The sequence below is a fragment of the Saccopteryx leptura genome, chromosome 10 (assembly GCF_036850995.1).
Source record: "Saccopteryx leptura isolate mSacLep1 chromosome 10, mSacLep1_pri_phased_curated, whole genome shotgun sequence".
Classification (NCBI taxonomy): domain Eukaryota; kingdom Metazoa; phylum Chordata; class Mammalia; order Chiroptera; family Emballonuridae; genus Saccopteryx; species Saccopteryx leptura.
Window position 1 is genome coordinate 18,604,745 of NC_089512.1, and position 144,179 is coordinate 18,748,923.

The following is a 144,179-nucleotide window of genomic DNA, read 5'->3' on the forward strand; positions in this document are numbered from 1 at the left end:
TCCTGGGTGGCCCGGCCTGCTGCGCTCGGGCTTGCGCACCGCCGGGCGCGGGTTCCCCTGCAGGACGGTCGGCCCCGCGGCAGATGCAGGTCGCAGGGGCCCGGCCGCACGCGTGTAGTAGTACGCACGCGCGTCCCACGCGCCTCGAGTCTCCCGCGCGCCTGCCTGGCCCGGCCGCGGCTGCCGGCGCTTAACACGCACGCGCGCCCCACGCGGCCCAGGGCCCTCGTGCCCCCGCCTCGCCTGGCCTGTGCGCCTCCCGCGCGCTCCTTCCCCTCCGGTTTAGCCGCGCTGCAGCACGGGGCCGCAGGTCCCCGCGGGCCGTCCTGAATTATTCATCGGCAGGAAGATATTAGATGTACCCGCTGCTCGCTCCGAGCGAGCCGTCGTGCAATGCTATCCGAGCTCCGCGCGCGCCCCGCGCCCCCCCTCCTCCTCACGTCCGTCCTCTCTGAAACCTTGGCAGCGAAGGGGGATCACATTTCCTTTGTCATCGGGCCATTTCGCCCTCGCCTTAGTCCCCCCTCCGATCCCGAGCCGCGGGGACGGAGCCTCCTCCGGGGCGCGCAGGAATCAGTGGAACCGGCAACGGCCCAGCGCGGTGAGGTCGGGAGCCGCGTGGCCAACGCCGCCGGCCCGCGCCCACATCATCTTCTTTCTGAAATGAGTCTGTGCAAGACTCGGGTGGCCTCGGCCGCGCTGCGCCTACTACTTGGCTTAGATCGCGCCGTGCGCCCTGACCTCCTGGGCTTTGCACAACTCCCCCAATTCGGGCTGCGTGCGTGCACGCGCGCGCGAGCCCCCTCTTTCTCTGCTTTGCCGCCTCTTCCTCCTTCTCCTCCTCCTCCGCCTCCTCCTCCTCCTCCTCCGCCTCCTACACCACCACCACCTCCTCCTCCTCCTCCTCCTCCTCTTAGTACTCTGGTTATTGGGACTGATCGGAATTCGGAATCCTTTTAATCTCCAAAGGAGCAAACTCACTTCCGCCCGAGTGCTGGGAGGGGGCTGGGGGAGGGGACACAGGGGAGGGGGTTCCAGGCAAACAGGAAACATTAGCCCTCTCTGCAAGGCTCGCTTTTGTGTGCTCCCTCCCTCCACCCTCCTCCCTCCAACCTCCTCCCTTCTCCAGGCCGCTGGGGAGATGAACGCCCCCGGGCTTCAGTGTGACGACCTTTGAAACCTTCCGAGCGAGGAGCAGAGAGCGACTCTTCCGTTTATTTAAAAAAAAAGAAAGGAAAGGATTTCATTCTGAATTCTGGTTCAACCTGGGCTGATACCCACTACCCATGAGATATGGGTTTCCCCCCACACACGTTTTATTTCTTTATTTTAATATTGGTTTACATTTTCTTAAGGACTCTGCGTATCTGTGATCAACACCCCAACATCATGCGGTTCTATGCAGTTGGTTGGGTGTAATTAAATGAATCTGAATTCTGATCTCCGGAGGGGCTAGTTTCCTTTTGAGTTTTAATGAGGGGTGGGGAGCAGAGGGCAGCTGCTCAGGGGAAGCTCACCGGGTGATGGCCCCCGCGGCCATCTGGGTGGTGCCCCAGGCTGCCTAGGCGCTTCTGGGATAGGAACTTCCTTGGCCCTGGAAAATGACTGATTTGGAAGAGCTGTGAAGACCGCATAGGAGGATTTAGAGGGTATGTGGTCCGGAGGCCAGCGGGCAGAGCAGTTGTCCCCGTCTGAACACTATCAAGCTGTTAATGACATCTTGGGTCCTACTTGTACAAGCAACAACAACCTGAATGAATCTCAAAAACACATTGGGAGAAAATAAGCCAGGTAGGTGTCCATACTATGTGATTCCATTTACAGGAAATACTGGAACAGGCAAAACTAAACTATGGGGATATGAAAATATCCTTGGGATAGAGTGTGTATTGACTGGGAGGAGGGGATAAGGGAACCCTCTAGGGCAGGGGTCGGGAACCTTTTTGGCTGAGAGAGCCATGAATGCCACATATTTTTTTAAATATTTTATTGATTTTTTTAGAGAGAGAGGAGTGAGAGAGAGAGACAGAGAGAGAGAGAAGGGGGAGGAGTAGGAAGCATCAACTCCCATATGTGCCTTGACCAGGCAAGCCCAAGGTTTCGAACCAGCGACCTCAGTGTTCCAGGTCGACGCTTTATCCCACTGCGCCACCACAGGTCAGGCCTGAACGCCACATATTTTAAAATGTAATTCCGTGAGAGCCATACAACGACCTGTGTACGTTAAGCATTATTCAATAAAAATTTGGTGTTGTCCCAGAGGACAGCTGTGATTGGCTCCAGCCACCTGCAACCATGAACATGAGCGGTAGGAAATGAATGGATTGTAATACATGAGAATGTTTTATATTTTTAACATTACTTTTTTTATTAAAGATTTGTCTGTGAGCCAGATGCAGCCATCAAAAGAGCCACATCTGCTTCGCGAGCCATAGGTTCTCGGCCCCTGTTCTAGGGTAATGATACAGAAATGTGTATATTGGTGTCTACATCTGTCAAAACTTGTGAATCTGGCCCTGGCCGGGTAGTTCAGTTGGTTAGAGCGCCGTCAGGACATGCTGAGGTTGCCTGTTCCATCCCAGTTCCCCAGGGACAGACAAGAATCAACCAAGGATGGCATGAATAAAGTGAACAACAAATCTATTTTTCTCTCTCCCTCCCGACCTCTGTCTCTAAAATTCAATAAAAAATTTTAAACTTGTAAATCTGACATGTAAGATCTGTGCAGATTTTCACTGTATAACATACTTCTTTTCTTTAAGATTTTAGTTATTGATTTTTTTTAGGGGAGAGGGAGGAACAGGAAGCATCAACTTGTCACTTCTTGTATGTGCCTTGACCACGCAAGCTTGGGGTTTCAAACCCACTGAGGTCTCAGCATTCCAGGTCAACGCTTTTACCCACTGCGCCACCACGGGTCAGGCATTATATTTCAATAAAATGAAAGAAAAAAATAATTTGCTGTCTACACTAAATGAAGATGAAAAAAAAGTAAACAACTATAAATAGCCCAGCTCCTCCTGTAAACTTGCTCATTAGAATTTAGGGAGTTTTCCAGAGAAAGATCAACCTGGAAAGAGCCCTTAAATCAACACCGTTGGACAAATGAGCAGAAAGTCCCAGTCTGTAGAAACACCTTCCTGAAGGGATAAGGCCATTCCAGCGCTGTTTTCAGCCTGGCAGCCCAAGTAGGAAGACCCAAGCTCTCAGCTGCCTTCAGGAGCACTCTCCTTGGCACCTGGAGTCAATCCAAACTCTGAACACTGAAATATGTAAGGACTGCAAATGTCGTCAAATAACAACAGGTTCCATCCCTGATCAGGGCACATATAAGAAGCAACCAATGAATGCATAAATAAATGGTACAACAAATTGATGTTTATTTTTTCTCTCCCCCTTCCTCTCAAGTCAGTAAATATTCTTTAAAAGAGAAAAAAAATAAACATTTTTTTTAAAAAAAAGAATCAACTGACCTGTGGTGGTGCAGTAAATAAAGCATTGACCTTGAACGCTGAGGTCACCGGTTCAAAACCCTGGGCTTGCCTGGTCAAGGCACATACAGGAGTTGATGCTTCCTGTTCCTCCCCCCCTTCTCTCTCACTCTCTCTAAAATGAATAAAATCTAAGAAAATAGAAATAATCAACCAATGAATGCATAAATAAATGGAACACAAATCTCTTGTCTCTAAAATCAATAAGTAAAAAAAATAACGAAAATAAAACTGTCGATTATATCAATAAAACTGGACAAACAAAACTGAGTTCCCCGTTTTGCCAGTGGCAGAAAAGTAAGCATGTTATACTTTCCAGAGGGGTGTCTCATGCTACCATGTATTGTCTTGAGGAGTTCCATAGTTTCTCCCCTAGTCTGAGACCTGCATGTAAACACACAGCTCACACACAACTCTATCAACGCCTGTGGAATTTTCTACCTCACTGGCCTTGCTTCAGAGGAGTTCTATGTATAAATATTTTAGGGGTTGGTTTCTTTTCCTTTCTTTGATTGTTTTTTTTTTTTTTTCTTTTTTTCTTTCATTTTTCTGAAGCTGGAAACAGGGAGAGACAGTCAGACAGACTCCCGCATGCGCCCGACCGGGATCCACCCGGCACGCCCACCAGGGGGCGATGCTCTGCCCACCAGGGGGCGATGCTCTGCCCATCCTGGGCGTCGCCATGTTGCGACCAGAGCCACTCTAGCGCCTGAGGCAGAGGCCACAGAGCCATCCCCAGCGCCCGGGCCATCTTTGCTCCAATGGAGCCTTGGCTGCGGGAGGGGAAGAGAGAGACAGAGAGGAAAGCGCGGCGGAGGGGTGGAGAAGCAAATGGGCGCTTCTCCTGTGTGCCCTGGCCGGGAATCGAACCCGGGTCCTCCGCACGCTAGGTTTGATTGTTTTTAAATGTCCCCCGTAAGGAGAAAAAAAAAAAAAAAAAAAAGCAAGAGGAAAACAGATGGGGTAAGAGAATTGCCAGAAGGAAGATGGCCCCAGAGGGTCAGAAAAAGGCTGGGCCAGGCCTGCTCTCTTCATTGGCTCCACCCACCAGTATCTAAAAACTTTCTTAAAAAAAAAAGTAAAAGATCCTAAATAGTCTTCTTGATCCTCTTGACCCTAAAATATCTTGCAAGGGGATAGCAGAGATGAAGAGAAGTCTGTGAGGCATCGTGGAGGAGCAGGAAGGCTGTAACTCCAGAAAGAGGAATCAAACTTGACAGCAGTTGGTGGCTTAGTTTCCTGGGGACAATTGCTCTGAGTAAGCCAATAAGAAAAGAAAGAGAGTAGCGAAGTTGAGGGAAGAAAGGTTTTGATTTCTCTTCATAAAATAGCTTTCCTTTCTTGCCTGGATGGAACATTGTCAGGAAACAAGGCTGCAGTGTAAATTGTTAAATTAGCACATTCCTAATTTCCATTGATTTAATTTAGATAGGAAGGAGGAAACTCTTTAAAGCAACTAATTTAATCCTAATTGCACAGAAATACAATTAGGATTTTTTAAAATATGGTTTAGTGATAAAGAGCAAATTAGGATTAGATTCTAATTAGACTTATCCATGAGAGAAACAAAAGCCATATATCCAGATGAAAGGCCAAAGACAGTTCCCTGCTGTAAACTAGTATTAAAATTTTAATTGCATCCTAGCTAATAAACACCCTTTCTTAGCAAGGGAGGAGCACGCAGCCTTCCAGTTTTCCCTCTGCAAGTTAACATTAGACACGGAGTCCATACAGCTCCCCAAATCCTGAAAATAAATCTTTCTATATTTTAATAGTTACCTTTTAAAAGAAACCAGCCCTGAAATTATGTAGTCAGTAAATTTGCATTCTTTCTTAAATCCATCTGTAACCATGTGTGTGTGGTTTTTATAATATATGTAATATTTTATTTAGGTTTATTTTTACAGGGACAGAGAGAGAGTCAGAGAGAAGGATAGACAGGTATAGACAGACAGGAACGGAGAGAGATGAGAAGCATCAATCATCAGTTTTTCGTTGCAACACCTTAGTTGTTCATTGATTGCTTTCTCATATGTGCCTTGACCGTGGGCCTTCAGCAGACTGAGTAACCTCTTGCTCAAGCCAGCGACCTTGGGTCCAAGCTGGTGAGCTTTTTGCTCAAGCCAGATGAGCCTGCGCTCAAGCTGGGGATCTCAGGGTCTCGAACCTGGTCCTCCGCATCCCAATCCAAGGCTCTATCCATAGTGCCACCGCCTGGTTAGGTAACCATATGTTTTTTTTTTAATTTACTTATTGATTTTAGAGAGAGAGAGAGAGAGAGACAGGAACATCAATCTGTTCCTGTATGTGCCCTGACCCAGGATCGAACCAGCAACTTCTGCGCTTAGGGACAATGCTCTCACCAACTGAGCCAGGGCTATAACCATATATATATATTTAGATTTTATTTATTCATTTGAGAGAGAAGAGAGTGAGTGAGAGAGAGATGGAGGGGGAACAGGAAGCAAGCCCAGGGTTTTGAACCAGCAACCTCAGCGTTACAGGTCGATGGTTTATCCACTATGCCACCACAGGTTAGGCTGCATAACCATATTTTTATTCCAAAGATGATATTAGTTAGGCCCTTCTACTCTCAGGATTGGACCACATTTTCATCTGCTTTTTTCAACTGATCTTTTAATTATGTAACTAATGCACCTGCTTGTTTGACTGTCAAGATCACACCTTGACCATTCCTTAGGGTGTGCGTTTGATCCCTAGTCAGGGCATATACAGGAACAGATGGATGTTTCCATCTCGCTCTCTGTCTCCCTTCCTCTCTCTAAAATTAATCAATAAATTAAAGATTGCATCACAATGACTATTTTGAACCATGAGGTTAGGTGGATACCAGCCTAATAAGACAACCTTTGAATCATCGCTTGCATTCCGCCAGTTGAGGGGTATGGAGTTCTGTGGTCTCGGCCGACTCTTGACTCTGCCCTAACTCTGGCCTTCAAGTCATTAACAAAGTGTGTCAGGTGTTTTCCACATCCCAGAGTTCAGAATAGGAGCAAGTCAGATGACACAAACTGATATAAACGTAAGCTCTAGTCACCTAAATCTTTACAAATGACAATAGGGAAACTTGAATTGCACATGTAAGAGCTAAAAGTCAATATCCAGCTTTCGTAGTTAAAAGTAGTTTGAAGCTCAGCTAGCCTTACTTCCCAGCTGCATTACTCTTAATTGTGTGACTTTGGGCAAGTTACTGCTCACAAAAACCGGGGGATCAGGGACCTGGCTCCTGTACTTACAGCCTTTTGTATAGTGCTTTTTCACCAATGAAATAGAAGTAGGTTTTGCATCTAATTTGCATAACTGAACAACTTTCTTTGACTTGTCCTTTGCTTTTCTGATGTTCTCGTTTAATAAAAATAAATATCAAATTGCTTCTTTTTTTTTTTTATCGCTTCATATTCGTTTGGAAATACCCCCTCATTTTTGTGAGCAGTGTATTTCACTGCTCTGTGCCTCAGGTTTCTCATGCATGTAGTGAGATCGGTACAGGGACCCAGCCTATCAGGGTTAAATGAGCTACTAACTGTACAGTCTCAGTATAGTACCAATCATATGTCAAGCATATATTTAAATATTAGTGTTCTGTTTTTATTATCCTTATTCAGGAAGTTGTTTTTGCAAGCTTTTGGACCTTGCCCCTTGCTGCACTTGAAAGCCTGGGCCAACCTGCTGGAGGATGAGAGACAGGTGACCCAGTTAACATATGGATGAGGCCACCTCGAACTTACCAGCCAGATGACCAGAGGAGTGACTTACCCAAAGTAACACTGAGAAAATGAGGCTATAGGAGAATTCACTCAATGAACAAAGATTTGTTGAACACCTACTTACTATACAGTGTGTCCGTAAAGTCATGGTGCACTTTTGACCGGTCACAGGAAAGCAACAAAAGACGATAGAAATGTGAAATCTGCACCAAATAAAAGGAAAACCCTCCCAGTTTCTGTAGGATGATGTGGCAGCATGTGCGCATGCGCAGATGATGACATAACACCGTGTATACAGCGGAGCAGCCCACGGCCATGCCAGTCGAGATGTGGACGGTACAGAGGAAAAGTTCAGTGTGTTCCGTGGCTCGCTAAATTCGAATCCGTGACCAAAGTGCAATGTGAATATTGGCGCGTTTATAACGAAGCGCCACCACATAGGAATAACATTACTCGGTGGGATAAGCAGTTGAAGGAAACCAGCAGTTTGGTGGAGAAACCCCGTTCTGGTAGACCATCAGTCAGTGACGAGTCTGTAGAGGCTATACGGGATAGCTACCTAAGGAGCCCTAAAAAAAATCTGTGCGTGAGCCCACATCGAACTGCACTGAATAGGTAAGAAACTGGGAGAGTTTTCCTTTTATTTGGTGCAGATTTCACATTTCTATTGTCTTTTGTTGCTTTCCTGTGACCGGTCAAAAGTGCACCATGACTTTACGGACACACTGTATATATACCTGGCTTTGGGAACGTAGCAGTTAGCCAGAGTCCCTTTCTTGAAGGGGGACACAGACAGTACACACATAAGCACGTGTGGAGTGTATTAGCTCCTCATGCTCAGGGCTATAAAGCAAAGCTGAGTCAGGGGGAACCAGGAGTGATGGGGATGGGGGCTGTTTTATTGAAAAAAAAAATTTATTTTACTTATTGATTTTACAGAGAGAGGAGAGGAGAGAACAAGAAGTATCAAGTCGGCCCTGGCCAGTTGCCTCAGTGGTAGAGCATCGGCCTGGCGTGCGGGGGACCCGGGTTCGATTCCCAGCCAGGGCACATAGGAGAAGCGCCCATTTGCTTCTCCACCCCCACCCCCTCCTTCCTCTCTGTCTCTGTCTTCCCCTCCGGTAGCCAAGGCTCCATTGGAGCAAAGATGGCCCGGGCGCTGGGGATGGCTCCTTGGCCTCTGCCCCAGGCGCTAGAGTGGCTCTGGTCACGGCAGAGCAACACCCCGGAGGGGCAGAGCATCGCCCCCTGGTGGGTAGAGCATTGCCCCTAGTGGGCGTGCCGGGTGGATCCCGGTCGGGCGCATGCGGGAGTCTGTCTGACTGTCTCTCCGTTTCCAGCTTCAGAAAAATGCAAAAAAAAAAAAAAAAAAGAAGTATCAAGTCATAGTTGCTTCACTTTAGTTATTCATTGATTGCTTGTTGTATGTGCCTTGACCAGGCAAGCCCAGAGTTTTGAACCTGCAACCTCAGCATTCTAAGTCAATGCTTTATCCACCACACCACCACAGGTCAGGCAGGGTGGGGGCTGTTTGAGACAGAGGTCAGGGAAGGCCTCTCTGAGGTGGCGCAGTGGATAGAGCGTCCGACTGGGATGCAGAGGACCCAGGTTTGAGACCCCGAGGTCGCCAGCTTGAGCGCCGGCTCATCTGGTTTGAGCAAAAAGCCCACCAGCTTGAACCCAAGGTCGCTGGCTCCAGCAAAGGGTTACTTGGTCTGCTGAAGGCCCGCGGTCAAGGCACATATGAGAAAGCAATCAATGAACAACTAAGGTGTCGCAAAGTTCAATGAAAAACTAATGATTGATGCTTCTCATCTCTCCGTTCCTGTCTGTCTGTCCCTGTCTATCCCTCTCTCTGACTCTCTCTCTGTCTCTGTATAAAATAAAAAATTAAAAAAAAAAAAAAAATTATGCGACCGAGGTAAAAACTGGTATTTTTAAATTATCGAACTTACGAGACAAGCGTCAAGAGTGAGTCTTAGACGGATGTAACAGAGGGAATCTGGTCATTTTTAAAAAATAAAACATTGTTCAGACTTAATATAAATAAAACGGAAATAATGCAAGTTAGTTATTCTTTCTCTGTTGACCGGTACCAAATGGCCCACGGACTGGTACCAGTCTGCAGCCCGGGGGTTGGGGGTCACTGCCTTAGAGTCACCCCACCATTCAAGTCTCCTCAGCTGAGATTTCAGGCATTATGGGGCTGATACAGGCTACCTCTGGTGTGCCTTGTCAGAATTCCAGACTCACATCATCTCTAAGCATAACAACATGGTAGCGGTTTTGTGCAGTTTTGTGCATCTAAGTTTTGGAGTGGTTTGTTAAGCAACAATAGATAACTTGAGCATAATATACCATTATTACCCATCACTAAAAAGACCACTGCCAACTTACTATTCTGCACCATCAATCCCAATTTCAGTAACATTATCATGTGAAAAAATAAGCCTCTCCAAATTGATATAGTACTATATATTTTGGGGTTTTAAAAAATATATTCAATGTATTTACAGAAATAAAACCAGTTCACCCATCTCCCCCCCCTCCCAGCCTGTTACAACTACCAGTATGTTCTCTGGATCTATGAACTTGGGTGTTTTTTTTGTTTTTAGATTCCATATATAAGAGAGATCATATGGTATTTGCCTTTCTCTTTATGCCTTATTTAACATAAAGCCCTTAAGATCTGTCCATGTTGTTGCAAATGGCAAGATTTCACTCTCTTTTTTTAAGGCTAAATATTTCATTGTATACATAAATATCCCATCTTCTTTATCCATTCATCTATCAGTGGACACTTATGTTGTTTTCATGTCCTGCCTACTGTAAATAACACTGAAATAAACTTGGGGGTACACATGTCTTTTTGAATAAGTGTGTTATCCATGAGTGGAATTGCTGGGTCATATGGTAGTTCTATATGTAACTTTCCTAAGTCCTGCCATATGGTTTTCCATAGTGGTTACACCTCTTTACATCCCCACTAACAGTGAACAAGAGTTCCCTTTTCTCCATATCCTGGCCAACACTTATCTTTTGGATAGCAGCCATTCCAATAGAAAGACAAACCAATAAGATTTGCTGATGGATTGAATGAAAGTAAAGGGGTTAGAGTGGGAGTGACTCCATAGTTTTGGTCTTAGCAATTGGTCACCACTTCCTGAGTTGCAGAATGGTGGGGATTAAATAAGTTTATGCTAATACTGGCACTGAAAGTACTGTGCAGTTTACATATAGGACAGAAAACAATTTCTGGAGAACTCCCAACTGGGCTGCTTCTGGGCCTGTGTGCCCTTAGGTCTGTTTCTTGCTCTTCCTTGCTCTGTTCTGTATCACAGAGGGGCTCTTTGTTTAAGATTTTATTTCTTGCCTGACCAGGTGGTGGCGCAGTGGGTAGAGCGTTGGACTGGGACACATTTCAGCCAGGTTCGAAACCCCAAGGTCACCGGCTTGAGCTCGGGCCCATCTGGTTTGAGCGAGGCTCACCAGCTTGAGCCCAAGGTCACCAGCTCGAGCAAGGGGTCACTAGGTCTGCTGTAGCCCTCCCCTTGCCCCGCCCCCATGAAGGCACATATGAGAAAGCAATCAATGAACAACTAAGGTGCCACAATGAAGAATTGATGCTTCTCATCTCTCTCCCTTCCTGTCTGTACCTATCTGTTCCTCTCTCTGTCTCTCTTTCTCTCTCTCTCACACACACACACAAGATTTAATTTCTTGATTTTACCAATTGGGGGTTGGAAAACAAACAAGGAGTTATTGCTTCATTCTAGCTGTTCACTGGTTGCTTCTTGTATGTGCCTTGACCAGGCAAGGCCAGGGTTTCAAACCGGTGACCTCAGCGTTCCAAGCCAGGCTTCATCCACTGTGCCACTACAGGTCAGGCCAGAGGGGCTGGTTTTTGCATTTGGTTTCTGGCCAAGAGGAAGCTGGCAATTGATTAGAGAGTGGAAAGAAGGGAAATCCATGATATTTCTTCCCTTCTCTTTCTGGCTTGGGTAGCAACTCCAGTCTCCAACCAGGGATGCATCTCTCATGGCCATGTGGCTTCAGCTTCCAGCAGGCGAGCTCAACCACTGGGCTCTGGTAATATCCTCTCCTTCCTTTACCTTCCAGTCAAGGAATGTCAGCAGTTTCCTCCTGTTCTAGCTGACCTCTGGGTTCCATCACCTGTCCAATTAAATCCCTCCATTAAACCCCCGCTGTATAAATACGTAAAGTCCTTTCTGTTTTTCTGGGTTGACCCTGACCATGGGCCCATAGGCTGAGGACTTACATGAAAGCCTGCAGGCTCAGGTGAGAAGCAAACACTTTGCACAACCCCACCTTTGCAGACTCCCAGGCTCCGAGCTGTTTACCAGCCCTCACCTTGGGATTTGCTCATTGCTGACCTCTGTGCTTTTGTCCCAGGCGTTCTTTCCCTCTCTGTGTAATACGTGGTTTTCATGCGTCCGTCCGTCCGTCCGTGGCAATCGCCCTCTTCGAGTCCCAGCGGAGAGACCCTGGCCTCCTCTGAGCCTTCCAGCAGGGACTTCTCTGCCCAGCCTTCAGCCTGTTGCGTCTGCTCACCGAGCACTTGCTCCTCCATTGCCCAGTGGTTGCAGCCTGTCCTCTACCGCTGTGCTTTGGCACACTGTCCCCTCTATCATTGCTCACAATTCCCTTTTACTGGAAAACTTCTACTCAGCCTTCAAAACCTACTCCAAGTGTCCCCATGTGGGAAGTAAATCATTTCTGGTAGGCGCCCTTCCCAGACTGAGACACACATTGCCACACTGATGCTGCTGTCACGGGGCCTACGAAGCCACACTGCAGTAAATACACATGTGTCTGTCTCCTTTATAAAACAGCCAGCTTGCCTGACCTGTGGTGGCGCAGTGGATAAAGCGTCGATCTGGAAATGCTGAGGTCGCCGGTTCGAAACCCTGGGCTTGCCTGGTCAAGGCACATATGGGAGTTGATGCTTCCAGCTCCTCCCCCCCCTTCTCTCTCTTTGTCTCTCCCTCTCCTCTCTAAAATGAATAAAAATAAAAAATAAAATAAAACAGCCAGCTCCTAGGCCTGACCTATGGTGGCGCAGTGGATAAAGCATCAACCTGGAATGCTGAGGTCGCCGGTTCGAAACCCTGGGCTTGCCTGGTCAAGGCACATATGGGAGTTGATGCTTCCAGCTCCTCCCCCCCCTTCTCTCTCTCTGTCTCTCCCTCTCCTCTCTAAAATGAATAAAAATAAAAAATAAAATAAAACAGCCAGCTCCTAGGCCTGACCTATGGTGGCGCAGTGGATAAAGCATCAACCTGGAATGCTGAGGTTGCCGGTTCGAAACCCTGGGCTTGCTTGGTCAAGGCACACGTGGGAGTTAATGCTTCCTGCTCCTCCCCTTGCCCTTCTGTCTGTCTGTCTCTCTCTCTCTCTCCTCCACCTCTCTAAAGTAAATAAATAAATAAATAAAATGTAAAACGGCCAGCTCCTTGAAGGCAGGGTCTAAGTCTAGTCTGGGCATCAGTGGCCCTCAGCGCCTCTTTGTTCAAGGCTGGCTGCCAGGTGCATGGATGCCGGTGGCTTTCCAGTGACTGCCGGCAAGTGCCATGGGTGTCCCCAGTTGGTTACACACCTCTCTCAGGGGGATTTCTCATTCTTGTGCAGCTGATGGCCTATCATAGGGTGTTATCTGGCAGGAGGAAACCCGGAAATGTTGTCAGATGTGAACATTTTGTTTACTTCCCTGTGGCCCACCCTTTTTCTTTCTTTTATTATTATTATTTTTTTTTTATTTTAAGACTTTATTTATTCATTTTAGAGAAGAGGGGAGGAGCAGGAAACATCAACTCCCACATGTTCCCTGACCAGGCAGCCCGGAGTTTCGAAGCAGTGACCTCAGCGTTCCAGGTCGACGCTTCATCCACTGTGCCACCACAGGTCAGGCTCTTCTATTATTTTTTATATTTTATTTATTTATTTATTTATTTATTTTCAATGATACAATACATGAAGTCATTCTTGCTGCAAAAATCCGGACAGCACAGCCTGACCAGGCGGTGGCGCAGTGGATGGAGCGTAGGACTGGGATGCAGAGGACCCAGGTTCGAGACCCGGAGATCGCCGGCTTGAGCGCAGGCTCATCTGGTTTGAGCAAAAGCTCACCAGCTTGGACCCAGGTCGCTGGCTCAAGCAGGGGGTTACTTGGTCTGCTGTAGCCCCACAGTCGGGGCACGTATGAGAAAGCAATCAATGAACAACTAGGGTGTCGCAACGAAAGACTGATGATTGATGCTTCTCATCTCTCTCTGTTCCTGTCTGTCTGTCCCTATCTATCCCTCTCTCTGACTCTGACTCTCTCTCTGTCTCTGTAAAAAAAGAAAAGAAAAAAAAAATCCAGACAGCACAGATTAAGATTATTTTTTACCTTTTCTCTTTTCTTACGTTTATTTAGTTTTACCTATTTGTTTTTTTTAAATTTTTTATTTATTTATTCATTTTAGAGAGGAGAGGGAGAGAAAGAGAGAGAGAGAGAGAGAAAGAGGAGAGACAGAGAGAGAGAAGGGGGGGAGGAGCTGGAAGCATCAACTCCCATATGTGCCTTGACCAGGCAAGCCCAGGGTTTCGAACTGGCGACCTCAGCATTTCCAGGTTGACGCTTTATCCACTGCGCCACCACAGGTCAGGCTATTTCTAAGTTTTTTAAAAATACATTTCCATTAATTTGAGAGAGAGAGAAAACCATCAACTCCTGTTCTCCTGAGTTGTTCCAGTGAGCTGTGCTCTCATTGGTTGTTTCTCGTATGTGCCCCGACTGGGGATGGCACTTGCGACCCTGGGGCGCTGGGATGATGCTGCCTCCACTGAGCCACCCGGCCAGGGCTAGCTTTACCTATTTTTATTTGTTTACTTTGTATTTTGAAATAATTTTAAATGTAGAGGGAAATTGTAATAATAATACAAAGAACTTCCATATTTCCTTCACCTACAGTTCCTAAATGTCAATATTTTCCCCATTCGCATTATCAGTCCTTCTCTCCCTAATATAATATGTATATATTAGGTGTACATAGTATGTGGGTATTATATGTGTGTGTATATGTATGTATGTGTTATGTGTGTGCATATATATGATATATATATACAGTATATATATGTGTGTGTGTGTATGTATATATATAATATATATACACACATATATAATATATATATATATAAAATTTGGGAGGCGATAACGATGCCCCTCTATTCCTAATCACTTCGTTGTGCATTTCCTAAGAATACAAACATTATCTGATATAACCAAAACACAATTATCTAAAGCAGGAAATTTAGCATTGACCACAACACTATTACCTAATCCCTAGACTGTATTCCCATTTCACCAGTTGTCCCAATAATGTCCTTTCTGGGCACATTTGTGTTTCCCGTCCTGGGACCCAGTCCAGAGGATGAGCGCCCTTCAGGGGTCATGTCTCCGCAGTTGCCTTATTTCGGACAGTCCCCAGCCGTGCTTTGTCTTTCAGGACCCGGACATTTTGGAAGCGTCGGAGACAGTTGTTTTGTTTCCTCACGGGTTTCAAAATGCCCCTAAGATTGTACTTCTCACCGTGTTGTTACCAAACCCTCTTCTGGTCCCGACTCAGGGGAGGGACTCTTTCCAGGACCTTGTAAAACCTTAAATAAACTACATGAACAAATTCCACTTTGACCACTATCTTGTTAAAATTCCTTAAAAAAGTTAACTCATTGGGCTCAAAGGACCTTAACAAAAGCCCGGCTGTGCTTCTCCTGGTAGACAGTTTCTCAAAGGGTTTTATGTGCTGTTTAATGATTTTTCACAAACAGTTTTTCTTGCCCTTAAAGTCAGATTAATTGAATTTTAATTCAGTTGGATCACCCTCTAAGAAAAGGCACACTGACTACGCAGATCGAGCAAGTTAGGGCCCCTGGACCTACCTGAGGTCTTTTTCAAGCAGGGTGGGGTTTCCATGGGGGACAGTCCAGCCATGCAGCACACTAGACTCCCCTCTGTTCCAGATCCTAATGAAATAGCCCCCTTCTCATCACAGCAAAGGGAAACCCGGACGGCCCCGGACAGGAAACCACCACCAGCTTCCTCGGACTCCATCCACTCACCCTCTCAAACTGGATTTTTCTTCTTTTGGTTTGGTGGGTGGCCTAAGATAAGACCATGCCCCTGTGGCCCAAGTCACCCTCCTGTTAGCTCTGTTTTCTTCCATTTGACCTGTCCCTTGTAGAACTTTATTTATTTATTTAGTGGGGGAGAGAGTCAGTGAGACAGAGAGACCGAGAGAGGGACAGATAGGGACAGACAGACAGGAAGGGAGAGATGAGAAGCATCAGTTCTTTGCTGTGGCACCTTAGTTGTTTATTGATTGCTTTCTCATGTGCCTTGACTTGGGGGGGGGGGGCCCTGCAACCAAGTCAGTGACCCCTTGCTCAAGCTGGTGACCTTGGGCTCAAGCCAGCGACCGTGGGTCATGTCTATGATCCTACACTCAAGCCAGTGATCTTGCACTCAAACTGGTGACCTTGGGGTTTCGAACCTGGGTCTGTCGACTCTATCCACTTCACCACTGCCTGGTCAGGCCCCCTTGCAGAACTTTATCCTCATTAAAACAAAAACACGAAACAAAATTTTTTGAAACCACACTTTTCATTTTGATTAACAATTTTTTTCAAACAGATAAACATAGGCCTGACCTGTGGTGGCGCAGTGGATAAAGCGTCGACCTGGAATGCTGAGGTCGCCAGTTTGAAACCCTGGTCTTGCCCAGTCAAGGCACATGTGGGAGTTGATGCTTTCTGCTCCTCCTGCTTTCTCTCTCTCTTCTCTCTAAGAAAATGAATAAATAAAATCTAAAAGAAAAGAAAAAAAAATTCAAGAAACAGATAAATGTAGTTGCAATTCCCAAGATACAGTACTGTACCAAGAAAAGTCAAAACTGTTTCTCCTGAATCCTGGAGTTAATCTCACCATTCTCAGTTGTTTCTGCTGGCTCAGGCAGCCTCCCAGAAGCCTTTAATCCTTTCATATATATATATTATTGATTGATTTTAGAGAGAGAGTGAAACATCAATTTGTTCCACTTATTTATACACTCATCGGTTGCTTCTTTTTTTTTTTTTTTTTTTTTTAAATTTAGGACTTTATTCATTTTAGAGAAGAAAGAGAGAAACAGGGGAGGAGCAGGAAGCATCAACTCCCATATGTGCCTTGACCAGGCAAGCCCAGGGTTTTGAACCGGCGACCTCAGCATTTCCAGGTCGACGCTTTATCCACTGCGCCACCACAGGTCAGGCTCGGTTGCTTCTTGTATGTGCCTTGACCAGGGATTGAACTCACAACCTTGGTGTATCAGGACAATACTAACCAACTGAGCTACCTGGCCAGAGCTTGAATCTTTTTCTTTAAGATTTTATTTATTCATTTTAGAGAGGGGGAGAGAGAGAGAGTGAGAGAGAGAAGAGGGGAGGAGCAGGAAGCATCAACTCCCATATGTACCTAGACCAGGTAAGCTCAGGGTTTAGAACCGCCGACCTCAGCGTTCCAGGTCAACACTTTACCCACTGCACCACCACAGGTCAGGCAGGGCTTGAATTTTTGTTGTATAAATTTTACTGAATGAGTCAGTGGATGAGGAACCAAAAGCTTGTCACTTCATCCCAGAAGCCTGATCTCTTTTTTCATGATCAACCTAGTCCAATTTAAATTAAGGATTAGATAGATAGATAGATAGATAGATAGATAGATAGATAGATAGATGATAAGTAGTTAAACCAACTCAAATTCAGAATTCTATAAAACCTTTTGACTTTGAGAGCACAATCAAAACAGAAATACTGGGTTAGCTGATGGCCACACCATTTCTGTGGCCTCTGAAGGGTGAGAGAGGCCACACAAGGGCTGCTAGTGACCTCAGAGTCCTGGCCCATGAAGCCACTGTTGGACGTTGGACGCTGTTCTTACAAAAGGCCAGAAATGAAGAAAAAGCCTGTTTCCTTCTCTGGGAGAGCAGGCCTAGGAGAGTCAGGGGTTTCAAGGAAGGGCAAGCAGTTCTTCCCATCAACTGCTTACACCTGAGCAGACTGAGTTTTAGGCAGAAATCAGACCCAGGAAACCACTTCAAAAACAGCTAGAGGCCATTTAAAATTAAAAGAGAGAGAGAAACATCAATTTGTTGTTCCACACATTTATGTATTTATTGGTTGGTTCTTATATGTGCCCTGAACAGGGATCGACCCCACAATTTGGTATATACTAGGATGATGCTCCTTTAAAAAAAACAACAAAAAAGCCTGACCAGGTGGTGGCGCAGTGGCTAGAGCGTCGGACTGGGATGCGGAAGGACCCAGGTTCGAGACCCCGAGGTCGCCAGCTTGAGCGCGGGCTCATCTGGCTTGAGCAAAGAGCTCACCAGCTTGGACCCAAGGTCGCTGGCTCCAGCAGGGGGTTACTCGGTCTGCTGAAGGCCCACGGTCAAGGCACATGTGAGAAAGCAATCAATGAACAACTAAGAAGTCGCGCAACAAGAAACTGATGATTGATGCTTCTCATCTCTCTCTGTTCCTGTCTGTCTGTCCCTGTCTATCTCTGCCTCTGTAAAAAAACAAAACAAAATCTTCTTTTTAAATTTTACTTAATTGTTTATTTTTTAAATTTTTATTTATTGATTTTGGAGAAAGAGACTTGAAAGAAGGTGAGAGATGAGAACATCAATCAATTCCTATATGTGCTCTTAGAGGGGATTGAACCTACAACCTTTGTGTGTTTGGATGATGCTCTGACCAACCGAGCTATCTGGCCAGGGCAAGACAATGCTCTTAACCAACTCAGCTAACTCACTAGGTCTGGACCATGTCCCCTATTGTCCAGTGACCTGTAGCAGCCTCCTGCTCCTCTACTGTCCACCCGAAATGACACTTCCTCAGTGAAGCCTTTGTGTGAAACTGTGGGTCCTCGTCCCTGTCCTGTTCAGTTCAGAGCTCTTTAGGTTGGACTATGTGTTTCCACCTTGACTCCTATCTGGCATAGTTGCCACGTGCCTTGTGCAGGGCATACACCTTGATGGAGCTTAAAAAGTGAACTGTCTAGACATGCAATGAGTGTTTTTACATTGTGCCAACTGAAATGTTTATTGATAACTCAGTCAATGAACACTGAATAATTAGCTGAGCTAGTATTTGCTTTCACTCCAATCTGAGGCAGGAAAATATATAAGCCTCAGAATAGGATGAAAAACGTAGCCACCTTTCCTTCACTCACAAATAAAGTAAAACACGATAAAATAAAATAGAACAGCCTGACTTGTGGTGGCGCAGTGGATAAAGCATTGACCTGGAATGCTGAGGTTGCCGGTTTGAAACCCTGGGCTTGCCTGGTCAAGGCACTTATGGGAGTTGATGTTTCTTCCTGCTCCTCCTCCCATTCTCTGTCTTCTCTCTAAAATAAATAAATAAAGTCTTAAAAAGTTAAAAAAAAATAAAATAAAGTCAATAATGAGATTAAATGAATATTAAATTAAATATAAATTAAGAGAAAATTAAAAATGAAATTAATGAAGTCAATAATGAGATTAAATGAATATTAAATTAAATATAAATTAATAGAAAATAAAAACAAAACGAAATTAATGAAACAAATTAGCAAAATGGGAAATGAAATAAACTAAATAACAAAATGAGATAAACGAAATAAAAGCTAAAAGGAAATAACTAAAATTAAAAGAGTAAAGTAAATAAAACTAACTGAACAAGTATGAGAATAGCAGTAAAATGAAAAGGAAATGAACCAACTAAATACGATAACCAGTGAAGGGAACTGGGTAGTGTATTTGTTGGGCAGGACGCGCTTTTCCACCCGCATCCTTGGGCCCCCGGGTGTCTACCAGAGGTAAAGCTCAGCTCTAGGAAATGCTGGGTCCCCAACCCTGCATCCGTCCGACGGGGGTGGGTTTCCAAGCCGGTATATATGGAGCCCTGCTGGGGAACACGGGCGCTCGGGACTTGACGGTATCCCGGCTCTTCCCGGGCTCGTTCAACGAGCGGACTGACCGTGCCGCCGGTAGGTGGCGCTCTGTATCCCGGGCTTCAGGCGCGGCGCCTGCGGATCAAGTCCGCCTGGCACTGTCCCGCGGCCCGGACAGCTGCTTTAAACCCGCGCGTCTGCACGCCCGCCGCCTCTTAACCCTTTGGGCTGCGTGTCTTCCTCCTCACCCGCCACCTGCGGTCTCTCGGCTGCTCACTCTGAGGACGAACTACATACTGCCTGGTTTGGAGCCCCTGCAAAGTGTCACATCAAACGCAGGATTCTTGCCTTAAGGACGTAAATGTGAAGCTGCACATCCAACGCTTTGATCTTCCTTGATGGAATAACTTGTTTTCTATAAAATAACTGAAAGTGTTAAACAACATCTTGCAATTGGATTAAAAGCAATTCACCTGCCCGGTGCCTCAAAGGAAAGCTATTCATTCAGAAAGTTCCCAAATAGCTACCTGTGGCTTTACCGGGGATTAATGATGGCCGAGGACATTTGCAGGCGGTCTTTCCATCAGTCCCAGAAGTCCCCTAGGAAAGCTGTGCTGGGGGAGGGGTCGGGTGGGGGTGGGGATGGGGACAGGGGGCTGCGCACATGCAAATGCAGCTGTGACAATCCGGCCGGGCGCCTCCGCGCCTCCGCGCCTCCGGGAGGCAGAGGCTGGAACAAAGCATTAGCATTTTCTACATGTGAAAAGCCCGCATTCCTGGGCCGGGAGGCCGCTGCCCCCCTCTCCCCATTCACACTCCGGACCACACAGAGCGCTTCTCCAGCCAAATGCTCGAAGGTTCGTTTCAGCTTTTCTTTTGACCCGGGTGATGCATACGAAATGTAGATATTTCCCTAAACGCCGGCTTTGACATTTAATGCGATCCTAAGTAGTCTGAAATGTGGACCGGATTAGGACGAGGCTTGGGGCCCACAGGGACACTTGGCCAAATCCTCCTAAATCCTCTCGGACAATTGTGTGTCACCACACGGATCCCCTTTGCCCCAAATGAGGGGGCTAATGAACTTTGCTGCCTCCTCCCATGACACCCCTAACTCCTACCCCAGAGCCTGTATTTCTGCCTTGTTCTTCCAAAGGAGGAAAGGAAGCTGATTCAGTCGCTTTCTTTGTACATGTATGGGTCTGGTTACTTTAGGCTGGCTAGCTGAGTCTGACCAGTAACTCACCTGTGCTGGGCCACTATTTAACTAACACTTGATAAGGCTCAGAGGGTCAAGGATGCTGAGGCCCTGTAAACCTGGGGATTATGTTAATAGGCCGTCCCAACCTTGCAAATAGTTCCTGTGACATTGACAGGCCTGGGAAGTAAACATCATCAAAAATTCTGTTCAGCAGATTTTATTGTTCATATAGAACAACCCATACACTGTATAATGAACAGCCCTGTCTTCAAAGTACTTACAACACAGGAAGAAGAGGAAAACAATTGACAAAGAAGAGAAAACATGGACTGCGCCTGCAGATTTGCCAAGTTACCATGGGCCTCAACCAAAAAGCTCACCAGCCCAGAACAGGCCTTTGGTGAACTCCCGTGGAATGAATGAAGAGGTGGGGTGTAAGAGGACTCTCCGTGGGGCCAGGGACACGGAGAGGTAGTGTGCGATGGTGAGGACGTGGGCTAAATGAAACTGGAAGAAGGTTCTAGGCAGTAGAGGCGACTGAAGCAAAGCCTTGGGGGTGGGAAGTGGTGACTCCTTTGTTCGGGGATGGCTAAGAGTCCGGTTTGGGTTACACCTGGGGTGTAAGGTTGGGAGCAACAGAAGCTAAGTAGGAGAAGAAAGCAGTTACCAAGAAAAGGCCTGGAGCTCCTGAAGGCGGGGGCAGGAGTCACAGCAGTTGTAGGAAGTCACAGGGTGCTGAGGAAAGGGTGGGAGGAGGAACCGGAGGCAGGCAGACTTGGGACCCCTTGTCAGCACAGGATAAGGGCCGGGACAAAGTCCTGGAATGCGGAGGACTCAGGTTCGAGACCCTGAGGTCGCCAGCTTGAGCACAGGCTCATCTGATTTGAGCAAGGCTCACCAGCTTGAGCCCAAGGTTGCTGACTCCAGCAAGGGGTCACTCAGTCTGCCGTAGCCCGGGTCAAGGCACATATGAGAAGGCAATCAATGAACAACTGAGGTGTCGCAACAAAAAACTGATAATTGATGCTTCCCATCTCTCTTTGTTCCTGTCTGTCTGTCCCTATCTATCCCTCTCTCTGACTTTCTCTCTGTCTCTAAAAAAACCAAAAAAATAAATAAAGTAAAACCCATAAGGCTAGCCCTGGCCTGTTGACTCCGCAGTGGAGCATCGGCCCAGTGTGTGGAAGTCCTGGGTTCAATTCCCAGTCAGGGCACACAGGAGAAGCGCCCATCTGCTTCTCCACCCCTCCCCCTCTTTTTCCTCTCTGTCTCTCTCTTCCCCTCCTGCAGCCAAGGCTCCATTGGAGCAAAGTTAGCCCGGGTGCTGAGGATGGCTCTATGGCCTCCGCCTCAGGCACCAGTATGGCTCTGATTGCAACGGAGCAACGGCCCAGATGGGCAGAACATCGCCCCTGATAGGCATGCCAGGTGGATCCCGGTCCTTTCCTGAAGCAGACACTGGACGTATCCAAAGTAATTTACCCGAGTCCCCCAGCTCCCTCCGCCCACCCAAGCGCTGTCTCCACAATGCTGGTGGTTCAGAAGACAGTCTCTGCTCTGACATCCTTGATACTACACACTGGAAATTATGGAGTTTCATTTTCAACCTGTGGAATTCCAGGCACATCCAGCAATAGCAACAATGGCCAGGCCCCTGAACCCCATTCCAATCCTGAGAGGTAGGTACCACTGGTACCCTCATTTTATTTTATTTTATTTTTTTTAAAGTGTTTGCCTTTTAAAGATTTTATTTATTCATTATAGAGAGGGGGGAGAGAGAGAAGGAGGGAGGAGCAGAAAGCATCAACTCCCATATGTGCCTTGACCAGGCAAGCTCAGGGTTTTGAACCGGCAACCTCAGCGCTTCCAGGTCAAAGCTCTATCCACTGCGCCACCACAGGTCAGGCGGTACCCTCATTTTACAAATGAAGAAACGGAAGCACAAAGAAGCAAAACAACCTGTTCCAGATCCAGCTCGTCCCAGCGAGAGAACCAAGATTCGAAGTCAGTCAAAGAGGCTGCTCCAGGGCCTACGATGTCATCACTTTTCTCTAGGGAGCTTCCAGGAGGGGAAACGGATGGGAGAGGCGAAGAGGGTAACGCTGAGCTGCAGTGTGGAGGGTGGCGGGGCGAGCAGGTCCTCTGGGCAACCAGAGAGCTAAGTGACCTCACCTGTATTAAATGGTGCACTTTGCATTCATCACCTGTTTTACTCCTCACGCTGGGCCCTGAGGGAAGGGATACTCATTTTGCAAGATGGTCAAAGAACAAGAGAGATCCCAGCATTTGCTCAGTCATTCGGATTGAGTAAGAGGCCAAGCTCCTAGCTAACTGGCCAGACAAGAGACTACAAATGCTGGAACGAATGCTGGAGATACGTCAGGGCATGTTGTTATGACAGGGGTGGCGGAATTTGAGCAGTGTCCCTGTGCAGGCAGGTGGAGGGGATCAGGAAAGGCCATTGAAGGTTGCTGGGCCTAGAGTAGAACTCTGAGGGACGCGGGGGCACTTTCCTATGGGGTAAGAGCCAGGGGCAAGATGGAAGACTTCCCCAGCTCTTCTGAGGGTTCGTGCCTTGCAGATTGGGGGACACCTGCAGTCACATTCTCATTGGGTCTGTGAAAGGATCCCTGTAGTGACTTTTGCACCCCATCTTGCAGCTAAATGGGGCCCAGAACATAAGATGCCATCCTTTGAGATTGATGCCTGCAGCACCCACACCTGTTAAATTACAGAAAACTGCCTGACCTGTGGTGGCGCAGTGGATAAAGCGTCGACCTGGAAATGCTGAGGTCGCCGTTTCGAAACCCTGGGCTTGCCTGGTCAAGGCACATATGGGAGTTGATGCTTCCAGCTCCTCCCCCCCTTCTCTCTCTCTGTCTCTGTCTCCTCTCTAAAATGAATAAATAAAATTAAAATTAAAAAAAATTACAGAAAACCATATCCCAGAGAAAACAGGTTACGCATCAGGAGACACACTGAGGGGGGAGAAATTGGGGAAAGCTAAGAAAACATCAGGGAAGAAGCATTTAAAACTTTTTTTTTTTTAATTAATTTATTTTTTACAGAGACAGAGTGAGTCAGGGAGAGGGATAGACAGGGACGGACAGAGATGAGAAGCATCAATCATTAGTTTTTCATTGCGCGTTGCAACACCTTAGTTGTTCACTGATTGCTTTCTCACATGTGCCTTGACCGTGGGCCTTCAGCAGACCAAGCAACTCCTTGCTGGAGCCAGCGACCTTGGGTCCAAGCTGGTGAGCCTCGCTCAAACCAGATGAGCCCGCACTCAAGCTGGCGAGCTCGGGGTTTCGAACCTGGGTCCTTCTGCATCCCAGTCCAATGCTCTATCCACTGCGCCACCACCAGGTCAGGTCATTTAAAACGTTTTATCAGAGTTATTTACAGTTACCTCGCTGAGTGGTGTTAACATGCTGGGGAATAGGTGGGCAGAAGCATTTCTGGCTGAGGCAACAGCCGGTAGGAACAAAGTCGCAGAGCTGAGGAGCCCTGTTCAATGTGCTGGGAGCTACCTGCCACGGGTGGGCTGTGGAAGGCTGGGGAATGCTAGAATCCTCATGTGACACCAGTGATCAGATGTAGCTCTCAGGCTGGGAAAACATTTAACTGGGCTGCTCCAGCCACTGCAGCAGGCACTGGTGGTGACGTCCCACCCTTCCCCGCAGCTAAGGAAGGCTACACCACTTGATGTGGCCAAGGTCGTGGAAGCTGCGGTTTGCCGGGGTCTCTGGGAAAGCTTTGCTCCTGACGGTCTCCTGTCAAACAGGCTGCCTTTGCCCCTCTGCTTGCCTTCCATGTGGGTGTCCTGCTGGAACATCTTGTGCCCAAGGGGACAAAAGCCCAAATGCTGAGGGTTGTGGAAAAACAAAGCCGGGTCCCTGATGGCATCACTGAGAACCAGCCAGGCCAGAAGGCAGCTGCCCGCGTCTCCCCTTCTCAAGTGAGAGAAGAACATTCATCCTTAAACTACAGATCCGGCTTTTACCACTTGCAGCCATTTTTAAAATTTTTTTACTTTTATTAATTGATTTTTAGAGGGAGAGAGAGAGACAACAAAGAAACATTGATTTTGTTGTTCAACTCATTTGAATGTTGTTACTGGTGGATTATTATTTTTTATTTTTTTTAGAGAGAGAGAGAGTCAGAGAGAGGGATAGACAGGGACAGACAGACAGGAACGGAGAGATGAGAATCATCAGTCATTAGTTTTTCGTTGCATGTTGCAACACCTTAGTTGTTCATTGATTGCTTTCTCATATGTGCCTTGACCGCGGGCCTTCAGCAGACCGAGTAACCCCTTGCTCAAGCCAGCGACCTTGGGCTCAAGCTGGCGAGCTTTTGCTCAAACCAGATGAGCCTGCGCTCAAGCTGGTGACCTCGGGGTCTTGAACTTGGGTCCTCTGCATCCCAGTCCGACACTCTATCCACTGGGCCACCGCCTGGTCAGGCTGTTGTTATTTTTTAAATGGATTTTTTTTGTTTTTGTTTTTTAAAGACTATTCAATTTTCAGAGAGGAGAGAGAGAGAAAGAGAGTGAAAGAGGGAGAGGAAGAGAGAGAGAGACAGAGAGAGAGAGAAGGGAAGGAGCAGGAAGCATCAACTCCCATATGTGCCTTGACCAGGCAAGCCCAGGGTTTCGAACTGGTGACCTCAATGTTCCAGGTCGACGCTTTATCCCACTGCACCACCACAGGTCAGGCTTTAAATGGATTTTTTGAGAGAGGAAGGGAGATAGAGAAACATTGATTTGTTGTTCCACTTGTTTATGCATTCATTGGTTGGCTCTTGCATGTGGGCTAATCAGGGATCAAACCTGCAACCTCAGCATGTCGAGAAAATGTTCTAACCAACTAAGCTACCTGACCAGGGCCCAAATGTATTCTTATTTAACAAAGCAAGATGGACCTGACCAGGTGGTGGCGCAGTGGATAGAGCATCGGACTGGGATGCGGAGGACCCAGGTTCGAAACCCTGAGGGCACCAACTTGAGTGCAGTTCGCTGGCTTGCGCATGGGATCATAGATGTGACCCCATGGTTGCTAGCCTGAAGCCGAAGGTCGCTGGCTTTAACAAGGGATCACTCGCTCTGCTGTAGCCCCCCCAGTCAAGGCACATATGAGAAAGCAATCAATGAACCATGGTGCTGCAATGAAGAATTGATGCTTCCTCATCTCTCTTCCTGTCTGTCTTTCCCTATCTGTCCATCTCTCTATCTCTGTCAAACACAAAACAAAAAAACAAAACAAAATGGGACCTAGCTGGTCTCCTCATAGTGATTCCTACTTTCCCACAAACCAACCAATAAGCAGGGAATGTTCTGATTTCTTGAGATTTCTCCAAAGATGTATTGTCCTCGAGTATAATTACAAGCCTTTTCCAAATTCAAATACCAAACCGTTGTAGAGTCCTAGCAATTTGAGGTCTGTGGGCTCACTCTCCGGAAGTGCCCTGCCTAAGCAACTATACCCTCCTGCAGCAGAAGAGCGGGTCCCACAGAGCTGAGGCTTGTCTGGGGCTCGGGAAAGCGGAGGCTACACACTTGGACCACTGACCAGTGCAGCTTAAGGGGCTTCCTCATCTGGAAAAGGCTTCGAGAGGCCCAAAGAAGCTAGGGCCTATATCCTGAAGCTACCTGGAAAGAATCTCTTCGGCGTATAAAAGTCACGTGACCAAAGGGCAACAGAACCTGTATACAAATCCATCCCGTGTTTAAGTGAAAGAAGGAACTCCACCCACTCTGTGCCTGAGTAATTTGTGGGCAATGTCTAGTACACCACAAACACTCGGTTCTGGGATACAGCCCTGTAAACTGTTTGATTTCAGCCAGAATAATTTCGATCAAGTTCTGGATAAATTATGTGCTATGCAAACACTCCCTTCCCTGGCTGTGAAACCCAGGAACCCCATGGATTGGTGGGTTACGCTGTTACACTGGTCTCCCAATCTGGGAAAGCAAGAAAGGTCGACAGCAAGAGATACTCCTAAACGGCTGGCTTTGGTGAATATACCGAACCAAACATGACTTTAACTGGGAGGTCACCTGCTTTCCCTAAAGCATTGCTTTTTTTCCCTTAGTGTATCTCTCAACCCTGTGCACAAAATTTGGCCTTGTCAATCCTGCAACACATACCTATACCTGTCTCTTGGAAAAAAACCTTTTAAATTTTTGTTTGCATTTGCAAAGGGGTTAGCAATAAACCTTGAACTTGCAAACAGACTCCAGAATCAATGCTTTTGCCCAAGAGTATAAGAGGACGACACAGGGACCAGTGCCCTGAACCATGTTTGCCTTCATTTCTGATTTTTAAGCAAACATTCTTATCAGATCAGTAATCTCTTCTCAGTCAATTGTACTAGCCTGATGGGTTTTTTTTTTATTAATTTTGTGTGTGTGTGTGTGTGTGTATTTTTCCAAAGTTAGAAGTGGAGAGGCAGAAAGACAGACTCCCGCATGCACCCGACCGGGATCCACCTGGCATGCCCACCAGGGGTGATGTTCTGCCCATCTGGGCCGTTGCTCTGTTGCAATTGGAGCCATTCTAGTGCCTGAGGTAGAGGCCATGGAGCCATCCTCAGCACCCGGGCCAACTTTGCTCCAATGGAGCCTTGGCTACAGGAGGGGAAGAGAGAGACAGAGCGGAAGGAGAGGAGGAGGGGTGGAGAAAGACAACTATCACTTTATACAACTATGTTGTATAAGACTGTTCTGATAAGACCATGATTTAATTGCCCATGACACAGATATATATATATTACATAATGACTCCAAATGAACAGTCTAGTACAGATTAGAGAAAAACAGACAGAAATGAATTTGTGAACCTTTAATTTTAAGTAAACTTCTGGCAAAAAGAAAAAAAATAATCGGGTTAGAATCGTTTCAAATTGCATCCTCAAAACGAGCACCCTTCACCATCTTTCTTTTATTCCTTTTGCTGTGATACAACTAAAAAGGCCCATAAGTACTCCCCTGGGTCTCAGGTGATAGTTTTCCAAGAGCAAAAGCTCATTTTCTCTGTACAGTGAAAGCCGGCATTTGGATGGGCTGGATTGGGTGGACAGGCTGGAACACTGGCTTCTTTCTCATTTCAGAGAGGGTTTTCACTGTAGGCAGCAGCTGATTCCTTTTGATGATCTGTAAGGCCAGCTGGGTATTACCTATAAAAACACTTCCCATTAAAAACAAGACCACCACATACAGAGCAAGCCGTCAGAATCCTGCGAGGGGGTAGCGATGTCCTAGAAGAGCAGTGGCCAGCCCCTCTGCCACACTCTGGCGTCACACAGACCTCAGTCCCATCCCAACAAAGTCCAATGTAAGAGGTCACGGGTGTGACCTGGGCAATGGGAGGTTTTTTTGTTTTTTGTTTTTTTTTTTAATTTATTCATTTTTTAGAGAAGAGAGGGAGAGACAGAGAGAGAGAAGGGAGGAGGAGCTGGAAGCATCAACTCCCATATGTGCCTTGACCAGGCAAGCCCAGGGTTTTGAACCGGCGACCTCAGCATTTCCAGGTCGACGCTTTATCCACTGCGCCACCACAGGTCAGGCTTTTTTTTTTTTTTAATTTTTTATTTATTCATTTTAGAGAGGAGAGGGAGAGACAGAGAGAGAGAAGGGGGGGAGGAGCTAGAAGCATCAACTCCCATATGTGCCTTGACCAGGCAAGCCCAGGGTTTCGAACCGGCGACCTCAGCATTTCCAGGTCGACGCTTTATCCACTGCGCCACCACAGGTCAGGCGGCAATGGGAGTTTTTAAAGCGCCCCAGTGATATTATTTTAAGAGTTTCCTTATTCATTTTAGAGAAAGGAGAGAGAGATAGAGAGAGAGGAAAGAGCAGGAAGCATCAACTCCCACATATGCCTTGAATAGGCAAACCCAAAGTTTCGAACTGGCAACCTCAACATTCAAGGTCGACACTTTATCCACTGTGCCACCACAGGCAGGCACCCCAGTGATTCTAAGGTTCTAGCCAAGGCTGAAAGCTTGTCTACAGGTAGAATGCACAAAAGGGATCTGGAACCAGGCACTACACTGAACCAGGCCTTTCAGGAGGCCAAGGCCTGCTGGGTGCCAGGCATTCAATGCCCCTTCCTTAGCCATAAGGAATGGATTTCCATGACCCACAAGAAGGTATGACTTTCAACTTTCACTATTTCTGTCTCTTTTTAATTCAGTGAGAGGAAAGGAGGCAGAGAAACAGACTCCTGCATGCGTCCCAACTGGGATCCACTGGGCAAGCCCAGTAGGGGGTGATGCTCTGCCCATCTGGGGAGTTGTTCCATAACTGAGCTCTTCTTAGCACCTGAGGTGGAGGCCATGGAGCCATCCTCAGTGCCCAGCCCAACTCATTCCAATTGAGCCATGGCTACAGGAAGGGAAGAGAGAGAAAGAGAGAGAGAAAAAGAGAAACTAGAGGGGAAGGGTAGAGAAGCAGATGGGCACTTCTCCTGTGTGCCCTGACCAGGAATTGAACCTGAGACATCCACACACTGGGCTGATGCTCTACCACTGAGCCAACCGGCCAGGGCCTATTTCTGTCTCTCCTAATTTCTCCCATTCACACCTTTTTCCCCACTTCATGCTCTTTCTTATGTAGGACCCACAGCCTTTCTTCTAGGGAGCCCCATCCTAGAGGGTGCATATGCTTCAGAGGTATAACCTGATTTAGGTTTGGATAAATGATTCTTAGCAAAAACTGACTTACTGTAAACTCATTATTTTATTTTATTTTATTTTTTAAAGAGACAGAGAGAGAGAGAGAGAGAGTCAGAGAGAGGGATAGGTAGGGACAGACAGACAGGAACGGAGAGAGATGAGAAGCATCAATCATCAGTTTTTCGTTGTGGCCCTCTTAATTGTTCATTGATTGCTTTCTCATATGTGTCTTGACCGTGGGGCCTTCAGCAGACCGAGTAACCCCTTGCTCGAGCCAGCGACCTTGGGTCCAAGCTGGTGAGCTTTGCTCAAACCAGATGAGCCCGCGCTCAAGCTGGCGACCTCGGGGTCTCGAACCTGGGTTCTCCGCATCCCAGTCCAACGCTCTATCCACTGTGCCACCGCCTGGTCAGGCTGTAAACTCATTTTTAATGACATTTCTGTTCAAAATAAGTCAGGTGTACAACTGAGAGCAACTGGCATTCTGACTCATATCAATTAGTCATTTGGCTGTCCAAGAGAAAGGTTAATCAGTAGGGATTAATTATAACTAAGTGTCAGAAGTTAAGCTATTCTGCATTTTCACAGATAAAGGAAATATGCTTAACTTGCAAGAAGTAGGGATTTGTAAGATACCAAAAATCCCAACCTACATTTTTGTTTAGAAGAACTTGATGGGTAATATTTTCAAGGATAGCAAAGTTTCGATTTCTCTCTCTCTCTCTCTTTTTTTTTTAGTGAGAGGAAGAGAGAGAGAAGGGGGGAGGGAAGGACAGATAGGGACAGACAGGAAGGAAGAGAGATGAGAAACATCAACTCATAGTTGTGACCCCTTAGTTGTTCATTGATTGCTTTCTCAGATGTACCTTGACTGGGGGGTTACAGCAGAGCCAGTGACTCCTTGCTCAAGTCAGCAATCTTGGGCTTCAAGCCAGTTATTTTAGGCTCAAGCCAACGAACATGGGGTCACTTCTATGATCCTACGCTGAAGCTGGTGACCCCACACTCAAGCTGGCGACCTCAGGGTTTCAAACCTGGGTCCTCAGCATCCCAGGCCAATACTCCATCCCCTGCACCACCACCTGATCGGGCCCAAAGGTTCAATTTCAAAGAGGAAAAGGGACACCAAAAATCTTGAGCTCTTTGAAGAGGATGAGAGAAGACTTCCTTACCATTCTGCAGTTCCAGGTAGACTGCCAGGAGGATGGCTTCTGGGGGCACCTCTTTAGGATGGATCATTGAAGCCGCCTGTGCTCAAAACAAAAACGACACACGAAATCAGCAGCTTAAGATACAAACTCCAAGTACAGTAATGTTAAAAAAAAAAAAAGACTGTCAGCCTACTAATGACCAGTTAGAAACTTATTCAAGCTCACTGGCCATTGCCACATGCCCTCTTAGGGATGGCTACAGCTCTGTTCTGAGGGCTCTCAGGGGCCTTTATCTTGATCCCTACCAATGGAGCCAGACGGGTCACTTTTACTTGAATGTTTTCCCTCGCCTACTTCTACTTCGTCCTGGGCTCGTCAGGCAAGGCTGTTCTCCCGCCTTGGTGTCCCCTGCTGGCCTGGGTTCTGCCTCCTGGCCACACTGGGTTTGAGAGGGGCGATCAGACCCTCCTGATCCACACCCCAGTCATCCAGCCAAGTCTGTGGTGGCTTTCCACCACAGACACTGTGCCACTCACAGTGAACTCTGCCCGCCCATTCGTTTTCTTAAGTAACAGGTCAGTACTGTAACCTGCAAGAGGCCAGTGTGAACAACAGGAATTTACACCTGGAGGCTGGTGACAAGGAAACAAGACAACACGGCATAAGCAACATCTCCATTCTTAAGGCCCGGAGCAACACGATTTAGTCAAATAATTTACTTGCTCAGGCCACATGCTGCCCTTCCGTACATCGGAGAGCCATGCACCAGCCAGCAGCACCCGTCCGTCCAGGCCCGCGGACAGGAAGCCTGTCCTGCTCTGGTCGAAGGTGCCGAGTCGCAGGCGTACCGCCTCAGTCCGGGCCACTCTGGACTGCGGCTTCCACCCTTCCTGTCACCTCGCTCTTCCCCCTTCGTTTCAGGAGCTCGTGCTTCCAGACGCTTTGCTTCCTCCCTGACAGGAAGTGCCCTTCTGCCAATGATTACTGACCAGAGGTGGGCGTAGGGTAAGGCAGGGACGTACCCAGATATTAAACACATGTGCACATAACTAGCGATGCCCCTAACAAATGTACCTGCATGCTGGGGAGAGGAAAGGAGTGTGCTGTGGGTAGGAAGAGAGAACACGGCTTCCGACAGAGAGCTTCCGGGCAAGGGAAGCCAGCCTTATTACTCCCTGCAGGGTCCGCACCGGACAGGCAGACAGTGGGGGAGATGGCATCGCAGGCCGAGAGGAGAAGGCGGGAGTTGTCTGTGGACCCGACCCGTGCCCCAGGAGCCAGTTCCCGGCAGCACTAGAAGGCACCTCAGACTGGTGGGGACTCTCGCCCGGAGCACATGCCCCCGAGCTCCCTGTGAGTAAGGCCGGGGCTTACTCACCACGTCACTGAGGTACAGCAACTCAGGCCAGAAAACGAGATTTTCTACTTTCAGACCCCGCTTCATACAGGCAAGATCACCTTTACAGCATTTTGTGAATATTAAAATATTCATTTGCCCTCCAATTGGCTATTAATACAGGTCATTTCTTTACTCCTTGCATTGACTAGAGCAGGGGTCGGGAATCTTTTTGGCTGAGAGAGCTATGAACGCCACATATTTTAAAATGTATTCCATGAGAGCCATACAACTACCCGTGTATGTTACACATTATCCAATAAAAATTGGGTGTGGTCCCGAGGACAGCTGTGATTGGCTCTAGCCACCCGCAACCATGAACATGAGCGGTAGGAAATGAATGGATTGTAATACATGAGAATGTTTTATATTTTTAACATTATTTTTTTTTATTAAAGATTTGTCTGTGAGCCTGATGCAGCCATCAAAAGAGCCACATCTGGCTCGCAAGCCATAGGTTCCTGACCCCTGGACTAGAGTCTGCAGTTTTTTCTTTAATTGATTGATTTTAGAGAAAGAGAAGGGGGCATGCGGAGAGGGAGAAGGGGAGAGAGAGAGAAACATTCATTTGCTGTTCCACTTAGTTGTACACTCATTGGTTGCTTTCTGTATATGCCCTGACTGGGGATTGAACACACAACCTTGGCGTTTCAGGACGATGCTCTAATTCAGTGTTCCCAACCCCCGGGCTGTGGACCAGTACCGGTCCGTGGGCCATTTGGTACCGGTCCGCAGAGAAAGAATAAATAACTTACATTATTTCCGTTTTATTTATATTTAAGTCTGAATGATGTTTAATTTTTAAAAAATGACCAGATTCCCTGTTACACCCTAAGACTCACTCTTGATGCTTGTCTTGGTCACGTGATACATTTATCCGTCCCACCCTAAAGGCCGGTCCGTGAAAATATTTTCTGACATTAAACCGGTCCGTGGCCCAAAGAAGGTTGGGGACCACTGCTCTAATGGACTGCGCTAACCCGCAGGGTGAGCTTTTTCTATTATGAGATTTAACGGCATTTTGCTTACTGGCTGCTCAGATGGTGAGTGGTCAGTAGGCAACCTCCGAGACAGCTACTCGGAGGCCTTCCTAAGCCTTCACATCATTGTCCTGTCCGCCCAGGCAGGGTGGGTCTCCCAATTAACAAAGGGCCAGCCACTGGATTAACCTAAAAACCAAGGGACCAAAACAAAAAACCCCTGTGGACCCCGAGCCAGGCCTGGCCCCATCTGTCCTCCCAGCGCAGCAGCCGCCTGGCCAGCTGCTGCTGCACAAGAGCCTGAGCTGGATCACACACGCTGTAACTTTAGATCCAGAGCCCTCTCTGCTGCAGTCACTGGGGTGCACGGGCACTTTCAGCAGGGCTGTGAAATACCCTTGCCTTGCCACGGACAACAGTGAAACATGTGAACCCATCTGACTCGGGTACTCAATTCCTAGATAAGATCAAACAAACATGTTTCCCTGGATAGTCGATCACTTAACTGTTCTGACTCTGGCTAAGAAATGCTGACTGGATGCCACTGAGTGGACTAAACATCGCTCGAGGTTAATTTCTGCATGGTAAGCTCCATCTCTGCTAGACACAACAAAGCAGCCTCCAGAGGAAGGAGATTTCCTGAAGCCACTAGCCTGAGAATCAGTTTAATACCAATGTCAGTGACTCTGACAGCACATGGGGATGTGGGCTCTCTCGTGTGCTGCTGGTGAACACGTCTCTTGACACAAACTTTCCATATTAAAAATCTTACAATCTGTATATCCTCTGACCTTGCAGTCCTCTCTTTAACGAGGCATCTCCTGGCTGTAAGGCCCACAGGGCAGGGTTGTATGCAGCATGCCTACGTATTCACTAACTCCCACGGCTGAGCACGCAGGTGAGTGCTCAGCAGATAGCTGCTGAATTACTATCCCTTGGCGGAATTATCGCTTCCCATTCTGTGAAATCCCTCTGGGGCTGCCAGTGTGAGACCTGCTGCCCTACTACTACAGGTAAAGGTCCATGCCCACGACTGGTCCAGGGATTGGCTGGTGACCCAGGGGTCCAAGCAGCATCTTCCGTGAGACCTGCTGATGATGCGACATTTCAGTAGCAGAAATCAGGTCTGTGTTAGTTACAGGTGGCCAGTAGCTTTCTTTAGCGTATGTGGATTGTCTTTGGGTCTGACTTTTTAAACCCTGTCTTTCTGAAAGGTACATTTGTAATTTTAGTTTTTTAATAGATGTAGATTCACATAAATCAAAATTAAAATGTATACAAGTATCGCCTGACCAGTCGGTGGTGCAGTGGATAGAGCGTAGGACTGGGATGCAGAGAACCCAGGTTCAAGACCCCAAAGTAACCAGCTTGAGCGCAGGCTCATCTGGTTTGAGCAAAAGCTCACCAGCTGGGACCCAAGGTCGCTGGCTTGAGGAAGGGTCTGCTGAAGGCCTGCGGTCAAGGCACATATGAGAAAGTAATCAATGAACAACTAAGGTGTCAACGAAAAACTGATGATTGATGCTTCTCATCTCTCTTAGTTCCTGTCTGTCCCTATCTATCCCTCTCTCTGACTCTCTGTCTCTGTAAAAACAAACAAACAACAAAAAAAAAAAAACGTATACAAGTATCCAGTGAAGTCTCCCATTTTAGTGCTCCAGCCACAAAGCCGCCCTGAAGCCCAGGTCAGCAGGTGCCGCCCCTCCGGGGGCCTGTGCGTGCACAGGACACAGAGAAGGCTGCATTTCGGTCTTTTCACTTGGTATGTCATGGGTTATCATTTTAGTGCACAGTTTACAGCTCTGTACTGTTAGGCTCTATGGATGCACCATTATTTACTTAAGTGATCCCTATTTAGATGGTTTCCAATCTTGAAATTTAAATCATTAAAAAATCATCAGGATAAAACTCTCCATTAAGTGCCTCGGTTCATTTTCCCTTTTTCCTAAAGCAAATCCTTAGGTTCATGTTCAATACTGATCAGTTGTTTACCTTGCAAGAGTATATTCAAGCTTGGAAAATAACATTCCAGTGTTTAACAGACTCACCCACAGCCTCAAACAGAGTAACAGCAGCCAAGCTCCAGGCCCGCTGCGGGCTGCTGTACGAGGGGCCCCCGGCAACCCTGCTCCAGCCTCACCTGCTGCAGACACTTGCGGGCTTTGTCATACTCGCTCCGCAGGCAGTAGGCGCTGCCAAGGTTAAACAGCATCACGGACCTGGCATAGCTGACGGAACTGGGGTAGCACTGAGGGGCCCGCTTCCCAGCTGCGGAAACAAAGAGCACAGAGGCGGGTGAAGAGGCCGGGCCCAGGGCGAGGGGGCACCCCCAGCCACTGCCCCTGGAGGGGCTCAGAACAAGCCCAGCGCCACCGCTCTGGCCTGACAAGTGAAGGACACAGAGGATGGAGCCTGGGCCTTCGGGACGCGGGCCAGGCTACTTCGGTATTTACGAAACTTCTCACTTACAGGATTCCATCGCTTCGTTGTCTCCTTTGTCTGATCCTACAAAGACATGAAGTAAGTCTGAGGAAGCAGGACAACACAGTATGTATTCGAAGAGCCTAATTTTCTTTAGGAAATGAAAATCGAAAAGCAAGGCAATTGTAACAGTCTTTCCTTTTCTCTTGGGAGGTTCTGTTGAAAGACATTAGAATGCTCCCACCACCTACCACCCCATGCCTAGAAACAACATTAACTATGGGAATGCCACCTCACGTCCTCAAAATACTTAGCCATGACTCAAACCTGACTTTTGAATGCAGTATTTTACTTTCCTCTAGATTGTGGAATCCCCCGGAGAGAAAAATACAGTAGGAGAATGAAAATGAATAGTTCTGACACTATCAGCCTTTTAAAAGTTAGACACTATGATCATGATATGATAAACTCCTAGATCTACTTAGCAAACAATTACTACAAAGTCAGTACAGTCAAAAATGTAGAGAGCCGCCCGAAAACTTCCTTCCCTTCACAACTGCGCCCTTAAATTTCCACACATACTGAGCTACAATAGGAAGGAAGTGGAAATGGTGACCACTTCTGATCAAATGTGTCTTCATTAACCTTGGTCCTGTTCATTTGAAGAGATCCCTAAGGAGACATCAGTGACATTCTCTGGGTTCAAGTGTGTAATGGCATCAGATATTCTGTCCAGAGAGATGAGGGCTTCTGCAGCATACAGATGACCCAAAAACCTAAAATTGGAAAAAAACAAACAAAAAACAAAAACAAAACAGATTTCAAACCAAAAAGTAGGCAATCACAAAAACACCCAATGCAGAATGAAGTCTGGTGTATGTTTAATGTATTTCAAGTCTTTGAATTGAAATCTGAGTTTATAAATGGATCGTGTAAGGTGATTTAAAACAGGATTAGACGTATTATACCAGGGGTTGGGAACCTTTTTGGCTGAGAGAGCCAATAATGTCACATATTTTAAAATGTAATTCCATGAGAGCCATACAATGACCCATGTACATTATACATCATCCAATAAAAATTTGGTGTTGTCCCGGAGGACAGCTGTGATTAGCTCCAGCCACCCGCAACCATGAACATGAGAAGTAGGAAATGAATGGATTGTAATACATGAGAATGTTTTATATTTTTAACCTTATTATTATTTTTATTAAAGATTTGTCTGCAAGCCAGATGCAGCCATCAAAAGAGCCACATCTGGCTCGTGAGCCATAGGTTCCCGACCCCTGTATTATACCCTTGTTCAAAATCGTAATGATGTTTTTCTACATGAGAACCAAAAAAAAAAATTATTTTTTTTTTTTGCATTTTTCTGAAGTTGGAAACGAGAAAGCAGTCAGACAGACTGCTGCATGCTCCCAACCGGGATCCACCCGGCACGCCCACCAGGGGGCGATGTTCTGCCCATCTGGGGCGTTGCTCTGTTGCAACCAGAGCCATTCTAGCGCCTGAGGCAGAGGCCAAGGAGCCATCCTCAGCGCTCAGGCCAACTTTGCTCCAATGGAGCCTCGGCTGCGGGAGGGGAAGAGAGAGACAGAGAGGAAGGAGAGGGGGAGGGGTGGAGAAGCAGATGGGTGCTTCTCCTGTGTGCCCTGTCTGGGAATCGAACCTGGGACTCCTACACGCCAGGCCGAAGCTCTACCACTGAACCAACCGGCCAGGGCAAAAAACTTTTATAGATTCCTCTGTCCCTACCAGACAGTGTCCTGAGTAGGGCACGCACCCGCTGCTCCCCTGCAGCTAAGCCTTCTTCGGCTCCAAGCTGGGCCTCACCTCCTCAGCCGTTATCTGACTCCTCCTCTGGAAGCGCCAGCTCCTGTCTCACCTCTGCCACACTGCTCCACCTGAGTCTGTCCAACACGGATCCTGGCTCCTCAAATCTGAGACCCTCTTCAATTTGACCACATTCTGGGATTTAGGCCTATTAGTTACTAGAGCTCTTTATTTCCTTATTAAGCAATTTCTTCTAACAGGGCTGCGTTGACCTTGTTTTAACTTTTTTATTTTCTTTAATACATCGATCGGGGTGACACTGGTTAACATAATTATACAGGTTTCACGTGTGCAATGACCTTTTATTTTGTTTTCCTACCAAGCATCCTAACAGAAATGAAAATTAAAAATATCAGTAACTTCAAGTACATTTTGAAATGAGATTATTTTAAAAATTTCATTTAAGCAATATCCACAAGCCAATAATCATCAAAAAGACAGACACATAAATTCAAACAAAACTTCAAACTGTCTTCTGTGAATTTACTTAAAACATTTTTTTTAACCAAATGAAATGCCTTCATGACACCCCAAACCCAGATATCCTTGACTAGGTAGCTAGAAGCCACAAGCAGCAGGGTCAAGCTCCTGTGGTATTTAGTCTGCCAAATGCAGAAAGACGTGCTGATCCAGACCAGGGAGATGGATTAAGAAGCCTATGGTTAGGACAGAAGGGTTAAGAGAATGAAAAAGAAATAAACCAGACATGGCTTGGCCAACCCCTCAGAAGTTAGCTAAGAAATCACACAACCTAGAAATTTTGTTTCTTTGACATTCAAATGAAAGAAGCTGATAAATGAAGTTAAAACTGTCCAGCAAATGCCAGGAAAAGAATCTACTTGGGATTATTTAAGAAGAGTAATCACAATGTTAACCAAAGGATTCAAAAAGCAGCAAGCATTTGTTTCATTGTTGACAAGAAAAAACACCGCTTGAACAATGGCCACGCACACCACAATCTGAACACGGCAATTTCTGTGGTGGCGGCAGCCGCAGCTCCTGACCAGTGTTTCATGGACATGGACAATGAGGATAGAAGGCACCTTAGACCAACCCACCTGCCCTGAACTGAACTCAGAATCCTCCAGGCCTGAATATTAGACACACTTTTCTCAAAGAAGAGCAGGAGTTCCCTCCCACAGGAATTGTGAGAAAGTCTCAAGTTACAGGAGGGACAAGTTATGTTTGGGGAACTCTGGCCTGAAACAACCTTAATCAATGTGAAGTTTAGATGATTTATATTATAAAGTAATTATTTTTTCAAAGACAAAAAATTAGTCCTGGCCGGATAGCTTGGCTGGTTAGAGCCTCATCCTGAAGCACAGAGGTTTCTGGTTCAATCCCCAGTCAGGGCACATACAGGAACAGATGTTCCTGCCTCTTTCCTGCTCTCTCCCTCCCCCTCTCTAAAATCAATAAAATACACATTAAAAAATAAATAAAATTAAAACATTTACAGAATCATTCCTCAGAGTATGACCTTACAATTCTAAGTGTCACATTTTATAAACAAGACTACTAAAAGGCAAATATGTAGTTATATTTTGGAGACTGTAAGAATATACCCACAAGATCAATGAAAAAACAGCTTCATAATGTTATACAGAGCATTTGTGGCTTTGTATAAAATATCTAGCATCAGCATCATACAAAGGTTGCATACTGCAACTTAATTCCAAGATGGTTTGTTTTAGAAATTTCTAGAATGACAATGATACTAATATTGAAGAGGAGTCTAAAAAGTCTGACTAAAACTCACATACTCAGGAAATGGCACAGTAGTTTGAAAAAATATTTTAAAACTTTTATTTGGCCCTGGTCGGTTGGCTCAATGGTTGAGTGTTGGCTTGGCGTGCAGGAGTCCCAGGTTCGATTCCCAGCCAGGGCACACAGGAGAAGCGCCCATCTGCTTCTCCACCCTCCCCCTCTCCTTCCTCTCTGTCTCTCTTCTCCTCCCGCAGCCGAGGCTCCATTGGAGCAAAGATGGCCTGGGTGCTAAGGATGATTCCATGGCCTCCGCCTCAGGCACTAGAATGGCTCTAGCTACAACGGAGCAACACTCCAGATGGGGAGAGCATCACCCCCAGTGGGCATGCTGGGTGGATCCGGTTGGGCACATGCAGGAGCCTGTCTGACTGCCTCCCCGCTTCTCACTTTGGAAAAATACAATAAAAAAAAAGGTCTATTTAAATTGCATTCCTTGAGGCAGATTTATCAAGGTGACCAAATTCCCTTTTTGTGGGTCTGCTGAGGACTCACCTTATATTAAGGCTAATATATGGTGATATGTCCTAGTCAAACCTGGTAGCGGACACTAGAGCCATGATGGCGAACCTTTTTATAAAAACCGCCCACTTTTGCAGTGCTGGTCAGCCTGGTCCCTCCTGCCCACTAGTGGGCATTCCAGCTTTCATGGTGGGTGGTAGCGGAGCAAACAAACGGCAATGCGATTGGCTCATCATAAAAGCTGAACCGCCCACTAGTGGGCGGGAGGGACCAGGCTGACCAGCACTGCAAAAGTGGGCGGTTTTTATAAAAAGGTTTTTATCCCGGCACTAGAGAGTCCAAAGTTTCTACCTAATGCCTGAGGCAGCAGGTGCCATTTCCATTCATCTTTGAGGTGCAACAAGTGAACAAGTTTCAGTACCAAACATGAAATTACCAGTTGCTTTCCCCAGATAATAAATATTCCACCAGAGGAGTACAAAGCAGCACCATGCACCACAAACTAACTGGAAACCTCCCAACACAACCAACCAGGGCCACACAGGGCATGTCACACTTACTTAAGAGATCCTGACAGCTTGGGCTGCTGAAGAAGTTTATCTGCGTGATTCAAAGCCATAAGGTTATCGCCCAAAGCCAGAGCCACGTAAGCACTACAGGCCAGGATGGAGCACCTGCAACACAGAAGGGAAGGGCTGAGAACCCGGGTTACAAAGCACACAATGGCTACATTTGTTAAAAATGAAAGAAGGCCCTCATTATGACTCTGACAATCTGGACACCAGGACAGCAGAGAGGAGGCCACAATACTAATGGCAAATAATGACAACAATTTATAAAACTATTATCTGAAGCACAGAGTAGCTTATTTACCTAAATCATCTTTAGCTTCCATACAACTGACCCCATCTCCAACAAATTAACCAAATAGAGTTACCATATATATGTAGCCTGTAAAAAAAAATAATGTAGTTACTGGCTTAGTGAGAACTTACTTCCATAGGACATATCTTCCTTTAAAAATTTTATTTATTGATTGATTTTAGAGAGAGAGAGACAGACAGATAGGAACATCGATCTGCTCCTGTATGTGCCCTGACCAGGGATTGAACCCGCAACCTTTGCCTATCAGATGCTCTAACCAACCAAGCTCACTGATCAGGGCCATAGAACCTATCTTTTAACATCCCAGAAATAAAGCTATAGAAGCAGATGTTACTCTTCCTATCTATATTTGAGATTTTGCTAAGAAACAATTAATTTACTAAAAATCCATTTAACTTGCCTGACCAGGCGGTGGTGCAATGGATAGAGCGTTGGACTGGGATGCGGAGGACCCAGGTTCAAGACCCTGAGGTCGCCAGCTTGAGCATGGGCTCATCTGGTTTGAGCAAAAAGCTCACCAGCTTGGACCCAAGGTCGCTGGCTCGAGGTGCGGGGGCGGGGGGTGTCACTCGGTCTGCTATAGCCCCACGGTCGGGGCACATATGAGAAAGAAATCAATGAACAACTAAGGTGTCACAGCAAAGATTGAGGCTTCTCGGCTCTCTCCATTCCTATCTGTCTGTCCCTATCTGTCCCTCTCTCTGATTCTCTCTGTCTCTGTAATAAATAAATAAATAAATAAATAAATAAATAAATAAAATCCATTTAACTTAGTAAATGTAAAGTGTCCTTCTCTGAGCCTATTAAGAAGTCTACAGCTCTTGTTAAGCAACAATATCGAGAAACTAAAAGAATTTCATTTACATAAATACTATTATCCTAAATAAATACACATATATAAGAAAAGATCCAGGCTGAATAAATACATATGAAAATAAAAAATTTAAGTTACATTGATTTTGCTAAATTGGGTTGGAAACCTAAATTTCTGTTTGATTTTCTATTTAATGTGCAGCTCATTTAAAACAGGTCCAGCTAAAGACTTGACACTAATAGATCACTCGAATGTTAAACAACCATTCCACAAGGCAATCTTAAAATAAACCCCTGTCAAATCGAAATGAAGTCTGAATGGCCGGCCACAAACGATCTGACTTAGATACAGCGTTTTGAGTTATGTTTATAAATTACAATACACGTGTGTATCATTAAGTGCATCTGGGTTGTAATTTCAGTCTAGGAAGAATGTTACTGTATCACCATAAAGGTTTCTAACTCTGAAATCCTCTGACCGGAAGCAGCCCTTCTGGTGAAAGCACACTGGGGCCCAGGCAGGAGTAGCCTGCTGTTTCCTCTCACTGGCCCACCCCTGCTGGCTGGAACCTGTGAAAATGATCCTCTAAGGCAGGGGTAGTCAACCTTTTTATACCTACCGCCTACTTTTGTATCTCTGTTAGTAGTAAAACTTTCTAACCGCCCACCAGTTCCACAGTAATGGTGATTTATAAAGTAGGGAAGTAACTTGACTTTATAAAATGTATAAAGCAGAGTTACAGCAAGTTAAAGCATATAATAATAATTACTTACCAAGTACTTTATGTCGGATTTTCACTAAGTTTGGCAGAATAAATCTTTATAAAACAACTTACTATATATATTAAATAGTTAAATATATCTTTTTATTTATACTTTGGTTGCTACGCTACCGCCCACCATGAAAGCTGGAACGCCCCCTAGTGGGCGGTAGGGACCAGGTTGACTACCACTGCTCTAACGGAAAAGGAGTCCCTTAACTCCTAACAACATGGAAAAGTAGACTAGTCCCCAGGAACGAAAAAGGAAACTGAGACTTAGGGCCTTGGGCTCCAGTGGGAAGGCTGAAAGACTGCCTGATGTGGTTCCTGTGTTATCAGTGGAGAAACTGAGATTCAAAGTAATTAAATACACTGTTCTCTAGCTCAGAGCGTATGATTGGTCAGGTTAACAATCCATACCGCAGACTCCCAACTCACTGCTCTTCCCGCCCTAGCACATTGCTTCTCCATCAATTCACAGGACAAAACTAAAGTAGGAAGATAGGATTACATCGTGCTTTTTCGAATGCATATATAACTAACTGTGCATATATATGGACTTATCTTTTTTAAAAGGGAGAGAACAATTTAATCCAAATATTACAAGTTTAAAATTTGTTACTGAGCACATCATTGAAAATCTGAACCCTGTTCCCGGGGAAGAGTAAGAGCAGGCAAGTAGTGTCATTTCCAAAGGGATTTTCCTGACGAGCCTACTGTCAATATCCCTGTCTCTCCAAGCCTTCTTCCCCAGAGAGACCACTCTGTGGCCACAGCCCCTGCAGGGAATCCTCGGCTACTTCTCTCCCTTTTCAGAAGCAGTGAGTGGTTAGCTCCCCATGTAGTGAGATCACGGTTACTTAATTTCCTCTTTTGGCTTACTTGTAGTTTTTCTGTTAAAAGGACAATGAACATTTATCGAGCAGCCAGGTATGTATTGCTTATGAGGAAGACTTTTTTTTTTGTATTTTTCTGAAGTTGGAAACGGGGAGGCAGTCAGACAGATTCCCGCATGCACCCGACCAGGATCCACCTGGCATGCCCACCAGGGATCCACCTGGCACGCCCACCAGGGGGCAATGCTCTGCCTATCTGGGGCGTTGCTCTGTTGCAACCAGAGCCACTCTAGCGCCTGAGACAGAGGCCACAGAGCCATCCTCAGCGCCCGGGCCAACTTTGCTCCAATGGAGCCTTGGCTGCAGGAGGGGAAGAGAGAGACAGAGAGGAAGGAGACGGGGAGGGGTGGAGAAGCAGATGGGCGACTCTCCTGTGTGCCCTGGCCGGGAATCAAACCCAGGACTCCTGCATGCCAGGCCAACGCTCTACCACTAAGCCAACCAGCCAGGGCTAGGAAGAAGACTTTGAAAGCCCTGGGTCAAGTTTTCCAGAGGCCTTAGGAGAGAGACCATCAGCTCAAGGGCCTAGAATGACAGTCACAAAGTTTCATATCCATTTTCAGTTGTCACTCTGTCAAAGATGGGGACAAAACGTAAACTCTTTCAAAGCAGAAGCTCTCTCTTTTGTTCCTCACAGAAAGATGAGAGCAGTTTCTCACCCCTTGAAGCAGGTGTTTAATAGGTATGACCAGATCACAGTTTTCAGGGTTTTAAGTGTACTTCTCCAGGCACCCAGAGCCATGGCTGTCCTGCTGGTAGGCCACCTTGCTGACCAGACTCCCACAGGGGAGCCACCCTGAGTGCCCTCCGTCCCAGCGTCTAGGACGGCCGCACCTCAGGCCGGCTTGCTGGGAAAAGTCTGCACTGGCCTCTCCCGACAGTAGGGGGGCCATTACTGCTCCAGCCCACTGTCAAGCCCACTTTGGGTCCAGGAATCAGTCATGTAAGATTTGCAGCAAGGACTGTTTCCCAGAAAGTCCAAACTATAATTATGTACAAGGTCAAAACCTGTTTTCCTCAATTTTTGCCCCTTTTACTGTAAGATACCATATCAAATCAGAACAGGGGAAAAGACTCTCACAATAAAATAATCTTTCCATGAAAATACTTAAATATTTGAATGCAAAACTTGAAGGCTGGCTTTCTGATCAAGAAACACTATGGTTACGCAACTTCCACCACTTTAAAGTGAAAGTAACATTTATTATGTTCCACTTCTCTTAGCGCCTAACAATGGCTCCAACTCACCTATCAACACCCTCTCACTCCTCCTCCTTTAACCTCTTGGAAAATAATCCTGTACTCTTCTGCATAATTCCCACAGACTGGGAACACTGAAAACACCCATGGCTTTATCTGCTGAGCCCCTGGAGAAATCACTTTACTTTTGATAGCTGCTACTTAAAATACTGACCACCCACCCACCCACTCCGCTACTTCCTCGAGTCCCTGTCCAATCTGCTTGACCAAGCCCTCAGCGGATCTGACAGGTCAGTAGACTGGAAGAACTATACCTCAAGGGAAGAGACACACTAGTTCCTGCCCCCTGTGGAGGATCTGACACAGCCTCACTGTCTCCTCCGCACGCTGGAGGAGCTGGCTCTAGGTCCACAGAACGCCAGCCCTCGGAAAAGAAAAGGACAAACAAGAAGAAGAAAAGAAAGAAAAGGGATGGGGACCCTTTTCTTAAAGCACCAATTATAGCAACAAGTTATACAAGATTGGGCATTAACATTTGTCAGGCCATATATTCTGTAAATTAAATGAATCTAAAGCAAGTATCTGAAGTAGTTTAACCCTTATCCAAGAGAGGATGAATTGTATGGGGTGAATTATATCTCAATAAAACTTTAGACTATCAATAAATATGTTTTCTTTTTTTGTGTGAGAGAGAAAGAGACAGACAGACAGACAGACAGGCAGTCAGGGACAGGTAGGAAGGAAGAGAGACGAGAAGCATCATCTCATAATTGCAGCACTTCAGTTGTTCATTGATTGCTTCTCCAATGTGCCTAGATCCAGGGGCTCCAGCCAAGCCAGTGACTCCCTGCTCAAGCCTGCAACCTCAGTTTCGAACCTGGGACCTCAGTGTCCCCGGTCAAGGCTCTATCCACTGTGCCACCACTGGTCAGGCTTTAGTTGGCACAGATTTTAAAAAGTAGAAAGAAAACAGGCAAAATAATATATATATATATTTTTAAGTGAGAGGAGATAGAGGGACAGATGCCCACATGTGCACCAATCAAGATCCACTTGGCAACCCCCATCTAGGGCCAATGCTCAAATTAACCACGCTATCCTCAGTGCCTGAGGCTGAAGCTCGGACCAGTTGAGCCATTGGATGCAAGAGGGGAAGAGGGAGGGGAAGAGAAGCAGATGGTCACTTCTCATGTGTGCCCTGACCAGGGATCGAACTGGGACTTTTGCAGGCCAGACTGATACTCTATCCACTGAGCCAACCCGCCAGGGCCAATTTTATATATTTTGATTAATCCAATATATCTAAAATATTTCAACATATGTCAATACAAAAACTGAGACATTTTGGCTCTGGCTGGTTGGCTCAAGGGTATAGCATTGGCTTGGGGTGTAGAAGTCCCAGGTTTGATTCCCAATCAGGGTACACAGGAGAAGTGACCATCTGCTTCTCCACCCTCTCCCTCCTCTCTCTCTCCCTCCTGCAGCCATGGCTCAACTGATTCAAGCATGTCAGCCCCAGACACTGAGTATGGCTCTGTGGAGTCTCTGCCTTAGGCACTAAAAATAGCTCAGTTGTGAGCATGGTCCAAGACAAGCAGAGCATTGGCCCCAGATGGTCTTGGTCAAGGCACTTATGAGAAAGCAATCAATGAACAACTAAGGTGCCACAACTATCAGTTGATGATTCTCATCTCTCTCCCTTCCTGTCTGTCCCTCTCTCTCAAAATAATAATAATAATAATAATAATAATAATAATAGACTGTGTGAGACAAAAGGTTATATAGTATAAAGTAAATCTTGTCCCATCCCAGTTCCGTTTCCTCTCCCCAGAGGGGCAACCACTGAGCAGATTATTATATGTCCTTCCAGTAGATTTCTCATGCCTCATTCTAGCATATGTATATTATGGTGGGGTTCTTACACTAGCAATTGCATAGTGTCCATAATTCTCTATACCTTAATTTTCCTATAAGAAAAAAAAAAAATTCTTGTGTATCTTTAAAGATTATTTGGTATCAGTACAGATCTGTTTCATTCTTTCTCATGGGTGCATAGAATTGCACTATATAGATATGTATTATAATCCTTTACATTCAGCTGTTTATGTTTCAATCTATGCTACTACAAATAGTGCTGCAGTGAATAATATCATTTTATGCAATCTATGAAGGGAATCCTGAAAGAAGGCACAGAAACCATTTTAAACTTGACTTAAATTTTTACAGATTTGAAGGAGTACTTATTTTAGGATTCTTAATTTATGTATGCAGTTTAAGAAGTATTATTATCCCATAATGGTTGAACAGTTGCAGAATTGTGTGAATTCACTTTATATTCTGAAAATGGCATTAAAGAGAAGGGTATGTGCCCTTGGCATACTTCTCAAGGAGTTTTGTACTTCTCACGGCATAATTCTTTGTTTCCCACATGTCCTCGCAGGAGGATTGGTGATTTTCAGGGAAAATAAAATTACTTCCCTATTTTTGCGGAAAGGGGTGAAGGAGCTCCATAGGGCATTCTATCATCATAAAGTGGGTGAAGACGGGTTTGCTGGTACACAGTGACCTTTTTTTCTTGTGGAGCAGATGGGAGAGAGGAAATGGAACAAGACGGAAGGAGCCTGGGGGTAGGTTTATAAAAAGAACTGCTCTGTAAGACAGTAGCAATGGTAATGTGGAGACAAGTGGTGCAGGGAAGTTGTACAGATTCGTGACGTAATTTTAAAAAAAATATGGAATGTGGCCTGACCAGGCGATGGCGCAGTGGATAGAGCGTCGGACTGGGATGCGGAGGACCCAGGTTCGAGACCCCGAGGTCACCGGCTTGAGAGCGGGCTCATCTGGTTTGAGCAAAGCTCACCAGCTTGGACCCAAGGTCACTGGTTCAAGCAAGGGGTTACTCGGTCTGCTGTAGCCCCATGGTCAAGGCACATATGAGAAAGCAATCAATGAACAATTAAGGTGTCGCAACGGAAAACTAATGATTGATGCTTCTCATCTCTCTCCGTTCCAGTCTGTCCCTATCTATCCCTCTCTCTCTCTTTGTAAAAAAAAAAAAAAAAAAAAAAAAAGGGAATGTGTCACGAATTTGCGTGTCATCCTTGTGCAGGGCCATGCTAATCTTCTCTGTATTGTTGCCATTTTAGTGTCTGTGCTGCCGAAGTGAGCGCACTGTGGTGTAATTTCTAAAGCTATAAAAGCTCGCGGCGCAGTTGGGTGTGACAGAGGGCGTTTCTGTGGCGGAGCCTGACGTCTTCCTTAGAGGGAGGAACCCGAGCACACTGGTTCTGTTAAGACCATAAATTCATTGAGATTTCATCTGTTCTGACCCGAATTCTTTCATGACATTGGCAATGTGTGTGACCAGGGTGTAGTTTAGTGTTTATGGATTATATTTGACCCCTGTGCTCTGTAACACCTGAGACACCAGTGCAACACCGCATTTCCTACTTCCAGCCTAACTCATATGCAGTAATTATCACGACTATCTTGATGTCCACTTCTTTTATTTTCTATTTTCCTTATTTTAATTTTTCCATTGATTTCAGAGAAAGAGAGAAAGAGGGGGGAGAGGAAGCCAGGATGGAGGAGGGAAGAGAAATATCAACTCATTGTTTCACTTAGTCGGTCCATTTAGTTGTGTAATCACTGCTTCTTTTACACGCCCTGACCAGGGTCAAACCTGCGGCCTCTGGCACACTGGGCTGACGCTTTACCCACTGAGCCACTTGGTCAGGTCCTATTATATTTTTCTGATGGCCACTTCTTATGGTATGGTTTCATAGCCTTTTGAGTATTTTCAATTTTTTTCATTTGTATGTAATGAAGATGGCTCCAAAAAGTGTTAATTCTAACCAGGTTACAAGTACGTTTTCCGAAGGCATATGGCACCTGAAGCAATTGTCAGTCTATATTAAAATCAAGGTAGGTTTCAGAAATATATTCTCACAATTAAAACAGGAAATTGTCCCCAAATCAGGGAAATTTCTCAGAATTAACTAAATAGTTTAATTGTGAGGCTCAGATAAACTTAGAGAGAGGTACCGATATAATAATAGATCAGGAAAGGTGTGTGTGTGTGTGTGTGTGTGTGTGTGTGTGTGTGTGTAATGACACTGTGAGAATATTGCTTCAGTTCCTGAACCACTCAAAGCTCTACAAAACTATCACTTTCGTTCAGCTAGGAAAACACAGACACATATTCTACAGCCTTGAATTGAATGCTCTGATTTTAAGTTTTTAAAATAAAAGATGATTCTATTTCTGGGTATATGGACAAGAGAAATGAAAACTTGCCCACACAAGAACTTCATAGCAGCTTTACTCATGATAAACAAAAACTAGAAAATAACCCAGATATCCATTAACAGGAGAACAGATACCTAAATTTGTAGTTCACTTTATATACTGGAATACTACTCAGCTCTAAAAAGGAAAAAATTACTGATGCCCAAGTTAACATGATTTGAATCTCAAAACATTTGTTTCTTTTTACTTAGTATAAAGTACATTCTTTATCATTCCACTTATATCATTTATATGGCAGGCAAAACTATACAAAAATAATTCATGCTAGAAATTAGAGCAGGGAACTGACTGAAAGGACTGTTGTGACAGAAATGGGCTGTGTCTTTTTTTTTTTTTTTTTTGCAAGAGAGAGACAGATAGGAAGGGAGAGAGATGAGAAGCATCAACTGATAGTTGTGGCACCTTTGTTGTTCACTGATTGCTTCTTCTCGTATGTGCCTTGATGGGGGGGGGGGGCACGCACTACAGCAACCCGGTAATCCCTTGCTCAAGCCAGCGACCTTGGGCTTCAAGCCGGCAACCTTTGGGCTCAAGCTAGCAACCATAGGGTCATGTCTATGATTCCATGCTCAAGCCAGTGACCCTGCGCTCAAGCTGGTGAGCCTGTGCTCAACCCGGATGAGCTGGTGCTCAAGCTGGCGACCTCAGATTTTGAACCAGGGTCCTCTGTGTCCCAGTTTGACGCTCTATCCAATGAGCCACTGCCTGGTCAGGCAGTTCATCTGTTTCTTTTTTTTGTTTGTTTGTTTGTTTGTTTTTGTATTTTTCTGAACATGGAAACGGGGAGAGACAGTCAGACAGACTCCTGCATGCGCCCGACCGGGATCCACCCGGCACGCCCACCAGGGGGCGATGGCTCTGCCCCTCCGGGGCGTCGCTCTGCCGCGACTAGAGCCACTCTAGCGCCTGGGGCAGAGGCCAAGGAGCCATCCCCAGCGCCTGGGCCATCTTTGCTCCAATGGAGCCTTGGCTGCGGGAGGGGAAGAGAGAGACAGAGAGGAAGGGGGGAGGGTGGAGAAGCAAATGGGCGCTTCTCCTATGTGCCCTGGCTGGGAATCAAACCCGGGTCCCCCGCACGCCAGGCTGACGCTCTACCGCTGAGCCAACCAGCCAGGGCTCATCTGTTTTTAGTAGGTTATTTTCTATGGAAAAATCTAAAGAATTGCATTTTTAGGCTCTGTTCCATGCTTTATTGTGTTCTACCGTATAGGCCCATGGACTAGACCAGTGGTCTGCAAACTCATTAGTCAACAGAGCCAAATATCAACAGTACAACGATTGAAATTTCTTTTGAAAGCCAAATTTTTTAATCTTAAACTATATAGGTAGGTACACTGTTATTAACTTAATTAGAGTGGAGTACCTTTGTGGAAGAGCCACACTCAAGGGGCCAAAGAGCCGCATGTGGCTTGTGAGCTGCAGTTTGCCAACCAAGGGACTAGACAATGAAAAATTATACAAAATAAGGATAGATTTCCTAACATGTTTGTGTATATAAAATAAATTTGAGATGAAACAAATTTAGATTGTTGGTTCTGACAGTGTGACAGTGAAAGTGCTAGAAGATAACATAAATTATTTTTAAAATCTTAGAGGCACAAAGGACTTTCTTCTAAACATTCCATGAAATTTTAAAAAGTAAAGAAATTGATAAATATGATTCTAAAAAATATAATTCTACTCTGAAATTAAATATCATAATGTCACAAGACAAATGATAAAGCCCAATTTCCATAATAGGTAAGAACTCTTGGCCTTGGCCAGTTGGCTCAGTGGCAGAGTGTCAGCCTGGCTTGTAGATGTCTGCTAAGAGGAGCTTGGTTGCTGAGCAATGGAGTAATGCCTCAGATGGGCACAGCATCGCCCCTTGGAGGGCTTGCTGGGTGGATCCTGGTTGGGGTGCATGTGGGAGTCTGTCTCTCTGCCTCCCCTCCTCTCACTGAATTTAAAAAAATGATAATACATTCTATTAGGAGTGTTTGTCACAAGATTGAAAAGGTTGGGTTAACACTTGACATTCAATCAATGTAATTTGTAATATTATAAGGGCACTTAAAAACAATGTACTCATTTCAATAAAAGCAATACTAGTTTTGTTTAGATACTCACTTTAAGTTTTCTAATTCCTGCTTTCTTAATGGAGAAGAAGGTGGAGCTGGAATGAATTTATCTCCATCATGGCTTTTACTGCTAAAATAAAGATGGACTCTTAATTACAAAGATCAACAAATAAACAATTCAATGTAAAATTTTGTTTCCCTATCCTCACTCCCAGGCAATTTTTTTGTGTGACAAAAGTGTACAGGAGCCAAAACAATGAAATCTGTTTATAACTTGGTACCACTGACGTTTTAAAGCTATACTGTATATTAGTTTCTTTCCCTCTGCACACAACTCTGCTTTTAAAACCTCTAAATGAAAACAGGGTCTCTGCCACACAAAGAAAATTACTCCAAGATCTTCACACGTCTTATTCTTCTGATGACCTTTTATCAACTATGGTAAAACATAACCCCTTTCTGGAGGAAATAAGAAAAATCCCCACAATTTTGTTTCAGACTTTCTGTATTAAACAGTTATTACTGTTATTATTAAAAAAATATGCCGGGATGGGGAGACTTGAGTTTAAAGGTGCCATATGTGAACAGGACTCTCTCTATACAAAACCGTGTTTATTTATTGCTAAATAAGATTTCCCTATTTGTGCAGACGGGTATAGCTTTAGGATTTAAGTATGTACTTTACTGAAAGTAAAACAACATTGTCTTTTACAGCAACAGGAGTTCTGGCAATTATTCCTCCCGTTAATAAAAAGCTGATCCTTCCCACTTTTCTCTTTCAAGGTTCTCTCCTAACTTAGCCTTCACTGGTTGTTCTCTTCCAGAAATACTTACACATTCAGAGGTTCCTGTCTTATTTTTCAAAATAGGGAATCTGGGAAATGTAGATTTTAGGAATTCACCTACAGGACAAGGAGGCTTACTGACAAGGTCCGGAAGGGAGTGTGCCAAGGAGGTTCACCGGGATCGGGGTACCTGCAAGTTTCACTGCCTTCACTGCTCTCCGTGTTCCCACCTAGTGGATTACTGTTTTTAGACCCATTGTCCTGCTTCGGATCTTGCTGTTCTTCAGGTAACAGCAACAAGGCATTTCTGAGACAAATGGCTGCAAACTCCATACTGGCTACAGGAATGGCGGAAGACTGTCCATCACTCAAAAGAACAAAATCACATGAATAAGCAAGTAGCATAAAAAGAATACTTTTCCATTATCAGAAATAAAACCAGTATTATTGTAAATGAAAACTTTGCCCTGTGTTTTAATATAAGTAGTTAAAAGAGAATGCTAAAAACCCCAATTCTCAATAGTATATACAAGGTGCAAAATGTATAGATTGCAAGTATATATATATATATATATACATTCTACACATCACTGTCAATGTATAGAGGCGCTACAGACAGGGAAAACTGTAATGAGGGCCTGGATTGATATAATAATTGGAAACAAGGGAAGAGTTTCACATTTGATCCTTGTTTTGGTTGATCTTTATTTACTTTTGAAAATGCCTTTATTTTTTAAGTTTTGAAAAAGCAGCATTATCTCATCATATTTTTGTTGAGGTTTTATGTAACTTTGATATATCAAACAATCAGCTTTATTAGGAAAATATATCAATGTGAAAATCAGTAACAATTTTGAAATGGTAGGAAAGTGATGTGCCATATTGTCTTTTTTTTTTTTTTTAACAGAGTCAGAGAGAGGGATAGATGGGGACAGACAGACAGGAATGGAGAGAGATGAGAAGCATCAATCATCAGTTTTTCGTTGCGACACCTTAGTTGTTCATTGATTGCTTTCTCATATATGCCTTGACCGTGGGGATACAGCAGACCGAGTAACCCCTTGCTCAAGCCAGTGACCTTGGGTTCAAGCTGGTGAGCTTTTGAGCTTTATATAGTCTGACCAGGCGGTGGCGTAGTGGATAGAGCAGCAGACTGGAATGTGGAGGACCCAGGTTCGAGACCCCGAGGTCGCCAGCTTGAGCGCGTGCTCACCTGGTTTGAGCAAAAAGCTCACCAGCTAGGACCCAAGGTCATTGGCTCAAGCAAGGGGTTACTCAGTCTGCTGAAGGCCCGCGGTCAAGGCATATATGAGAAAGCAATCAATGAACAACTAAAGTGTCGCAACAAAAAACTGATGATTGATGCTTCTCATCTCTCTCCGTTCCTGTCTGTCCCTATCCATCCCTCTCTCTGACTCTGTAAAAAAAAAACAAAAAACTGCATTATAGGTGAAATAAATTACAATCAAAATATTGTGTGCCAGATACTACTGAAAAACTTTTAAATGGTAGTGAACAATTTTATTTTGGGGAAGGAAACAAAAAAAGCAGTGAATTTTTTTTACAAACCCTACTACTTTAGAGATACTAATTCTAAATTGGAATCTTCATACAAGATAAAGATGTTCATATTTAAAAGTTAACTAATCTTACATGAGACAGATTTATATTGCTTTGGATATTTTATGTAATATTACTTTTTTTCTCGTACTACAGAAAATTAGCATTATGGACTATAAGAAGATACCTAGATGGAAAGTTAACAAATGATAAATTATAAAAAAGAAACATCAAGATGCCCTCTTCTGGACATTTTGAATAATGGCACTGACTAGACCAGGGCTTCTCAGGCCATCCATCATTTCTGCACCCACGCATGTAACAAACCAAAACCACATGTCAGGTAACATTCACTATGGACCTATTCTGAAATAGCGACAAAATCTAAATACACACACATACACACAAAAACCCCCAAAAACCTAAATACACACAGTTTTGCTTTGCAAATACTTACTTATACACGGTGTTCTGTATGGACTGTGATGCCAGAACTATCTTCCGATGATAGCCTTGCCCAACAATAGACTGTACAATTCCTTTTTTACTTGGAAGACCTTTAGTTTCTTGTTCAGAAGTCTACAAAATACAAATAGTTTCCAATTAGTGTAACATAACTGTAAAATGAAGTATGAGAAATGATCTAATACTTTTCCAGTTACTCTAAGAACATTCTTTTTTTTTTTTTTTTTTAACAGAGACAGAGAGAGTCAGAGAGAGGGACAGATAGAGACAGACAGACAGAAATGGAGAGATGAGAATCATCAGTTTTTCGTTGCGAGACCTTAGTTGTTCATTGATTGCTCTCTCATACGTGCCTTGACCGCGGGCCTTCAGCAGACCGAGTAACCCCTTGCTCGAGCCAGCGACCTTGGGTCCAAGCTGGTGAGCCTTGCTCAAACCAGATGAGCCCGCACTCAAGCTCGCCACCTCAGGGTCTCGAACCTGGGTCCTCTGCGTCCCAGTCCAAAGCTCTATCCACTGTGCCACTGCCTGGTCAGTCTCTAAGAACATTCTTAAGATGCATAAATATGAAGTTTTTGGTGATAATATGTTCAGTATTGAAGACTACACAAGCCGAAAGTCTGTGACATGTGCTATATTGCATTAATATGAAGTTTGAGGTAATTCTAAGGAAAAAAGGCAATTTAAGAATAACTCAAGCCTGACCAGGCAGTGGCGCAGTGGATAGAGCGTTGGATTGGGATGCGGAGGACCCAGGTTCGAGACCCCGAGGTCGCCAGCTTGAGCGCAGGCTCATCTGGTTTGAGCAAAGCTCACCAGCTTGAACCCAAGGTCGCTGGCTCAAGCAAGGGGTTACTCGGTCTGCTGAAGGCTCACGGTCAAGGCACATATGAGAAAGCAATCAATGAACAATTAAGGTGTCGCAATGAAAAACTAACGATTCATGCTTCTCATCTCTCCATTCCTGTCTGTCTGTCCCAGTCTATCCCTCTCTCTGTCTCTGAAAAAAAAAAAGAGTAACTCAAGCATGTATTTAGAACAATGTATGTACATCATTCTACCCCCCAGGCACCATGCTGCATATTAACGGGCACTTTGCCATCAGAGTAAAGAAAGAGTCACAGCCTGACCAGGTGGCGGCACAGTGAACAGAATGTCAACCTGGGACATTGAAGAACCAGGTTCGAAACCCTAAGGTCTCTGGCTTGAGTATGGGCTCACCAGCTTGAGGGTGGGACCACAGACATGACCCCATGGTCGCTGGCTTGAGCCCAAAGGTTGCTGGCTTGAAACCCAAGATTGCTGGCATGAGCAAGGCCTTGGTCACTGACTCGGCTGGAGCCCCCCCCCCCCCCCATTCAAGGCATGTATGAGAAAGCAATCAAGGAACAACTAAGATGCCGCAAAAAAGAATTGATAGTTCTCATCTCTCTCGTTCCTGATCCTTAAGGCCATGCAAGCTGAGTAGCTGGCTGGATCTGGAGATGCAACAGATGAAAACGATGATGAGATGGAACAAAAATCCATGTAAATAAACTGTATCATTAATAATACACCAACAGCCATGTCAGCCTAATGTAAAAAATCATATATGATTAAAATATTCATTCCTTTATAATGCCTTGGTAGTAATAGCTCTAACAAATCTGAGTTTAGGAAATCAGAAAAATAAATGGTACATTTTCAAAAAGGAAATGGTACATTTTATGGTTTTTTAAAATGCCTTCTCTTACACTGCTTAAATACTCTACCTACAATTGAGCCTTATGTTTTTTATTTAGAAGACCTTTTCTCATGTATTATACACTCCTCACCTAAACATAAGGCGTGCTTTTGCCAAAACGGTCTGAAGCAATATACTTCAGGTAAACAGGACAAAATGATCTCCTCAGCATCACCAAATTTCTTTTTTCTTTTTCTTTTTTTTTTTGTGTGACAGAGACAGAGTCAGAGAGAGGGACAGACAGGGACAGAGATGAGAAACATCAATTCTTTGTTGTGGCACCTTAGTTGTTCATTGATTGATTTCTCACGTGTGCCTCGGCCGTTGGCCACAGCTGACCGAGTGACCCCTTGCTCGAGCCAGCGACCTTGGGTCCAAGCTGGTGAGCCTTGCTCAAACCAGATGAGCCCGCGCTCAAGCTGGCGATCTCGAGGTTTCGAACCTGGGTCCTCCACATCCCAGTCCGATGTTCTATTCACTGTGCCACCGCCTATTCAGGCACCAATATTTTTTTCATGTTTATTTTATTGATTTTAGAGAGAGGAAGGGGGAGAGGGACAGGAACAGCAGTCTGTCCCTGTGTGTGCCCTGACCGGTGACTGAACAAGCAACCTCTGCACTTTGGGATGATGTTCTAACTATCCGCGCTATCCGGCCAGGGCTTAGCATCACCAATTTAACAGTAAGCTGGTTCTTTTTATCTAAAAATACATTTATTTCTGAGGGTATAAACTGCTTTGTTCAGCATCCCCTCTGTCCTGACTAAATACAAGACATTTTATGGAATTTTATTTGGCGTTTTTGTTGCTCCTATTGGGATTTTGCTTTCTGATTTTGAGAGCACTTTGGGTTATTTTTACTATCTTTTAGGTCACTTCAGATCATTTTTAAAAGGAGAAATGTGGGCCCTGGCCGGTTGGCTCAGCGGTAGAGCGTCGGCCTAGCGTGCGGAGGACCCGGGTTCGATTCCTGGCCAGGGCACACAGGAGAAGCGCTCATTTGCTTCTCCACCCCTCCGCCGCGCTTTCCTCTCTGTTTCTCTCTTCCCCTCCCGCAGCCAAGGCTCCATTGGAGCAAAGATGGCCCGGGCGCTGGGGATGGCTCTGTGGCCTCTGCCTCAGGCGCTAGAGTGGCTCTGGTCGCAACATGGCCACGCCCAGGATGGGCAGAGCATCGCCCCCTGGTGGGCAGAGCATCGCCCCTGGTGGGCATGCCGGGTGGATCCCGGTCGGGCGCATGCGGGAGTCTGTCTGACTGTCTCTCCCTGTTTCCAGCTTCAGAAAAATGAAAAAAAAAATAAATAAATAAATAAAATAAATAAATAAATAAAAGGAGAAATGTGAACAAAGACATAATTATTTATGGCAAATCTCCTATTAATTATTAGCACAGATTAAGTGGGTATCCAACAAGTTATGACAACCAAGTCATCTTAACCATTTTTTCAAAATTATAAATTTAGGCCCTGGCCAGGTGGCTCAGTTGGTTAGAGCGTCATCCTGACATGCCAGGGTTGTGGGTTTGTTCCCTGGTCAGGGCACACATAAGACTCAACCAATGACAATGAATAGGTGGAACAACAAATCAATGTTTCTCTCTCTCTGTCTTTTTTTGTTTGTTTGTTTGCTTGTTTGTTTTTTTTAATTTTTTATTTACTCATTTTTAGAGAGGAGAGAGAGAGCGGGAGAGAGAGAAACAGAGAGAGAGAAGGGGGAGGAGCTGGAAGCATCAACTCCCATATGTGCCTTGACCAGGCAAGCCCATGGTTTCGAACCGGCAACCTCAGCATTTCCAGGTTGACGCTTTATCCACTGCACCACCACAGGTCAGGCCTCTCTCTCTCTCTTTTGTCTCTATCTCTCTCCCTCTCTCTCAAAATCATATATTTTTTAATTTATTCATTTTAGAGAGGAGAGAGAGAGAGAAAGAGAAAGAGAGAGAGAAGAAGGGAGGAGCAGGAAGCATCAACTTCCATATGTGCCTTGACCAGGCAAGCCCAAGGTTTCGAACCGGCAACTTCAGCGTTCCAGGTCGTTGCTTTATCCACTGCGCCACCACAGGTTAGGTCTCAAAATCATTTAAAAATTACAAATTTAAAACTTTCTAGAAAAAATGGTGTGTGGGTGTGTGGGGGGGATTATAACCCACAAAAAAAATACGACCCTAAAGTACTATTTCTAAAAATAACTGGAAAAGAGAAAATATTAAACCTTAATATATGCCTCTACTCCCAGGAAGATAGAACTTCCTAGTTTTCATGAACTGTACTAAAGAATGGCCTCCAACACTTACTCATGAATGGATTAAAGAGAACAGCAATTTCTAGACAGCTTTTATTTTAAAAAAGTATAGCTTCTGCCTAGAATTGTTTGTCAGTTAATTTAACAATTATCCAATAAGGAAGTTCCTGAGAAAGGGAAGTGCCACGGAGTAAGTCATTGAAGCCTTTCGGGACAACGCCCTCCCCCCTCCCAGTGGTGTGCCTGAACTGCCAGGCAAACATACTTCTTTAAACCCTTTCCTTCTTGCAGGCGTTGCTCAGAAAGTGCTGCTTAGCAGGAGGAGAGCCCAACACCTTGTATCACCTACGGCAGGCATGCCAAGCAGTATCTCAGGCCGTACTTCTCCAATCTCCACACACGCAAGCGCACAGCGAAGCTGGGGGTAGTCAGGACAGAGTGATTCCGACATCTAAAAATTCTGATATAACCTGTCTCCCCTCACCTCCCACAGACCACTCCTCATGAGATAGTCTAGGCATGGGCCCTGCTATAAACTGGCCTCCTGCCTACAGCCATTGTGGACACACGTGTGTCAGAGGACACAGCCTGGTAATGGTAATCCAGAACTCGAAACCAGTGACTGCATCAGAAGCAAAGCCCGGGCACTGGAGGAAATGCAGTGTAACCCCCACTCCTGGGTTATCACCAGTCTAACCACTGGCGTGCCCCCATTCTCATGCCCGCACACAGCATGGCCCCTGCCCCAGCAGCTGGCTGGCCACTGTCCCAACAGGTACGACCTTCTCACTGGCTTCAGCTCTTATGTGACTGCGGATACATACTGTCACTTTTCAAGAACCAGAATGCTACAAATGACTTTATGAACCTAATTTCTTTCGGTCCAACTGTTAAAGAATAGAAGACTATCTTTATAAATTCCCTGAGTTAAAAAGGGGATGCGGTCTTGTAGGTTTTCAAGCATTTTTTGCTTTCCATGTAACACTGGGGGTGGGAAGGGGAGATGGTTCATATTCTAGAGCAGGGGTAGTCAACCTTTTTATACCTACTGCCCACTTCTGTATCTCTGTTAGTAGTAGAATTTTCTAACCGCCCACGGTTCCACAGTAATGGTGATTTATAAAGTAGGGAAGTAACTTTACTTTATAAAATTTATAAAGCAGAGTTACAGCAAGTTAAAGCATATAATAATAATTACCAAGTATTTTATGTCGGATTTTCGCTAAGTTTGGCAGCATAAATCTTTATAAAACAACTTACTGAAGTTAAATCTATCTTTTTATTTATACTTTGGTTGCTTCACTACCACCCACATGAGAGCTGGAACGCCCCCTAGTGGGCAGGGACCAGGTTGACTCCCACTGCTCTAGATGGTTCAAGAAGACAGCCAGGCGGCACTCACCCCCTTGTTGGCAGCGATGCAGCACTCGGCCAGCCGGAGCCAGAGCCGGGGGTTGGCGTGATACACCTGAACCGCTTCAATCAGGCACTCGAAGGCGGCCAGGGGCCTGCCGATGTGGAGAAGCTGAATCCCACAGTTATACAGCAGCTCGTACCTTTTGTTGGTGAGTAATGTGCACATGGGTCTTCCCGAAAACTTTTTGCCTAATGATAAAAATTAGGCAAGAATAAACCCTGAGATTTACAATAAGTGACACTGAAAACATTTATTTCACTAAGTACTTAAACACAACCTATCTTGTTTAATACGGATGACCCTGCTGTGACGTTTAACAGCTCTCACCATGGTGATCCCCAGCCCCAACCCCACGAATGGTCTCCCCAGCTGCCAGCAAGTGAGAAGCTCCCCAGACAACCCTGCCCCAGCAGTGCAGAGAGAAGAGCCAGGACCCATTCTCCTTCCTTTGATTCTTACACATTGTTAGGCTGTAAGAGTCTTACTCTTTTCACTTTGCTTGGTTAGCAGTTTATTCTCATGTATTTTTTACTAACCAGAAGTTTTCAGTTAATGTTAGAGTGTTAGAGGATTTCACTATGGAAAGAAACATTAATGTGTTATATGACTATCATTCACTCATGTATTCAGTTTCACAACCCATAATAAATTAAGGCTACTAGTGATTTATGATACATTTTCCATCAATTAAGTAGTTTTCAATATTTTATAAAGCTAACCTGACTTGTGGTGGTGCGCTGCATAGAGCACCGACGTGGAATGCTAAGGTCGCTGGTTCAAAACCCTGGGCCTGCCTGGTCGAAGAACAAATAAGACTACTACGAATTGATGACCCCCCCCCCCAATTTCTTTCTCTCTCTAAAATATCAATCAATAAAAAAATATTTTTAAAGCGATAATTTTAAAAAAAGTCTTTGATAGTTACTCTTAACTCCTTGCTATTCAAAACAGCAATACTTACTAATACTCCCCACAAACTTGTTGGGCAGGATCAGTGGTAACTGCAGATGCATATCACAGGCATTCTGACCAGATGCTTACTCTTTCTCTATCTCTCTTTTTTTTTTTTTAGATTTTTATATGGCGGGGAGGGGGTGGCAAGAAGAATCAACTCATATTTGCTTCGCTTTAGTTGTTCATTCATTGCTTGTCATGTGTGCCTTGAATGGGCAAGCCCAGGGTGTTAAACAGGCGACCTCAGTGTTCCAGGTCAACCCTTTATCCATTGCACCACCACAGGTCAAGTCAGATGCTTCCTCTTTTCTTCTTTTTTTATAAGTGAGAGGCAGGGAGGCAGAGAGACAGACTCCCGCATGTGTCCCAACCAGGACCCACCCAGCAAGCCCCCTACAGGGCAATGCTCTGCCCAGCTGGGCTGTTGCTCCACTGCTCGGCAACCAAGCTATTTTTAGCATCTGACGCAAGGCCTGGGAGCCATCCTTAGTGCCCAGGGCCAACCTGATAGAACCAACTGAGCCATGGCTGCGGGAGGAGAAGAGACTGAGAGAGAGAAAGAGAGAGAGAGACAAGAGGAGGGGTTGGGGTGAAGAAGCAGATGGTCACTTCTACTGTGTGCCCTGACTAGGAATCAAACTGGGATATCCACATGCTGGACCGATGCTCTACCACTGAACCAACTGGCCAGGGCTGATGCTTGCTCTTTAAAACCATACTGTCATCAAGTATTAAAATAGAGAGTGTCCTCCAGCAAAGGGCTTACCTGGATCAGTGCTCCCTGCACTGAGCTGTGCACACACATTGTCATTCTCCTGTAGAGCTTTTTTAAAGTAGAAGATCCCCAAATTGTGCTTGCTCATGGCAAAATGGATGCAACCAAGATTATTCCAGAACATACATCGTAAGCATTCACCTGAGAAAAACACAACTAAATTTGTCCACGAATTTTACTGTTGATGTACCTCATACAAGAATTGGGCTTATCGAACATGAATTAATTCTATGCATAAATCCACATAGGCCCTACTGAATAGTTTACAAGGCATGTGAAATTTAGAAGACATCTTAAAATTTTTTAAACTCCCGTTCCTTTTAAAATCTCTTTTTTTAATGGTGATAAACCAACCCTGCACAATGATTTAATTAGCCTGTTTAGGTTTTTCTGATTTAATTTTTAATAACTGTAGGCAACAGGTAAAAAAGATTGCAAAAAAATTATTACTAAATTAAGCACCCGCATAAAATACGATGTAGAAACTAGAAAGAATAAAGTGTACACAGAAACACTCAAAACATATAACATGAAGAATAGCAAAAATACACAGGATATATAAAATCCTGCTTTTACCTGTCAAACTATAAATCTTTTAGTTTACACTTTAAATATCACCATGATAGAGCATCTATCTTTTCATGTTAGTTGGACATTTGTATTTCTTCTTCTTCTTCTTCTTTTTTTTTTGTATTTTCTGAAGCTGGAAACTGGGAGAGACAGTCAGACAGACTCCCGCATGCGCCTGACCGGGATCCACCCGGCACGCCCACCAGGGGGCGATGCTCTGCCCCCCTGGGGGGTCGCTCTGCTGCGACCAGAGCCACTCTAGCGCCTGGGGCAGAGGCCAAGGAGCCATCCCCAGCGCCCGGGCCATCTTTGCTCCAATGGAGCCTTGGCTGCGGGAGGGGAAGAGAGAGACAGAGAGGAAGGAGGGGGTGGGGGTGGAGAAGCAAATGGGCACTTCTCCTATGTGCCCTGGCTGGGAATCGAACCCGGGCCCCCCACACGCCAGGCCGACGCTCTACCGCTGAGCCAACCGGCCAGGGCCGGACATTTGTATTTCTTGTTCTGAACATTGCTTCTTCCTGGTTTTTCTTACTCATTTGTTTATTTGATTACGGATGTTTTTCTATTGGTTATCTGCTATAGAAACCTTCTGTGACACCTGTTTCAACTGTTATTCCCACTGACAGTTTGTCATCTCTCTGGTGACTTGGTCTAGTGCAGGGGTCAGGAACCTTTTTGGCTGAGAGAGTCATGAACGCCACATATTTTAAAATGTAACTCCAACCCTGGCCGGTTGGCTCAGTGGTAGAGCATTGGCCTGGCGTGCAGGAGTCCCGGGTTCGATTCCTGGCCAGGGCACACAGGAGAAGCGCCCATCTGCTTCTCCACCCCTCCCCCTCTCCTTCCTCTCTGTCTCTCTCTTCCCCTCCTGCAGCCAAGGCTCCATTGGAGCAAAGTTGGCCCGGGTGCTGAGGATGGCTCTATGGTCTCTGCCTCAAGTGCTGGAATGGCTCTGGTTGCAACAGAGCAACACCCCAGATGGGCAGAACATCGCCCCCTGGTGGGCATGCCAGGTGGATCCTGGTTGGGTGCATGCGGGAGTCTGTCTGACTGCCTCCGTTTCCAACTTCAGAAAAATACAAAAAAATAATAATAATAAATAAAATGAAAAAAAAAATGTAACTCTGTGAGAGCCATACAACGACCAGTGTACGTTACACATTATCCAATAAAAATTTGGTGTTGTCCCGGAGGACAGCTGTGATTGGCTCCAGCCACTCACACCCATGAACATGAGCTATAGGAAATGGATTGTAATACATGAGAATGTTTTATATTTTTAACATTTTTTTTATTAAAGATTTGTCTGCAAGCCAGATATAGCCATCAGAAGAGCCACATCTGGCTCATGAGCCATAGGTTCCCGGACCCTGGTCTAGTGCATATGTGTTTATGTTTTTAATCATACAATGTTTTATATTTTTATGTAGTCAAATTTAGTAATCTTTTCTAAGTGCTATGATTCTTGGATTTTGGATAAAGTTTAATCAAAGCTTTTATGAGTTTATTTTCACATTTTAATCCTTCATTTTCCTAGATTTTATTTTGGTGTCATGGAAACAATCCAAGCTTTAGTTTCCCTTTTCTAAATGGCTTCCCAAACATGCTAAAACAATTTGCTGATAGTCCATCTTTTCCTCAATGACATAAAATACCTGACTAGATTGACAAATTAATAATCAGGATAGTCAATGCTTGATACTAAAAACTAAAGGTTGGCTTTTGAAATATTTATGCTTATTTATTTATTTAAATTTATTGATTTTAGAGAGAGAAGAAGAGGTGGAGAGGAAGAAAAAAACAACAATTTGTTGTTCCACTTATTTATGCATTCACTGGTTGATTCTTACATGTGCCCTGACTGGGGTTCAAACCCACAACCCTCGTGTATTGGGATGATGCTCTTAAGAAACTGAGTTACAAGGCCAGGACGGCTTTTAAAATATTTTAAAATTAAGCAATGATTCTATTTAAAAAAGAGGAAAACTGGCTTAGGAGAAAAGATAGTAGGAAATACAATAAAATCCTTAAAGGAAGTGGCTTCTGGGTAGTGGTATTGTGAACTTTTTTTTTTTTTTTAAGATTTTTAAAAATTGTTTTTGAGAGAGAAGAGAGAGAAGAGAAAGAGAAGGGGGGGGGGGAGGAGCATGAAGCATCAACATGTAGGAGCTGCTTGTTGTATGTGCCTTGACCAGGCAAGCCCAGTTTTGAGCAGGAGACCTCAGCATTCCAGGTCAAGACTTTATCCACTGTGCCATCATAGGTCAGGCTTGTAAACAATTTTTTAAAAATCCTATTCCCGGCCCTGGCCGGTTGGCTCAGCGGTAGAGCGTCGGCCTGGCGTGCGGGGGATCCGGGTTCGATTCCCGGCCAGGGCACATAGGAGAAGCGCCCATTTGCTTCTCCACTCCCCTCCCCTCCTTCCTCTCTGTCTCTCTCTTCCCCTCCCGCAGCCAAGGCTCCATTGGAGCAAAGATGGCCCGGGCGCTGGGGATGGCTCCTTGGCCTCTGCCCCAGGCGCTAGAGTGGCTCTGGTCACGGCAGAGCGACGCCCCAGAGGGGCAGAGCATCGCCCCCTGGTGGGCAGAGCGTTGCCCCTGGTGGGCGTACCAGGTGGATCCCGGTCGGGCGCATGTGGGAGTCTGTCTGACTGTCTCTCCCTGTTTCCAGCTTCAGAAAAATAAAAAGATTAAAAAATAAAAAAATTAAAAAAATTAAAAAAATTAAAAAATAAAAATCCTATTCCCAAATTTTCTCTAATAAGCATATTTTATCAGCAACAAAAACTAAAGGTTATATATGGGAAGCAAGTTAAAGATTTAAAAATTAAAATTATGAAAAAACATCTAAAATATCTAAATATAGAACTATTATATAAAAATATTTCCTATTAAGTTATGGTAACTGTCGACTTGTCAACCACATGCCCTGCTCCTAACACCACCTTAGAGATTGCCTATATCGATTCTGAAATCTGTGTCAAGACAATCCTAAACCAAAAATTTTCCAAAGCACATTATCTGTTTAGTCTGAGAGATCATTTCAGTGATTCGGTGTTAATGGGCCCCTGAGGGGAAGCCATGAAAATAAAAACATCAAAAATTAAGATTTAGCAAAATTAGAAATGGGTACTCAGAACAAATGACTATATGAATATCCAAGAGAATTACAATGGGACAAACTGCCTTTCTCCATCCTCTCTGACTCCACTGAACTGAAGGAGGAAAGGGGGGAAGGGGTAAGTATTTAGCCTGCGTGTATGTTCTCTGCATGTATATGGCATGGAATTAAATCAAAAAAAGGATTCAACTTTTGCATTTCAAACTTGGCACAAAACATTTTCAGCAGTTTAACCCCATTCTTATATAAACTGATTTTCCTCCTTCCTCCCCATAAAACAGCAATGATACAAACTTAATTGATAGCAACAAAGTTTTACCTTTCATTTTACCATTAATATCAAGCAATTCATTAATTTCCTTTCTGGCCCTGGCTGGTTGGCTCAGCGGTAGAGCATCGGCCTGGCATGCGGTAGTCCCGGGTTCCCCGGCCAGGATACACAGGAGAAGCGCCCATCTGCTTCTCCACCCCTCCCCCTCTCCTTCCTCTCTGTCTCTCTCTTCCCCTCTCGCAGCCGAGGCTCCAATGGAGCAAAGATGGCCCAGCGCTGAGGATGGCTCTGTGGCCTCTGCCTCAGGCGCTAGAATGGCTCTGGATGCAACAGAGCGACGCCCCAGATGGGCAGAGCATCGCCCCCTGGTGGGCATACCGGGTGGATCCCGGTCGGGCACATGTGGGAGTCTGTCTGACTGCCTCCGTTTCCAGCTTCGGAAAAATGAAAAAAAAAAAAAAAAAGATTAAAAAAAAGATAAAAAAAAATTTCCTTTTTAATTTTAGTTTTATTTTGAGAGAGAGAGAGAGAGAGAGAGGAAGGGAGAGAGGTGAGACATATCAAATTGTAGCTGTGGCATTTTAGTTGTTTACTGATTGCTTTCTCATATGTGCCTTGACTGGGGGGGTTCCAGCCGAGCCAGTGACCCCTTGCTCAAGCCAGAGACCGTGGGCCCAAGCTGGCAACCCTGCGCTCAAGCTGGCGACCTTGGGGTTTCAAACCTGGGACAACCTAAGTATCCCAGATTGATGCTCTATCCCCTGAATCACCACTAGTCAGACTCATTAAAAGTTTCTAAATAAAGGCAAGAATAGATAACAGTACCTTCACAGAAATATTTTTGTTACAGTTAAATGTCTAAAGAAATCACATTTCTTACTGCTTTTATGTGAGAAAAGAGAAAGGTAAAAACATTAAAATCTCATTTCCTTAAAAGGCCTCACTTCACAAAGCAAAAACCAAGGACCTTATGCCCTGGACATAATTTCTAAGCTGGTATTAAGAAACAAAATGAAAGAAAGAGCAAGTAGGGTGAAAGAAAAATAAAAGAAGGATCTTCGAAAAAGGGAAACCAGTACTAAAATTCCAAGAATTTTCTGAAGCAGAAATAATAAACATTTTTATTTAACACTGCTTAGCAAAAATTACCCTGAAGAGCAGTCTGGGAAATAAAAACCAAGCAACCAAGGGTAGAAGAGCCAGGAAGAAAATAAAAAACTTCACACTTTTCTTTTACCTGTTTTCATGAATCCTGGATGCTCAGCAATATTGGAACTATTTAATAGCTTCACAGCTTTTCGATAATTGCCTCTTAAGTACTCAAAATTGCTTTTAAGAAACAGAGAGGGTGCAGACTGTAAAGAAAACATAAGTTCTTTATAATTTGTTTTAGATGTCTAACGAGATCATAATCACATGGTTGTGCTGCCGCGTGTTCAAGGGCATAAATGAATCACATCATGGTCAAAAAAACGACAGCCTCTTCTCCAGAAGTGTCCCGACTCTGGTATAACTATTACTTTACATTGCAGTGATTTATTTCCCTGTTTGTCTCTTCCCTATGACTATGGTATCCTTTGAGGCAAGGATCTTTTTTTTTTTAAATTTCAAAAAAGGTTTCATAATGACTGGCTGGCTATGTAGGCGCGCGCGCACGCGCGCGCGCACACACACACACACACACACACACACACACACACACACACACACACCCCGCCTCCGGCTATAATTGTTCTAAAAAAATCACTTGAGTACTGACCCAGTGGCTAATCTGAATTCTGTTTGAGACTTTTAAGGCCAATTTTCCTGGGTTATTCCTACTACAAACCATATTTCCTTTTAATTAACAGTTATCCTAAAAGCATCAAGATTTGTTCACAATTCTGTCTCCACTGTGGTCTTAAAAATTCTCAATAGGCGGTTGCAGTGAAGAGGGTGAAGGAAAGAGTACCTGTATCTCAAATACTCTAGCGCTAGTCAAACTGAAGGCATTCTCAAGCCAAGATCCTTTGGAAGGGGAAGGTTTGGGCTATAACTTGATTGTTAATCTTTTTTTGTTTTTTTTTAAGGATTTTATTTATTATGTTTACAGGGGGTGGGATAGGAAGACAGCAAGAAGCATCAATTCACAGTTGATGAATGAACAGTTTAGCTGTTCATTCCTGTTTTTTGCTTGTCATATGTGCCTTGCCCAGGAAGCCTAGGGTTTTGAACTGGTGACCTTAGCAGTCCAGGTTGATGCTTTATGTACCGCACCACCACAGGCCAGCCTTTACTGTTCATCTTTAATAAAGGTTTTTGGTATGATCTAAAAACATCCCAGTGTTTCATAACAATGAATGTTTGAGTGAACTGTGATAAACCACTCAAACGATGAGGGAGCTATTTATTTACTTATTTATTTTAAAGAGAGCTGGAGTATTTTTATTATTTATTTATTTAAAAAAAATTTTTTTTTTTTTTACAGAGACAGAGGGATAGACAGCAACGGAGAGAGATGAGAAGCGTCAATCATCAGTTTTTCCGTTGTGGCACCTTAGTTGTTCATTGACTGCCCTCTCATATGTGCCTTGACCATGGGGCTACAGCAGACCAAGTAAGCCCTTGCTCAAGCCATTGACCTTGGGTGCAAGCTGGTGAGCTTTTTTTTTTTTTTTTTCAAACCAGATGACCCCGCGCTCAAGCTGGCGACCTCAAGGTCTCGAACCTGGGTCTTCCGCATCCCAGTCTGACGCTCTATCCACTGCGCCACCGCCCGGCCAGGGTATTTTTACATTTTATTTATTCATTTTTTTAGAGAGAGGAGACACAGAGAGAGAAAGAGACAGAGAGGAAAGAGATAGAAAGAACAGAGGGAGGAGCAGGAAGCATCAACTCCCATATGTGCCTTGACCAGGCAAGCCTGGGGTTTCGAACCGGCAACCTCAGCGTTCCAGGTCAACGCTTTTACCCACTGCGCCACCAGAGGTCAGGCACGATGAGGGAGCTATTTAAAATGGTGGGTTTGAGCCCAACCAGGTGGTGGCGCAGTGGATAAAGCGTCGGACTGGGATGCGGAAGGACCCAGGTTCGAGACCCCAAGGTCGCCAGCTTGAGCACGGGCTCATCTGGCTTGAGCAAAGAGCTCACCAGCTTAGACCCAAGGTCGCTGGCTCCAGCAGGGGGTTACTCGGTCTGCTGAAGGCCCGCGGTCAAGGCACATGTGAGAAAGCAATCAATGAACAACTAAGAAGTTGCAACGCGCAATGGGAAACTGATGATTGATGCTTCTCATCTCTCTCCGTTCCTGTCTGTCTGTCCCTGTCTATCTCTGCCTCTGTAAAATGGTGGGTTTGAAAGCTACATGCCAATGGGAAATGCTTGTTATCGTTTTAAGTGAGAAACGTATCACCTTAAGTGTAGTAGCAGTCTGATCACTACTCACAACTCACCATCAAGGTTTACGTCTGGTAGTAGATTACACTATAATAGACTAAGAAACCGACAAATACAAATGGTCCAAGTAAGAAAAATTTAAGACACAAAAGCCACAAATTGGGGGGGGGGGGGGAAAGCAAGAAGAAACTTACATTGCCAGCTGTGTTCATGACGGACTTGATCTCCCTTTTGCACGCTTTCAGAGACTTCATTTGGATGTAAGCTCTGACTTTATGCTGTCGGAGGGAAAACGCCAGCACGTAAGTACAGTGGGGGATGTACACGTTCTGAAGCCGTTCTACTTTCTCACTGAGGAAACTACATCTAGTCTGTTTACCACATAAGTGTGCCAGTTACTTGCAAAAGTAAGTTTAAAATGATCTTAATCTATTTTCATTGTCCTCTGGGAATACACTCTAAAAAAATGAAAAACATGGTAGAATAAAATTTACACTTAAGTGCCAAGCCAAAATTCTTATCTGCACATGGTTAATTAACAATGAATTTTAATATCCTACAAACTATCATCTAATACATTCCCAGCCCATTTTTCTCAATCTTCTATTGAGTAAATAAAGAAATGACATTTTATTATCATCTTAAGCTAAATATACTCAGAGGGATTAGATGTGCTTCTCAACTATAATACTTCAAGGCCAAATAAACATACACGCCTTAAAGATTACCACCTTCAATGATCTACCACATTCTTTATCATGCACAACTACAAGTACAGGTGATGTATAACCTCTCTTAAAATTGACGCTACCTACGCCCTGGCCGGTTGGCTCAGTGGTAGAGTGTCAGCCTGGCGTGCAGGAGTCTTGGGTTCAATTCCCGGCCAGGGCACACAGGAGAAGCGCCCATCTGCTTCTCCACCCCTCCCCCTCTCCTTCCTCTCTGTCTCTACCCCTCCTGCAGCCAAGGCTCCATTGGAGCAAAGTTGGCCTGGGCGCTGAGGATGGCTCTGTGGCCTCTGCCTCAGGCACTAGAATGGCTCTGGTTGCAACAGAGCAATGCCCCCTAGTGGGCATGCCGGGTGGATCCCGGTCGGGCACATGCGGGAGTCTGTCTGACTGCCTCCCGTTTCCAACTTCAGGAAAAAAAAAAAATTGACGCTACCTGATGTATCTTTGATTTTGCAGCTTCTATTAGCGCTCCACTTTCAGCTTTATGATTAGATCCGTCTTTGTTGGTGTTATTACCCATCTGTAGGGCGGTAAAACAAAGTTAATTAAAATTAAAAAAAATTTTTTGAGTTTTTTAAATAAAATCTTTTTTTTTTTTTTTTTTTGCCTTGACTGCGGGCCTTCAGCAGACCAAATAACCCCTTGCTTGAGCCAGCAACGTTAGGCTCAAGCTGGTGAGCTTTTGCTCAAACCAGATGAGCCCTCGCTCAAGCTGGAGACCTCAGGGTCTTGAACCTGGGTCTTCCGCATCCCAGTCCGATGTTCTATCCACTGCACCACCGCCTGGTCAGGCAAATTTTTGAGTTTTATAAGAAATTTACTTATGCATGCACCTGCAAACAGATGGGCTGAGTCCAAAATAGCATCAGCCTTTGGAGCATACATTAAATCACTGATTTCTGAGTGAGCTAATGTGAATCATCTAGGGCAGTGGTCCCCAACCTTTTTTGGGCCATGGACCGGTTTAATGTCAGAAAATATTTTCATGGACCGGCCTTTAGGGTGGGACGAATAAATATATCGCGTGACCGAGACAAGTGTCAAGAGTGAGTCTTAGATGGATGTTACAGAGGGTCAATTTTTAAAAATAAAACATCGTTCAGACTTAAGTATAAATAAAACAGAAATAATGTAAGTTATTCATTCTTTCTCTGGGACCGGTACCGGTCCGTGGCCCAGGGGTTGGGGACCACTGATCTAGAGAGCCTTTTCAAAATTGAGAATCCCAGGGCCCGGTCCTAGAGATTTGGGTTTAATAGCGTGGAGTGGGTGACAGAAAACACAACCCGTGGGAAGCTCACAGTTGAGCATGATAAATTAGGTTTAAAATGCAAGGATAAGGCCTGACCTGTGGTGGCGCAGTGGATAAAGCGTTGACCTGGAATGCTGAGGTTGTCGGTTCAAAACCCTGGGCTTGCCAGTCAAGGCACATATGGGAGTTGAAGCTTCCTGCTCCTCCCCCCTTCTCTCTCTCTCTCTCTCTCCTCTAAAATGAATAAATAAATAAAAATAAAATGCAAGGATAAGGCTCTGGCCAATTGGCTCAGCGGTGGAGTGTCAGCCCGGTGTGTGGAAGTCCAGGATTCGATTCCCGGCCAGGGCACACAGGAGAAATGCCCATCTGCTTCTCTTCTCCACCCTTCTCCCTCTCCTTTCTCTCTGTTTCTCTCTTCCCCTCCTGCAGCCAAGGCTCCATTGGAGCAAAAAGTTGGACCAGTTGCTGAGGATGGCTCCATGGCCTCCACCTCAGGTGCTAGAATGGCTCCGGTTGCAGCAGAGCATCGCCCCCTGGTGGGCAGGCCGGGTGGATCCTGGTCAGGCACATGTGGGAGTCTGTCTGCCTTCCTCCCCGCCTCCCTTCAACCCCCCCCCCCCCACTTCTTACTTAGGAAAAATACAAAAATAAAATGAAATGTATGGATATTACTCAGACAAAACTCAGATTATCTACCTAAAACCCAGAAGTGGTCATGTCATTCTCTCCTCAAAAACTTTTCTGGCATGTATACTGCTAACACCATACCCTAAATTCCTGGTAAAGAATTCAAAATCCTTCACAGTCTGACCCATATTCGAGTTGCCAATGTCATCTGCGGCTGCTCCTGTTTCATTCCTCAGGCCCGACCGCCCACGTCCGATTACCGGAGTTCCCTTAGCACATCACTCTATACACCTGCTGTGCTGTTTTCTCTGCCAGGATGGTGAGCCTGTTCTATCCTTCCTTTTCTGATTTGTCGAACTGCTACATCTTTTTTTTTTTTTTTTTTTAATTTTTTATTTATTTTTTTTTTATTTATTCATTTTTAGAGAGAGGGAGAGACAGAGAGAGAGAGACAGAGAGAGAGGAGAGACAGAGAAAGAGAAGGGGGGAGGAGCTGGAAGCATCAACTCCCATATGTGCCTTGACCAGGCAAGCTCAGGGTTTCGAACCGGCGACCTCAGCATTTCCAGGTCGACGCTTTATCCACTGCGCCACCACAGGTCAGGCCAAACTGCTACATCTTGAAAGGCCCAAACCAAACATCCAAACTTCTGGATCATTCCCTGACTTCCTTCCTCCCAGTCTCTGAACAGATTTGCTCAGTGTTTTCCATTCCTTGAAAAGCAAGAACTGCAAGGTCTCCATTGTTGTCACCTCAGTACTCTGCAAGAGCATGCAGCATCTGCTCAACTGAATTTACTTTGCCAATTATTACAAATACTGAATATGAAAATGAAATATTTTACCACAGTTTATGAATAATGCTAAGATTATTCATTTAACTAAACTTTTTTTTTTAGAATATAAATTTAATGGGGTGACAATGACCGATAAAAGTACATAGGTTTGCCTGACCAGGCTGTGGCGCAGTGGATGGAGCATCGGACCCAGGTTTGAGACCCCGAGGTCGCCAGCTTGAGCGTGGGCTCAACTGGTTTGAGCAAAAGCTCACCAGCTTGGACCCAGGGTCGCTGGCTCGAGCAAGGGGTTGCTCCATCTGCTGAAGGCCCGCGGCCAGGGCACATGTGAGGAAGTGATCAATGAACAACTAAGGTGTCGCAACAAAAAACAAAACAAACCCCCCCCCCCCCCTGATGATTGATGCTTCTCATCTCTCTCCGTTCCTGTCTGTCCCTATCTATCCCTCTCTCTGTCTCTGTAAAAAAAAAAAAAAAAGAGTACACAGGTTTCAGGTAAACATCTCTATAGCATTTGAACAGTGTTGTGTGCCCATTTATTTAACTGAACTCATATATATGAGTGTTTGTTAAATTGAAGAAAGCAACGACAGATAGTTATTTTTAAACCTCAAGAACTTGAACAGGCCCTGGCCAATTGGCTCAGCGGTAGAGCGTCGGCCTAGCGTGCGGAGGACCCGGGTTCGATTCCCGGCCAGGGCACACAGGAGAAGCGCCCATTTGCTTCTCCACCCCTCCGCCGCGCTTTCCTCTCTGTCTCTCTCTTCCCCTCCCGCAGCCAAGGCTCCATTGGAGCAAAGATGGCCCGGGCGCTGGGGATGGCTCTGTGGCCTCTGCCTCAGGCGCTAGAGTGGCTCTGGTCGCAACATGGCGACGCCCAGGATGGGCAGAGCGTCGCCCCTGGTGGGCGTGCCGGGTGGATCCCAGTCGGGCGCATGCGGGAGTCTGTCTGACTGTCTCTCCCTGTTTCCAGCTTCAGAATTAAAAAAATTAAAAAAAAAAAAAAAAAAAAAAAAGAACTTGAACAGACAGAAAGGTACTGACAACCTATTTTCTGCAAATACTCCCTTTTTCACAAAAGGCAGGTACAGGAAGAAAGGGTATCCCTTGAGAACCAGAAGCACAAGCAAAATGGAAAACATGAGAGCTAAAATACATTCCCATGTGCATCAAGTCTCTTATCAGAACATGGCTAAGCTTAATCGTCACAAACATGCACCCTTTTTGAAGATCTTCAATGATGAAATTTTCTGTAGTGAAAGCTACCCTATTTATCCAGATAATGAAATGTCATTGCTTTAATTCTAATCTTTACATTCTGGAAAACTAACATTTCACACTTGAAAAGATACTAACATACATCTTTTGTCATTAGGGATATCAAAACTTTTAGGAGATCTCAGTTCACAGCCATTGGGATAGTTGCAAATTTTTTTAAAAAGATAGTAACAAGGATTGGCAAGAATGTGGAAAAACTGTAAACTTCACTAAGTTGTTGTTAGGAATGTAAAATAGTGCAGCTATTTTAAAAAACAGTCTGGTGCCTGACCAGGTGGAGGCGCAGTGGATAGAGCATCGGACTGGGATGTGGAGGACCCAGGTTCGAGACCCCGAGGTCGCCAGCTTGAGCATGGGCTCATCTGGTTTAAGCAAAAAGCTCACTAGCTTGGACCCAAGGTCGCTGGCTCGAGCAAAGGGTCACGCAGTCTGCTGAAGGCCCACAGTCAAGGCACATATGAGAAAGCAATCAATGAACAACTAAGGTGTCGCAACGAAAAACTAATGATTGATGCTTCTCATCTCTCTCCATTTCTGTCTGTCCCTATCTATCCCTCTCTCTGACTCTCTCTCTGTCTCTAAAAAAACTAAAATTAAATTAAAAAAAAAAACAAAAACAACAAAAAAAACCCAGTTACAATTTGACGGAAGGACATTTGACTTTGAGTGGTGAACACAAATACAGATGTTGTATTATAGAATTGTACATTTGACCCTGACCAGGCAGTGGCAAAGAGGACAAAGCGTTGGTCTGGGACACTGAAGACCCAGGTTTGAAACCCCGAGGTGGCCGGCTTGAGTGTGGGGTTGCCTGCTTGAGTGTGGAATCATAGACATGACCTGGTTTGAGCCCAAAAGGTCACTAGCTTGAGCAAGGGGTCACTGGCTCAGCTGGAGCCTTCCTGCCCCCACCCTGGTCAAAGCACATATGAGAAAGCAATCAATGAACAATTATCTATGAGTATCTATGAGTTGATGCTTCTTATCTCTCTCACTTCCTTTCTTTTTGTCTTTGTCCCTCTCTCAATCTCTCTCACTCTTGCTTAAAAAAAAAAAAGAATTGTACACTGGAAACCTATATAATTTTATTAATCAATGTTACATCAGTAAGTTTAATAAAATTTAAAAAATAAAAATAAGAACCAAAAAGAGGTCACCATATGATCCAGCAATTCCACTGTTAAATATTTAAAAGAATTGAAAACGTATGCCCCCACAAATAAAAGAGCAGCACTGTTTATAATTAGCCAAAAATGCAAAATAACATAATTGCCCACAATCCACTATTGAATAAAAAAATGTGGCATATCCATGTAATAGAATATCACTCAGCTATAAAAAAGGAATGAAATATATGAAAAAAGGAATGAACTTTATGCCATAACATGGTAAAGTTTGAAAATACTATGTTAAGTGAAAGAGGCTAATCAGAAAAGGCCACATATTGTGATTCCATTCATATGAAATGTCCAGACAGGAAGGGAGAGAGATGAGAAGTATCAATTCTTTGTTGTGGCACCTTAGTTATTCATTGATTGCTTTCTCATATGTGCCTTGACTGCACAGATACAGAGTAGATTAGTGGGTGCCAGGGGCTGAAGGAAGAGGGAGAAAGGAATGACTATCAACAACCACAGGGTTTCCTTGTGGGTGATGACCATGTTTCGGAATATAGATGGTGGTGATGGTTGACGTGAGCACACTAAAAAGCACTGAATTGTAAACTTTTTAAAATTGGTTTTTAGATGGGGGGAGGGGGAGAAGCGGGAAATATCAACTTGTAGTAGTTGCTTCCTGTATGTGCCTTGACCAGGCAAGCCCTGGGTTTTGAACCAGTGACCTCAGCATTCCAGGTCAACGCTTTATCTACTGTACCACCACAGGTCAGGCTGAATTGTACACTTTAAAATAGTAAATTTTGTGTATCTGTATTATATTTCCTCCCTCTGTTTCCTGTCATTAATCAAAAGTTTAATCCATTTGTCTCTATCTAGTTTGTGAGCCTCCTCAGGGTAGGTTGGTATAATTCCTTTGATTATTTTTTTTTATTTAAAAAAATGTTTAGCCTGACCAGGCGGTGGCACAGTGGATAGAGCATCAGACTGGAACACGGAGTACCCAGGTTTGAGACCCCGAGGTTGCCAGCTTGAACGTGGGCTTTTCTGGTTTGAGCAAGGCACGCCAGCTTCAGCCCAAGGTTGCTGGCTTGAGCAAGGAAGGGGTCACTCAGTCTGCTGTAGACCCCCAGTCAAGGCACATATGAGAAAGCAATCAATGAATAACTAAGGTGCCACAACAAAGAATTGATACTTCTCATCTCTCTCCCTTCCTGTCTGTCTGTCCTTATCTGTCCCTCTCTCTCTCTCTCTCTCTCTCTCTCTCTCTCACAAAAAACAAAAAATGTTTAAACGGAGGTATAGTTGACATATAACATTATATTAATTTTAGGTGTACAACATAACTTTATATTTGTCTATACTGCAAAATGAGTAAGCCAAGTTAACATCTATTACCATACATAGTTACACAATTTTTTTTCTTGTGATGAGGATTTTTAGATCCACTCTCTAAGCAACTTTTAAATATGCAATACAGTATTATTAACTATAGTCACCATGCTGTACAGTGAATTGCATTTCAATAAAGCTGTTAAAGTAATATTTAATAACTACATGTCTTATTTAAATTTCAGTCAGAACACTTACCTCATTCTTTCCATTTTTGTTATTGTTACCCTGTGAAATCATTTTTTCCAGGACAGCAAGAAGATGCAAAGCTTTCTCAGCCTGGTAAGTTAATATATAGAGGTCTACAAGTAAAAAACATACTGCTTGGGCAAACTTTTCTTCTGTGGGAGGGAAATAAAACAGGAAAGGAAAAGTTATAATCCAAAGTGAAGCAAACATCTCAGGCTATCCCCCCCACACACACACACAAAAAAGGCCCCGAGGAGGAAAGCCTAGTCTTACTCAAATGAACGTTTATCATCTAGAGTCAGCCATGGGCGGAAACAACGGGCAATGCTAACAAGGCCATTCTACGAAGCATCTTGAGGCCTTGTTTCAGGTATTCTAGTGACTGAACATCCTTTGGCAAAATATCTACCAAACACCAGCACATGAAATGAGTATTACTTTATGTGGAAGAATATCTCAATTCTAGTACCTGCCTGGCTACATACTAGATGCTTGGACTTCATACATCATTAAACTAATTTTTAGATCTCAACGGGCTGACCTGTAAAATGGGAACACTTTACCTGCCTAACCGCAGGGGGGCAGACCAAGTGATCTCTTGATCCTTCTAACTCTAAAAAGGTCTATGACTTCAGGAAATATATTTCCTTTCAAGCTATAGAGATGGGAAAAAGAAAGTCTGCAGACACAAAAGCAGCAAGGTGTGGATGGGAGTATATAAGAAAATTGCAACAGCCAAGAAGAAAATATAAAGACAAGGCCACCAAAGGAAGAAGAGCCCAAGGAAGAGAGGCAGCCTGGTATGACATAATATTCCCTTTCCTTTCAGAGAAGACAACAGGAAAAATACGGACAAAAAGAAGTCTGCTATAATTAAGAACAGAAAATTCCAAAGCCCTCAAGAGCTTCCTTGACCCCACTCTTCCTTTTATACAGTAGCCAGGAATCCGTTTCAAAGGGAAATCAATGCAGTTAATGTGCAAAGGCTGCATCTCCAAGGGCTTCCCACTCACACACTAAGTGCCTACCTAGGTGACAGTGGCTTACCTGTTCTGCCCCTGGATACTTCTGAGTTAATTTTCCACCAACCTCCCCACCTGCCCCCAGTCACAATGGCGTTCCTGCTGTTCCTCTCTCACCAACCTCAAGCTCACTGCAGGTCCTCTGCATATACTATTACCTCTGGTTGGGATGTTTCTCCTCTAAAGGGTGGTACGGCTCACCCCACCTCTCCATTCGGGTCTCTTTTCAAATACGGCCTTATCTCATGTCTTCCTTCATTACCTTATCTAAAAATAATATCCCCAGTCAATCTCTATCCTGTCACCTAAGTTTAGCTTTTCTTCACAGCATTTAACTACGACCAATATATTTCTTGTGCCAGGCTCTCTCCCATTAGGATATAAACTTAATAAGGGTACAGATATTTTCTATTTCATTCACTGCATTATCTTCCAATATCTTCCAATCCCAAAACAGTGTCTGGCCCATAGTATATGCTCAGTAAATATATGTTAAATGAGGAATCCTAGCAATAAAGTAAGAAAATAACAATATTTTGGCTGGATGGCTCAGTGGTAGAGCATTGGCCCAGCATGTGGATGTCCTAAGTTCAATTCCTGGTCAGGGCACACAGGAGAAGCACCCATCTGCTTCCTTCCTCTCCCCACTCTCTCTTCCCCTCCCACAGCCATGGCTTGACTGGTTCGAGCACATCAGCCCTGGGTACTGAGGAAGGCTCCATGGAGCTTCTGGCTCAGGTACTAAAAATTGCTCAGTTGCATGCATGGCCCCAGATGGGCAGAGCCTTAGCCCCACAGAGGGGTTCCCAGTGGATCCCGGTCAGGGTGCATGTGGGAGTCTATCTTCCCTCCTCTCACTTGTAAAAGGAAAAAAATAATAATAATTGTCAAAGAAGAAGAAAAATGCATTTGAATACTAACTGATTACTAGATTCTGTTCAACTATCTCAGAGTAAGAGGATTTCACAAACTATTTTGGAAATTCCGAAAATCATCTTCACAGAAAGACACACTTGTGCCATCCTAAAAGTATAATTCTGACTTCTAGCTTTTCAGAAGAAAGGAACTGGTTGTGCATTATACAATGCTGCACCACTGGCATCTGCCCTGGGCGGCCTGTCAGCCACCACACCCTCAGGACTGGGGGAAAGAAGAGATGCCCCTTAAAAATGCTTCCCTGGAGCCATTGGAAGCAGCTGCTCAACTAGCTGTCAGCAAAAAGGGACTCTGTAACTCGTTCCAAAGCATCACAGAGGAGCCATCACCCCCCCGCCCCCCCCCATTTCCTGTGGTGACCACAGCCGCAAGCAGGTATACATCAGGAATCTGGATTAGTGTTTTGAAATTAAAGAAAGTACCCATGGAGAAAAATGCCAAAATGTGAACCCCAATCGAAATCTGCCTGCTGTGGGTCCCTGGCAACTGGCAGCACTCCCTAACAACCGATTCCTGGGCCTCGGCTTGGCTGCTCTGTTTGCTTCCTCCTTTCTCCTTTGCCCTTCCCTTTGTTCCCACTCTTGAGGCTGGTCCTTGTAAGCTAGTTAAGATAACAAAAAAGCTAACGCAGTTCTGACTATCTAGTTCGAATAGGCAACAGACAAAATAAATGACTGGGCTGTCGCCTAACATTTCAAAACTCCTTCCTTAACACACACACCACTTCAGAAAGAAGGGGTCAGGTGCACAACAAGGAAGCACAGCAGCGAAACAAAATCAACTCTTTCATATTGGAAACAGCAATTCTGAGTTCTCTTCAGAAACTGGGGTGAGAGGGGACTAAAAGGAAGCCTGGATTCATCTAAAGGCGATATAATCTTTATCTTTCCTAACACTAAGAAAACCTGACACAGCCTTCTCTTCCTTACTGACATGAAATTCTCTGATTTAGGTTATCAAGGTACAAACACCAGAGACCTTGGTAAGTATGAGAAGATAGGGAAATTACTGACTCCAGAGATAACATACCAAAAGGTTCTATAAACTGATAAAGCTTTTCACCAACTGATATGGCTTCTGTATACTGCCGCAAGTGATAAAGAATGACTGCTTGATTGTAATACAACATGCTGTTTTCCACATCATCCAACCCGTCCATTTCTTCAACGGCTGAGTGGACCTACGAAACAGTCAACAGAGATTATGCTCCAACCACAGTAAGAAAACAAAGAGCAAAATGAATATTTTTTTAAAAAGTGCAAGAAATCTATATGAATAATTGGGAACAGAAGCCAATGTTTCATACTCTGAATTTCCCCCCATTTTCTCACAATTTAGAGAGCATAATATTTTTATTGCTAAATTCATTTGCGTGTTACCTGATTCTTCAGCTGGTTAAGTGTTTGTCTCAAACTATCTGTTGTTGTTTGATTACTTTTAAAAAACTCAGCTACTGCTGTATTTAAAATTATTTTATAATCGTCTTTGTTTACGTCTTGCAGGCAGGCCAGGTGCTGAAGGCAGGCATCATAATTTCCAGCCTAAAACAAAAACGGAAGGACATGTTCACAAAATTACATACCAGCTTTCAGACCTATGTAGTCATTTCCAAATATATTTCACTCATCTTTATTTTAAGACTCTTTAAAGTCACTAGATGAAACAATATTTATGTCAATTAAGGAATTGTGATATGTCGATCTTATCTCAATAAACTGGGGAAAAACACTGTGGCTATATATTTCCTAAGAATCAAACTCTAATACTAATACATGTGTATCATATCTATAATAATGTATAATTATTATACATACAAATATATATATATAAAATATTTCTGTATATGTTATATATTATTCTGTTAGTAGATACTGGTATGTATTACTAGCAGGGTATAATAACCAAAGCTAGTCAAGAAAAGTAATGTGATTATTCTAAATTTTAATTTCCAGTTAATATATCTGAATATCCAAGTATCAACACCTTCTGCTTACATATATGTAACTGGACAATCAAGTAAGGTTTTTTTTCATATAATTTAATGTCAGAAAAATTAAGGTTTTACAAACTTTTGGGGTTCCATCTTAAAGCACATCCAAGAAAAAATACTGGCCCTGGCCAGTTAGTTCAGTGGTAGAACATTGACCTGGTATGTGGAAGTCCTAGGTTCGATTCCTGGCCGGGGCACACAGGAAAGGCAACCATCTGCTTCTCCCCCCCCCCCCATTGTGCGCTCTCTCTCTCTCTCTCTCTCTCTCTCTCTCTCTCTCTCTTCTTCTTCTTCTTCTTCTTCTCCTGCAGCCATGGCTTGACTGATTCAAGCATGTCAGTCCTGGGTGCTGAGGATGGCTCCGTAGAGTCTCTGCCTTAGGCACTAAAAATAGTTCGGTTGTGAGCAAGCATGACCCTAGACAGGCAGAGGATTGGCCCTAGACAGGGTTGCCAGGTGGATCCCGGTTAGGGCGCATGCGGGAGTCTGTCTCTGTAACTCACCTAAAAAATAAATAAATAAATAAATAAATAAATAAATAAAAAGAAAGAACAAAAGAAAAAGAAAACTGAAGAGTAGTAAAAGACTGACCTACACATTTACAAATCTAAACTCAAAAGACTTAAAAACAATACTATGAGAGTTAAAATGTATTTATGAAAACAGAAAAACCTGGGATTGGCTCAAATTACTCCCATTCTTTTCACTTTTTTTTTTTTTTTTTTTTTTTTTTGTATTTTTCTGAAGCTGGAAACGGGGAGAGACAGTCAGACAGACTCCCACATGCGCCCGACTGGGATCCACCCGGCACGCCCACCAGGGGCGATGCTCTGCCCACCAGGGGGCGATGCTCTGCCCTTCTGGGGCGTCGCTCTGCCGCGACCAGAGCCACTCTAGTGCCTGGGGCAGAGGCCAAGGAGCCATCCCCAGCGCCCGGGCCATCCATGCTCCAATGGAGCCCCGGCTGCGGGAGGGGAAGAGAGAGACAGAGAGGAAGGAGGGGAGGGGTGGAGAAGCAAATGGGCGCTTCTCCTGTGTGCCCTGGCCGGGAATTGAACCCGGGTCCCCCGCACGCCAGGCCGACGCTCTACCGCTGAGCCAACCGGCCAGGGCTCTTTCCACCATTATTAAACTTTAAAATTAAACCTCCTCTCTAAACTTAACTCTTGAATTAGTATAAAACAAAAATCATTAATTTAAAAATTCCCTGTGAGACGATTCACACTGGACAGACCCTAACAACGGAGCAGAGAGGAGCACCGCGTACCGTGAAGGCCTGGAAAGCGTTGGTGGACAGCTCCTTCTCCTGATCCGTGATCCCAGAGGCCTGGCCCGGCCCTTCGTGCTTCTCTGCCTCCTGATCTGCAAATGCACAAGATTTCCAGGTTGTTAGAAAGAATGGTTATACAGTTATGTGTCCCTAGTTTTCTTCGTAATTGTCCTCTTCCTAATGAAGCTGCCAAAGATAAGAGCTCTCTCAACTATAATGGTTAATTAGTGTTATGAGTAAGAAGTCAGTTCTCCAAAAACTTAACAAAAAAATGTCTCCATAGCCATGGCCAAGCCCAACGGAAACCCACCATTATTTATGTAAACATTAGAGCCCTGCCCATCAGGACATTAGGGCTGAGAATGCTGTGCTCTCTTCAAGATATTAGATCTGTCTCACCAGCAATATCCCAAAATCAGGCCCTGGAAACCCAACAACATAAATACATGTACAATGCCTTCAAGAAGTTTATAATTCAGTTAAAACACAGTAGTAACGTTTAACAATGAGGGCTCTACATTGATAAGAACTCAGAGGTAATTTCCAGGTAAAGAATGCTTTAATTAACTTAGAAATCCAAAAGCCAAGATAAACATATTTAAAAAGCTCCCTTAATATGAGTAAGTGTCCATATACATTTTTTTAAAACTTTTTTTTTTGTGTGTGACAGAGACAGAGAGAGACAGAGAGAGGGACAGATAGGAACAAATAGAAAGGGAAAGATGAGAAGCATCAATTCTTCATTGCAGCACCTTAGTTGTTCATTGATTGCTTTCTCATATGTGCCTTGACCGGGGGGCTACAGCAAACCGAGTGACCCCTTAGCCAAGCCAGCAACCTTGGGCTCAAGCTGGTGCACCTTGCTCAAACCAGATGAGCCTGCGCTCAAGCCGGTGACCTTTGGGTTTCGAACCTGGGTCCTCCATGTCCCAGTCTGACACTCTATCCTCTGCGCCACCACCTCTTGGTCAGGCCATTTACATTCTAAGACTACTGATTCCTGCCCTACAATGTACTATTTTAAAAATTAGATTTTTAAAAAATTAAAAACAATCCCAAAACAAACATAAAAATCTCAGCTGAACCGGCCCTGGCCGGTTGGCTCAGTGGTAGAGCGTCGGCCTGGCGTGCAGGAGTCCTGGGTTTGATTCCCAGACAGGGCACACAGGAGAAGCGCCCATCTGCTTCTCCACCCCTCCCCCTCCCCTTCCTCTCTGTCTCTCTCTTCCCCTCCCGCAGCCAAGGCTCCATTGGAGCAAAGTTGGCCCGGGTGCTGAGGATGGCTCCATGGCCTCTGCCTCAGATGCTAGGGTGGCTCTGGTTGCAATAGAGCAACGCCTCAGATGGGCAGAGCATCGCCCCCTGGTAGGCATGCCAGGTGGATCCCGGTTGGGCGCATGCGGGAGTCTGTCTCTCTGCCTCCCCGTTTCCAACTTCAGAAAAATACAAAAAAAAAAAAAAAAAATCTCAGCTGAACCAAGTCTAAAACTACTCAAGGTGACCCTTGTTGGGTGTGAGTGCAGACTGGTACAATACCCTGGGAAGTACCTTGGCAATACCCATCTGTGCACAATAGCCTCTGACCTAACAATCCCACTTCTAGGCATTCACCCTATAAATACGCATGCTCAAGTATACACAGATGCTCATTACAGCACTAACTGTAACAGTGAATGTCTAAAAAAAAAATAACTTTAAATATTCTTAGTTAAGAAAACTGTTAACTAACTCATGTACAGGAAGGAATACAATGCACACTGAGTTGTTAAAAAGATGTTGAATCTAGGCCCTGGCACATTGGCTCAGTTGTAGAACGTTGGTCCAGCATGCGGAAGTCCCGGGATCAATTCCCGGCCAGGGCACACAGGAAAAGCGCTCATCTGTTTCTCCATCCTTCCCCCTCTCCTTTTTCTCTCTTCCCCTCCTGCAGCCAAGGCTCCATTGGAGCAAAGTTGGCCCAGGTGCTGAGGATGGCTCCATGGCCTCTGCCTCAGGTGCTAGAACGGCTCTGGTTGCAGTGGAGCAATGCCCCAGATGGGCAGAGACCATCGCCCCCTAGTGGACATGCTGGGTGAATCCCGGTTGGGCGCATGCGGGAGTCTGTCTCTCTGCCTCCCCACTTCTCCCTTCGGAAAAATACCAAAAAAAAAAAAAAAAAAAAAAGATGTTGAATCTACACGCTTAGACATGAAAAAAAAAATCTAAAATACCTTGTTATGTACAAGACATAAACTGTAAACAGTTTTATTTAACTGAATCTCATGTTTTATAAGAATATATTCATAGATATAGATTTCTGGATATATAAAGAATAAAGTTTGAAAGGATAGTCATCAAACTCTTAGTGGTTACCTCTAGGGAGTGAGAGAAAGGAGGGAGAGATTTTATTTGCCTTCTTACTTTTCTTAACGTTTAAATTTTCATAATAAGCATATATTAAAGTTTTGCTTTTAACTGTCTACCTAAACTACTATATGGTTGTAAAAGTCAGTTAAGGAGCCTAGTAACTGCAAGATGCATAAGGGGGTTTCTGGGTATGTGAGAGTTCATTGAACTGTGTGTATACTTTTGATGTCAGCATTTTTATAACTGCCTGGAAGGCTATATTCCAGGAACGCTATATTTCAAAGAACCAGTGCTCAGCAGAGCTGGCTTTGGCAAGCCCTGCCCTGGCACATGTCAGCAGTCAGTCAAGACTCGCAACCTCTCTCTGTGTGAGGAAGACATAATGAAAACAGCACAGGTCTGTGCATCAGACACACCTTCAGTCTGGTCTCCCCTTGGCCACCTAACTCTTTCTTGGAGTTATTAATATTAGCTCCCTTCGCCCTGGCCGGTTGGCTCAGCGGTAGAGCGTCGGCCTAGCGTGCGGAGGACCCGGGTTCGATTCCTGGCCAGGGCACACAGGAGAGGCGCCCATTTGCTTCTCCACCCCTCCGCCGCACTTTCCTCTCTGTCTCTCTCTTCCCCTCCCGCAGCCAAGGCTCCATTGGAGCAAAGATGGCCCGGGCGCTGGGGATGGCTCTGTGGCCTCTGCCCCAGGCGCTAGAGTGGCTCTGGTCGCAATATGGCGACGCCCAGGATGGGCAGAGCATCGCCCCCTGATGGGCAGAGCGTCGCCCCATGGTGGGCGTGCCGGGTGGATCCCGGTCGGGCGCATGCGGGAGTCTGTCTGACTGTCTCTCCCCATTTCCAGCTTCAGAAAAGTGAAAAAAAAAAAAAAAAAAAAAAAAATTAGCTCCCTTCCTCCTTTCCCTTTGCCAAAACAACTAAGAATTTTGGCAGTTATAGTTTTTAAAAATATATATACTTACTTCTGCACTTTAAACATACAACTTGACATATCAGACTGAGTATGACTGGGTATAGAACAACTCCTTAGATCACTGTGAAAACCAGGAGATCTCACACTCTTTCGAGAATTCACCCCTTACACTAACATAAGGTGTGCTTAGATCAACTTATCTAAGACTTAGATCTGCCCTACAGATCTAAAGGTATTCTGGTATTTGGGGGTATCAGAAGTATTACTTCTGATACTGACAGTTATAGCAGATAAACTGGCATTTCACTTCAACTTTAGCATACAGATAAATAAGAATTGAGAAGGAAGAACTAATAGTTTAATAAAGAAAGTTCACCAGTTGAAAAGGACGGTGTTAAAACAGCTTTTCCTTTAGGAAGCCAATAACGATGTGTTTGACTGTTAAGACTACTGTTTACACAGCACATCTGTTTTACAAAACTTCCAGGTGCACAGTAACAGTAAGGACCAATTACTACTTTAAAACGTGTAAAGACGGGACACAAGATTCCAGCACCCCAGAAAAAACAAAGTATGAGTTTAGAGTGAGGCCAAACCCTCAACTTCATGTATATTTGTTATAAAATTATAACAATAAACATAAATATTTAAAACTTTTTAAGGAAATTTAAAGCATTTTAAAAAATTTATCTTTTCTCATAAGGAAGTACACTAAATTTAAATCAAATAACAAGAATTCTTAGTTTGCCATCAAGTTATCTCCAAAGCTTCTTCTAAAGTGTGTCCTCTCTGGACTAGATGATATTCTTTAATGGGGCTTCTGGGCTCAAAGGTCAAAGAGTGCCATATAAATAAAAGGCACAAGGACATGCACGACAACTCACCTAGGTGTTGAAGCATTTCAGCTTCTATCTACTTTCCCCCAAAGGCTGACTGGCTCCCGTGGCCACTGCTGTCATTACTCTGGAGGAACTGTAAGCCCCCTAATACCTTCCAGGAAGGAGAGAAATAAACAAGCTAGACCCTGAGGCTGATAGGGGACTCTAAAATTCCCATTTCTATTGATATTTCAAAGAACTGAGCCCAGTAACAGCCTTTTACATGTTATCCATGCATTATTTTACCTACATTCTTTTACAATGAGATAAAACTTAAAAAAAAAAAAAGAAAATATTTCAATGGAATCACTTTTTATTTTTCTGCTTATCTCTCTTCACTTTTCAAGTTTTCTGCAAGGAATGAACATTATTTGTATAACCAGTTTTTAAGAATATTTTAAGACTTTATTCATTTTAGAAAGGAGAGAGAGAAAGGATGTGAGAGAGAGGAGAGAGAGGAGGGGGGAGGAGCAGGAAGCATCAACTCCCGTATGTGCCTTGACCAGGTAAGTCCGTGGTTTCAAACCAGCAACCTCAGCATTTCCAGGTCGACACTATATCCACTGTGCCACCAGAGGTCAGGCCTTTAAAATGTTTTTAAAACATCCATTTTTTTTTTTGTAATTGGTGATTTCTTACCAAAAAGAGTCTGCACATAATTCCACAATGTGTCTTTATTTGTCCAAAAGTAGTCTTCGTTGCCAATTGAAAGGGTGTGTGACCGTTCGCCCATAAGCCCGCCTTTCCTTCCAGTGTGGCCTAGTGAACACGGCTGACTTTCCGGGCGCACAGAACTCTTCGGCGCATCAACCTTGACATTCTTTAAGCCAAAAGGCTTCATTTTGAACCAAACTATTGCCTTTAGGTTTGAACTAAGTAGAAAAGAAACACATTGCTTTTCCAAAACTGAAAAAAAAGTCAGTTAACTGAAAGCACAGACACATTCCATTAAAAGAATGTTAATTCAAATCTGATTGGAGGAAGATCCCCCACATAGCTACACTTTTCAAAATATAACCTACTGAGCCAGGCATCCCCAAACTACAGTCCGCGGGCCGCATGTAGCCGCCTGAGGCCATTTATCCAGCCCCCTGCAGCACTTCCGGAAGGAGCACCTCTTTCACTGGTGGTCAGTGAGAGGAGCACTGTATGTGGCGGCCCTTCAACGGTCTGAGGGACAGTGAACTGGACCCCTGTGTAAAAAGTTTGGGGACCCCTGATCCTACTCCAAAGACATACAAGAAAAGAAATTTTGGTCCAAAGAGAAACAGGATTGTTAAGGCCTAAGAAAATATGCTACGTTCACAAAATAATGTCCTTTGTAAAGGAAATTTTAAATAAGGACACCATTTCAAAGAAAAATAATTCAGTTTCACCAAAGTCACCATCTGCACATGAACCAGTACACCTGACTTATCAAAACTCTACAGATAATGGCTAATTTCTACACAACTCAGAGAAATAACACGTGACCAGCAATGACCAGACTTGAGCACCCTGTCCAGCACTAAAGAAATCAAGGAACAGAATATTAAGAATCAAGAATCTAGCCTGACCAGGCGGTGGCGCAGTGGATGGAGCGTCGAACTGGGATGCGGAGGACCCAGGTTTGAGACCCCAAGGTTGCCAGCTTGAGCGCAGGCTCATCTGGTTTGAGCAAAGCTCACCAGCTTGGACCCAAGGTCACTGGCTCGAGCAAGGGGTTACTTGGTCTGCTGTAAACCCCCCCCCCACCCCCCACCCCCGTCAAGGCACATATGAGAAAGCAATCAATGAACAACTAAGGTGTTGCAACGAAAAACTAATGATTGATGCTTCTCATCTCTCTCTGTTCCTGTCTGTCTGTCCCTATATCTATCCCTCTCTCTGACTCTCTGTCTCTGTAATAAAAAAAAAAAAAAAAAAAGAACTTATCAGCAGCCCTGGCCAGACAGCTTAGTTGGTTGTAGCATTTTTCAATTGCCAGTCTACAGACCAGTCCACCAGAAATTTCGTGCTGGCCCGCGAAAGAGTTAACCACCCTGATACTGTATGAAAATTATACACCCAATGATCTTAGTGGAATTCGCTTTATGCTCAGGGTGATTTCTGCCTTAACAGTTCACAAAATAATTATCCTATTTTCACCGGTCCTCAAGCGTAAGGTTGAAAACCAGTGGGTTATTAGAGCATTGTCCTGATACGCAGAGGTTGTGAGTTCCATCCCCGATCAGGGCAGATACAGAACAGATTGATGTTTCTGTCTGTCTCTCTTTCTCCCTTCCTTTCTCTCTAAAAATCAATACATTTTTAAAAACAAAAGAAAGACTATATTAGCATGCTTTACGGAAGACAGGCAAATCAGAACACTACCACTGCCAATGAGCATTTTCATTTTTATATCTGAGAGTAGTTTTATGCACAGAAAAAAAGATTTACTCCAGTTTTCAAATAGTAATACTTGATTTATTAATTTTTTAAAAGATTTTATTTATTCAGTTCAGATAGAGAGAGAGAGAGAGAGAAACGGGAGGAGCAAGAAGCATCAATTCCCATATGTGCCTTGACTGGGCAAGCCCAGGATTTCAAACCTGCGACCTCAGTGTTCCAGATTGACATTCTATCCACTGCGCGACCACAGGTCAGGCTAATTTTTTTTTTTTAACTCAGGGAGAGGAAGGGAGGCAGAGATAAACTTCCATATGCACCCAACCAAGATCCACCCAGCAAGCCCACTAGGGGGTGATGCTCTTCCCATCTGGGGCATCATTCCATTGCTCAGCAGCCAAGCTCTTCTTAGCACCTGAGGCAGAGGCCACGGAGCCATCCCCAGCGCCCAGGGCCAACTGGATCCAATCGAGCCATGGCTGCAGGAGGGGAAGAGAGAGAGAAAGAGAAAGAGAGAGAGAAGCGAGAGGAGGAGGGGTGGAGAAGCAGACAGTCACTTCTCCTGTGTGCCCTGACCAGGAATTGAACCCGGACATCCAAACACCAGGTTGATGCTCTACTGCTGAGCCAACCAGCCAGGGCCGATTCATCAATGTTACAAATTCAAAAAGTCTAGATTTTCCTCAAACTTTTCAACTTAAATATCTTACTCTATTTAGAGTTTTAATTTCTTTTTGTTTTGTCTTTAGCAAAAAAGAGGGAGGGAGGAAGGGAACGAGATAAAAAGCATCAATTCTTCATTGTGGCACCTTAATTGTCTGATTGCTTTCTCATATGTGCCTTGACTAGGGGGCTATAGCAGAGCGAGTGACCCCTTGCTCAAGCCAGCAACCTTGGGCTCAAGCCAGTGACCATGGGGTCATGTCTATGATCCCATGCTCAAGCCAGTGACCCTGCACTCAAACCGGGTAAGCCCACACTCAAGCCAGTGACTTTGGGGCTTTGAACCGGAGTCCTCTGTGTCCCAGTCTAATGCTCTATCCACTGCACCACCTCTGGTCAAGCATACTCTAGATCAGGGGTCGGGAACCTTTTTGGCTGAGAGAGCCATGACCACGTATTTTAAAATGTAATTCCATGAGAGACATACAACGATCTGTGTACGTTAAGCATTATCCAATAAAAATTTGGTGTTGTCTTGGAGGACAGCTGTGATTGGCTCCAGCCACCCGCAACCATGAACATGAGCGGTAGGAAATGAAAGGATTGTAATACATGAGAATGTTTTATATTTTTAACATTACTTTTTCTATTAAAGATTTGTCTGCAAGCCAGATGCAGCCATCAAAAGAGCCACATCTGGCTCACGAGCCATAGGTTCTCTACCCCTGCTCTAGATTCTTAAACATTAAAAACAGTTCATAGCGTGCGGAGGACCCGGGTTAGATTCCCGGCCAGGGCACACAGGAGAAGCGCCCATTTGCTTCTCCACCCCTCCGCCGCGCTTTCCTCTCTGTCTCTCTCTTCCCCTCCCGCAGCCAAGGCTCCATTGGAGCAAACATGGCCCGGGCGCTGGGGATGGCTCCTTGGCCTCTGCCTCAGGCGCTAGAGTGGCTCTGGTCACAACATGGGGACGCCCCAGAGGGGCAGAGCATCGCCCCCTGGTGGGCAGAGCGTCGCCCCCTGGTGGGCGTGCCGGGTGGATCCCGGTCAGGCGCATGCAGGAGTCTGTCTGACTGTCTCTCCCTGTTTCCAGCTTCAGAAAAATGAAAAAAAAAAAAAAAACAGAACTAGAGGCCCTGGCCGGTTGGCTCAGTGATAGAGCGTCAGCCTGGCGTGTGGGAGTCCTGGGTTCGATTCCCGGCCAGGGCACACAGGAGAAGCGCCCATCTGCTTCTCCACCCCTCCCCCTCTCCTTCCTCTCTGTCTCTCTCTTCCCCTCCTGCAGCCAAGGATCCATTAAAGCAAAGTTTGCCTGGGTGCTGAGGATGGCTCTGACTGTGGCAGAGCATCGCCCCCTGATGGGCATGCCGGGTAGATCCCGGTCGGGTGCATGCGGGAGTCTGTCTGACTGCATCCCCGTTTCCAACTTCAGAGAAATACAAAAACAAACAAACAAACAAACAAAAAACAATTCATCCTGACCAGTGGTGGGTCAGTGGATGGTGCACTGACTGAGAAGCTTAGGTCTCAGGTTCAAAACCCTGAGGTTGCCGGCTTGAGTGTAGGCTCATCCAGTTTGAGCACAGACTCACCAGCTTAAGTACAAGGTTGCTGGCTTGAACGTAGGATCACAGACATGATCCCATGGTCACTGGCTTGAGCAAGGAGTCACTGGCTCGGCTGGAGGCCCTCACGCCTTCAAGGCACGTACGAGAAGCAATCAATGAACAACTAAAGTGATACAACTACAAGTTGGTGCTTTTCATCTCTCTCTCTGCCTGCCTGCTTCTTCAAAGTTTTAAGTAACATTTTTGGTTCAAGTGAGGAAATCTGATATAGTCAAATATTAATTTTCTGAAGGATGACAATAGTATTGTGGTTATGTAGGTGAATGTCCTTATTTCAAGAAATGCATAGTGAGATATTAATTTTTTAATTTTTTTTTTTTTTTTTCATTTTTCTGAAGCTGGAAACGGGGAGAGACAGTCAGACAGACTCCCGCATGCGCCCGACCGGGATCCACCTGGCACGCCCACCATGGGGCGAAGCTCTACCCACCAGGGGGCGATGCTCTGCCCATCCTGGGTGTCGCCATGTTGCGACCAGAGCCACTGTAGCGCCTGAGGCAGAGGCCACAGAGCCATCCCCAGCGCCCGGGCCATCTTTGCTCCAATGGAGCCTTGGCTGCGGGAGGGGAAGAGAGAGACAGAGAGGAAAGCGCGGCGGAGGGGTGGAGAAGCAAATGGGCGCTTCTCCTGTGTGCCCCGGCCGGGAATCGAACCCGGGTCCTCCGCACGCTAGGCCGACGCTCTACCGCTGAGCCAACCGGCCAGGGCGAAGATATTTAGAGATTAAGTGTCATGATGCCTATAACATTTAAAAATGATTCTGTACCTAGAGATAGGGGAAATAAATATAGCAAAATGTAACAATTCTTGAACTCGCTGGTGGGTTATATGGATATTCATTTTCTTTTTTTCAATATTTTAGATGTTCGAAATAATTTGTAATAAAAGTTGAAAAAATGTCACATGAGCAGATGTGTAAGTACGTATAGTGATACATGTTAACTGGATGTCCCATGGTTACCATTTAGCAATATACACAAATATTGAAGCATTACATTGCATACCTGAAGCCAGCATGATATATTATGTCTCAATTAAAAAAAAATAACAATCTGCCTGACCAGGCAGTGGTGTAGTAAATAGAGTGATGAACTGGGACGCAGAGGACCCAAGGTTGAAACCCTAAGGTCGCCGGCTGGAGCATGGGCTTATCAAGTTTGAGCATGGGCTCACCAGCTTGAGCCTGGGGTCACTGGCTTGAGCGTAGGATCATAGACATGACCCTATGGTCGCTGGCTTGAGCAAAGGGTCACTCGCTCTGCTATAGCCCTCACCCCCCACCTCCCCACCCCCATCAAGGCACATATGAGAAAGCAATCAATGAACAACTAAGGAGTTGCAACAAAGAATTGATGCTTCTCATCTCTCTCCCTTCCTATCTGTCTGTCCCTATCTATACCTCTCTCTGATTCTCTCTCTGTCTCTGTCAAAAAAGAAAAATTCTATATTACTGAATGCTTACTGCATTTTTCAAGGACCCGGAAGAGATCATTTCTTTTAAAAATATATATATATTTTATTGGCCCTGGTCGGTTGGCTCAGTGGTACAGTGTCAGCCCGGCGTGTGGATGTTCATAGGTAGGGGAATGGTAGGATCCAACTAGTGTTTTAGAAATAAAATGAAAAGACAGCAGTGAGAAGAATGGTCTGGATAGGAAAAGGGAAACATCAGTAAAGAGGCTGCTTATTGTGAAACAGATCACAATAGAGAAAAAGACCAGAATTACAGCAGTTGAAATGGGGATGGAGAGGTGTAACAGAGAAATTCAAGAAAGTTACACTAAACACTCATTTACTTAACACAAATACAACCTTATTTATTTATTTATTTATTTATTTTTTGTATTTTTCTGAAGCTGGAAACGGGGAGAGACAGTCAGACAGACTCCCGCATGCGCCCGACCGGGATCCACCCGGCACGCCCACCAGGGGGCGATGCTCTGCCCCTCCGGGGCGTCGCTCTGCCGCGACCAGAGCCACTCTAGCGCCTGGGGCAGAGGCCAAGGAGCCATCCCCAGCGCCCGGGCCATCTCTGCTCCAATGGAGCCTTGGCTGCGGGAGGGGAAGAGAGAGACAGAGAGGAAGGAGGGGGGGGGTGGAGAAGTAAATGGGCACTTCTCCTATGTGCCCTGGCCGGGAATCGAACCCGGGTCCCCCGCACGCCAGGCTGACGCTCTACCGCTGAGCCAACCGGCCAGGGCCACAAATACAACCTTATTATCAGGGTAGAAAGCTTCCTGCATAGAGGCTTATAAACTTAAACCAGTCAAAGCAGCAGCCCCCTAATCATTTAGGAACTTATTCATCTACTACACACATTACATAGTTCTTCACAAATGGGAGTGCCACTGTAATGGGTCTGTATCTAGCAGGCTGAGTAACAGGTCCTCAAAGGTAGGGAGTATGTCATATCCATTTCTTCAACGTATAAGGCACTACCTGGCACTCCATCTTTGTGAAAGAATGAATGAACAAGTAGAATGCTTTGTGACTGAGACAGAACTTGAAAACTAAATGAGCTTGGCTCCATTGGAGGAGTTGGCCCATGGGCGCTCCATGGCCTCAGCTTTAAGGCACTAAAAAATGGCTCTGGTTGCAATGGAGCAAGGGCCCCAGATGGGCACAGCATCGCCCCCTAGTGGGTTTGCCGGGTGGATACTGGTAGTAGCACATGCGGGAGCCTGTCTCTGACTCCCCTCTTCTCAATAAATAATAAAAATAATAATAAAAACCAAAACTAAACAAAAAACTAGATGAGCTTTTGGCTTAAAAAGGTCATTCCAAGAAGTACAGTAGTATGGGTTATTAAGTATGCTAAACGAGGGAAACAGAGACACTGTCCTAAATTAAGAAAAAGGGCCCTGGCCGGTTGGCTCAGTGGTAGAGCGTCAGCCTGGCGTGCAGGGGACCCGGGTTCGATTCCCGGCCAGGGCACATAGGAGAGGCGCCCATCTGCTTCTCCACCCCCCCCCCTCCTTCCTCTCTCTCTCTTCCCCTCCCGCAGCCAAGGCTCCATTGGAGCAGAGATGGCCCGGGCGCTGGGGATGGCTCCTTGGCCTCTGCCCCAGGCACTAGAGTGGCTCTGGTCGCGACAGAGCGACGCCCCGGAGGGGCAGAGCATCGCCCCCTGGTGGGCAGAGCGTCGCCCCCTGGTGGGCGTGCCGGGTGGATCCCGGTCGGGCGCATGCGGGAGTCTGTCTGACTGTCTCTCCCCGTTTCCAGCTTCAGAGAAATACAAAAAAAAAAAAAGGATGTTGGTCCCTTTGATCCAGCTGTGGACAGATCATACTTATTCCCTGCCTGAAACATTCTCGACATCCACACACCGCTATTTCCTATGCCTCACTCCCTCATTTCATTCAGCTGTCTGCTCAAGTATCACCTCTTCAGAGGCTTTCCCTAACCAGCCTTCCTAAAATTTTATAGCACACTCCATCACCTTCACTTTCTACACCTTTTGTCTGTTATTATTCCTTTCAGCGGATTACTTCAGAGATCCTCTACTGGTTTTACTTACCTATCGCTACATTAGGATGGGCTCACTTTATTTCAAACCAAGTGTATCTGTTAGTTATTCAGATCAGGCCCTACTGAAACCTACAGCAAACACACTGAGATTTCCTTTTCTTTTCTGAATTAATTTCATTGTAAAGTCTAAGTGCTGACCACTTCCAATGCCTCTCAATCAAGTTCCTTCCAACCAAACCTGGATACCATGGAGATCATTAATTTCTTACAGGAAACATATGCCACCCCACCGTATAAAAATGTAGGCAGGAAAGAATTTTATATTCCCGAATGGGTAAGATTCTACGAATGGGGCTGTAATTCATAAACAAAATCGGTATTAATCACGGGGAAACAGGTTCTAAATGTAAGATGTTAGAAAAGACTGACCAGAATGACACACTATGATTTCAAAATTTATTTAAATAAATGGTTTAAACACAGCTAATTGCAAAAGACGTTGCTGACCAGAGAGACACGCTGGTGCGGCCAATCCAGGTGACTCTTACCCTGAGCTGGGGGACACTGAAGCAGCATGTGCTCCGGGGTCAATTCTCCTTGCTCTGCCTTCCTCATTCCTCACTGGGAAGTCGAAAAGTCTATGAAGTGGCTAAAGAAATTTAGGCTTTTTTAGCTAGAGATATTCTAGAGAGAGGGGCAAGGGCGGTTGGCAGCGACTTCAAGCTTCTCTCGGGTTAAAAAACTACTGAACCTGAGGCCCAAAGACTCACAGGAGCGACTGCCCCGGAGGGGGTGGTGAGAGAAATGCACGCCCAAATTCAAGTCTCCCTCGAGTCCCCACTCGGGGCCCCGCAGCCTCAGCGCGCACGGGCTGCCCACCCCCGCGTGTCCCGCCGTCCCAGCGTGCAGGGCGCGGGCGCCTCACCTGCAGGCTTGTCCGCAGCCATCTTGCCGCCTCGGCTCGGGGATTTTCCTGCAGGTGGCGTGGCCGAGCTGGACGCAGTCCTGGGACTCTGAGCACGACTCTGCGCCCACCCAGGTTCCGGACCCCTGAGTTCCGGCCTGAAGAGTGGGCAGACCGCCGGCTGAGGAAGTGACGAAGGCTAGTTCGCGTCGTCTAGCAACAGCAGCGGCATCTCCGCCCAGGAGACGACACTGCATCCTGCCACACACGGCCTCCGCCCTGCGGAGTCCCCGTACACGCTACTTCCGGGGGCGTTGGCCGGCGTGGGAACTGAGGCTGGCCCCACCCCACCCTGGCGACCCGCCTCCCGCGGCGTCTGTGCGCAGGCGCGCCTCTGCGCGTGGGCTGGGTGAGCGGGGAGGGGCCTGCGCGCAACTGCCTTTTGCTTATCCTGGTTAAAACGCTGAAGGGTCAGAGCTTTCGTCCCTCGTTTTGCATAAACTCACCATAATCATACCTGACGTTTATATGCTAAGCATTGAGTCTTGCAGTTGGCCTTACTTTCTCATCGATTTCTCAGGAGTCTGTGAGAAAGCACTGTTGCGGTTCCCGTTTAAAAATAAAACATTTTCTTTTAGAATAGTGATACAAAGGTGATACAAGGTGATGCAAAGGTGATACAAAAACTTCCTGTGTACTCCTCATCTAGTTTGCCCTGTTGTGAACATTTTTTAAAATTGATTTGACAGAAGGGGGAGAGAGAGGGAGAAGGAGAGGAAGAGAGAGAAACATCCATTGGTTGTTTCACTTATTTATGTATTCATTGGTCAGTCTCTTATGTGCCGTGACCGGGATGAATCCAAAACCTTGGCGTGTCCAGAAAATGTTCTAATCCAGAGCTACCCAGCCAGGGTGTTGTGAATCTTAATTATTAAATTACTATGGTACGTGCATCTCATCCAAGAAACCACCTTGATTGGTACGGTACTATTAACTAAATTCAGCACCTTTTTGGGGTTTTGCCATTTTCCCACCAACTTGCCTTTCTGGTCCAGGAATGGCATACCACATTACATTTATTTGCTTTTTTTTTTTAAAGATTTATTTTTAGATTTTTATTTATTCATTTTTTTCAGAGAGAGAGAGGAGAGAGAGAAAGAGAGAGAGAGAGAGAGAGAGAGAGAAAGGGGAAAGAGCAGGAAGCATCAACTCCCGTACGTGCCTTGACCAGGCAAGCCCAGGGTTTCGAACTGGCGACCTCAGTGTTCCAGGCTGACGCCTTATCCACTGCACCACCACAGGTCAGGCTATTTGCTATTCTTTTTTCTCTTAATTTGTTTCCTTTTTTTTTTTTATTGAGGTGTAACTGACATGCAACATTATATTAGTTTCAGGTGTATACCATAATGATTCCATATTTGGGTTTACTGTAAAATGATCACCACAATAAGTCTAGTTAACATCTGTCACCATACATAGTTACAAATAATTTTCTTCTTATGATGAGAAATATTTTCTTAATATTAGAACTTTTAAGATTTTCTCTCTCAGCAACTTTCAAATATGCAGTGGAATATTATTAACTCTAGTCATCATTTTATACAGTATAATTTTATAACTGGAAATTTGTACCTTTTGACCTTCTTCACCCAGTTTGCACCCTCATTTCCCACCCCTACTTCTGGTAACCACTAACCCAGGGGTCGGGAACCTTTTTGGCTGAGGGAGCCATGAACGCCACATATTTTAAAATGTAATTTCGTGAGAGCCATACAATGATCCGTGTACGTTAGGCATTATCCAATAAAAATTTGGTGTTGTTCCGGAGGACAGCTGTGATTGGCTCCAGCCACCCACAACCATGAACATAAGCGGTAGGAAATGAATGGATTATAATACATGAGAATGTTTTATATTTTTAACGTTATTTTTTTTTTATTAAAGATTTGTCTGCAAGCCAGATGCAGCCATCAAAAGAGCCACATCTGGCTCACGAGCCATAGGTTCCCGACCCCTGCACTGACCTGTTCTATCTGTGAGCTCTTTTTCTTTTTAAAGTAGTCCACATATAAGTGAGATCATACAGTACTTGTCTTTCTCCGTCTGACATATTTCACTTAGCATAATACTCTCCAGGTCCATCCCTGTTGTCGCAAATTCACCATCTTTGTCGCTCAAACCCCCTTCCTGCTTTGGATGTGATCAGATAAGGGTGTGAGGCTCAGAGCTGTGGCATTTACCTTGGGCCCATGAGGGGAAGACAAAAAGAACCCTGGGGATGTCAAACTGCATCCTGACAGTGTTGAGTCACTGATCCAACAATGGAACAGCCTACCTGCAGATTTCTTATCAGAGAGATAATTAATGCCTATATTATTAGAGACTTCAGGACCGTTGGCAGTACAGCATCTCCTCACCTGGTGTGCCACTGTTATCTCAAGAAGGCCCATTCTGCAGGTTTTAATCCTGGCACTTTCTAGATCTTACCAGAACATGTCACAACAGGTAGGTTTTCAGATCAAGTTCACATACAGAGGGAACGACAAATACACCAAAACAGCCATTTGACAGACAGTGATTGTGAAATGCTATTGATTATGAGAAGTCTGCCCGTTTCAGAGATGAAAGATTGTGTTTTAGTGTTAGTGAAATACAGTGAATCTTTCCTAGAAGCCTCTCACCAAAATTTCCCTTTAGTTCTCATTGGTGAGATTGGTTGCCTTCCCACCACTGGGCAATTACTGGCAAAAAAAAAAAAAAAAAAAAAAAAAAAAAAAAAAAAAAAAAAAAAGGAGATTTCAATGCATGCCATGGCTTCATCACGATGCATTCTCAAAACATTGCATTTTATTGACCAGGAGGAATGGGGAATAGCTGCTGACAGGACAACCTCTTATTACTTTACCTCAGTTTATTTATCTCTTCTTTTCTCCATAGACATTAAAGTCATTTCCAATTTTTATTTTACAAAGATGGCTGCAGAGCTCATTCTTGAACATGTGCACTGTTAAAAGAGTGTCCCTAGAATAACAGTGTACCTATATTTTGAAGGGGGGGGGTTATTGTGAAACTTTCCAAACATACTCAAAAGTAGCAAGTATAACAAACCCCGGCCTGACCTGTGGTTGTGCAGTGGATAAGGAATCAACCTGGAATGCTGAGGTTGGCGGTTCAAAGCCCTGGGCTTGCCTGGTCAAGGCACATACGAGAAGCAATGAGTTGATGCTTCCCACTCTTTCCTCTCCCCTTCTTTCCCTCTCTCTCTTCTTTTTTTTTTTTTTAAAAAAAGTATAGCGAACCCCATGTGTCCATCCTCCAGCTTCATTTTACCGTATACTTGTTTCATCTACCCTATCCTCCTTGTTATGTTTTGTTGCTAAGAGTGTTTTCAAGTGAATCCCAGACATTATACCATTCACTTCTTAACACTTCAGTATGGAACTCAAAAATAAAAATCCAAATACTTTCTTGCATAACCACAATGCCATTATCACATCTAACAAAATTCAAAATATGTCCTTAATATTCAATTACCAAGCCATACTCAAATTTCCTCTATTGTATGAATTTTTTGGTAATTTCTATTTAGAATCAGGATCAAACAAGATCCTTTTGATTATGTCTCCTGTGCTTAAAAGTCTTTATTTATTTATTTTTTTATTTATTTATTTATTTTTTTTTCATTTTTCTGAAGCTGGAAACGGGGAGGCAGTCAGACAGACTCCCGCATGCGCCCGACCGGGATCCACCCGGCGTGCCTACCAGGGGGCGATGCTCTGCCCCTCTGGGGCGTTGCTTTGTTGCGTCCAGAGCCATTCCAGCGCCTGAGGCAGAGGCCACAGAGCCATCCCCAGCGCCCGGGCCATCTCTGCTCCAATGGAGCCTCGCTCCAGGAGGGGAAGAGAGAGACAGAGAGGAAGGAGAGGGGGAGGGGTGGAGAAGCAAATGGGCACCTCTCCTGTGTGCCCTGGCCGGGTATCAAACCCGGGACTCCTGCACGCCGGGCCGAAGCTCTACCGCTGAGCCAACCGGCCAGGGCCTATTTATTTATTTTTTACAGAGACAGAGAGAGAGTCAGAGTGAGGGATAGACAGGGACAGACAGACAGGAACAGAGAGATGAGAAACATCAATTATTAGTTTTTCGTTGCGCATTGCGACATCTTAGCTGTTCATTGACTGTTCTCTCATATGTGCCTTGACCACGGGCCTGCAGCAGACTGACTAACCCCTTACTTGAGCCAGAGACCTTGGGTCCAAGCTGGTGAGCTTTTTGCTCAAACCAGATGAGCCCGCGCTCAAGCTGGCGACCTTGGGGTCTCGAACCTGGGTCCTCAGCATCTCAGTTCGACGCTCTATCCACTGTGCCACCGCCTGGTCAGGCTGTGCTTAAGTCTTTTTTTTTTTTTTTTTTTTTTTTGTATTTTTCTGAAGCTGGAAACGGGGAGAGACAGTCAGACAGACTCCGCATGCGACTGACCAGGATCCACCCGGCACGCCCACCAGGGGGCGATGCTCTGCCCCTCCGGGGCGTCGCTCTGCCGCGACCAGAGCCACTCTAGCGCCTGGGGCAGAGGCCAAGGAGCCATCCCCAGCACCCGGGCCATCCTTGCTCCAATGGAGCCTTGGCTGCGGGAGGGGAAGAGAGAGACAGAGAGGAAGGAGGGGGAGGGGTGGAGAAGCAAATGGGCGCTTCTCCTATGTGCCCTGGCCGGGAATCAAACCTGGGTCCCCCACACGCCAGGCCAACGCTCTACCGCTGAGCCAACCGGCCAGGGCCTTAAGTCTTTTAAATTTTATGTTTCTCTTAATCTAGAACAGTCCCCTCTCCTTTATTATTCCTTTCATTGACTTGTTGATGAAATTAGGGTCCAATATAAGATCCCTCCTTTAGGATTTGGTATATTGCTTTCTTGTGGACTGCATCCTTTTATTTTATTTTTTTAAGATTTTGATTTTATTTATTGATTTTTAGAGAGAGAGAAAGGGGAGGAGTGGGAAGCATCAACTTACAGTAGTTGCCTCTCGTATGTCTTGACTTGGAAGCCCAGGGTTTCGAACCGACAACCTCAGCAGTCCAGGTTGACACCTTATTCACTGCTCCACCACAGGTCAGGCTGGACTGCATCCGTTATGCTCAGTATTTCCTGTGGATTATAGGTCAGTTCTAAAGGCTTGGTTATGTTAATGATTCAAAATTATTTTCTTGAGAATCCTCCCTAGGTGGTGCTCTCCTCCTAGGTGTACTTCTGCATCCGCATCAGAAGGTACTTACTGTTAGTTGTCTCACTTTTTGTGACTTTAAGATTGATCCTTGGATTCAGAGAATGACAGCCTGATTTTAAAAATTTTCCTATCAGCCTTTTGTGGTTTTGGAAGCATGAATGACTACTGCCTGAATCAGTTATTTCACTAATAACAAAATAACTTTCTAATTTGAACACTTGTGCATTTGTTAACTAGAATCAGGGCTGAGTGACTTCTGTGTGTGTGTGTGTGTGTGTGTGTGTGTGTGTGTGTGTGTGTGTGATAGAGAGAGGGACAGATAGAGACAGACAGGAGGGAGAGAGATGAGAAGCACCAATTCTTCATTGTGGCACCTTCGTTTGTTCGTTGACTGCTTTCTCTTATGTGCCTTGACTGGGGGGCTATAGCAATGCAAGTGACCCCTTGTTCAAGCCAGTGACCTTGGGCTCAAGCCAGCGACCTTGGGCTTCAAGCCAGTGACCTTTGGGCTCAAGGCAGCGACCATGGGGTCATGTGGATGACCCCATGCTCAAGCCAGCAACCCTGTGCTCAAGCTGGTGAGCCTACAATCAAGCTGGATGCCAGTGCCCTTGGGGTTTTGAACCTGGGTCCTCTGCATCCCAGTCCAACGCTTTATCCACTGCACCACTGCGTGGTCAGGCCTGAGTGCCTTCTTAAATTTTAGGGCACACTTGCCTTTACCCTAATCCCAGCCCTAGACAGTTCTTCTGTATGAAAAATTTTTCCCTTATCCACAGGGATATTTGGTTACACTGAAATTCAGTTTATATCAGAAAGGCAGGATGAATGTTTAGCATTTTCCCTGAAATTAACCATTTCCAGAGGAATAAGTTTGATGTTCCAGGAATTTCCAGGATTATTTACTTAATAAAAAAAGCTATCTGAACTCACAGCTTTTTATATATTCACTATGTTTTAATCAACTAAAGTTCTTTATCATTTTGAAATTAAAATTATTTCATGTGTGTATATGGGAGCACACAACCCCAGTTGTGTCCGTTATTATAATTCCACCATGCTGTTAATCCCCCTAATTTAGCTGTTGTGTATGTGTTTTAGGTCTAGTCTCATGTTCATCAGCTTCTTGGCTCATCCTTGCTTCTTCTTCTTTTTCTTTTTTTAGATGAGAGGTGGGAAGATATTGAGGCATATACCCACATTAACCCCAACTGGGATCCACCCAGCAACCCCATCTTGGGCCAATGCTCGAGTACCAAGCTATTTTTAGTGCCCGGGGCTGATATGCTCAGACCAAATGAGCGATCCTCAGTGCCTGGGGCCACAGTTGAACTAATCAAGCTGCTGGCTGTGGGAGGGGAAGAGGGAGAAAAAGAGGAGAAGGGTAGGGGAAGAAGCAACTGGTTGCTTCTCCTGTGTGCCCTGACTGGGAATTGAACCTGGGACTTCCACATGTGTGGCTGACGCTCTACTGATTAGCCAACTGGCCAGTGCCTATAATTGATTTCTTGTACGTACTGATCTTGTATTCTATAACCTTGATGAACCGGTTATTAGCTCTAACAGTTTTCCAGTTAATTCCTTAGGATTAAAATTTTGTTGTTGTTATTTATTGTTTTTTTTTTTTTTTTTAGAGAGAGAGAGAGAAAGAAAGAAACATTGATTTGTTGTTCCACTTATTTATGTATTCATTGGTTGACCCTCATATGTGTCCTAACTGGGGGTCCAACCCGCAATCTTGGTGTATGGGGATGATGCTCCAACCATCTGAGCTACCTGGTCAAGGCTGAAAACCATTATTTTTCATCTATTTTGTCCTTTTGTTGTTGTTTTCTCTACCCTTTCCTTAATGATTACCTAGTTTTCCATAGTATGGATGTGTCTTGATTTATATAGCCAATCCTCCACAATGATCATTGAGATATTTCCCAATTCTTGCTATTTCCAACAATGACAAACTCATTATATGTGTAACTTCTGTTCCATTGCATGACAACTATGCAGACATACATTCATAGAAGGTGCTGGTGCTGATGGAAGAAAAGCCACATGAGGACAGTCTTTAGGTAAATAAAACAGGGTTTCTCTCTTATGGTCATTTCTTCTTTCCAGAACCTGCTGTCTCTCATTTCAGTCCAGCCTCTTTGGGAATTCCCAGTTTATTAGGCATACCTGTACCTGTGAATCGATTGTGAATCATTTCAAGTTCTTTTTGTATTTTGGACTTCTGAGACACTGCAAATTAAAAGATGAGGTTAAGCAGCTGTTTTAAGTGTCCCTGTACTGTATTTTTTTTTTGAGAGAGAGAGACAGACAGGGACAGACAGACAGAAAGGGAGAGAGATGAGAAGCATCAACTCATAGTTGCGGCACCTTAGTTGTTCATTAATTGCTTTCCTATGTGTGCTTTGACCAGGTTTCTCCAGCTGAACCACTGACTCCTTGCTCAAGCTAGTGACCTTGGGCTCAAGCCAATGACCATGGGGTCATATCTATGATCCCATGCTCTAGCCAGTGACCCCGCGCTCAAGCTGGTGAACCCACACTTAAGCTGGATGAGCCCGCGTTCAAGCCAGCAACCTTGGGCTCAAGCTAACGACCATGGGGTCATGTCAATGATCCCATGCTCAAGCTAGCGATCTTATGCTCAAGCTGGTGAGCCCGTGCTTAAGCCGGTGACCTTCAGGTTTCAAACCTGGGTCCTTAGCATCTCAGGCCTACGCTCTATCCACTGCACCATCACCTGGTCAGGCTTAAGTGTTCCTGCACTTTCAGTGGTAGTTAAGAACTTTTCTGAACCTAGGCCAACAGAGAGAGGCTGATCTACCCAAGATACATAGGAATTCTCTAAGAGACCCATTTTCTTACCTGCTGCTTGTCAGTTGTATTGAGGAATGTCGTGGTTGGCTCCCGATGAAGGAAAGCCAAGCCCAGCTACCCCCTTGGCTAAATCAAACCGGTTTTACATACCTAGGGGAACCAGAAGGAAATGAGCAGAGTCAGAAGATAGCACATTGATCAGCAGCATTCTTTGGGGATAGAGTAAAATGCTAGCTTCAGAACCTAAAACAATCTCACCATATGTGTGCGTGTGCTGGTGGTGGAGGTATGCTACAGATGGAAATGTTTGGTAAAACTGCGTCACATTAGGCCTTCATGAAGCTCAACTGCTCCTCCTAGACCCAGCCCTCGGTGTGTATATATCAGCCTGGACATGTGCTGGGCCAATGGCCCTCATCAAACCTGGGGTTTAACAATACACAGTAGTACTATGAACACATTGAAATACCCTCAGCGTGAACAGTCCTCATTCAGTACCCTTCCCTGACCTCAGGTAAATCCAGCCTGGTCCAAAACATTCTCAAACTCAGAGCTGGGGGCCTAGAGCAAGGCTCAGGGCCCCAGAGTCTCTGGATCATCCGACAGGTCCTGAGACCAGATGAACGGCTTAGCTGCAGGCGTCTGAGGCCAAAACTTAGAATCATCTTTCACCATCCCTACTTGGGAAATGCCTCTCACAACCTCTGTCTGTTTGCACAGCCGCTGCTACCACCTGTCCCAAGACCTCATCATACTAAGCCTCAGATTTGGCCTCAGAAATGTCTTTTACAGTCCCTGGTTCTACACACTTCTCACATATGTGGCTCACACTACAGATGTATTGGACAGCACCAGTTTAGGATCTTCATGACTTTGCTCGTATTACGCTCCTAACTTGAAAATATAAATTTACCACTGACCACTAGGTGGCACCCTATTATAAATTATACGTTATTTAGGGCAGGCATGTGAAGCCAGCTTTCTTTGAGAATGTCTGTTCTGAAGAGGAAAACGTCAGTCTCATGTGCCTCCTCCTCAGTCCAGCTGGTCTGGTCTCGAAGCTTTGCCAGCTGGAAGTATGCAGCAGGACTGGGCGTCACAGGAGGAGTAGGTAGGTACTGAGGAGGTCTGAGCCATCAGCTTGCACGCCTTGCTTACGCCTTCTAGACCTGCTCTAATCTGATCTCCAGCATATCACCACTACCGCTTGACGATGGACTGCTGCTGCATGTGCCTGCCCTCGTGGTTGACATGAGCATCCAGTTCATAGAGATACATGTTTCCCACAGTCAAGCACTCTGTCTCTATCAGGGCTTAGGAGTAAACCAAAACTTTCTTGAAAGGAGAATAGTTAATAACGGGAAAGGCATAGCTTTGCTCCCAAAACGTAGTGCCTATGCTATGATCTTCCTATTGGGACTCACTAGAATCTCTGTCTGGTACTTTTATTTACCAAAGAACACTCAAATGCTATGTTGTATCAAAAGGCCCAGGTGGCTTGGTGGCATGTGCCACAGCCTAGATTTGCTGCATAGTGTTATTTTTTTTAATTATAAAAACTTTTTTTCGCCCTGGCCGGTTGGCTCAGTGGTAGAGCGTCGGCCTGGCGTGCAGAAGTCCCGGGTTCGATTCCCGGCCAGGGCACACAGGAGAAGTGCCCATCTGCTTCTCCACCCCTCCCCCTCTCTTCCTCTCTGTCTCTCTCTTCCCCTCCTGCAGCTGAGGCTCCATTGGAGCAAAAATGGCCCGGGCGCTGGGGATGGCTCCTTGGCCTCTGCCCCAGGCGCTAGAGTGGCTCTGGTCGCGACAGAGCGACGCCCCGGAGGGGCAGAGCATCATCCCCTGGTGGGCAGAGCATGACCCAGCCCTTGGTTCTACTCTTACATATATATTATATATATCCAGAGAACTGGAAACATATGTTACCCCAATTACTTATACATCAATGTTCACAGCAGCATTATTCATGATAGCCAAAAAAATGGAAACAATGTAATTGTTTGTCAACTGATGAGTGGATAAACAAAATGTGGTATATCCATACAATGTAATTCCATTAAGCCATAAAAAAAAAAGACAGTACTGAGACTCATGAATAGGCAAACCCATAGATATAGAAATAGGCCAGATGTTGCCAGGGGCTGAGGGGAAAGGGTGTGGTGAATGACTGTTAATGGTATGGAGGCTTCTTTTTGGGGAGATGAATATATCCTGTAATCAGATAGTGGTGATGGCTGCACAACTGTGAATATACTGAAAACCACTCAACTGTATTTACTCTTCAATCAGAAAACAGTTCCTCAGTCTTGTTCTTTCATGGCACTGACCCTTTAAAGAATACAGGCTGGTTATTATGTCAAGTGTCCCTCTATTTTGAGTTATGTGAAGTTTCTTCATGATTAGATTCAGATTAAGCATTTTGGGACAGAAATGATGTATCTATCTCAACGCATCATTTTAGGAGGTACTTGACGTCAGTTTTTCTGATGTCAGTTTGTCCCATATTGGTGATGTCCACTGGGGTCACTTGATAAAGTTGGTGTCTGTAGGTCTTGCCACTGTTGAGTTACTATTTTCTCCTTTACAATTTTTTTTTTCTTTTTTACAGAGACAGAGATAGATCTAGACAGACAGACAGGAACGGAGAGAGATGAAAATCATCAATTATTAGTTTTTTGTTGCAACACCTTATTTGTTCATTGATTGCTTTCTCATATGTACCTTGACCGAGAGCCTTCAGCAGACCAAGTAACCCCTTGCTCGAGCCAGCGACCTTGAGTCCAAGCTGGTGAGCTTTGCTCAAACCAGATGAGTCCGCGCTCAAGCTGGTGACCTCGGGGTCTCGAACCTGGGTCCTCCACATCCCAGTCCGATGCTCTATCCACAGCGCCACTGCCTGGTCAGACCTCCTTTACAATTAATATGTAATTTGTGGGGACTGATACTGTTAATGTGTAAATAACTTATTTCTCACCAAACTTTCACTCACTAGTTTTAGCATCCTTTCATGATTTTCTCAGTCCTCTTTGGTTTAAAATGACTTGTTCCTACTCAGAGTGAAAGTTGTTTAAATAGATTATTGTCTCACTCCTAAATTAATACCGATTCCTCTATAAAAAGTTTAAAAACAAAAAAAGATCCTATCCTAATACTCTGATCACAGAGAAGCATTCAGGCTGAGAAAAAGTTTGACAGGAAGAATTAAAGAACAGCAGGGTGCATCCTCCTTTCTCTTTTCTTTTGTTTTCAAATGTAAGCACTATGTCTAGACATAGAAATAAACACACAATTGTTCAGTGTAATTATATCTATTGTTTGTGGGGCTGACTCAGTATAGTGGGGGAGGATAATCATGAAGAGGTTTACACTGTATCTCCCTGCCCACTCAGGCATAGATCAGAAGAAGTATAGCTTTGGGGGAAAAAAAATCATGTTTTCAATGACTTTATTAAGCCCACCCCTTGATTTCCTTTTATTGTAGCCCTGGTGATGGTGGGTGCAGAGTCATGCTGGAGCTAGTGGCTCAGGGGACATTCTGGAAATAAAATGCTACAGGAGCAAGTGGCTGGCTCCATTGACTGGGGCTTACGGCATGACCGCCTCCTAGCTACTTAGGATCTAACTTTGGCTTTCTAAGACTCTTCCTCATCTGAAAAGCGGGAAGGGAGGTGGGAATAATACTATCCAGCTAACTGTTTAGCAGATTAAATGAAATAATGCACGTGAAACACTTGATATAATGTTGGTACCTAGTAAGGGCCAACATTATATCTCTGTAATGTTTGTTATTATTATCATTAAGCAGTCTTAACTGGGCTGGGGTATTTGCAATAATAATGTTTTTATTTATTTTTACCTTTTTAAAGTAATAAAAATTACTTTGAGTCTTTTCAATTACAGCTGGTGAACAATATTATATTAGTTTCAGGTGTACAACCCAGTGATTAGACATTTATATGACTTACAAAGCGATCCCTCTGGTGAATCTAGCACCCATCTGAAACCACAGAGTTCTTACAGTATTATTGACTACATTCTTTATGCTGTACTTTACTTCCCCACGGGTATTCTGTAACTACGAATTCATACTTCTTAATCTCTTCACCTTTTTCACCTGTATAGCTACCTCTGTTTTTTTCCCCCATTTTTATGAAATATCTTTTTCCATCTCTTTACTGTCAGTCTGTATGTCTTTTGATCGGAAGTGAGTCTCCTATAGACAGCATAAGTAAGGGCCTGGTTTTGTTATCCATTTTTACTAAAGGTAGGTGGTGTTGGTAGATATAGAATAGATCATGGTGTGGGGGGGTAATCTGGACCAATAAGGAGAAATCCTAAGTGGCCTTGATAATAATGGCCAATATTTTATTTATTGATTTTTTTTTTTTTAGAGAGAGAGGAGTGAGAGAGAGAGACAGAGAGAGAGAGAAGGGGGAGGAGCAGGAAGCATCAACTCCCATATGTGCCTTGACCAGGCAAGCCCAAGGTTTCGAACCGGCGACCTCAGTGTTCCAGGTCGACGCTTTATCCCACTGCGCCACCACAGGTCAGGCCTATAATGGCCAATATTTAAAAAAAAACAACAAACCATTACTCAGCACTGTTTAAATACTTAACACCATGAACTCAGGACTCTTCACCGAAAGCCTATAATGTAGGTTGTATTATGACCTCTGTTTTGCAGATGAGATGTTCCAGGTGCAAAGAGGTCACAAGTAGTAAGGAATGGAGCCAGTTCACACTCAGGCAAGTTCATGCTTTTTGTCAACAGGCTGCTTTCTAATATTCAGAAATACAAGGAGGGTAGAACCCAACATCACTGAAGAATTAGATCATCATCAACGGTCATCGGTCACTGGGATCTTGGTTTATAGAGACAGGGACTCGCTAACAGGGGTTTGGCACCTGGAAATTCACTCCTGCTTGTGCAGCTGGTTTAAGCTGGAGGCTTGGTGCAGATACAACAGATCATTGCTCTCTGAAGACCGTAGGCACGGGGGAGGAAAGGCTCCTGGTGCATTTTTTATTTTTATTTTTATTAATTTTAATGGGGTGACATTAATCAATCAGGGTACATAGGGCATTTTTTTTTTTGTATTTTTCTGAAGTTGGAAACGGGGAGGCAGTCAGACAGACTCCCGCATGCGCCCAACCGGGATCCACCCGGCATGCCCACCAGGGGGCGATGCTCTGCCCATCTGGAGCATTGCTCTGTTGCAACCAGAGCCATTCTAGCGCCTGAGGCAGAGGCCATGGAGCCATCCTTAGCGCCCAGGCCAACTTTGCTCCAGTGGAGCCTTGGCTGCGAGAGGGGAAGAGAGAGACAGAGAGGAAGGAGAGGGGGAGGGGTGGAGAAGCAGATGGGTGCTTCTCCTGTGTGCCCTGTCTGGGAATCGAACCCGGGACTCCTGCATGCCAGGCCAACGCTCTACCATTGAGCCAACCAGCCAGGGCCAGGTCATTCTTTTTTAATATAAACTTTAAAAAACCCACAGCTCTGAGTACATTCTCCCAGATGGAAACAAGCTCATGGCTGCTCAGCTCTTCTGCTCCCTGTTTCCTCCTCTTGACCCACTTTTTCTTACAGCAGTTACTGCGAAAACCTGCTGTGAGCAACTGCACCCTGACAATACCTATCCTGTTCAGATATGCAGATTTTTAAAAAGTCAAATCCTGTGAAACTCTAACCATGAATACTTGCTTCAGAATTGTGACCAGTTTTGAATTCTGCTGAGGATTTAGGGGAAGAGCCTTATTTCAACTTAGAGGAATTATTTTAAGAGCATATCTTTTTTTTTTTTTTTTTGGCAAGAGAGGGAAAGACAGAAAAGGAGAGAGATGGGAAGTGTCAACTCATAGTTGCAGCACTTTAGTTGTTTATTGATTGTTTTCTCTTATGTGCCTTGACTGGGGGTGGGGATGGGGGGCTTCAGCTGAGTCAGTGACCTCTTACTCAAGCCAGTGACTGAGCGCTTCAAGCTGGTGACCTTGGGCTCAAGCCAGCAACCATGGGGTCATGTCTATAGTTCCTCACTCAAGTCACCTATCCTGCTGGTAAACCAGTGCTCAGGCCGGCTACGTCCGAGTTTATGAACCTGGGTCCTTAGCGTCCCAGGCCAATGCTCTATTCACTGCACTGCCGCCTGGTCAGGCAAGAGCATACCTTTTTTTTTTTTTTTTACAGAGCCAGAGAGAGAGAGAGAGTCAGAGATAGGGACTGACAGGTAGGTACGGAGAGAGATAAGAAGCATCAATCATTAGTTTTTCGTTGCGACACCTTAGTTACACCTTAGTTGTTCATTGATTGCTTTCTCATATGTGCCTTGACTGTGGGGCTAGAGCAGACCAATAACCCCAGCAACCTTGGGTCCAAGCTAGTGAGCCTGCGCTCAAACTGGTGACCTTGGGGTCTCGAACCTGGGTCCTCGGCATCCTAGTCTGACGCTCTATCCACTGCGCCACTGCCTGGTCAGGCAAGAGTATACCTTCTTGATTAAGGCTCCTTGCTTTGGAATCCCAGCTCCACCACTTATGAGCTATGTTATCTTGTAGAAGTTACACGATCTCTCTGGGTTTCAATTCCCCCATCTAATAAAATCAGGATAGTGGTACTACTTAATTCATGGGATCATAGTGAGGATTAAATGAAATAATACTTTAAAACAGAACAGTGCCTGGAATGTGGTCAATAATAAATGTTCTTTACTATTCATAATCATGTATTCCCAATTAGCTGTGAGTAAATCATGTTTTGGTGTATTTTAATCACACCCGGAGGCCGCTTATTTAGGTAAAATTTTTGGCATTCAAATAACCTCTTGATCGGTTTAATTTTTTTTTTTTTTTTTTTTTATTCATTTCAGAGAGGAGAGAGAGAGTGAAAGAGAGCAAGAGAGTGAGAAAGGGGAGAGGAGCAGGAAGCATCAACTCCCATATGTGCCTTGACCAGGGTTTTGAACTGGTGACCTCAGTGTTCCAGGTCGACGCCTTATCCACTGCGCCGCCACAGGTCAGGCTTGATCGGTTTAATTTTAAGAAACATCCCTTTTTACTCAGTGCTTTTGAGGGAAGTATGACAGTTTGCCCGCACTAGGTGACGCCAGAGCGAACTCCTGGAGAGTGAAACAAAAGCCCTTACAGAGCGTTCCACCCAGAGTCAGCTCACCTGCTGCTAAATAGCTTCATAGGTGTGGTTAATTTGGCCTGCAAGGAACTGACAAAATGTTTTAAAATTTATTTGCCAACATTAAACAATTAGGCAATTTCATGTGAAAACCTGTCAATACATCAGAAGATCTGTCAAGCCTAAGCCTGCAGGGGTTGGCAGGCTGTAGACTGGGCTGGTGCCCTCTAGTCCAGCAATGCCCCCAACAGCCCCCAGGCCGCCTGTGACTCTTGTTTGTTCCTCCCTGGCTCCCGTAGACACTTGAGTTTGTAACCCCTAATTTGTCCAGTCCTTCGCTTTTCAGATGTGGGGGCTGAGGTCCTGCAGAGAAGTTGAGGGCTGGACCCAGAATCTTAACACTCAGGCCGGGGTTTCTTTCTATGCCTTGTATTGTTTTCTTCACGTTTGGTTGTTTTCAGAGGAGGAATGAAGTAAAAAAGCAAGAAAGAGCCCGGCCTGTGGTGACGCAGTGGATAAAGCATCAACCTGGAAACACTGAGGTCCCTGGTTCGAAGCCTTGGGCTTCCTTGGTCAAGGCACATATGATATGGGAGCTGATGCTTCTTGCTCTTCCCCCTTCTCTTTCTCTCTCTCTAAAAATGAATAAATAAAATCTAGAAGGAAAAAAAAAAGGCAAGAAAGAGTCATAGTGGGAGAACTGAACTTTGGGGACTTGAAGGGCACCATTTAGATGACTAAAATGAGAGGTGGGGGAAAAGTAGAGGTCAGTACAATTTTTTCTTTTCTTTGTGGAAAATAACTGTTTCTGGTGGTGGTGGGGCATGGGAGAAGTGATATAAGTTCAGTGCAAAAGGTTCGAACAATATGGAAAATACAAAGAAGAGGGAAAATATTTCCCAGGATTCAACTTTCACTTACAACTGCCATTAACATTTCGGCGTCTATCCCTCCAGCCCTCCGGTATATTTATAGATACACTTAAAATAGGCACTGTATGGGCCAAGGAATGCCTGAAGGTGTGGGGTGTGGGGTGTGGGGAGTCCACACAATCTTCATTAGTTCCTCCAACTAATTCTTTAACATGGCCACTTGGGAGTTTTTTCAATTATATTTAAGTGCTTAAGCAAATACAATGGCAAGCCATTTAGCTCACCCCATCTCTCTTCCAATCAAATTTTTAATTAATTAATTAATTTGTTGATTTTAGTGAGAGAAGAAGGGAGAGAGAGAGAGAGACAGGAACATCAAGCTGTTCCGGTATGTGCCCTGACTAGGGATTGAACCGGCAACCCTACGCTTCTCGATGATGCTTTAACCAAGTGAGCTAGCAGTATGCATGTTTGAAATTTTCCTAACTGAAAACATACATACTGTAAACTGATTTTTCCAGTAATAGTATTCCTGGAATATCTGTCCCTGCTAGATAAATACAGACTTTTAAAAAAACAACAAATCTCACCTTCAAGGACATCCTTAGCAGCCTCAAGACAAGCTAGTAGTTCTCTTAAACAGCCTTTGCTCCATCTGATCAATGCCTGGAAAGTTGGGAACCAGGTAACTGGAACCCGGAGTGGACATTCCAAAGTCTGCACGATTGCTCATGGTAGACATAATAGGAACAAGTAGTTTCTCAATGATTGTACTAGTCAGCTGTTGCTGCAATAATGTTACAACATTTACTTTCCTCTCACTGGTCTGTGCACTGCACGTGGGTTGGCCAGGCTTGTGGTTGCCTTCGATCTTGGTCTGCTCCACTTGCTTTTCCTTCCAGGAGCCAAGCTAAATGGTTACCTGGGGCATTCTCCCCTCATGGTAAATGGCAGAGATGCAGGAGGTCGAGCCAATTTTCACCAATTCATATAGAACCCGTGATCAGACATGGTATATGTTCTATTCACCCACATTCTATAGACCAAGTCCAAAGTAAATGAGGTGGAGAAGTGTACTCTCTCCATAGCAAAACATGTCAAGGGTGAGGAAGGAGGAAAGAACTGTGAACAAAATATACTGTCTACCACTGGGAGCAACCAGGATGGAGGATAGAATGAACTTTACAGTGAGACCTTCATTTACTTTATAAATGCAATTTGAACCCACACTGCTTAGGGACCACAGCAGCTGCATCCAGTGGGTCCATTAATCAAAGACCCTAGGTCATTAAAGATCCTTAATGAAACTTCCTTTCTGATTGTACCCACTCTGCCTTTATATTTAGTATGCTTTATGCTCTTATGCATACACTTTCTATGTTCTTTAAGCTTATGGACAGTGGTCCCCAACCCCCGGGCCGCGGACCGGTACCGGTCCGTGGGCCATTTAGTACCGGTCCGCAGAGAAAGAATACATAACTTACATTATTTCTGTTTTACTTATATTTAAGTCTGAACGATGTTTTTTTTTTAAAAATGACCAGATTCCCTCTGTTACATTCATCTAAGACTCACTCTTGATGCTTGTCTCGGTCACGTGATACATTTATCCATCCCACCCTAAAGGCCGGTCCCTGAAAATATTTTCTGACATTAAACCAGCCCGTGGGGCCCTGGCCGGTTGGCTCAGCGGTAGAGCGTCGGCTTGGCGTGCGGGGGACCCGGGTTCGATTCCTGGCCAGGGCACATAGGAGAAGCGCCCATTTGCTTCTCCACCCCCCCCCTCCTTCCTCTCTGTCTCTCTCTTCCCCTCCTGCAGCCAAGGCTCCATTGGAGCAAAGATGGCCCGGGCGCTGGGGATGGCTCCTTGGCCTCTGCCCCAGGCGCTAGAGTGGCTCTGGTCGCGGCAGAGCTACGCCCGGGAGGGGCAGAGCATCGCCCCTGGTGGGCGTGCCGGGTGGATCCCGGTCGGGCGCATGCGGGAGTCTGTCTGACTGTCTCTTCCCGTTTCCAGCTTCAGAAAAATACCAAAAAAAAAAAAAAAAAACCGGTCCGTGGCCCAGAAAAGGTTGGGGATCACTGCTTATGGAGACCTCATTTGGGTCTTAAAAAAAGAGATTAAACTAGCCTATCAATTTTTGAGTGTTGAGAGAACTATAATCTCATTTCCTTTTCCCTGACAAAGTCACGCCAATCAGCAGAAATCAATTTTCCTGTGAATAAAAACAAAGAGTGCTGCTGCCAGGCAACAAATAAGAAGCATTATTTTTATGATTTTTAGAAGGTGTAGCATCTTGCTCTACTGTTTCCATGGAGAATCTCAATTGTCAAGATTAACCAAATGCTGGAAAATTGAAATTTATGCAAAGATACTAGCTTAGTAAGCAATTACCCACCTTAAGGGACGACTAGGAGAAGTATTTCGATGAAACCTCATGTCACTTACACTGTCCTTCATATGTACCCGTGTAGTGACCTTTGCCACGCTCTTTATTTCTTCATGTGGGGAGAGGGGGATGTGAATAGGGTAAACTGAAATGCCACAAAACTCACAGTTCTTACCATGATTCAGCCACTTTCCTTGAATAAATGCTTTTAGATTATTGCAGGCCTGTGATATATATTCAGCATTCTGAATTTTGATAATTTTTGCCTGTGTTCTCATTAGTTTTATGGAGGAGTGGATTTTGAAGGTCCTTCTCTGCCATTCCCACTGATTGCACTCCATTAACTAGCTAAAAGGTCAATTTTCCCCATCTTTCCTGGCAGCTCTATGTGGTGTGTGGCCAATGAGTTAGAAAAAGTAATGTGTGGAAGCTTCTGGGGAAACTACCTTAAAACACCATGTCATATACTCTTTGTTCCCTTCTTGTTCCTTTCTCAATCTGCTATCTGGAATGTGAATGTAAGGGCTGGAGCTCTGGCAGCTATCTTGGATCATCAGAATGAAGGCCATACCCTAAGAATGGTAAAGTGGAGAGCTAGAAACTGATGGGTTGTAATGACTTGGGAGCCATACAAGCTATAGACAGCCTGTCTTCAGACAACCTATATTAGAGAAATATCTTTCCCTCTTATTTACTATTTTAAAATATTTTCTCCCAGGTGTCTGACCTGGCTGTGGCACAGTGGATAGAGTGTTGAACTGGGATGCAAAGAACCCAGGTTTGAAACCCCGAGGTTGCCAGCTTGAGCGTGGGCTCATCTGGCTTGAGTGCAGGCTTACCCGGCTAGAGCACAGGGTTGCTGGCTTGAGCGTGGGATCATAGACATAATCCCATGGTCGCTGGCTTGAGCCCAAAGTCATTGGCTTGAGCAAGGGGTCACTTGTTCTGCTGTAGTCCCCAGGTCAAGGCACATATGAGAAAGCAATTATTGAACAACTAAGGTGCAGAAACTATGAGTTGATGCTTCTTATCTCTCCCTTCCTATCTGTATGTGCCTCTCTCTGACTCTGTCTCTGTAAAAAAAAAAAATTTCTCTCAGGTAATTGCAGCCTAAATTAATTCTAACTTCTATAGTATTTATCACTGTATTATTGGAGTATTAGTGGTTTTGACCTTTTAAAAATATTTTTTGTATTATCTGTTTTTTTATGATTAGCATTTAATTGCTTTTTTAGTCAGAAAAAAAAGTTAATTACATGTAAATACATATGGTGATATTAACCCAGTGGTTCTCAAAGTGTGCGCCAGGGTGCACAGGTGTGCCCTAGAAGATTTCCAGGTGCGGCCTGTGGTATTCCAGAGAAATATGTGCCTGTTGGGGACCAAATAACCAACAGGGTTTCTGGAGTTTAGATTTTTGGGGGACAGAGGTATGGGGAATTGGCTGTAAGCTGACAGTCTGCCCAACCCCCCACCTCACTTGCCTGATTAGGTTGCAAAAGGCTGTTAAGCTGTGATGCTGGATTGTTTACACTACCCCCCATGTTCCCCGGAAAGACTGGAGGCAAGTTTCTTCTATCCTTTGTTTGGTGTAAAGTTAAGATGATATGTATGGTGGGGGTTTTGGATTGATGATTAAACATAGGAATTGTCTCTTGAAGCCTTTTAGATTTCTATAAAAGAAGAATATGTGGCAATATCCAAAAAAGCTTTGAATATTTTACTATAATTTTCAACATCCTATTTATGTGAATTAGGATTTTCTAACCTCAACACAATAAAGAGTAAAAAGAGTGGAATTCTTCAATGTATTGACACGAAAATGAGAGTTAGCCTTTCAAATATATGCCCAAACATTGAAGAAATCGCTAGGACACATCAGGCTCATGTTTCTCATAAACACAAGAATGAAAAAACTTAACACATTTGTACTGGGACCTGCCGAATTTACTAAATCTTACTAAAAATGTATCTATATATATAAAAAATAATCTTTTTTTTATTTTTAACTCCTTTTTTATGAATTCTAAAAAGCATAACTCAAAAAATATAAAAATGTTTTTTTAATGTCAGAATAAATTTAATTTTGTCATATTTATTTTGTTTAATTACCATAAAAGCACACTTGGACTTTATATTTTTTTCTTTAATATTTGACTTAATTATTATATTTCTCAGAAATTTGTATATAGTGCACCTACAATTATTTGTAGGATTTTAAATGTGCCCCAACTTCAAAAAGTTTGAGAACCACTGTATTAATGTATACTAAAACATACATATATGTATTTAATATATAAATATATAGATATAAAACACATTATATTCTGTATCTATATATTTATTCATATATAGTTATATATACATGGGGTGGGCAAAGTAGGCTTACAGTTGTGAGTACATGAAACAGAGTTTATTCTTTTTAAAAAAATTTTTTTTTTTTACAGAGACAGAGAGAGTCAGATAGAGGGATAAATAGGGACAGACAGACAGGAACGGAGAGAGATGAGAAGCATCAATCATCAGTTTATTGTTGTGACACCTTAGTTGTTCATTGATTGCCCTCCCACATGTGCCATGACCGCGGGCCTTCAGCAGACCGAGCAACCCCTTGCTGGAGCCAGTGACCTTGGGGCCAAGCTGGTGAGCTTTTTGCTCAAGCCAGATGAGCCTGCGCTCAAGCTGGCAACCCCGGGGTCTCGAACCTGGGTCCTTCCGCATCCCAGTCCGACACTCCATCCACTGCGCCACTGCCTGGTCAGGCAGAGTTTATTCTTGTATTATTACTTATTAATTACTGTATTGTCTTTCATATGAACAACTGTAAACCTACTTTTGCCCCTGCCTATATATATATATTTCCATCTCTTTGTGTTTTGCAGGGTTGAAACCTGTCTTCTATTACTTGGTCATATGTATGTCAGAGGAATGCATTTCCAAAACAGCTGGAACACAATTACAGCTAGTCAATCAAGCAAATCAAAAATTCAGTCCCAAGACTTTGCATCAATTGCTATGTTGAGAGAGGCAAAGATGAGTCAGAGCTGAAGATGATAATATGTGGGAGAGAGGGGTGGATGGAGACTGGGGGAGGACGTGGTAGTGAAATCGGAGCATTGATTCACATCAACAAGGCAAGATCTGAACTCCTCCACTTTCCCCCGAGTTTGGGAGGGAAACGACGTGCAGATCCAGGGACTCTAATGTTATTTCAATGTTCATATAATCTTTATCACAGTGTTTTTTTCTCTGTCTTCTCTGACTCCTACATAATTACAACCAGGTAAGCCAGTTCTACACCCAGAACCATTATGGAGGAGGCAGCTTGGAACCATCTATGAAAAGGAAATAAACTATGAGTCAAGCTAGATGACTGCCACACTTGCTGCTGGGTAAAACACAAGAGAATGTGAGTTAGATGTGATCAGAAACAAAAGTTCAGAGTAAGCATTTATTTACTCTCTATGAGAATAAGAATGTGGAGCACTTCTTTCTAACTTTCTACCTGGTAAAAGAATGGCCAAATATTCCACATTTGCTTTCTCTAGTATTTTGTTTTTATCAGCTATATATGTATAAATTAAAATAATAATAGTAATTAAAAAGTTCAAAAATCACCCTTCCTTGTCATCGAGTCCTACTGTCTAGAAGCAAGTGCATTCAATACTTTCGTTTATTCTTTTATTGATTGCATATTTCTAAGTAATATGCTTATTGTGTTAGTATATTTTTTTTTTTGTATTTTTCTGAAGCTGGAAACGGGGAGAGACAGTCAGACTCCCGCATGCGCCCGACCAGGATCAACCCAGCACGCCCACCAGGGGCTATGCTCTGCCCACCAGGGAGTGATGCTCTGCCCCTCCGGGGGGTCGCTCTGTTGTGACCAGAGCCACTCTAGTGCCTGGGGCAGAGGCCAAGGAGCCATCCCCAGTGCCCTGGCCATCTTTGCTCCAATGGAGCCTTGGCTGCGGGAGGGGAAGAGAGAGACAGAGAGGAAGGAGAGGGGGAGGGGTGGAGAAGCAGATGGGAGCTTCTCCTGTGTGCCCTGGCCGGGAATCGAACCCAGGACCTCTGCACACCAGGCCGATGCTCTACCACTGAGCCAACCAGCCAGGGTCCTGTGTTAGTATTTGATTTGTCAGATTTAGACATAATTTATAGCTTTCTGAGTCAGTCAGTTTCAAGTCAGAGAAAACCCTCCTCAGATGACTTGGTAGAGAAAATGTAACACATCTATAAAGGGCTTGGAATTGTCATTTCCAACTGGGGGTGATTTTCCTCTCCAGGGAACACTTGCCAATGTTCTGATAATATTTGGAGACAACTTGTTGTCACAACTGGGCCGAGGCTCCTGGTATATAGCGGGTAGAGTCTGCCCCTGAATACTGCTAACTATCTTATAATACACAGGACCACCCTCACAACAAAGACTAATCCAGCCCGAAAAGTCGGTAGTGTCGAGGTTGAGGAAACTTGGATTAGAAGATTGGGAAGGATAACCAGGAGAAGGGGAGGCAACCCTAAGATTAGCCACTACACCTCCACAGCCAACGGGTCAGTGGGAAAAGGCAGTGTAAACAGAGGCCGTCAGAGGAAGCAGCAAACCAGGTAGCGTGGCTTGGCAGCCGCAGGGAAGAAAATGGTCAGAGGCAGCTAAAGCCATAGAGGAGAAACCGCCATCACCAAGGCAGAGAGAACTGGAAGAACTACCCTGGGTTCTCCTTCACTCCTGTCCTCCAACCTCCTGGCACTCCCATTGGCTGAACTCAGCTGGAAGCCAGTCATCAAGGTCTGGGTAGTCTACAGACGTAGCCTTGTGCAATAGGATACCAGGAGAGGAAAGGCAGGAATGATTGTGAGCAAATAGGCAAATACTAAGCACACCTTCCCATTATGGAAGGTGAGGATCACACTCTATTTACTGGCCACTTCCCTTAAAATCCTTCCCTATAGATAGATAGATAGATGGATCTACTTCTTATAAATTTTACTTATATTTATATTATATTTAGATCACTGAGAATGTAGAATGTTTACTCATATTATTAATGTTAATCATAATGTTCCAATCATTTCATGTTGTAAATGTTAATCATAGTTAGGCTTCCTTTCTTGTACAATCTTTCGGTTTTCATGGAGTTAACAATAGCCTCTTTTTTGTTTGTGTAGTTTTGAATGCATCAATCACTAATTATTCCCAAATTCCTTATTAGGCTTATAAGTCTTCTTTAATATATATATTTTTATGTATTTCTTTAAATTCCGATTTCGAAGCTATCTGGTCAGCCTTTTGTCAGTGTTCCAAATCCTCAGGGCTTCTGAGGTTGGCGAGAAAAAGCCAACCTGGACAGCTCCCCTGTTCCAATGAAGAGGCAGGACTTTGCAAAGCTTCTCTCAACTGGTTCGTTTACCTTTGATCCTGTGTCAGACGCTCTGTTAGTTTCTCCTCTTAGAAAGTCGGTGTGTGGCTTTCAGCCTCAAAACTATATAATACATCTTAATCTGAAACCCCCTCTCTGTTGGCTTTTTTCCTTTTCTTATATGTTGATGCATTTTTTTCTTTATCTTTTCTTATGTGTTCATGCAACGATCCTGAAAATAGAGCAATTCAACTACATGAAGACAGCTGTACTTCCTAATAAAAATATCTTCTAAAGAAAAAGTCTTTCTTTTGAGTGGAATTTTAACCCCAAAACTGTTCCATTTTTTTCAATTGTAGTGAAGGAAATGAGCTCAACGGAAAAACCAAAATAGACACACACGACTCCACAGGAATCTGAAGACAACCCTTTGGTCTGAGTTACCAGGCAACTATCTCTCCAAGGATGCTGTCATTTTAATTTTAAGGAATAATCCAGCATGTGATTTTCTGATTCAAGAGATTGTGGGATAATAATGAATCCATCTTTTAAGGTTTTAAAAAAATTATAAGCAGAAACTTCTCTCTTGCTTGGTGCACATTTGACTTTTTTTTTTTCCTTTCTTTCTTTCAGTTTCTTTGTTGTGTGCCTTCAAAGTAAATAGGTTTTCATCTGTTTGGGATGTGATGGTTGGATCTTGCTGCAAATGGGGATGTATGAAAGACCACTCAAGGTGCTGATTTTTAGCTGCTTCAGATTCGGATCCTGTAGTTATTAAGATGTCTTAACTACAAGGAGCTAAAGAAAAAATTGCACATAAACATCACTTAAAATAATAGCTATAGTAAATTTACCGTTATGCCTAAAAGCAATGTCACTGCACATAGGTAGACAAATTATTCTTGGATAAAGAACTGGACAAAGAAACAGGACACACTGAAGAGTATTTTCATCAATATTGGGGGGAGGGGATCCCCGCAGTAACACAATTGTCTGTTTGGGTACTTGCATATAAAATCACAGAAAAAAGTTTTAGAAAAAATTGCATGCTAATATCCTTCCCTCTTTTTTAATTTTTTTTTTATTTTTGGGGCAGAGACAGAGAGAGTCAGAGAGAGGGACAGACAGACAGGGAGAGAGATGTGAAACATCAATTATTCATTGCAGCTCCTTAGTTGTTCATTGATTTCTCATATTTGCCTTGACCGGGAGAATACAGCAGACCGACTGACCCTTTGCTCGAACCAGCGACCTTGGGCTCAACAAGCTGGTGAGCCTTGCTCAAACCTGATGAGCCCACGCTCTAGCTGGCAACCTCGGGGTCTTGAACCTGGGTCCCCCACATCCCAATCCAATGCTCTACCCACTGTGCCACCACCTGGTCAGGCCCTTCCCTCCTTTTTCTGTCTGTACCATAATATGTTACTCTTTATTCATTGTCTCATTAGTAAAATCCTAATTTGTGCAAGGTCTCTGCTTAGACACGAGTCCACCCCAGTGGAAGAGGTCACAGTCCCAGGCTTCTGGGCATTTGCCCTTTAGAGATGGAAAGAGACATGTCAATAATACTTGGCCAATGATATTGGAGTGAAAACAGTAGGGTCTGCTGTCTGTGCCATTACAAGTTAGCCCATTACTTAAGGCCTTTTGAAGTTGTTATATCTATTATTTATAGTGTGAGCTTGGTATACTTCATCAGTCTGGGTTCTTGGCTGCCAACAGTGGAAACTGACTACACAGAAAGGGGATGTGGGAGAAGGATGTCAGCGGAATCAAGTCTGTACGAGCAGCCATGGAAAGGTGTAGCCTACGGGGTTCCAGGAGGCCGGATATCAGGATCCCCAGCGGCAGCCACACTCCAGAAGAGTCTAGTCAGCAAGCCACTGCTGCTTGCAAGAAATGACCTCCGGGTGTCACTCCCTCCAAATTCTAAACGCTGGTGGAGAGCACTTGGCTGATCCAGGTTGTTCAGGCCCTCTGTCTGTGCTGGGTGATGAGGGAGGGCCTTCCCTTTAGGGAAGCTGCCACTGCTTTCCACCAAGACCACATATGTGGGGATTCCCCCAAATAGAGCTCAACAAATAGGAGGGTGAGGTTAGATTCTAGACGCAAAGAAAATAAAAAGTGCCAATTGTCCACTACATGCATTATTTACCTTTGGATCTGAAAATCTAGGCTCAATCTAGATATAACAAAGACACTTTTTAAATGTATGTTTGTCAGAGGAAAAATTATAGAAGGTTGGAGATGAAATCGTCTACCTCAAATCTTTTATTTTATCATTATGGAAATTAATAACTTAGATAACTGTGACTTTCTACTGACATTCAGCTAGTTGGTGGAAGAAAATGGAGACTGTCAGATTGTCTCACTCCCTGGTTGCTGTACTTTTCAGGCATTGTCATCAGAACTGACACGCACTGGTTTGGCTGTATCACTTGTGAAAATGTTGAAATACTTCTGAAATACTTCACACCAATTCCACTGGTGCAGACAATGTCACATTCCATCTGCCATGCCATTTTCTGTGTGGTTTCACCCCCAGTAGCCAGTGCCTGTAGCTCCTCAGCACCTGGTCAACTACAGGGACAGAAAGCCAGAGGCACTTGAAGGGTTATATTCTTGCCCAGGGAGCCCTTTAAACAGTGACTAAGAGGTGCCGAGATATGAGAGGCCAGCTCCCTTGCCTGTTGACAGGAGAAATCTGCAGCACAGCGTGCACTCCAGAGCTGCTCTGTGGGATCAGGCTTAAGCTGCCCTCTAGGACAGTGGTCTCCAACCTTTTTTGGGCCACGGACCGGTTTAATGTCAGAAAATATTTTCATGGACCGGCCTTTAGGGTGGGACGGATAAATGTATCACGTGACCGAGACAAACGTTAAGAGTGAGTCTTAGACGGATGTAACAGAGGGAATCTGGTCATTTTTAAAAAATAAAACATCATTTAGACTTAAATATAAATAAAACGGAAATAATGTAAGTTATTTATTCTTTCTCTGTGGACCGGTACCAAATGGCCCACGGACCGGTACCAGTCTGCGGCCCGGGGATTGGGGATCATTGCTCTAGGGGACTTAAATTTTAAGTACCAACTTGACTGAGACACAGGGTGCTCAGATATTTTGTTAAACATTATTCTGTGCATACTGGCAAGGGTATTTCCAGATGAGATCAGCGTTTGAACAGATAGACTCCCCAGTGTGGGTGGGCATCATCCAATCTGTAGAGGGCTTCTTGTTGTTAGGCCTTTGGACTTTGACCAGCAATCATACCCTCCATTCTCTGGATTCTCAGACTTGGGCTGGAACTACATCATTGGCTTTTCTGGATCTTCAGCTTGTAGACAGCAGATCATTGAACCTCTCAGCCTTCATCATCATGTGAGCCCATTTCTCATAATAGATTCCTTTATATTTATTTGTCTCCTTTTGGCTCTGTTTCTCTGGAGAACCCTCCTCCTACAGCAGCCTTGCTTGATTTCCTGTCCTTTCCTGTTCTGCTTCATCCATTTTCTACTTTTCTGGGAACATTTCCTTAATAAATCACGTTCACATGAATATTCATCTCAGAGTCTGCTTCCAGGGCACTTGACCTTCTAGGAAAATTCCCCAAAACCCCACCTCTCAAAGGCCATCCTGGACCCTCACAGGATGTCGCATTTGTCCTCGTGAGTTCACACCTGGCCCAGCTGGGATCCCCTTGGGCCCTGTTCCTGGGCTATACTCAGCATCTGCTCTGAATAGTCAGCACCGGAGCCATGGCAGTTGTTAAATGTTTTCAGTATCAACCCTGAGCCTATTTAAGTGTGGGGGCTATATAACATGAAAACTAACTAGTGTGCCTGCTCCATTCACAAAATGTCCCGGTTCCTGGGGAGACTCAAGTATATAAGGGCAGGTCCCTCTTGGTCATGTGTGAGCTATGTGAACCTACCACTTTGGTCATGGTTGTCTGGACTAGGGACAGGCCCCTCACCTAAGTAGGGCCAATCAGGTTCTCTCCCTTGAAATAGGAAATTCAAATTGAGAGACAGAGTGGCTGGGACTTGTTGGCTTGAGTCATCATAATGGCATCATCACCCTAAGGGGAAGGTCCATGAACACCTACCTGGTCCAGCCCTACGCAGGGTTTGCATGTTTAACTCTTTCAGTGGTAGCTTTCCAATAGATTCCCATTTTTGCCTACATTTGCTAGAATAGCTTTCTAGTTTTTGTAACTGGAAGACTTAACTAATATCCTATATTAACATCTGGAACAGGCATTATTTGTTGTCTTGTTCACAGTCCCCAGAACCCAGCGCAGTGTGCAGCTCAGGTTAGGCACTCAGTAAATATCCTGTATTAACATCTGGAACAGGCATTATTTGTTGTCTTGTTCACAGTCCCCAGAACCCAGCGCAGTATGCAGCTCAGGTTAGGCACTCGGTAAATATCCTATATTAACATCTGGAACAGGCATTATTTGTTGTCTTGTTCACAGTATCCAGAACCCAGTGCAGTGCGCAGCTCAGGTTAGGCACTCAGTAAATATCCTATATTAACATCTGGAACAGGCATTATTTGTTGTCTTGTTCACAGTCCCCAGAACCCAGCGCAGTGTGCAGCTCAGGTTAGGCACTCAGTAAATATCTGCTGCCTCAGTAAACAGCTCCCTGCGGGAAACAGGACAGCACCTCGCATACACATGATTTGGGTACAAGCACAGGCTTGAAAGTGGGAAAATGAAGGCAGTAGTGATTGAATTGAGGTTGTCTTCCTTTTGACAACAAAAAACAACTGGCCTCTGTTTCAAAAAAAGTGTTATGTTTACGAGGGATTTTAAAAAGAAGAAAAGTTGAGGAATTGTTGCTGATTAAAGAAGCTAAAGTGTGTGATCCTGGACTGGCTCATGAGAGAGAGGAGGGAAAGATTATTGAGAAGGACGCGATGGAGCAATTTGAAAAATGTAAGTATGTGCGGCATATTAGATGATATCATTTCAATGCTATATTACTGGAGTTTGGTCATTCTTTCTGGTTATTTAAGAGAATGTCCTTGTCCTTGAAACTACACACTGAAGATTTTTTTTTTAATTTATTTTTATTTTTTTTATTTTTTACAGAGACAGAGAGTGAGTCAGAGAGAGGGATAGACAGGAACGGAGAGAGATGAGAAGCATCAATCATTAGTTTTTCGTTGCACGTTGCAACACCTTAGTTGTTCATTGATTGCTTTCTCATATGTGCCTTGACCATGGGCCTTCAGCAGACCTAGTGACCCCTTGCTGGAGCCAGCGATCTTGGGTTCAAGCTGGTGGGCTTTTTGCTCAAACCAGATGAGCCCGCGCCCAAGCTGGCGACCTTGGGGTCTCGAACCTGGGTTCTCTGCATCCCAGTCCGACGCTCTATCCACTGCGCCACCGCCTGGTCAGGCCACACTGAAGAATTTAGGGGTAAAGCTGCATGATGTAAGCAACTTACTCTCAAATGATTTATCAAAAGTACTGCTACTAATAGTAATAATAATAATCAATGTAGAGAGAGAGAGAAAGAGAGAAAGCAATAGGAGTCCCTGTACTGTCTCTACTTTTCTGTAAGTTAATCATTTCAAAATAAACATTAAAAATGAATAATGAGGCCCTGGCCGGTTGGCTCAGTGGTAGAGCGTTGGCCTGGCGTGCAGAAGTCCCGGGTTCAATTCCTGCCCAGGGCACACAGGAGAAGCGCCCATCTGCTTCTCCACCCCTCCCCCTCTCCTTCCTCTCTGTCTCTCTCTTCCCCTCCCGCAGCGAGGCTCCATTGGAGCAAGGATGGCCTGGGCGCTGGGGATGGCTCCTTGGCCTCTGCCCCAGGCACTAGAGTGGCTCTGGTTGCGACAGAGCGACGCCCCCTGGTGGGCGTGCCGGGTGGATCCTGGTCGAGCGCATGCGGGAGTCTGTCTGACTGTCTATCCCCGTTTCCAGCTTTGGAAAAATACAACAAAAAAAAAAATGAATAATGAAATGACTCTTTTCTAAGGGGGATCTTATTGGATTAATAGAAATGTTCTAAAACTGGGTTGGGGTGATGGTTGCACAACTCAGTAAATTTACCACAAATCATTGAATTACAGTGTGTCCATAAAGTCATGGTGCACTTTTGACCGGTCACAGGAAAGCAACAAAAGACAATAGAAATGTGAAATCTGCACCAAATAAAAGGAAAACCCTCCCAGTTTCTGTAGGATGATGTGGCAGCATGTGCGCATGTGCAGATGATGATGTAACACTGTGTAAACAGCGGAGCAGCCCACGGCCATGCCAGTCAAGATGTGGACGGTACAGAGGAAAGTTCAGTGTGTTCTGTGGCTCGCTAAATTCGAATCCGTGACCAAAGTGCAACATGAATATCGTCGCGTTTATAACAAAGTGCCACCACATAGGAATAACATTACTCGGTGGGATAAGCAGTTGAAGGAAACCGGCAGTTTGGTGGAGAAACCCCGTTCTGGTAGGCCATCAGTCAGTGACGAGTCTGTAGAGGCTATACGGGATAGCTACCTAAGGAGCCCTAAAAAATCTGTGCGCGAGCCCACATCGAACTGCACTGAATAGGTATGAAACTGGGAGAGTTTTCCTTTTATTTGGTGCAGATTTCACATTTCTATCGTCTTTTGTTGCTTTCCTGTGACCGGTCAAAAGTGCACCACGACTTTACGGACACACTGTATATACTCACTGTATAATTCAGCCACTAGTTCTGGAGATTCACCTGTCCCATCAGAGACTAAAATGGTCTCTGGTCATTAGTTGCAGACCCATAGCTGGACCTTCTCAGAGCAGTGCTCAGCTGTGACCCTTCTCCAGACACACCGATGGAAGCCTGTGTCCCAGCTGTTGGACCCCAAACTCTTTCCAACTGGCCTATCCATACCCAATCAGAGACTCACCAGCTTATCGTCTAGACCAGGGGTCCCCAAACTATGGCCCGCGGGCCACATGCGGCCCCCTGAGGCCATTTATCCGGCCCCCGCCGCACTTCCGGAAGGGGCACCTCTTTCATTGGTGGTCAGTGAGAGGAGCATAGTTCCCATTGAAATACTGGTCAGTTGGTTGATTTAAATTTACTTGTTCTTTATTTTAAATATTGTATTTGTTCCCGTTTTGTTTTTTTTACTTTAAAATAAGATCTGTGCAGTGTGCATAGGGATTTGTTCATAGTTTTTTTTATAGTCTGGCCCTCCAATGGTCTGAGGGACAGTGAACTGGCCCCCTGTGTAAAATGTTTGGGGACCCCTGGTCTAGACTGTAAACCTCTCATCTTAGCATCTTCCTGTCTCAAAACTTTAATAGCTTTGCATTCTTTTGTGTGTGTGTGTGTGTGTGTGTGTGACAGAGACAGAGAGACAGAGAGAGGGACAGATAGGGACAGACAGACAGGAATGGAGAGAGATGTGAAGCATCGTTTTTTTGTTGAGGCACCTTAGTTGTCACTGATAGCTTTCTCATATGTGCCTTGACCAGGGGGCTACAGCAGACCAAGTGACCCCTTGCTCAAGCCAGCGACCTTGGGCTCAAGCTGGTGAGCCTTGCTCAAACCAGATGAGCCCGTGCTCAAGCCGGCGACCTCGGGGTTTCAAACCTGGGTCCTCCGCATCCCAGTCTGATGCTCTATCCACTGCTCCACCGCCTGGTCAAGCAATAGCTTTGCATTCTTATCTGCAATGGCTTGTTTGCCGAAAGCTGATTTAAGGCTCTTTTAAGCAAAAGGGATTTAATGTAGGGGAATAGAAGCTTATAAAACTGTGGGGAAGGTGAGGGGAAGTGAGTTCTAGGCTGGGCCCCCCCAGAATGACTCCATGAACAGGATAGAACTGGCCCATCAGGAAAGTTGTCATCCCCACCACATGGTGGGGAAGCAGGGAGTTGCTGCTTCTACTGTGGGTGCCCTAACACACTACCTTAGGTGCAAGTGAGGAGGACACTACTACTGCTTCTTTTACCAGTTCCAGAGTAATGCAGCACCTCTTAGATTTGTAATGACAAAGGTAAAAACAAAACAACAAAAAAAAACAACACCGTATCCCTAAACTTCTGGACAGAAAGCAATAGACCACGCTCCCTAACAGAAACTGCAGAAAGTTCAAGCGCAGCCCTGTCTCATCTCTACCTTCTGAGTCCGATCAGACTTGGCATATGCCTGTCAACACTTACAGCTTAAGGAAAACAAGTCAAACAATTAGGCATTAACGATGTACACTTACACTCTTTACAAGCTGATACTGAGGAGTCATAAAAAATTAGAAGTTGGAGGCCCACCTGGGAGTACTCCAATGAGATAAAGGGATTCCAAGAATCCGGTACAGTATGTCTTCCCTGTCTTTCCCTATTGTGCTCAATTTCTTCAGTCCCAACTGAATATGTGTGGTCTCTGGAGAAAACACAGATTGAAGTGCTTCTTGCTTTTGTTTAAGCTTTTTTTCCATCAAAGTTTCCTCCCACCTGACTTGTGGTGGCACAGTGAATAAAACATCCACCTGGAATACTGAGGTCACCGATTTGAAACCCTGGGCTTGCCTGGTCAAGGCATATATGGGAGGTGATGCTTCCTGCTCCCCCACCCCTTTTTTCTCTCTTCTCTCTAAAATGAATAAATAAAATCTTTAAAAAAAGTTTCCTCCCAACTAATTAGTCTACCTCTGTTTCCTAAATATAAAACATTTAACATACTAATTAGTGTTAAATAGTTTAAGGTAAAAAAAAACAAACCTTAATTCTACTTGAATTAGGAGGTCTCTGAACTACATCTCAGGTTGGTGATCATGTGTTCACCACTAGGGAACCTCTGGGCACCATCTCTGATTTCCCCAAGTCATATTTGGGCTCACTCCATTAACACTGCTCACAAAACTTAGGGGATTAGGGACCGTGCAGATACTCCTGTACTTTCAGCCTTTTGTATAGTACATTTTCACCAATGAAATAAAAGTTGGTTTTGCATCTCATTTGCCTAATCAAACAACTTTCTTTGACTTGTCGTTTGCTTTTCTGATGTTCTTGTTTAATAAAAAAGTTCAATCGCTCCTTTTTTTATTGCTTCATATTCATTTTGGAATATCCTCTAATTTTTGTGATTGGTAGATTTCCTTTTTTTCTTAACAACTCTACTCTCTATAGCTCCCATTGCCCACATTTGATCTATATTAGAAATTGTAGCAATTGCAACCTAGGAATTTTGCCTACATAAAGAGAAAATGACTGCTCTCAAGATCTAGACTGTTTTACATTGCTTAAAATGAACCATTCCTGGCCCTGGCCGGTTGGCTCAGTGGTAGAGCGTCGGCCTGGTGTGCAGGAATCCCGGGTTCGATTCCCGGCCAGGGCACACAGGAGAAGCACCCATCTGCTTCTCCACCCCTCCCCCTCTCCTTCCTCTCTGTCTCTCTCTTCCTCTCCCGCAGCCAAGGCTCCATTGGAGCAAAGTTGGCCCCGGGCACTGAGGATGGCTCTGTGGCCTCTGCCTTAGGTGTTAGAATGGCTCTGGTTGCAACAGAGCCACGCCCCAGATGGGCAGAACATCGCCCTCTGGTGGGTGTGCTGGGTGGATCCCGGTCAGCCCTGTGCGGGAGTCTGTCTGACTGCCTCCCGGTTTCCAACTTCAGAAAAATACAAAAAATAAAAAAATGAACCAGTCCTACAGATAAGGAGAGATAAGACTGGGGCTATAAGTTAATGAATTAAACCATACATGCTGTTGCTACCAGTCTTCCCAAGCATCTTGAGAGAGAAACCCAGAAATTTCACCTCCAGAAATCAGGTTGTTCCTATCACCATAGAAAATCAGGCCAGCAGAAGCATGTTCTTAGGCACAAAACAACTTGTTTTGCTGCTGGTGGCTTCTCAGACAACATGTGGGTGTTAACTGTAGCCGTCAAAACAGGCAGAAACCCAGAAGGAAAAAGTTGGGTAGTTCTATCTCCTGCTTATCAGCAGACAGTCTGTAGTTATTTTGAAGTAATTTTGAAAGTTCAAGCAAACAGAATAAGCCCTTTAAAGGTTTTGCAGGCATTGCAGCTTAATTAGGAAGCCTGGGAAAGCTAAAGGCTTAGGAATGGGTCACATGGACCCAGAGAAAATGCTTTTGCATGTGGAGAAGAACGTGGATTTGAACCTATCAGAACTGTGAACTGTTTTCATTTTCTGCCATTTGAGAAGAATCTGGGACAAAGGTGTCACATGAACTTAATAACAGAAAATAGTTTATGGAAGACACCTTACTATGTAAGGGTGTGGCAGTTAATGAGAAAAGGGCCTTCTCTCTGAGACTCTTGGGCAAAAGCATCACCTCATTTTGCCCAAGGGGGGCTCAAATGTACTCATCAAAGCAGAGAAGCCGCCCGCACGTGGGGAGCGCGTCCTCTGACGCTGCTGTGTATTAACTCTGGACCTGTGAAGACAAAGCCACGTCCTCGCCCTGTGGAAAGCTGAGGACAGCAGGCTCTTGCTTCCACTCTTCATTCCATCCTTGCAACATTTATTAAATGTGCCAGGTGCTCTGCTAGGCTATATCGTCTGCACAGTCACAAAATCTCCTGCACATTTCAGCGAGGTGGGTATTATCCCCACCTACTTTTTTTTTTTTGTATTTTTCTGAAGCTGGAAATGGGGAGAGACAGTCAGACAGACTCCCGCATGCGCCCGACCGGGATCCACCTGGCACGCCCACCAGGGGCGACGCTCTGCCCACCAGGGGGCGATGCTCTGCCACTCCGGGGCTTCGCTCTGCCGAGACCAGAGCCACTCTAGCGCCTGGGGCAGAGGCCAAGGAGCCATCCCCAGCGCCCGGGCCATCTTTGCTCCAATGGAGCCTTGGCTGCGGGAGGGGAAGAGAGAGACAGAAAGGAAGGAGGGGGGGGGGTGGAGAAGCAAATGGGCGCTTCTCCTGTGTGCCCTGGCCGGGAATCGAACCCGGGTCCCCCGCACGCCAGGCCGATGCTCTACCGCTGAGCCAACCGGCCAGGGCCCTTCTTTCTTTCTTTCTTTCTTTTTCTTTTTTTTATACAACTGAGGAAACAGCCTTAGAAAAGTGAAATGACTTTCCTAAGACCACCCGCTGGGTGGAAAACAAAAACTGGCACACAACTCCACCTGATCTCAGAGCTCAGGCTCTCCGGTTCAAGGAAATACCTAGAAAAACGGAGGTGTCTGCTGCCCTTCAGAGCAGCGGGAGGATGTCCACAGTCTGCCCCGCGGCCCCTTACTACTCAGTAGCGTTTCCCTGCTACGTGTGGTCTCCACGTTGGCAGCATCAGCGGCTCCTGGAAGCATCTGAGGCATGCAGAAATCTGCCCCTGAAGCCGGAGAACCGATCCCCTTCCTCTCTGGCTCATCGAGCACAGGCCTTTAATGAAGTGCTAATTATCCTGGGCTGGCATGCAGCTCTGAGAACCTGTTTCCGTGCCCTTTGTCAGATCTTTGACTTGTAATGGGTGTTCCTTCTACTTAAAAGGGCTGTTAAGTCTAACTGACCCGTTGCTAGAACAGAAATCTCCATCAAACCAGCAGCAGAAGAAGCAAGGGAAGCATTTAGAAAGGTTTTGCTGATGAGCCTAGCCAGCAGCATGGACCGGCACCTGCGGAGTAGAAGGTAATGCTAAATACTAACACCTAAGATTACCGGAGATTGTAGGAGGAAGATTCTCAGTGGGTTAAAGGTCATTTACTCCCAAATTTCTTCATTTCCAGGAAGCCCCAAACAGTCCTTTAGAGGGGCCTCATAGTGGAAGTGAGTGTCTGCACTATACGTCATACCTGGAGTCCGAGTCTCCACCCAGCAATGAGTGCTAGCCGTCCTCACAAAGGTGCTTCACGTCATACCTGGAGTCCGAGTCTCCACCCAGCAATGAGTGCTAGCCGTCCTCACAACGGTGCTTTACGTCATACCTGGAGTCCGAGTCTCCACCCAGCAATGAGAGTGCTAGCCGTCCTCACAAAGGTGCTTTAGGTCATACCTGGAGTCCGAGTCTCCACCCAGCAATGAGAGTGCTAGCCGTCCTCACAAAGGTGCTTCACGTCATACCTGGAGTCCGAGTCTCCACCCAGCAATGAGTGCTAGCCGTCCTCACAAAGGTGCTTTGCCTCTCCCTGTGTGGTTTTCATTCACTTAGTCTGATCCAATGGGCTATGTTCCCTTTGATTTATTTTAACTTTTATTTATTGATTTTAGCCTGAAAGTGTGGGGGGGGGAGAGAAAGGAAGGAAGGAAGGAAGGAAGGAAGGAAGGAAGGAAGGGAGGGAGGGAGGGAGGAAGGGAGGGAGGAAGGAAGGAAGGAAGGAAGGAAGGGAGGAAGGAAGGAAGGGAGGAAGGAAGGAAGGAAGGAAGAACATAGATCTGCTCCTGTATGTGCCCCGACCAGGGGTTGAACTGAAAACCACTGCACTTTGGGATGATGCTCCAACCAACTGAGCTATCCAGCCAGGGCCCCTCTGGTTTATTTTTGCTCCTAGGCACTCCACCAAACCTGGTGGTTCTTCCAAATGCAGGAAGAGATATCTTATCTTATGTATGGTCAGCTGATGGGGGAGGGTGCCCTCTGGGGCTCCCCAGCACCAGAAGAACACAGCCTCTGTACGGCCAGTAGTCACAGCTGTCATGGGCAGGCGTGTGCAGGCTCTCATTAGATTCATGCAGACAGTAAATAAACAGTGGAGCCAAAAAATGGTGGGCCATTTATTTATTAAAGTCTTGCACCGGCCGACGAGCAAACACACAAGGCTCCCAAAGCCACTGACACATTCTCCAGTTCCACAACCAGGAGAATCTTCTCCGGTTTCTTCTAGAATCAAAAACCCCACCAGTCTCAGTGGAGCTCGCAAAAGCCCCTCACCTCGCCTGGCCTGTGGTGGCACAGTGGATGAACCTTCAGCCTGGAATGCCAAGGTTGCCAGTTCAAAACCCTGGGCTGCCCTGGTCAAGGCACATACAACAAGCAAGCAATGAACAACTAACATGAAGCACCTATGAGGTGATACTTCCCATTCCATGCTCCCCTTTCTCTCCTGTCTCTGTAAAATCAATAAATAAAGTATTTAAAAATAAAAAAAAGCCCCTCACCTCTGGTTCCCCATCTGCATACCTTCTCCCTTTTCTGCCCAGACTGGCTTCTTCTTCAGCACCCTGCATTCTCTCTGCTCTCCCTGCAAAACATGGCTTCTCTCTCTGCAAAGCTGGCTTCTTTCTCTCTCTTACTCTGCAAATATGGCTTCTCTTCCTTCTCCTTCTTCTTCTCTCTCTTTTCAAAACTTTCTGGTGTGAAAACCTCTCCTCCAGCAAACATTAGCAAAACAATGGCCCTTCCCAAGCAGGAAGGTAATTTGCAATTTCACAGACCCACATATACCTGGTGCTGCCCAGTCCCCAATGCAAACTGTAAGTGAGCAAACATAAAAATCATATTTTACAAACTTATTCAACCAACAGCCTCCCTTCTAGCTAGGGAGCCAGCTGTCTGATCACTCCATCTTCTTCTGTGTCATGACGTAATTTAATTTCTAAAAACAGCCCAAGTCTGGAGTCTGATGGCCTGGCCAAGTCTGGCCCGTTTGCGCTGTTCCCAGAGGCCTGTCAAGGGCTTGCTTACATGTGTGCCCGGAGAAGTGATAAATACTTGCCAAAAACGGCAAGTGACTTAACCTCTTTGGGACTCAGTTTCCTTATCTGAAAAACAACAAAGAGAGCGTGGGAAGAGATCATCTCTATGGTTCCTGCAAGTTCAAAGACTCTGATCCTGTATGTGGGCACACCTGGTCTGTGACTCCGCAGCCAAGGGAGGTTCCCAGCGAGTGCCTGTTGGAGGCAGCCCCTGAACTCTGTCTTTTGACTTCTGGCCTCATTCCCTTTTGATTCTCACCCCACACATGAGAGTACATTTCAACAAAATACCCATTTTGACAAAAAGGTGTTCACCACAAATTCACAGAATGGCCAACTGGTGTACGGCATGTCCAGGTGACGGAATATGATAGAGATGACAGAAACGTCTTCCAGAATTGCCAGTGACATACAGAATTCGTCTGAGCCCACTGTGAAAGGATGCCAATCTAAAATGGAACTAGAAGATGTGAACTGGAGAATCTCAGGCACGTACCTTCAGGAGAACAGACTTAACTGAGAGACTCATTTCCCATAAAATGCCTGATTTACAGAAGACGGAGACTTATCCCCTGGCCAACGAACATCTGCCCCAAATCCCTCCCATTCTCAAGCCGGTGAACTCACTGCTTGGACGCTGGCTGGACTTCCCCCTCGCTGCACTCCTTGTCCATGAATACAGCCCCCCTACTCCCACACATAACCTCAAGAGACTTGCCATCTGCTTGCTACAGCATGTGTTTCCTGAATTGCAATAACTCTGCTATTCCCAAATCAACTCAATTTTTGGTAACTTGAAGTTGCCTCGGTTTACTTTCTTTATTTCGATTGATACCATGCTGTGCTATATGAAAAAGAGGATACAAAACCATATATGTAGAAGGATCCCAACTGTCCCAATATGGGACTATATTATAACAAATATGAATTTCATTTATATATTTATAAATTTGTCTATTTTTTGTGTATTTATAAAATATCAAAAAAATAGAATTATAGGTGATTTTCCCTTTCTTTATCTTCTTCTATATTTTCTAAGTTTTCTACAATTATAAGAAGTGTGTATTAGTTTTATAAACAAAACAAAAAAACAAATGTGTTCTTTTAGGAAGAGAAATTAAAACAGCACATATGTGGGCCTTCTTGTTTATCTGCGAGGGCTCTAATGTGGGTAGCCGGCATGATGCTAGACATCTTACACTCATTGGATTTAACTGTCATGGCCATCATAGGTAATCAGCATCATCCTGTGTTGTCTAGACATAGATGATGGAGTCTGAGCCCTGTGCTTCCCTGCTTCTTGCAATGCTGTCAGCTCAGTTTTCTGCTAAGTGTCAGTGGCGTCATCTTCTGCTCAGACTTGTGCTGACTCTACAGGGAGAGGGTGACCTCATTTACTCTGAGTACAGTCGGAGAAGGGAGATGGGAATTACAGAGGGTGAATTCTCATTTGCTTTTGCTCCACAGCCAGTAGCTACAGCTGGATTTTCTGCAACCTTACTTAAAGGCAAACAGACCTTGCAAGGCAAAAATAGTCTTTCAAAAAAAACTCAGACTCTATATTTTAAACGAGGAACACATGTCCTGTTTATAGATCTGACTCTGACTGTTGTGACAGCTGTGGCAGTGCCCCTCCAACAGGTCCTTTGCCTACCTTGAGGACTTCCTACGCCTCTCTATTTGAGGACATTTTCTGATCTTGGAGGGTGGGGCTGTTCAGTCCCCTTTGGGACCAGCCAAAAGTGTCAGTTAATGTCCCAGGAGCAATCTTCAGTCATTGTGGGGCGAGGGTTGGTGTATAAATACCCTGACTCACCCTCAGAGGGACAGTGTGAGGCAGGTTCCAGCAGACTGGCAGAGTCCTCAGGAGGGTTAAGCCCCAATTGCCCACAACACACACTTGCTCATTGACACCTGCTTGACTGCCTTTCCACTGCCCCCTTCTCCCTTACCCACTCCCTCACTGTGGTCCGGAATAACTACTGGCACCAAATCCTTGCCTTGGGGTCTGCTTTGGGGAATCCAAACTAAGAGAACCCTACTCCTTGAGCACCTGACAATGTTCTTGGGCCACTTGGATCAAAAGACATCACCTTTGGCCCTGGCCGGTTGGCTCAGTGGTAGAGCGTCGGCCTGGCGTGCGGGGGACCCGGTTCGATTCCCGGCCAGGGCACATAGGAGAAGCGCCCATTTGCTTCTCCACCCCCCCTCCTTCCTCTCTGTCTCTCTCTTCCCCTCCCGCAGCCAAGGCTCCATCGGAGCAAAGATGGCCCGGGCGCTAGGGATAGCTCCTTGGCCTCTGCCCCAGGCGCTAGAGTGGCTCTGGTCGCAACAGAGCGACGCCCCGGAGGGGCAGAGCATCTCCCCCTGGTGGGCAGAGCATCTCCCCCTGGTGGGCAGAGCATCGCCCCCTGGTGGGCGTGCCTGGTGGATCCCGGTCGGGCGCATGCAGGAGTCTGTCTGACTGTCTCTCCCCGTTTCCAGCTTCAGAAAGAAAGAAAGAAAGAAAAAAGACATCACCTTTATCCCTTCCAACCAAGGTGGTATTAGGGATACTAAGTTCATCTACTGCATAGACCACAGAGCATGAAGGTGTCCTAAATTCCCGTGGTTTAAAACTCTTCTAAGTTGGATATGTTTAGCACTGGGTAAAACCCTGGGTGCAGGCAAGCAATGAATTGTTTCCTGTAACTACAAAAAAGGAAGTCATTCTAGACACTGGCTGCAAAAGAAAAGACAGACCCCGCTTCATTTCCCTGGAGCTATGAAGAGATTTCCTCCCAGGCAAGCATGAGCCTTTAAATTATTGTGCCCTAAAAATAACATTCTCACTTCTGAACGGGTTCTAAAATCTGAACTGGTGGGTGAGTTCCATCCACCTCCAGAGCAGCTGCTCAGAAACTCTGAGATCCTGGAGGGGATTATGCAACGCCTTGGTGTGTCTCCGACTTGGCAAAGCAAACCATTGTTCTGTGATGGGCTTTCAAGGTAAAGCAATAGGACATGTGAGGATCTACGCAGGGAGAGAAGAAAAGCGATGAAGAGTGGGAAAGGTGAAGAGAGGACTAGAGGCCCTGGCCGGTTGGCTCAGTGGTAGAGCGTCGGCCTGGCATGTGGGGGACCTGGGTTCGATTCCCGGCCAGGGCACACAGGAGAAGCGCCCATTTGCTTCTCCACCCACCCCACCCCCCCCTTCCTCTCTGTCTCTCTCTTCCCCTCCTGCAGCCAAGGCTCCATTGGAGCAAAGATGGCCCCGGCGCTGGGGATGGTTCCTTGGCCTCTGCCCCAGGCGCTAGAGTGGCTCTGGTCGCGGCAGAGCGACGCCCCGGAGGGGCAGAGCATCGCCCCCACCAAGCATCGCCCCCTGGTGGGCAGAGCATCGCCCCTGGTGGGCGTGCCGGGTGGATCCCGGTCGGGCGCATGCGGGAGTCTGTCTGACTGTTTCTCCCGTTTCCAGCTTCAGAAAAATACAAAAAAAAAAAAAAAAAAAAAAAAAGAGAGAGTACTAGATGTTTGGATCACACACGGGGCCTGTCAACCTCCCTGCTAACCTTCGTAAGTAAACCTCCTGCCTTCTGCCACGGCACCACGCTCGGGAAGGCCCGGATCCTCTCTGCCATGTGCTCCCTATCTGTGACTTCCCCATACTAGCCCTGGACTTGATCACTGACCTAAAGTTAACCACCGACCTCCGAATGTCAACCATTGACCTAGAGTGGACCACTGACCTAGAGTCGACCACTGGCAGGTGTGTGGGGAACACACAGGCTTTTGAATTGGCTTGTGATGTGGGGTCAAGCACCCACAGCTTTGCAGAAGCAGCCACGGAGGCCACCGTCGATCAGAATTCAATTCACACAAAGTTTCTAAGTAAAGATTATGCGGCTGTCACCAGAGCCCCAAACCAACCCAGCACCTCCACAGGGAGTTCTTCTCAATGCTTGTTTGAAATGAAGTAAATTCCCTATTAGCTGTGGGCATCACTCTGCAGCCCACCAGTTTGTAAGAAGAGTCTGAGCTTCTAACAAGCCTACCATTACAGTATAGGAGATTGCATAACTGTCTAAAACGAGTGTGAACATGGAATGCACCCAGTTGGGGAGAAAGTGCAGAGTAAAAGGAACTGTGCACAGATGGAGGAAAGGGATTTCTTAACCATTTCTCATTTTTAAAAATTTATTTATTGATTTTTAGAGAGAGGGAGAGAGAGAGAGAAAGGGGAGGAGCAGGAAGCATCAACTCCCACATGTGCCTTGACCAGGCAAGCCCAAGGTTGTTGCAACCTCAGTGTCCAAGGTCGACGCTTTATCCCACCGCGCCACCACAGGTCAGGCCATTTCTCATTTAATACAGGATCAATAAATGCTCATTTGAAAAACAAAAGAAAAACCATCTGGATTGAACTAGGGTTTTGTGAGGCCTAATACTATTTTCCAAATGACAGTGATGGGTGATAATATTTGTACTATGCTTTCTACCTTATAAAGCCCTTCTCTATGGGTAGTCTTACTGAATCCATAACAGCGCTGTGAGTAGATATTTAAACCACCCATTTACGGAGGAAGAAACTGAGACTCAGAGAGGTTAAGTACTATGCCCAAAGTCACACAGCTAGGAAGTAGTAGTTATTCCACCAGCTCCTTTCCATTGTGCTGTGCTGCTGTGATCCTAGTCAGGGACTCAATGGTGCCAGAGGATATGTGGAGGGGATTCCCTGGGGAAAGTGCTATCAATATATAGCATCATCTTCAATCACACTATATAGACTTTTATATGTACAACTGTCTTTTTACAGCTGCAGGTTACACACTGGCTGCAAACTGCTTTAATGTTTCCTTCCTTTCAGAGATAGAAGGGACATAAAATCATCCAGGATTACCTACCTCATCCCTCAAATGGAGACTCCAAAGCCCAGAGAAGTGAAACAATTTATCCAAGATCTTAGAGTTTTTTGGATACAAGTTCTAGACTCCCCAAATTCTCACCTCCAGGAAAGTAAATGCTCCTTCTAAAACATCACCACCATTCTCAGTGAATTCTGAGGAGATCATGTTATCAGAGCAATGTTTTGTCCAAAATAAAGTATTCCTGGATTAGTGTACCAAGGTGTAACTCTGGTCTCTAGTTAAGTCTGGCCCAGACTTCCACTGATTAACACCAAATGAATCAGTGACTATTCTGTGAGCCACATAATAATACAGCAATTAGTCCACTTAGAAGCCACAGCTTGCATAGTAGCTATAGTCTAAAATCAGCACTTAGCTACGTTTGAACTACCTTCAATTGGCATTTGACAAAAGCTTGAAATGAATGACTATGTATTATAGCTGTAGACATGACTGTGACTACCGAGCTATAGACACAAAACCAGCTCTCTGTGTGAGCCTGAACAACCTGCTTTTCTCGCAGCGTAGGAACAGCTAGCTGTTTCTCTCTACTGAGCACCAGAGGAAGCAGTTGACTTGCAATTAGGCTTCATGTTATATGAAAAATAACCCATACCTTTAGACACCAGAAGCATATTAGGCATGGTGAGATGTCCCCACCACGAGAGGCAGGTAAGTAGTGATGCATTGGTAAGCTGGCTCTCCAAAATAAAGTATCCTGATTTGTGGCATTTTCTGACATCCATGGGTGTGAATACACCCACCATGGCCAATTACAAGCTACCAATGTGATGTCACAAAACATGGAGCTGGGAAGAGATGCTCATATTGGCTCCAGCACTCACTCTACCGAGAGGCAAGGACCAAGACTGACTTAGAGATCAGGAGAGTCCTACCTCCCACTTCTCCTGCATTCCGAGCGTATACTCCATGTTCACAATATCAGACACAATGAGTTGCACTATTATTATTATTATTATTATTATTTATTTATTTTTTTTTGTATTTTTCTGAAGCTGGAAACGGGGAGAGACAGTCAGACTCCCGCATGCGCCCGACCAGGATCCACCCGGCACGCCCACCAGGGGCGATGCTCTGCCCATCAGGGGGCGATGCTCTGCCCCTCCGGGGCGTCGCTCTGCCACGACCAGAGCCACTCTAGTGCTTGGGGCAGAGGCCAAGGAGCCATCCCCAGCGCCCAGGCCATCTTTGCTCCAATGGAGCCTTGGCTGCGGGAGGGGAAGAGAGAGACAGAGAGGAAGGGGGGGGGGTGGAGAAGCAAATGGGTGCTTCTCCTATGTGCCCTGGCCGGGAATCGAACCTGGGTCCCCCGCACGCCAGGCCGACGCTCTACCGCTGAGCCAACCGGCCAGGGCCTTTTTTGTTCTTTGTGCTTTTTTTAATTGAATTGATTGGGGTGACAAAAATCATACAGGTTTTAGCTGCCTGATTCTACAACACATCTCTGTACACTGAGTTGTGTGTTCACTCCCCAAATCTGTGTTTTGTTTTTTTGATCAAACGCATTCAAGTGAGTCAATGCGAATGAATGGGACCTCTGATCTTTCTCTCCCTTAGTTGGGAGCAGGCAAAATCCTTCACCCTTTCATGCTCAAATAAGGCTGATCACTTGGACGCTATTCATCCAGGTCCCTCGGAAACCAAAGGTTCCTGGTGATGGCCAGGCTGAACTTAAGAAACAAAGAAGAATGTGTTCTCCGGTCACCAGCTCAGCCTCTGGGATACACCCGGATTCCTTACTGCCTTGGTCTCCCCAGCTGGACAGGATGAGAAGACAAGTTTATGTTGGCAGCAGTTTTTCTTTTTCTTTTCTTTTTTTTTTCTGAAGCTAGAAACGGAGAGAGACAGTCAGACAGACTTCCGCATGCGCCCGACCGGGATCCACCCGGCACGCCCACCAGGGGCGACGCTCTGCCCACCAGGGGGCGATGCTCTGCCCATCCTGGGCGTCGCCATGTTGCGACCAGAGCCACTCTAGCGCCTGGGGCAGAGGCCAAGGAGCCATCCCCAGCGCCCGGGCCATCTTTGCTCCAATGGAGCTTCGGCTGCAGGAGGGGAAGAGAGAGACAGAGAGGAAGGAGAGGGGGAGGGGTGGAGAAGCAGATGGGCGCTTCTCCTGTGTGCCCTGGCCGGGAATCGAACCCGGGACTCCTGCACGCCAGGCTGCCGCTCTACCACTGAGCCAACCGGCCGGGGCCTGGCAGCAGTTTTAATATCCCCTACATGCACAAACATGGGAGTGCTAAAACATTATTTTCCATCACTTTTTATTGGTGGATACTGCTTATGCAAGGGAATAAAAAAGAAATTATGTTCATTGTATCACACTGAACATAAAAATGAAAGTTAGAGTTAGTGTAAAAGCATTTTCATTTTATTTTGACAAGCATATTCTTAGACATTTTAATAAGATTATTATGCATATATTAAAGTGTAATGTACACTAATCTTAAATGTACAGCTTGATGAATTTTTGCCTAAGTCCATACACATAGCCACCATCCAGGTCAAGAATTGGGCTTTTGCCAGTACCCCCCAGGTTTCCTCACGCCTCTTCCCAGGCAATAGGCAGCCCACCCGCCGACCCATGTATTTTAATGCTTGCTGCGTTGTTTTTTTTTAAAGATAGTTTTTAATCATAGACTCATAAAATGGTAGAACTGATCCAAAATGCTTATTGTACTGATAAGGTGATGGAAACTCAAGGCCAAGTGACCCCCTCAAAGTCATCAATTTGTTGTCTGGTCTGATTTAGGACCCAGGACTTAACTCTAATCCAGTGGTTCTTAAAATGTGTTTTCCAGATCACCAGCAGCAGCATCACATGGGAACTTGTTAGAAATGCAAATTCTTGCCTGACCAGGTGGTGGCATAGTGGATAGAGCATTGGCCTAGGACGCTGAGGACCCAGGTTCGAAACCCCGAAGTCACCGGCTTGAGCATGAGGTCACCGGCTTGAGCGTGGAATCATAGAAATGACCCCATGGTCACTGGCTTGACCCCAAAGGTCACTGGCTTGAAGCCCAAGGTCACTCGCTGAGTAAAGGGGTCACTGGATTGGTGGTACCCCCCGTGGTCAAGGCACATATAAGAAAGCAATCAATGAACAACTAAAGTGCTGCAACAAAGAATTGATGCTTCTCATCTCTCTCCCTTCCTGTCTGTCTGTCTGTCTGTCTGTCTCTCTCATAAAAAAAAGAGCAAATTCTTACCTGCCCTTATTCCCACCCAGTGCATCAGAAATGGGGTGGGTCTCAGCAATCTGTGTTTAAACAAGCCCTCCCACTGATTTTTACACTCAAGTTTGAGAACAACTGTTTTATAGACTATACAATTTATAGACTATACAAAAGTCTATAAATACAATATTACAGTTAATAGAGTTCTTATTTAATTGTGAATTTTTACTTATGGCCAGACATAGAATACTTTTAAGGGTTACTCAGGAAGTATGAATGTCCATCTGTATTATTCAATACAAAAAAACCCACTAGTAGCATGACGTGGAATAAGAATATGGACTTGGTTTTGCCATTCATTAGCTATGGAGCGTGGGCAAAACACTCAACTTTTTTATTATTGTTATTAGTTAGTAAGAGGGGGAGGCAGAGACAGACTCCCACATGTGCCCCAGTGGAGATCCACCCGGAAAGCCCACTAGGGGGCAATACTCTGCCCATCTGGGGCCCTTGCTCCATTGTAACTGGAGCCATTTTTTAGCATCTGAGGTCTCCATGGAGCCATCCTCAGCACCTGGGGCCAACTCTTTCCAGTCGAGCCATGGCTGCAGGGATAGATAGGTAGAGAGAGAGAGAGAAATGAGAGGGGGAAGGGTGGAGAAGCAGATGGGTGCTTCTCCTGTGTGCCATGGCCGGGAATCAAACCCCGAACATCCACCAGTGGGCCCATACTCTACCACCGAGCCAACTGGCCAGAGCCTCAACTTCTTCGAGCCAAATTATAAAATAATTAGTTGAGTATGTCAGCCCCTGGATTGGGTCTAGTCTGCACTTGTATTTTGCTTGGTCTGCCTAGAGAGTTTGCTACTGTGTCTGTTTAGAATTAATTGCTATGGTAGGAACAATTAGCAGTCATTAAATATCTGACTGCTCCCCTTCATTTGCCTGCCTTCTTTGGGATCAAGCAACTCTATCTAATCAATGGACTGTGAACTGAAATGACGTGTCATCTCCTGGTCAAGGCATGTAGGTGCTCGTGTGCATTTTCCATCTTCCGTCTATCTCTTCCTTCCCTTGCTGCGGTGACCTTGGAAACCCTATATGAGATGACAGTATCAAAAAATAAAGGAATCCTAGTTCCCCGAGTCACCAGATGGAGGAGAAACCTGCTAACCTGCATCTGACTTTGTATGATGTGCTAAACCAATGATATTTAGGGAGTTTGTTTGTTATTATAGCATAGCCTAGTCTAACCAGACTAATGCAGTTTATCCGGACATTTAAAAATTGGGAAATTTTTGCCCTGGCCGGTTGGCTCAGTGGTAGAGCGTCGGCCTGGCGTGCAGAAGTCCCAGGTTCAATTCCCAGCCAGGGCACACAGGAGAAGCGCCCATCTGCTTCTCCACCCCTCCCCCTCTCCTTCCTCTCTGTCTCTCTCTTCCCCTCCTGCAGCCAAGGCTCCATTGGAGCAAAGATGGCCCGGGCACTGGGGATGGCTCCTTGGCCTCTGCCCCAGGCGCTAGAGTGGCTTTGGTAGCAACAGAGTGATGCCCCGAAGGGGCAGAGCATCGCCCCCTGGTGGGCAGAGCATCGCCTCCTGGTGGGTGTGCCGGGTGGATCCCGGTCGGGCGCATGCGTGAGTCTGTCTGACTGTCTCTCCCCGTTTCCGGCTTCAGAAAAATACAGAAAAAAAAAAATTGGGAAATTTTACATGAAAATCTGGATTCCTGACTTGTCTTAAGAAAAATAAGATGAATTTCTAAATGATAAAATTAGTGTTGAGCTGAATAATGCTCCCCCATCCTGGAAAAATAGCATGTACTATTTCTCCACAGTCCTCACTATTTCCTGCAGTAAACCCTGTCAATACAGCTGAATGTCAGTTGCCACTTGACATCACTCTTGTGTAGTCATTTTTTATAATCACGAGAACAGTGAAATGTCTCTGTAGGCATACCCCTAACAGAAAAGGAAAATTAAATATAGATCACAACAGCTATGTAAAGAAAATTGTGAGAGCAGTGTTCTTTGCGGAAGAGAAGAATATTTCTAATGGTTTAATGTGTACAGTGTGTCTACATCAAAAGAAAAGCATGCTATTCTGAAGTGGCCCACAGGAAGAGTTATGATGGGTCTAGAGCAAAAGGCCAGCTGAAAACCTCATTCACTGAAAACTGGGGCTTCAATTTCAACAGGGGTTCCTTTTGATTATGACTAAAATACATGGTTCTGCTGTGGAATGCAGTCTACCTGAAAAAAATTATCTCCCACTCACTTTATTCATTTGCCTGCCAAGTCCCTAGAGGCATTTGATCTGTGAGGATTGAAAGAGACAATGGATGAAAAATACCTGTTATGATATCAAGAATATCTAGTTTGGTGCCTGGCATGCAGCTGACTCCAAAAACATTAGTTTCCTTTCACTTAGTTACTCATTTTGATCTCGGAAAAAGATAATGGGATCTATTTCCAACTTTACTCTGGAGTCCAGCAGTTCAATGTGTCGATATAATCAAGAAGGCCAACAAAATGGGGTACATCTGACAAAGTGACGAGAGGAGAGGGGAAAGAAGAGCAGGAAGGGAGTGACTTCTTTAACCGGAGGGAAGATTGGAATCTCCACTCTAAAAAAGAAATAAAGGCTGAGAGAAGACATGATCAAAATAATAAGATCTTGGACAGAAGGTATGAAAAGTAAATTTTTTGTCCGCTATACATTGCTCCTCTTCCCTGCCCCACCTCCATGGGAAAACAATACTTCCCCATCACACGGATATTGGGCTTGGCCATGTGACTTGTTTTAGCCAACGGAATGTGGGCAGAACTTGGTGTGTCAGTTCTGCTCCGAGGCCTCTGGAAGCTTCTGACTCCACCGGGAGAAGAACATGGCCCAAGAAGCTACTAGCCCTCAGCCTGGATCACAGAATAAGCCCTGTGGAGCACACCAACCTTCGGGAAACAATTCCAGCTGACCTGTTGACCCATAGCAATAAATACATGCTTACTGTTGTATGCCACTGAGTTCTGGGGTGCCTTTCTATGCAGCATCATTGCAAAGCTGACCATTATAGAAGGTGTATACAATGAGGAGCTTTTCTAATTCCCCACGTGCCAGGACCACGCATCTAGACACTGTTCTATGTCAAACCTCAAAAGATAAAATATTTCTATTCGGCACCAGTTCTTTAAACCCCGTGACCCTTCCCTCCATTGCCCTGTTTGGTTTTATACACTGTGGGTAGATTTTCCCCATCTCATTATTCCCTCAAAATGAGCCATCCTTGGGGGGCCATTCCTTCAGGATTTTGCTTTCTCTTTAATATGAATTACAGCAAATAATAAATAGTACTTTCTATGTGGCAGGCATTGTCCTAAGTGCTTAACAAAGTTTAACTCAATCATCATAGACGCAATGTGGGTGGGTACTACTGTTCATATCTCCATTTTATAGATGAAGAAACTAAGGCACACAGAAGTTAAGTAATGGTCTCAAATCACACAGTAAGTAGAGTAATGAGGATTCAATCCAGATGAATTGACCCTAGACTCCAAGCTCTTCTCCCATCGTCTTCTCCTTAATAATATAGGATTTGCCTGACCTGTGGTGGCGCAGTGGATAAAGCGTCAACCTGGAAACACTGAGGTTGCTGGTTCGAAACCCTGGGCTTGCCTGGTCAAGGCGCATATGGGAGTTGATGCTTCCTGCTCCTCCCCCCTTCTCTCTCTCTCTCTCTCCTCTCTATAATGAATAAATAAAATCTAAAAAAAAAAAATTTAAAAAAAAAAGGATTAAATGGATCAACTAATCTATTTCAACATTCCTTTGTTATCTAATATTAGTTTATTATTTCCACAGATAACATAAGGCCACAGTTCATTAAATGTGTACAGGCCCTGAGGGGATGGGTCTAACGATGAAATTTTGCCCTTACGATAAGCCACCAAGGAGATTATTTGAAGGGTTTTTTTTTCTCATGACCCTCAGATCACAGACACTCTCATTTCAAGGAAGGCCAAAGATTTAGCAAATTAAAAACTTGAAGAAAGAAATTTGGGGGGGGGGGGGGAAGTAGGCAATTTCTCTTTTGACAGTGTGTACTCCACACGGGCAACATGCAAATCAGATGGCTGTCAGTGAGAACCCAAAGTCACTTCGGGGCTTTCTTACCCTTAAAGGTTTAAAACAGTTGGCTTCCATTCTTCTTCCTGAGGCTGGCAGCTCCAGTACCTGTCCAGGATTTCAGACTCTACTTCCTCTGGCTTGTTTGAATTCTGGGCAGCTTCAGTTCTCTTGTCCCCAGGTCATGTCTAGATACAGAACTCCGTGTCCAAAGATATCAGTGAGACTGAGCATGTGATTGTTCTCTACTTTTACTGAAGACCCTAAGACACAGAGGTAGGGGATCACGTCACAGATCATACAGCCATCTGCGACTTCCTGAGGCCCTGACCCGATCCTCAGGTCACACTTCTTTCAAAAATCCTTACATTTGGCCCTGGCTGGTTGGCTCAGTGGTAGAGCATTGGCTGGTGTGTGGATGTCCCAGTTCAATTCCTGGTCAGGGCACACAGGAGGAGCACCCATCTGATTCTCCCCCTTTCTCTCTCTCTCTTTCTCTCTCTCTCTTCTCCCCTCCTGCAGACATGGATCAAGTAGAATGAGTTGGCCCCAGGCACTGTGGATAGCTCCACGGCCTCCGCCTCATGTGCTAAAAAACGGCTCTGGTTGCAATGGAGCAAGGGCCTCAGCTGGGCGGAGCATCGCCTGCTAGTGGGCTTGCCAAGTGGACCCCGGTCAGGGTGCATATGGGAGTCTGTTTCTGTCTCCCCTCCTCTCACTAAATAAATTTTTAAAAAATCCTTTCACTCTCCACACATGGAGCTTTGGCTGGGCGGTCCCCCAGCTCTGGCTGCTTCTCTCAAGGGGAACAATCCCACAAAGCCACCTCTTTCTCTAGCTTTCAGCCACCCTTTCTCCTAAATTTTTAATAACCCAAATGTCTCTATCTTGTTACGGTAAGAAATATAAAAGAAAATGGTGAGCTAAGATAACCTGATTACCATTCCCCCACAGGAAAATTTATAGATTTGCTATAGATAAACTATTGGAATAAATAAAATAGCAGAATTGGTGGATTATAGGATTGATATACAAACATTAACAGCATGCCAATACACCAGCAACCAACAATCATATAACCTTAATTTATTATTATTATCAACAAAAAGTAATAAATAAATGATAAGTGAATCAATATATTTATTTAGTAAATTATGTAATATTTATATTATGTAATATTATATAATATTTATATTATATAAAAATTATATTATATATAATTATATATAATAAAATTATATTATATTTATATTATGTAATATTATATAATAATTTACAAAGATTTCCTTTAGCCTATTTGCAAAAACTATAGGGTACCTAGTAATAAATCTAACAGAAGATGTCTAATAGAACAACTTAACTGTTCCTCTGAGGGAGAGTGAATTAAATAAATTATGGTTTATTCATACAGTAGAATTCTATACAGCAATTAAAATAGATAACCCAAGATATATCTATATATCTACACAACTCAGTCTTGAAAATACTGAGTAAAAATAGCAATTTGCAAAACATACACATAATATATAATTCAGGTAAACATTTAA

At 44.9% G+C, this 144,179-nt stretch overlaps 1 protein-coding gene and 1 non-coding gene across 3 annotated transcripts; both read right to left on the reverse strand.

Annotated features, from left to right (window-relative positions):
• Positions 1-27,226: 27,226 nt before the first annotated feature.
• On the reverse strand, positions 27,227-93,329 carry CNOT10 (CCR4-NOT transcription complex subunit 10). 2 transcript variants are annotated; one of them, XM_066351186.1, is made up of 19 exons: positions 93,055-93,329; positions 79,858-79,952; positions 77,980-78,141; positions 77,630-77,780; positions 74,652-74,794; positions 68,423-68,509; positions 67,453-67,536; positions 65,121-65,238; positions 59,914-60,063; positions 58,179-58,381; positions 52,806-52,927; positions 50,979-51,155; positions 50,053-50,130; positions 39,641-39,754; positions 35,667-35,797; positions 35,070-35,105; positions 34,741-34,868; positions 30,246-30,321; positions 27,227-27,573 (listed from the first exon to the last, which is right to left on the reverse strand). In XM_066351186.1, exons 1-19 carry the CDS (start codon positions 93,074-93,076, stop codon positions 27,422-27,424), a joined length of 2,229 nt encoding a protein of 742 aa, XP_066207283.1. In that variant the 5' UTR covers positions 93,077-93,329; the 3' UTR covers positions 27,227-27,421. The 2 variants fall into 2 exon arrangements, with proteins under 2 accessions (XP_066207283.1, XP_066207282.1); XM_066351185.1 differs by having other exon boundaries at positions 50,053-50,133.
• Positions 46,700-46,805, reverse strand: LOC136382660 (U6 spliceosomal RNA). The gene has a single exon (XR_010747286.1). It is a non-coding gene; the product is annotated as a U6 spliceosomal RNA (small nuclear RNA).
• Positions 93,330-144,179: the final 50,850 nt, after the last annotated feature.

Excerpts from the sequence above, each read along its gene's own strand:
- CNOT10 (XM_066351185.1), bottom strand. The coding sequence starts at position 93,076 with ATGGCTGCGGACAAGCCTGCAG. Across the intron at positions 67,537-68,422 it reads CAAAATCAAAGATACATCAG|CATAAAGTCAGAGCTTACAT; the intron begins GTAGCGTCAATT and ends TCCCTCCGACAG. Across the intron at positions 27,574-30,245 it reads CTACCTGGAACTGCAGAATG|GTAATACCCAGCTGGCCTTA; the intron begins GTAAGGAAGTCT and ends GTGTTTTTATAG.